The 107,747-nt window shown below is 36.8% G+C and overlaps 3 protein-coding genes across 5 annotated transcripts in view; 2 read left to right on the top strand and 1 right to left on the bottom strand.

Annotated features, from left to right (window-relative positions):
• The first annotated feature begins 17,402 nt into the window (after nt 1–17,402).
• LOC127421763 (NLR family CARD domain-containing protein 3-like) lies at nt 17,403–48,336 on the top strand. 3 transcript variants are annotated; one of them, XM_051664867.1, is made up of 9 exons: nt 17,403–17,406; nt 32,452–32,577; nt 34,979–35,092; nt 35,840–37,630; nt 40,600–40,773; nt 40,953–41,126; nt 42,076–42,249; nt 47,084–47,257; nt 47,469–48,336. In XM_051664867.1, exons 2-9 carry the CDS (start codon nt 32,534–32,536, stop codon nt 47,476–47,478), a joined length of 2,655 nt encoding a protein of 884 aa, XP_051520827.1. In that variant the 5' UTR covers nt 17,403–17,406; nt 32,452–32,533; the 3' UTR covers nt 47,479–48,336. The 3 variants fall into 3 exon arrangements, with proteins under 3 accessions (XP_051520827.1, XP_051520828.1, XP_051520826.1); XM_051664868.1 differs by lacking the exon at nt 17,403–17,406 and adding an exon at nt 31,583–31,900 and having other exon boundaries at nt 32,468–32,577; XM_051664866.1 differs by lacking the exon at nt 17,403–17,406 and adding an exon at nt 31,583–31,900.
• An 18,698-nt stretch (nt 48,337–67,034) lies between these two features.
• Nucleotides 67,035–94,985, top strand: si:dkey-23k10.2 (NACHT, LRR and PYD domains-containing protein 12). The gene is given in 20 exon segments (XM_051665512.1): nt 67,035–67,084; nt 67,395–67,493; nt 69,478–69,579; nt 80,185–80,480; nt 80,483–80,669; nt 80,671–80,857; nt 80,859–81,145; nt 81,147–81,447; nt 81,449–81,571; nt 81,573–81,809; nt 81,812–81,894; nt 82,064–82,237; nt 82,427–82,600; nt 90,762–90,776; nt 93,614–93,772; nt 93,869–93,974; nt 93,977–94,038; nt 94,500–94,666; nt 94,796–94,891; nt 94,894–94,985. Coding segments are annotated over 20 exon segments (2,997 nt in total).
• A 12,415-nt stretch (nt 94,986–107,400) lies between these two features.
• Nucleotides 107,401–107,747, bottom strand: part of gmnc (geminin coiled-coil domain containing) — a 2,552-nt gene continuing 2,205 nt past the window's right edge. The window contains exon 4 of the mRNA XM_051664873.1: nt 107,401–107,747. This exon is cut by the window's right edge and continues 472 nt beyond it. Within this exon, the coding sequence (XP_051520833.1) occupies nt 107,401–107,747 (347 nt within the window).

Here is a 107,747-nt window from a genome sequence, read left to right as displayed (position 1 = left end):
ATATAAATGATGCGATCCAAAGTGCATTTGAACAGTGGTGAAACACTTTCTTATGAAGTGTCACATTCATATGAGCAGACAGAGAAGTAAGTTTGGAGCAGAAATAAACCTTGTGTAAATTGTCAACTTTACGCTAAGCTAAAATGCTATTTCTAGCCATTTTACATGCACATGTTTCCAGGCACGATCATATTTTTTTATCAAGAAAATATATATATATATGTTAGATCCAATACCAACTAAGCTCTTAAAAGAGGTATCCCTGTTATCTCAGAACCTCTTCTTAATATTATTAACTCCTCTCTATCCTTCGGACATGTCCCAAGAAACTTTAAAATGGCAGTTATCAAACCGCTTATTAAGAAGCCACAGCTTGATCCTGGAGAATTGGTACAGACCAATTTCAAATCTACCATTTATGTCGAAAATACTAGAAAAGGTAGTGTCCTCCCAGCTATGTTAATTTCTACAGAGTAATGGTATATATGAACAATTTCAGTCAGGATTTAGGCCCCATCACAGTACAGAGACTGCACTTATCATCTGATCGTGGCTGCAGTTCTCTTCTAGTGCTTTTAGATCTTAGTGGTGCCTTCGACACGATAGATCACAACATTCTCTTGAATAGGCTGGAGATTTATGTTGGCATTAGTGGACTTGCATTAGCATGGTTTTGGTCCTATTTATCACACATCTAGCACTTTGTATATGTAAACGAGGAATTGTCAAATCAAACAAAAGTATGGAGTGCCACAGGGATCTGTTTTAGGGCCTCTGCTTTTCTCCTTATACATGCTTCCCCTGGGAGATATTATCAGGAATCATGGAATAAGTTTCCACTGTTATGCTGACGATACCCAACTTTATATTTCTTCTAAACCCAACGAAAATTCAAAATTCTCCAAATTAGCAGAGTGTATCAATGAAATCAAAGATTGGATGGCCAGAAATTTCCTTCTACTCAGTTCCAACAAAACAGAGGTACAAATGATTGGACCACAAACATCTATAAATAAGCCGCTAAAATATAATTTGACTCTCGATGGATGTACTGTTACATCATCTTCTACAGCGAAGAACTCATGCACTCAGGTGTTATGAGGATGTCCAGCAAGTTCAATAAATAAACTTTAATTGGTTCAAAATGCAGCTGCCAGAGTGCTTACTGGAACCAAGAATATGATCATATTACCCCCATTTTATCGTCGTTACATTGGCTACCTGTTATATTTCATATTAATTTAAAAATTCTGTTAACTACATACAAAGCTTTGAATGGCCTAGCTCCACAGTACTTAAGTGACCTTCTACGATCACAAAATTCTGGCTTGTTAATAGTTCCTAGAATATCAAAATCCACAAAAGGAGGTAGATCCTTTTCCTGTTTGGCTCATAAGCTATGGAATAGTCTCCCTAACACTGTTCGGGATGCAGACACACTCACTCAGTTTAATTCTAGACTAAAGACTCATATATTTAGCCAGGCATGCACCTAATTTATCCATCAACTCACAATTAGGCTGCTTTAGTTAGGTCTGCCAGAACCAGAAACATCTATCATGATCTATCATCATCATCCATCCATATCAGTCGATTCCTACTCTTGGAGATTCTATGGGCTTTTTCCCCATGAATTTTCTTGGCAAGGTTTTTGACGAGATAGGTTGCCAGGTCTTTTCTCAACCCTCCCCATTTGCCTGGGCTTGGGACCAGCAAGCAGGTGTTACCCTACATGGCTGAGGATGCAGACAGACAAACATACACATTCACACCTACGGGCAATTTATAGTCTCCAATAGGGCTGAAACCATTAGTCGACATTATCGACAACGTCGACAATAAAAAAGTGCTGACAAAAATTTTCGTTGTCGAATAGTCGTTTGATCTTAACCTAACATAAGATCATATGAAACTCTGATGATTGCACACAACAGCAGCATTGCAGCTCGCACCTGACTAATGAGAAGAAGAAAACACATCTCACAGTCCAGACGCACTCTAAACTTTCCAAACAGCTTCAGGTGATGTAGATCGCAAAGTATGAGGGAATTATAATGCAAAAATACAAAATAAGTAAATACAGAAGCACTTTTGTTATGGAATAAGCAGAGCTGGAGCTGACGCTCAGCTTAAGCAAAACTGGCGTGTCGAGCATCTTTAAAGGAAACACCCCGGCATTACATCTTTAATGCAGTTCTATTTAATGCGTTATAGCTTTATTAAAGTTAAAATAATAAGGAAACTGGCATTTCTCTGTGCTGTCAATGCCTCTTCTATGAGTTGCGTGAAGTGTTCCGATCTAAGGGGGAGAGATTGAAACTGCACCCGGTTTAGGTACACTCTGTTGCGGGGACGCTCATCCCTCGAGTGCACGTGCTTAATGCAGCTAGATTATAACGCGATGGCAACTTACTGAATCATAATATATGTCACTGTGCATTTCTTATCGTGAAGAAAATTGGCAAAACGCAGCTTTATTAATAAGATGCATAAATTTTTGATTTGTTTTTGTTTTGGCTTGTTTTCCAATATAAATATCTAAAACTCCTTTAAAACAATGTACATTTACTTTAGCAGCTATACTGCAGAAGAATTTTTTTTTATTATTTTTTTTTTAATCTGAGAATGTTGAATATAATATTAAAAATACAAATATTTTAAAATATCTAAAAATCCTTTAAACAAAGATGCATTCACCTGAGAAGCAAGATATAAGATGTTTAGACTTGCTTTTAGAGAATAGATCTTTAATATAAGTATATTTTGTCTTTACTGCACTCGCAGAAGTATAACCAAGTGAAAAAATGTAGTGACATTTTTACTGAATTAAACTTAATAAAAAGTGTTTTTTTCCCCCCTTTAATTCAGTGAATGTCATTTAGAGGTATTTTTAAAAGATGATTTTGTCCTCTTTATTGTTAGCAAGCAAGTTTAATACAACCTTTTAAGTCGGGGCACAAGCTGAATAGTCGGTTTAGAGCTAATGATTAATTGTTGCAATAATCGCCCGAATAGTCAAATAATCATTCTAATAATCGTTAGATTAGTCTATTATCAAAATAATTGTTAGTTGCAGCCCTAGTCTCCAATTCACTTACCCTGCATGTTTTCTGGACTGTGGGGGAAACCGAAGCACCTGGAGGAAACCCACACGAACGCAGGGAGAATATGTAAACTCCGCACAGAAAGGCCCGGTTGAGCTGGGACTTGAACCCGGGTCTTCTTTCTGTGATGATCTATAACTCTGCGTAAAATTGAATGGCATCTACACTAATATTATTCTACTTGTTTCCATATCTCAACCTCAGGATTCATATCCCGAGGTTACCAGAGCCGGCCAGATCCAGCTCCATTCCTACTTGGTGTCAGACTCCACCATTTAAACCATGACTTGCACTGCACACAAATAACTAATACTGGCATTACATTCATGTTGTTTAGCCAGAGGGGAACTGGACCCCACAGTGAGCCTAGTTTCTCCCAATGTTATTTTTCTCCATTAACCATCATCTTATGGAGTTTTGTGTTCCTTGCCACAATCACCTTCAGCTTACTCACAGGGGTTCTAAATACAATTATTATTTAATTATTTAATTATAATTTTTTTTTAAACAATTTACAATCATCTTTAATCAAACTACACAATGATCACTCTAAGACTTTATAGATATTACAGTTTCATTTTTTGTTAATGCATGATTTTCTTTAAAGGTGCTTTGAAACGATGTGTGTTGTGAAAAGCGCTATACAAATAAAAATGACTTTTTAAAAATGACATTTAACTATAAACAAGACCTAAAACACTCAAGAGACTCTTATTTTGAAATGACTGAGACTTGGCTGCATTACAGTTTTCTATAATTAAGTATTTACAAAATTAAATTTTTTTAGACTATATATTTACCAGTTGAAAGGTTATATATATACAGTATATTCAATATATATATATATTTCACCAGATGAGGTTTAATGAGGAATACAGTTTATTATTTTTCATAAGATATGAAGTTGGAGACACAATTCATTTGCTGTCGGGGCACATTTCTATAAAGCTGCATTTTTCTTTGCATGCCCTAAAAAATATGCACTTAAGTGAGGATATGAAAAGATGAATATTGTCAATGATGAAAGATTTAGATACAGCAAATCCCCACAAGATTGATTTTATTTTACTTCTAGAGGCCGCTATTGTACTGTACAATCAAGCCATTCTAACTATAGACTCCTCTAGTGGCCACAGAAGAAAATGAAGGAATAAAAAAAAACCTATCAGCAACTATCAGCATAGATTTTTGCTGATAACGATAGTTCCAAAAAGCAACTACAGATTAATCGTTAAAACCGATATATTGGTCTACCTTTAATAACAAGTAGCAAATGGTTTGTTTGTAAAGTCTAAAACTAAAGGCTATTTGCTGTTTACAAAAAGGTCTTCCACCCCAGCTTCCTGTTTTAATTCAAAATATGTACTTGTATATGAACTAATATACTGTACATATATACTTCTGAGGCTGACTGCACTAGCCGAGCAACTGCCATTTGAATGAAAGTGAATGCTAATGGATAGCTTTCTCTGGGTACATTAGAACTCCTTAATGTAAACACAAGAAACAATTGCGTTCATCAAACCATTTCAAGGGGTCTTTAAGTTAAATTATTCAGCTCTTTTTGCTTGGAGGCATACAGTTTTAATAGAATATCTGATGAATCAAACTTGTCCCCCTCTCATTTCCTGTAACAGTAAGTAGTGATTCATTTCAAATGACTTAAAAAGTGTAATTTATGAACCCCACACCTTAATGATTCAAAATCCTTCATTGTCAAAAGGTCTGGCACGCTGCCAAATGTCTCAAGGCCTGTCCCTTCCATTTAATCAATAAAACTAAAAGACAAACACACATTTCGAAGGGGGAGAAACATTCACGTTCATTCTGTTTTTTCTTGCGAGACAAGATTTTACTTCCACATGGAACAGCCTGGTGGTCATAATCCAAACAGATGTTTGACACACACAGCTTGCCAAACAGAATTTCCGGTTAGCTGTTCTTCTTAACAATTACACCTATTTATTTTTGTTCCTCCTTTTGACTAGGAAATGGGTACTAGCACGGGAATGACCTTTTCCTGAGTCAAATGCTCAAATATAGCACAGGCCTTTGCCATACAATCAAATATTCCTGTGGTGCCCAAGCTCCACATTCTCCTTCTGTGGCCAGCCATCTTCTTTCACAAGCCCATCCAGATATTGTTATTGGTGCCCATTGTGTTGGTGCTTCCTGATGCTAATAGCTTTAATGATGTCACAATGCGTCTCTACACTATAAAAGGAAGTGTCACCGGGACTCTTATGCACCTGCTTTCTCCATTCACATTCTACTATCCCAAGCGGACATCCACTTAGGACATATTTCCTATGCAAAGACCTAATGTGAACTTTGTGCAATATTAAGGTGGTAACTTGGGGTGTGAGGGACAGTTAATAGGTGTGAGCTAGAAAATGTCAATCAGGGAGAGCGAATGAGTAATGCAATCATATAAGCTTTAGTGTTTATACAACCACCTGTGAATACTTGAACTGCACTGTGTTAAGAGAGGTTGCTTTGACCCTGGCAGGGCTTTATTTGTTAGTCTAATTTAGCAAATTATCCTATTATAGTACGAGCAGCTAAAACAAGCATGGAACACTTTGTTCTAATTGCATTGCAATGTGTTCATCTATGGCTTTCATGTCTTTAGCTGACAGAAATGTCTGTGTCGAAACATTTCATAAATTAAAATTAAAGAAGCTCATGGTAGACCCCATAAGTGAGACTATGTCTTGTTAATGATAACCTGTCTCGGTAAACTCAACCTTAAGGGACTGCAGTATTTGAGCAGAAGCCAGAAAAAGGCCAGCTTAATAAGAGAGATTGACGTAGCTTTACTCTTTGCCTAATTTGGAATTCTCTCAATTAAGCTGTTAATCAGAAGATGCGGGCCTAGTTTTAAAGTGAGCAGAATCCAAGCTTGTAAAAATGTGACAGCAAATCTCACATCAACAGTAACCAACAGCCACCCGAACACCCCACCACCCCCTCTTAAAATTCCAATTTTGTGCTGCAGGCTGCCTCGGAGAAATAATAAGCTGAACCAATTTGAAAATATTTATCAGTTCAGCGCAAAAGCCTGTGAGTTGACAGTCCTCCTGAAGCTTGTGTTACCGCACAATTGGCTAATGTATTCTTGTGTATTTGAATTCAAATTGAATTTAGTCTATTCTTCAGTTTCTGCACTTGTTTTGCCTCCACCTAATTTGAGCCTTATCATTAATACACGCAACCTCTTCAAAAGAGGCCTGAACCTACCCTGCAGCAAGCCACCAATGAAAAACCATTTTAACACTTCATAAAATCGTAAATCAAGAGCACAGTTCAGTGCTACATAAGCTGTACTAAGCAGCCATCTAGTTTCTGCATGATTTTGTTGTCTCATTTTATCTGTTGTTTATCTATTGTTGTTTTTTTGTCAATTTCAGAATAAAGTTACTGATATAGACTGATGAGCAGTACCAGATGGACAGTCAAAAGTTTGGACATACCTGACTGAATGTATGTTTCTTATGATTGTAAAGACCTTTTGATCTGAAGGCTTATGCATACATGCTTGAAATAAGTTTAGTAGAAAACTAGACTGTAAATCAGATGAGCTGGACCAGATAGTGAAGGACAAGCAGCCAACATGTGACCAGCATACAGTACTTGGCAACTCTTTCAATATGGTTTAAAAAGCATCACAGGTGGCACCTCATGAAGTTGCTTGAGAAAATGCCCAGATTGTGCAAAGCTGTCATTTAAGCAAAGGTTGGCTACTTTGAAGAAGCTAAAATATTAGATGGTTTTACATTTTTGGTCATTTGTGTTTTTATAGTTTTGATGACTTAATTATTATTTTAAATGTGTAAAATATATATATATATATATATATATATATATATATATATATATATATATATATATATATATATATATATAAATATGGTTCAAAATACTTAGGGACAGGACAGAGAGAGCAGATAAACAAAGTTTAAACAGATAAACAGACAGACCTTACTCTGTTCTTACAAGGAAATGAATCTTGTCTGACTGTTTACTTAGTCTGAGTCATAAACAGCCCTAGTCTTAAGTACTGTATATACTGTTGGCCAAGCTCACAAACAACTCCTAGTTGAATCAGTAAGACTGGCCATAATGCCAGCAGAAATTAAATATTTAGCACTTGGCATAGATTCTAAAAAGAGTACAGTATTAGGGTAAACCTAAACTACAATTCTTTCTCTGAAGGTTCAATGTAATGACAAACTGTCAACTGTTTTCGCAGTTCTAAAGTATAACAATGAGGCTAAGTCATTATAGACTTTTGCACATAATGAGTTAGACATAGAGTTCATGTCAGGCTCTTTTTCTTTATCAGTCATTAGCTGGGAGAATGATGTAATTTTAACTGAACATTATTGCTTTGTTCCCTATGATGTCAGATACTAAACATAACCATCAGTAGACAAGATCTACAGTACAATCCTTCACATCCTTTTCCCTTCACCAAACAACTCAAACCCACTTTTTCTTTTTCCACTGGCCGAACAAACAGATAGTCCTGCCTAGGGTTACCAACTTTTCGATTACGGGACGCTTGAGCATTTTGAGCGCTTCAATATGAGACAAAAACACCTTCAATATGCAACATTTCATCGTCCAACCAGGGGGGTCCCCCTTGGGTAACTCACCGCTTAAATACGGGACAAATACGGGACAAATACGGATCATTTCGACCAAGATATGGGACAACTCGGCTTATATGGGACAATTGGCAACCCTAGTCCCACCCCAAACTCACACCATTGATTGAGCCAATTTTGCTGTTTCTAGCTTATTGAAATGCTAAAACAGAGGAATGTTCTTATAGCACCACAGAGACACAGTGTTTACACTTTTTGGGGAAATCAACCTACAAATGGCTTAGTTACATGTTGTCTTTGCATTTTAAGCTGGGATACGAGAAAGTATTTTAACATAAAAAAGACACATAAGCTTTAAAGCAATTTTCCAGGTTCAATACAAGTTAAGCTCAATCAACAGCATTTGTGGCATAATGTTGATTACCACAGAAATTAATTTTGACTCGTCCCAACTTTTCTTTAAAAATAGCAAAAAACGAGGTTGCATTGAGGCACTTACAATGGAAGTGAATGAGGCCAGTTTTTGGAGGGTTTAAAGGCATAAATGTAAAGCTTTTAATTTTATAAACGCACTTACATACATTTTTCTTGTATTATTTGGGCTGTAATTTTTTTTTAATTGCAGTTTTTATGATCGTTTTAGAGTTTTAGGGTTTATGGAGGTACGTCATCATGGCAACGAAGTTGTAAAATTGGATATAACTTTACACAGAAAAACTCAGTAAGCAATTTTATCATACTAAAATCATGTTAATGTGCATACTGTTTACGTTTTGTGGCTATACTTTTGAAACAGTGAGTATTTTAATGTTTACCGATTGGCCCCATTCACTTCCATTGTAAGTGCCTCACTGTAACCATGATTTTATCTTTTTTTTTTTTTTTTTAAAGAAAAGGAGGGACGAGTCAAAATGTATTTTGTGGTAATTACCATTATACCACAAATGCTTTCGATTGAGTTAAGTTATATTGAACCCAGAATATTCCTTTAAGTGGGAAGTCCAATAGTAACAGGTTGGATTAGAGGCTAGCAAATCAAAAAATTTAATTCAAATCTTAAAATAAGAGTCTCCATTGGCTTGTTACAAAAGTGCAGGAATGGCATAACAATGATGACAATAGTAGAGACATCAAACATTCAACATCAACATCAAAGGGTCATAGAAAAAGGCAGCATAGCATATTGTACATGACAAACCCAACCTCAGACACAAGTTTAACCACAGCAACAAACCACACGTAGAGCTCACATAATAAGGATATGGTTATGATCACACAAGGTGTGTGTTACATAGTATTTGCTGACGGAGTTTGGATAAAAAAACAGAGTGACAAGACACACGTACACATAAAAAAAAACCAAAGTATCCGCATGAGACAGATCAGAAACATGTTTACTGGGGAGCCTTTAAGCCTTTCAAGGGGAAATTTTGCCGACAAACTCAGCAGACAAGGACAACAAACAAAATGCAATGGTTGGCGGGTAGCGCTTTGAGTTATTTAGGTCGTATATTGAAACTGAACGGAACTCAAAAGCCTTAAAAACAACTGAAAAGGTTCACAGATGTTTGCAAGCTTCTAAAATGTTCTTTAGTGAAAGCATGTTGTACAATCTCCCCTCAATATTTGAACATTAAGATGACTGTACAAACAGTTAGTCAAACTTTGGTCCAGTCTAGTGAGAAGTAGTCTCTAAAAAAACCAACTCTGCATACCAGAGGTAACGTTTTTCCCCCAGAGTGTTCTCAGCTAGACCACAGGTACATGAACACATGCTGGCTGTACAGATTCGCACTGTTGCCTTTACAAAAATAAACCAGCACATTTTGAGAATGAATTAGTTACTGTTTCTAAAATGCCTTATGGTGGACTTTTGAGGCAGAAAACTTTATTTAGCATAAAACGACAGTAAGAGTAATATCCAAAATGACACTCATAGTAAAAGTAACAGTAATAGTAAAAGTTATGGCAATAATAACAGTTATAGAAAGGCATAAACTGCTAAAAGAGACTGACAAAGATGAGTGTATCATCAAACTATATTGGCTTACATACAGTAGGAGAAACACTGACAGCACTTTTAGTTTAACAGTTTCACTATCCTTTATCTTTAGCCTACTGACCATATGTAGTTCAATACCCAAGTGTATAAAGTTTACTTGTAAAGTGAAACTACAGCCAGTCAAACACTGCAAAGACTACAAAGAGCTCTGTGTTTGTACGGGAAAGATTATCAACGGTAATAAAATTAAGTTTGAATTTAATCGCAATAAGATCATGACCCGACTCACCACTTCCTTGGCACCCGCTGCACTAACAAGGACAGGAAGCCGTGTTGACAGAGTTCTGACAGTGCAGAATAATTCGGCGAAATCTAAAAACTACGCTTTGAACGGCATCGCACGTCCCATGTACACTTCATGCGCCCGACGCGACGCGACAATACTAGAACGCTCCCTTTGTAATCAACGAAGGTGTCTGTTTTGTCACGTCGCGTCAATATCTCCACGACAGACAATAATGATATTATAAACAACAACAAAAAGTTATATCATTTTTAAAAGTGTGTCAAACAGAGTATTTATAATGATTTTTATATTTTATAACGTAACAAAACAAGTCAAATAATCATTATTGCGTCCTTCCTGGCTGTTTTTTAGATTGTTTACTTTGTACATGCGCTTGACTGACGTGTTTAACTGTTGCGCCGCGTCTCGCTGTTTCTTCGGCGTCTTGTGCAGGAACGCCACGTTTTTAGACGCCGCGTCAAGAACCTCAACTGATAAAAACTAGTCTCGGGACACCCGCGTTCTGCTCTGTTCGTTGCGCTTCTTCTAGATGTTTTGCGCAAGGACGCGTTCGGTGTGAATGGCCCATCACTTGTGCACGACTTTCACTTCACCTGCAGCAGCGAAACATAAAAATGAATCTTGTGTGGAGGAGGGAAGTTCAACGGAATAAAAACATAAAAGGTGTTAAAATGTGCCACAGTCTCAAAACTAAATTTTACTGACAGATCATGCACTGTTATGTGCACGTGCATCATTTATTAATAGGACTATTTCTTGTGGTCGGCTTTGCCGCTGTTTAGGTATGAATAGTCTTTGTGTATGCGTTGAAAGCAGCACATTACATGTACAGAGATATGTTAAAATGTTGACAGTGTGTCTCCTGAGTTGTTTAAAGGTGTCGTACGTTTTATTGACTGAAAAAAAAAAAAAAAAAAAAAAAACGTGCACCATTCACTCTGCTGATTCCTTTCAGCAGAGAGAGTTAAAGTCAGGGTCTGCTATCTGTTTTGCAGGTTAATAGCCCATTCCACTGAAGCTCTTCATGTCTCAACACTATTTGCAGTGCAGTATGGAAACTTCCATTTGCAGGGAATTAAAAAAGTAATGTTAATGTAAAAAGGAAGCAACTCTGTTCCTGTTTTTGTATAGGCTAGAGTTGGCAGTGTGTGTTAGAATGTTTGTGCCATTTTACTGTTTTACATAGATGGGTAGATACTATCCTTGAGAGAGAATAAAGGCAGCCAGAAAGGCACACTATGCAAAAGCATGTGATATTTTAAGACTAGTTGATTCTGACCTGGATGTTTGCCTCAGTTTTGGATTTAAAGCAAGCAGAGTCTAGCTCAGTTTACAGACACAGAGGCCACTGTCTAGTCTTGTAATTGATGACTGCCAGCAATGTGACATCTGACTAATTTTACCTGACAAAGACTTCTTTATTTGTACAGTCATTGTCGCTCGATTACTCTTTTAACATATGACCTGGTGTGTAATGCGTTCTGTTGCAACACACTGAGTTGAGCACCTGCAGGTTTCTCCAAGCTTTTCATAGTAAACAAATTCATCTGCAGTATAAACATGCTGTCAAGCAGTTCTTCATGCCACTGAAGTCATGAGCTTGCAACAGTTAGTGCTATTTTATTTAGTCTGTAAAACATCAGAAGCCCACTTATGTTAACTGAACCATTTTCATTCGAGAGATACTTTATGGAATTCCAGTCTCTAATATATCCTAAGGTGAATGTTTTATTTAAAAGAAATAAAAAAAATAAAAAAGCCTCCTTACTTTCAAGACTCCTGCTGTGCTTTTAGAAAGAGAGAGAGAAAAAAAAAAGGTCCCACTCACCCAATTTTAGTCCACTGTTGGAGGTGTAGTTCACATGCACTTAATACTGTCTCTATTCTCACATGAGCTCCTTTGTCAACCTTTCTGGCAGAATGGGAACTTCCTGGCTGTCTTAAACCCAGTGCGCATTTGACAGGGCTGTGATGTGAATGTCTCATTGGCTGACGTTCCACATGAAATCTGACACCTGCACAAGTTTCAACTATACTGCTGACTGTAAAGAGTGGATTTGTTCAGTGTGTATTATTCATGTTTATGGGGTGTGTGTGTGTGTGGGGGGGGGGGGGGGGGGCTTTTCTTTATCATAAAACAGTAAAAATTCTGGTTCTTCCATATGCAGTCAGCATTTTCACATGAATGATTTATATACAGTAGGATGGTTGTAAATGCTGGGGGGGGGGGGATTATATGAATCCTAAATTAATAGGAATTGATGTTTCAGGAGTGTAGTACTTTTGTATGAATTAGATATTTGACAGAGGAATGGGCTTGGCTGGCCCTGCGGGTGTTGAAATATCATAATGAATATCATGATGAAGTTCTCCTTTATACTTCATCTTCTTACTGTAACATCATTTTAGAGAAACCCGCCTCTGTACTAGCCTCACATTATTGTATACGTTTTCTTCTGTACAGACATAGGTAGGTCTGTGATTAAAGTAATTTGACTTCAGCACTCCCTTATTGCATTATATGCCATAATAGGCTTGTTTTTTTGTTTTTTGTTTTTGGTTGTTTTTCCAAAGTTGGAGTGCCTATAGTCAGAAGTATGACAAATATCTTAATATCCTTTTAGAGTCTGGTTGGTTGTGGGGCTCTCAATATCACTCCATGCATATATAGTTATAATTGTAGCCATTTTCTATAGTTAACAAAAAACAAAAACAAATGTGGGTCAGATGGCAGGTAGCTAGATTTTCTTGTTCACAAAACAAAGGTCTGAAGTACACATACATTTTATTTTCTTCTATTTTTTGACCTGTAGTTTTGCTCCAAAATCATAGGCAATTTTTTTTTTTCATTTTGACCCCCCTCTATAAATAATGGATTACTTAGTAAATATTGATCCATAGCATTTAATATTTTGGCTTTTGAAGTCATTTATGAATAATGGTCATTATTTCAGCTAAAATTTCATCTGGTGACTATTCTGAAATTTGATTGATTTGACATAGGATTAAGTGACCGAATTAGACCTGATGTCACTGGTTTGTATATATCCCAGACAGGGCTGGTACATAGACCCGAGAGGCCCCTGAAAAAAAATGGACTTTCCACCCAGTTGATGATCCTAATAGCTATTTTATAGCCTCATCAAAGAGGAAGACACATTTCCACACTTTGTGCAGATGTGATGGTCCTGTCGTAATGTTGTACTGAAGACTCTTTCTATGTGAGAGAAAGATGATGGCATTTTTACAGATCCAACTGGGGTGTTTGTTAAACCAACCATTCCAAGATGACTCCGTACAGGTGAACTGTACAGTCACATCACTAAGTATTAACCTGCAGGTGTTATATACTGTATTTAAGAAATTGTTTCATTTTATCATTATTTACTCACCCTCATCTTGTTCCAACGTCTGTCTTTCCTCCATAGAACACAAAAGGAGATGTTAGGCAGAATGTTAGCCTCAGTCACCATTCACTTTTATTGTACCACCAAAACATAAGTGGAAGTCATAGGGGTTTGAAACAACATGAGGACGAGTAAATAATGACAGAGCATTGTAATGTTTTAAATGTTTAATAGATAATGAAGCTCTCTGATTTAAATCAGGAGTGTGGTGTTGAGATTAAGGGTTAGGGTTGATAATTGGAATGTACTGGCTTGTTCCTCATAAGAATTAAGATATGAGCTGTCACCATTGTGCCTTTAAGCAAGGCACTTAACCCTAGGTTGCACTGGGGGGAACTGTATCTGTAATGTACATTCATGGTGCCGTTTTATGGCAACATTGTGTGAAAATCACAAAAACAAACGTTATCAGCTCTTGTTGTGTGCCGATATATATAGATTCTATGCTTTCTATATAAAGATCATGTCACAATCAAATGTAAAGCAACTTGCTTCCTTGTTCTCCTGAAAGCTTTATATGAACATCAGGTGTTTGATTCAGTTCATGACATTTGGCTATCAACAAATAAGGTTAGGAATGAATCAATACCATTAAGTCCACCTAACTAAAGGAAAAATCATCTTGCCTTTCAAATCTGCAATCAAGCCCTGACTTGCCCAGCCAAATCCCACAATAACATATGCATGGACACAATGTCTTAAGCAAATAATTCTGCTGAATCAGATTTACTGAACTGTTTAGAGTTTGCCAGTCAATGACAGTATGTATTAGCAGCGTTCACGGAATTAAAGCAATTGTTCACCTATAAATAAAAATTCTCAATTCTCAACATGAAAAGTCATGTTTACAGTACATCCAAATTATGAAATTTTAATTTATGTGAAAAAATTGAAAATTGCAAAAATGATAGGTGAAGAACAAAAATGTCACATCTGGGGAAATTGGGGCAAAATAGAACAGAAATAGGGCAGAAATATTACATATTCACACGACTTTTTTGATGTGCATCTATATTTCTATGTACACTCACTGAGCACTTTATTAGGAACACTATGGTCCTAATAAAGTGCCCGTCGTGGTCTTCTGCTGTTGTAGCCCAACAGGTTTTGAGGTTCAACGTGTTGTGCATTCTGAGATGCTATTCTGCTCACTACAATTGTACAGAGCGGTTATCTGAGTTACCGTAGCCTTTCTGTCAGCTCGAACCAGTCTGGCCATTCTCCACTGACCTCTCTCATTAACAAGATGTTCCGTCCGCAGAACTGCCGCTCACTGGATTTTTTTGGACCCATTCTGAGTAAACTCTAGAGACTGTAGTGCGTGAAAATTCCAGGAGATCAACAGTTACAGAAATACTCAAATCAGCACGTCTGGCACTGACAATCATGCCATGGTCAAAATCACTGAGATCACATTTTTTCCACATTCTGATGGATGATGTGAACATTAACTGAAGCTCCTGACCCATATCTGCATTTTATGCATTGCACTGCTGCCACACGACTGACTGATTATATAATCAGATGAATAATTAGGTGTATAGGTGTTCCTAATAAAGTGCTCAGTGAGTGTAAATTCTATAGGAATATATTCAGTAAATGTGTTTGCATCAAAGTATATGCGCATGCCTCGTTTCGAAAAAACAAAACAAATCTACCCACCTCAAGAGAGCGTGCAGTATAAGTTTTTCTTATATGCATTTTGGAGATTGTATTCACATCTTGGTGTTTCCATCCAGCATTTGTTATGCAATATTACAATATCCTAAAATTCACATAAAAATATGTGGTATGTCTTCAGGAGACTTGGAATAAATTATATTAACTATTTTTATGTTGCTTTTATAGTGTGTTTTTTGGACCTGAAGTGTCATTGAATGGGAAAAAAAAAAAAAATATGTGAAGATTTTTGGAAATTCTTTCTTGTGTTCCATGGAAAATATTACAGCATACAGGTTTGGAACATCATTTATTTGATTAAATAATTACAAAATTTTCATTTCAGGTGAACTACTCCTTTAAGTCTGGAAACAGTGGTCATTTTGAAAATGGCCATTGCTAAATTGTACACTTTAAGGATATGTAGTTTATGTACCGGGCTCCTTGATATGGATGATATGCGTTATTTGAGTATCAGTCATGCATCTGACTAATTTATGGCGGGCTTCACTCCCCAAGTTGGGGGAGGAGGCATTGTTGAAGACCTGTAGGCATAGGTGTTACTCTTCAGTTACTAAACACTATAGTGACACTTGCCCTGAGGGCTCCAACTGTGCCATTTCTAATGCATCTTTAAGCTCAAGTCAGTAAAGGTTCTGCTGACAATTTTACAGCTGTTGAGAATCAAGCTAGAAAACCAGTTATGTTAGGCCTACACTTGTTTTAAAAGGTGGCATTACGAAATGCATTATTCATCACTCTTGCATATGTGACTTAAGCATCTATGGATGAGTCACTGGTGATCTGATAAACAGTTACACAGATAAACAGTTTGAAAAGTTGTTTGGAACAGTCCTTTACTTTTAAGGAAAGTCACACAAAACCTCAAGTGTCTAACCATGAGGAATGCATCAGATGTCTGCTATATTCTGCAGATGATAAAAAAGGTTATTATAGATTTAGTTCCTGATTCTCATGGATTTTCATTTTCATTGACAAGTGATCAAGGGTCTTTCTGTCTTTCTTTTTCAGGTGCTGACCTTTCAGAAGAAGATGGCACATGAGGACTTCAGTGCAAACATCTTAGTCCTGGGCATCCCACACCTTTATAGCTTTGATGGACTGATATAGATATTTGAGTACAAGACGCTTAGCGAATGACTGTGATCTAGAAATGTTCTCCTGGCTGCAAACTATGCCCTAAGACCACATAACCATTCAAAAGTGACAGTGGGGTGTTGTCTGTATATGTTCCAACTGCCGGCACAAACAGAAACAAGTTCTATTGTGTGTTTGTGTGGGGAGGGGACATTGAGTAAAGAATGAGGACAACTTGTTTCAAATTGCAAGGGTTGCATCATTAATAGCAGGTTACCAGTGGCGATTTTAGGGGGTGGCCTGTGGTGGCCTGGGCCACTCCTGAAATCTCATTGGCCACCCTGTGGCCACCCCAGAACTGATTGGTAGTTCATCATGTTCATCAACACAAGAATGAAGAACCAATAGAAACACCTGTCAATCAAAGATGACATCTCAGGTCATTTGTTGATTTAGAGCCACACTGACCCAGGGTCAGTTTTATATTTCTGACCATTATAGTAGTGGTGGGACTGAAGCTGTGTGAGCTGATCTTTGATCAGTGGGGGGAGGGGCAGGCCGCGGGTGGCCAGGCAGGTGCCGCAGGTCGCGGGCAGCGGGCGCCAGGTTTGGAGTATAATGGTCGGTCAGAAGCACGAAGCTGACACGAGCTAACGTCTATCTCCAACTTCCAATGAGTTGACGACGTCGATTTGTGGTCAAAAAGAAAGTTGTTATTTGAGAGGTATGTTCTAATCTAATCTAACGTTTAATTTATCCTGAATTTCCATGTGAATATGAAAACATTTTTTCATTGTTACTGTAGCTAGGTTAAAGAGTAAGCTAGACCCTACACCACATTCAGCATGTTATCTTTATATTGACATGAAATATGAAATGCCATGTTTTCTAATTTAATGACGGAGGTGTGTAAAGCGTTTTTCAGATGTATATGTTCAATAGCTAAAGTTATATATATGGCTAACCTGTGGGTGAAATGGAAGGGTTTGTGCTGTGACTGTACTTTAAATCTTTACATGAGTTATTTATGAGCTCTTTATGTGTATTATTGGTCAGTCAGACCAATAAAATCTTCAAAGTTTTTATACCTTATTTGACATTTTAAATATGCAGAGGCAGGGCAAATTGCACTTAAATGCTGCAAATGATTTGACTAACTATTTTATTCAAAGTAATTGAAGCTATCAGAACATGTGGAAAATAAACCTGAGTAGACACTGTAAATAGAGTTTTGTTTTTTACTGTATTCAGAGCTCAATCTGCAATTTTGGGGTTTCCAGACAAACACCTATAAGCCCTTGTAGCCAATTTCACACACTGACTTGTACCCAATTTAACAATATTTCTGCTGGACAGTGCAGTTATAGCTAATAAACTAATGAATAATTGATTGAATGATTGATTGAATTGCGCCTCAATCAGTTATCACCTGTACTTGTATCTTTTTATGATTATACACTATACCTGATGTTATATGCAGATTAATTCTCTACAATGAGAATAGCTCTTAAAAATGTGTAACTGACTTTTCCTAAACAATTACTGATTTAAAAATGGATGTTATGTTAAAATAACCAGAGAGTCCCAGAAACTGTAATAGGTTGAAATAGAACAGGAATAGAAAACTGTCAAATGTCAAAACAACAATCTGATATTGAATACAAACAATTCAGAGAATGCTAACATGAGTTTAAGAATTCATTTATTCTACATGTGTAGATGTTGAAGCAAAGCAATGCGATATTTACACATTTTGATCATGTGCCATCCATAAAAGTTCTCCCGGTATCGCCACCCCACACTAGGTCTGTGCCCCATCTTGGCCACCCCAGTAAAAATGTCCTGGATACGCCACTGCAGGTTACAGCACAGAATTGGTTCAGTACATGTTGTATGTTCAAGAACAAAAAGGTTCACAGGATCAATGCCTTTACAACTTGAGTTGAAAAACAGGTCACATATTTCCATGAAGCTCTGACAATGCCTTAGGTGATCTGCACAGGTAGATGCACTGACATTCAGAAATTAAAATGCCTCATTACCCAATTAGTTCATGGCTAGAGACATTAGTATGAAAAACAGCTTGAGGGGTTTCAGGTGTGGTCTGAGGTACAGGAAGCACATTTGACATAAATGATTGGTCAAATATTACCTAAAATGTAGATTGAGAAATTTGATATTGGGGGATCTTTCTGCACTGAAAAACAAACAATAATGTTTGTTTTTAAATTTTACTTAAGTAAGAGGCTATTGATCTTAATTATTGTTTAGGTAGGTATCATTTGTATATGAAAATAAGCAGGCAGGTTTGTGTGTCAGGCACATTTTGCATAATACAGGGTGAAAAAGTATCGATACTTCCGATACTGATGCGGTACTGCATTTTTTTTTAACTAGTGATCTTATTATTTGGATAACATGAATATTAATGCATCTCATAAGCTCTGAAGTGGAAAAAAAGAATTATGTTAACGAACAGTTGCATGGTACCGGAACCTTTTTTTTCTTCCGCTCATCTTGACGTGCCAGAAATGCTAAAATACACTAGCAGTCACAGACAGCACTCACCCTTTCAGTCAAAGCACTCATTCAAATAGGGAGCAGTGCTTTCCTGAGGTATTGACAGAAAAACAGCATCTGGAGTTATTCACACTAAGTAATGACAAACCTACAAGGGCAGACTTTGCACTAGACAAAGGTAGGCAACCGCTTAGGGGCCCCAGAAGCCAAGGGCCCCCTAAAAATACAAATAATATGCTTTTTTTTATTATCATTAATGCTAAATAACATGCGCTGAAATTGTAAATACCACTGTTACAATGCCAATATGATTTATATCGCTGTTATTTTCAGCACCATTAATGCAAGCAACCCACTCCCCCCTCAGATCAGGCTGTAATGAAATATTCCAAGGTTTTATGCATCTACACAAGTTCATAAAAAGGTGAAGGTGAGCCAAACCACTCAGACAGTTTTGTGTGATTTCACCGTATACTGCTGCAAGTTACAAGCTAAGCTTCATTGTTGTTAGCTCAGTTTGAACTGAATTTGTGGAGAGAACAAAATTTAACGGAATCAAGACCTTCTAAGGTAACACTGTCTTTCCAGATGGATCAGATTGCTGCACAGCCTGCACTGCCACCCGCCGCTGCTTCCACGAGCACAGGACTCACTATAGTCACAAATACACAGTGTTGATGATGATTATGATCTGGGCATTGACACTCATAAATAAGAACTTTTTATGGAGAAAGACACAACCAACATTTTTGTTTGCTGTTTGCAAAGTCTAGTGCTGTCACATAGACCGATGAGGTATCCCAGGACACTTATTGTATTTCAGGGATATCTTTCAGGATGAAGGAATATATATATATATATATATATATATATAAAATAAAAAATAAATAAAAAAATGTATCCCCTTTTCTCCCCAATTTGGCATGCCCAATTCCCACTACTACATACTAGGTCCTCATGGTGGCATGGTTACTCACCTCACTGCGGGTGGTGGAGGACAAGTCTCAGTTGCCTCCACTTCTGAGACAGTCAATCCATGCATCTTATCATGTGGCTTGCTGTGCATGACACCGCAGAGACTCACAGCATGTGGAGGCTCCTGCTATTCTCCGCGATCCACGTGCAACTTACCACACGCCCCATTGAGAGCGAGAACCACTCATCGCGACCACGAGGAGGTTACCCCATGTGACTCTACCCTCTCTAGCAATTGGGCCAATTTGCTTAGGAGACCTGGCTGGAGTCACTCAGCACAACCTGGATTTGAACTCATGACACCAGGGGTGGTAGACAGCATCAATACTCATTGAGCTACCCTCAGCCACAGGCATGAAGACCTGCAGAAGGTAATCACAGCAATGCTGATTTAGGGCCATATCGCATGATTGCGAGTGTGATATTGCTTATATACCACAGTTCAATGAACAAGTAAATTAAAAAAATTTTAAGTAAAAACTGAGTACGGTCACGAAAAATGCATTTGTGCATATTTATACTTTCTTACGTGACGGATCAGAATCTGCCATTGCTGGTTCAAAACAAATTATGTGTGCCTCTCAAAAACATCACACTTCAGAAATACTAGTATCATGGCATGGGCTGTTTCTAACATGTCATTGGAGAAACAAGGATGTGTGTGTGTGTGTGTGTGTGTGTGTGTGTGTGTGTGTGTGTGTGTGTGTGTGTGTTTGTGTGTGTGAGAGAGAGAGAGAGAGAGAGAGAGAGAGAGAGAGAGAGAGAGAGAGAGAGAGAGAGAGCGTGTGCGATCACCTGTTGATGATGCTGTAGTCTGTTAGTCAGCTTTCTGAAGATAATGTCATTTTTGTGAAATGCATCCTATTTTCTCAGTGGAAAAATAGCCATCCAAGCGGGGGTATTCCTCTCTATTTCATGGTAGCCGGTGCACAAGAGTCTTTCACTACAGAAACCACAATGTCCTCTGCCATTTTGTCCTCTCCAATGTGGAAAGTCCGGTTAGAGGTAAGTGCCTTGAGTTTGTGTAATTAATCAGTCTGCTGTGTCTCTCAGCTGTGATGAGCCTTAATGCTGAAGTTTTTTGTTTAAAGCTGTTTAAAGCTATTTCCTAGCTTTAGTAGTGTAGTAGAAATAGAACGATCACGAAGTGCTGTTGAATATAAACACTGAGTGACGCTGACTCACTTCATGTCACTAACTGGCTCATATTACACACAAAAATGGTCTTTTGCCTCCACCTGCTGGCTAAAATATGTAATGTCACAATATTAAATATAAAGAGACAGATGGCCCTTAACACATCTGCACTGCTCTTACACTTTTGTTTAGAATGGCACGAACACAAGTGGGGTGATATGTGTTCGAGTGCTCACACCATGTGAGACCATCAGTACTCATGGAACGTCTCTCGTCCAAGCAGAATCGAGGACCGGAACTAACTGTTGTATATATATATATATATATATATATATATATATATATATATATATATATATATATATATATATAGGCTATATATATTATAATATTTCTCTTACAACACGTTTAGGAGAAAATCGACGTAAATGTGTGTCATTGAAGAGGGCCCCATCCCTGTACTTTGCCTAGGGCCCCCAAATCACTAAATCCACCCTGACATTTATTATAATGGGCTTGTGTAACCATTTTTAAAGGTTTATTTAAATTCAGAGTTTTTAAAACACTGATAATGATCTGTAACTCTCATTAATAAATGATACCCTTATGAAAACTACCCATGGATTTACTGTAGTAATATTGTATTAACCATGACTGTGGTGACCATGACTGTAGTAACCATGTTTTTTTTTTTTTTTTTTTTTTGGGGGGGGGGTTTGCCATTAACCAAAGTTTTGATACAATTAACCATGGTTTTACCACAGCATTTCTGTAGTATCCATATGGTAACTTGGTTTTAGTAATAGTAACCATATAATAATATCTATGGTTAATTTTGTGGTTTTATATGTGGCTTATACTTGCTAATTTTTAAAGGGTAAACAAAGCAGCCTAATAATTTTCTGCTTAGGCCTATAAAAATTATAATATATATATAAATATATATATATATATATATATATATATATATATATATATATATATATATATATATATATATATATATATAAATTATGACTTTATATATATATATATATATATATATATATATATATATATATATATATATATATATATAAAGTCATAATTTTAGTTACTAATTTTATCCAAAGAAATCGTAAAAATTCCATTTATTAGAGGCATCGGTACTGGTATCGATATCGGCAATATTGGCCTAAAAGTACGTGGTACTGGATTGAAAAGAAAATAAGTGGTATCACCCATCCCTAATTGAAGATATGGAATTTTGGTCACAAACATGGCGGCGCGGTCATACAGGCCAATAGAACTTTATTCACAGCAGCACCATTTTTTATTTTTGACAGGAATAACAACAAGGCTTTGAGGAATAGACATATAGTCTCTTAAATGGGTTGGCTGGATGTTTGAAGTGTTTTTGGATCGTTCTGCTGACAAGACATTGAAAAATATATTTCCAAGAAATTTCAGTATACAAAAGAATAAATAAAAAACCCAGGCAACATGAGTTGTGGAAAATTAGATGTGGTCCAGGAGCGTTTCGATAGCTGTAGCCTACGTGCATGCCATAGAATAGAATCGTTTTCATTACTGTACGATACTGTACGGTCTATGGAAGCCCTTTCAGAATGATTAAAGTATACCAACTTAAAAACATTTTCCATTAAATGTAAGCAATTATGGTATGTGTCCCGTATTTGTTTTGGCTTTTTTGAATCAGAACTATCGATGCCCGATTCGCGAATTAGCAAATCAGTCTGTGGCCTACTATGCAAGAGACACATTAATATTCATGCTACCCACAGCAAAAATTAATACTGTGGCAGTTAATATGGCATTAATTGTGCCATATTGAGCTACATATGGCATATTGCCAAATGAAACCGTGTTTAAAGGAAACCACTATGGGATGCATTACAAGTTGTTATTGACAACAGTGCAGAGAAAATACCAGTAAACGGGGTTTGGACTATTGATATTCAGAAGTGAGCCCTTGCAGGTCTGTGCAATGCATTCTTAATGTACAGCTATTATTGACCGACATTTATTTAGGTTAGCAAATTCATCTTGGGGCACCTACTTGTTATGCACAGAGCAGCACTCAGAGCCATAGTGTAGTTTGAGATATTACCACTAGATGGGAGTATTACACCACGTCTGACTCTGTAGACCTGTGAGAAGACGATTAGGGTCTTGAAGTGCAATAAATGAATAACATCTTGTTCATCTAATTTTTTTTTTTTTTTTTTTTACCTCACAAAAAGGGTAGGTTTATTTAAAATATAAAATAAATATTAATTTAGGAATTCAAAAGCTACGAATATTTCCATTGTAATAGGCCCAGGAATTATTATTATTATTATTATTATTATTATTATTATTATTATTATTTATATATTTTTGACGTTTTGTGACAATCATTGAGTCACTCTGGGCAAGAAACACAGGAACCTATAGATTTACAGAGAAGACTCACGTACTGCGGTAAATTTGGTTTCATATTCACACATTCGGACTTCTTTTGTCAATAGTTTTCTAATTATGGATGTAATACGATCAGTGTTTGTAAATTATAATAACTGGCATGTATGACAATCCACAACTAATTTAATCAAACAAAATACGCGATAATCGATTTTATTTAATATTTTCTTCCGATCTCAAACAAACTTGCGAAGTTAGGGACCGTCTATAAAGTGTGCACATTTTTTAATTTGTTTGCGACTAGCATGTGACTAGCATGTGCAACCTTAATGCACTTTTCGATTATTTCAGCCATGGTATTACTAGTTGAGTGGATGTTGAATATTGAATACGTGGATGTTGACGGCTGAATACCTCAGACATATTGGTCTGCTTCAGAAATATAAACCTTTATTGATATTTTATTTTAATATATAAAAAGTGAGTAGATTCTCCGTTGTTGTACAGGTTAATTCTAATAGCTTCAAATACTAATATATATATATATATATATATATATATATATATATATATATATATATATATATATATATATATATATCACCTCATTATACTCCTCAAAATATTTGCATATTGAAACAAACTTTTGTATAATTATAATTTCAATACTTTTAAAGTTGTTGAACAGTGTTAAAAAAAAGACTGTATACCTCATGAAACACCTTTTAAAGGACACAGTACTTTTATCAACTGTGTCTGAAAAGATATGATTACATTTTGAAAACTTTACTAGAGAATGGTCAATACACTTTAATTATTAATGTTTCCTTCAGAGCACAAGGTACTAGAACTTTTATTTTGCACCAGTCACTCCAAAATGTTCAATACTTTTTCAATAATTTAATGGTTGGACACAGCTCTTCAAAACAAATTGAACTATTTTAAGGACCCACTACAGGATATACTACACACAAGCAGATGGCCTATTGCCCTCATTACATGAGCAAAGACAGAGCGGGAGGGAATCACTACAGTACATCATGGAGAGAAGCAAAGCAGGTAGAAAACTAGTGTGACCAGAGGTCGGTCCCAGTTTTGCGAGGTGTGTCCCGGTGTCCCGTCATTTCTCTAAAAAATGTAATAATGTCCTGGTTTCAACTGTTAGGCTCACAGATTTGTTTTCTTTTCTTTGAAATTAAATATTCTTTACGTCCTTCTTGATATGGTGTCTGGTATCGATTGCAGGGAAGGGAAGATATTTTATTGCACTGCATGATGATTTGGCGATACTTTCATTCTTTTGCAGCAATCTGCTCAGAATCTATCTGGTTACCATGACAACGACTCACGTGCTTGGCGCTCTCAGCTCCTCTCTGTCATCATCCAACGCAAATTAGCATTGCCCAAATGAAAATGCATGTTCAACAAGCTGAAAGAAGCCGATCTATTTCTTTGCACAACACGTGAAAATGGAATTGAAATGTTTTGCTGCCACTGTAAATGTTCACTTTCCCTTGGCCACAGCGTAAAATAAGAGATTGCAGGTCATATTCATACAGCTATATATTTTTTAGGACAAGCACTTAAATGTGGAATTGTATTTTAACTTATAATTTCCAGTGTTGCATATTTTGTGTAAAAAATGTGTAGCTGAAAAGAAATTTCAAGCACTGACAAGTCATATCATTATTACACATGCAATATGACATCATATGGATAGAATAGGCTATATGGAATTTGTACATTTTACAAATATCTAAAATGTGGTTAAAATCGGATAAAACAATATATAATAAAATAACATTTCACATACTGAAAGATGTTATATTGAATTCAGCTACATATTTTAATACAATGTATGTATATGTGTAATATATATACACACACACACACACTGGTGGTCAAAAGTTTGGAATAATGTACAGATTTTGCTGTTTCGGAAGGAAATTGGTTCTTCAATTCACCAAAATGGCATTCAGCTGATCACAAATTATAGTCAGGACATTACTGATGTAAAAAGCAGCACAAGCACTATTTGAAAAAAGTCATTTTTGATCAAATCTAGACAGGCCCCATTTCCAGCAGCCATCACTCCAACACCTTATCCTTGAGTTATCATGCTAAATTGTTAATTTGGTACTAGAAAATCATTTGCCATTATATCGAACACAGTTGAAAGTTATTTGGTTCGTTAAATGAAGCTTAACATTATGTTTGTTTTTGAGTTACCACAGTATGCAATAGACTGGCATGTCTTAAGGTCAATATTAGGTCATAAATGGCAAAAAAAGAAACAGCTTTCTCTAGAAACTAATCAGTCAATTGCTATTTTGAGGAATGAAGGCTATACAATGCTTGAAATTGCCCCCCCCCCCCCCCCCCATCAGTTTAATCAGTTCATTGATACATTCTCAGTCTTCACAATTTGTATCACCTCTTACTCTAATAATTAAATCAACTAACTCATTATGCCATATGTTTAACTAGGACAATAATAGAATAAGAACTATATCAATAGTTCTTATTTAAAATAAATAAATAAATAATAATAATTCATTTTAAATAATTTTTGTAGCATTTTTGCCCCTAGCCACCCTTAGTTTCTGACCCTGGTTGTGGTATCACTGAAGGTTGTGCTACTCTGGCTTCAGCTCTGCGATCAAACCCCTCACACATGAAAATGCTGGAAATTAAGGAGTGAAGCTGCTTTTTGCACTAAAGGATGATCCTCGCTTTGCACTGGATACACTTGAGTAGGTTATAACATGATAAACATGTATGTTATGTTTTTTTACTGACCTTGTGGAATATTTTATGAAGTTAAATATAAATTAATCAAGTATAATCAATGTAAATATAGCCATTTTATTCTACAATTATTTCTGATGGTCAAGCATGTATTTTACTGTGTGGGATTGTGTGTAGAGACCTGTGAAAATGATGCCCTCTTAAAAGGGAATGTGTGCTCACATATGGTACTCATATATAGTAAACTTGAGTCTCATGTTTTGACACTAGAGAAAATATAGGATAAGCCCTTAAAGAGGTTCCAAATGGTGAGGCCTCCTTCAGATAGTTTCCTGTTCCTTTGTTAAAAATAACAGACTGAAGACACTGAACAAAATGTATGGAATGTATTGGTCACGCCCTGGTGGATATGTGTATATAGGCATGTTTGAATACTGAAAGTTCAGTTGTGCTGGGAGCAACTTGGCTTTTTTATCTCTGATAATAAAGTCTATCTTCTGGCATCAAAACCCTAAGACTTCAAGAGTGATGTTTCACAGAGGTGGCAGAAGCCACAACAACCTACTGTACAATGACTTAAAGCTGATGCCTGTAAGTTTGTCTATTTTAAAATACTTCCCCTGTCCCTATCAATCTCTGGATCCCTAATCCAGAGAGCTGTTGATCTGAAGAAAACTTAATTGTGACAAAGCGCCTGCTCTCATTTCTTGCCTTGCTGATATACAAATGATTAATGAAAAAGCCAGTGATGGTAGTTCCAAATGGGACAGGTGTCTTTAACAAAGGTACAGTCACATCCCTGCCCACATTTAGGGCATCTCTAATTTGAATCTCTGTTTCTTCTGTCCAGTTAGGTATCTCAACAGCAAAGTTGCATTTCCAGAAATGTAAGATCTTAGCCTGTCAAATATTTTAAAAAAAGCCCTGGGAAAAAGAGAGCATTCACTTTTGTTTGTTACCGACAATGTCAGACGCAACGTCTGAAACTGTATGTTCATTCATTTTATTATGTTAAAATTACTTTTTTTTTCTTTTTACTAGATTTTGTAAGTGAAATATATTTATTATTGCTTTTGGAGGATGAGTTGACTTAGCTAAGAATAAATAAACATCAAACAAACATGAGGAAACATACCTGTATCACCATCTTGAAATCTTGTAATGTTTTTAATGTGTAATCTTTTGATGAGTTTATTTTGGTTTTTCTAAAACAGATCAAAATACCAGCATGAAATGCTAAGTTTAATTAACATGAGTAAAATTGGATAAGAACATGTTTATTAAGGTTACAATTTGTTCAAACCTGATCAACAAGGTGTGATGAGGTAGGTAGAAAAACATATCTGGTATTAGTGAAGGTGTTGCTTCCTTCATTCATAAATACAAATACATTACAGCTAGAGCCCAAATCGTTTGAAGGGGATGAAATTACCTCTGAATTCTGTCATTGCCACATTTTTAAACATTTGAAATGATATTAATTTCACTGTTGAATATTCACATACTATCCTTTTTCCTTTAGCCCTTTTCCCCAAAATATATTTCTGTATGCTAGGAAAATATAAACCTTGTGGATCTTTTAGATCCAGGGTTTTTAACCAGGTACAATGGGCCCCTGGGTACTGCAGGGAATCCACAAAAAGTATATAATGTACAACATAGAATTTTCTTTAAAAAATTGACATTTTAATTTGAATGCACATTAACTAATTATCAAATAAGCAATATATAATGTGATAGTTAATGTTTAATGAAAGTTAAACATAGTGAGACAACATTTAGCTTTTATACCACCTGCAGCTGGATCCAGCTTCCTAAGATCCTAGATGTGGTTAAATCAGTTTAAGCATAGTACTCTACTCTATACAGTTTAATTATGCCACATTGTTTTCCTATTAATTTTGTTTTTAAATCAGTATTCATCTATTTTATCTGTGCAATCTCTCCTGCTATCTTTAATTATGCTTACATAAGCACTTTGAATTACTGCTGTGTATGAAACCTGTTTTTTTAAATAAACTTGGTCTGCCAAATCTTTTCAGAAACCCAGTTCTGCACAATAGATGAGATTTATGTAACCCTTGCCACACGTGAGCAATGGCTATGGAACAGTGTTTGATTTGCGCTTAGGACCAGGCTTCAGAAGATTTGGACTTGGCTTTGGAGAGAGAGACCAGAAACATAAAGGGGAAAAAACACACACGGACATGGGGGTTGAAGGTTGAAATGGTAAGAAAAGTTTGAGAAAGAAAGAAAAAATCAATTAACAATGAGAAGAAAATTTTTTTCACTTACCTGTAAAACAAACCTTTACCAAAGAAAAAGAGAAATCAGTTATTCATTGCTGTGAAAGAATTGAACATCATAGAACATTTGTTTAAAAAAAAAAAAAAAAAAAAAAAAAACATATCCTAGTGGCCTATTAAAGGGATAGTTCACCCAAAAATGGAAATTCTCTCATTATTTACTCATACTCATGCGTCCCAGATGTGTATGACTTTCTTTATTCTGCCGAACACAAACAACAATTTTAAAAGAATATTTTAGCTCTGTTGGTCCTACAATTCAAGTGAATGTTAACCAGACCTTTGAAGCTCCAAAAAGAACATAAAGCCAACATTAAAGTAATCCGCACGACTCCAGTTGTTAAATCAAAATCTTCAGAAACGATATGATTAGTGAGAAACAGATCAATATTTATGTCCTTTTTTACTATAAATTCTCCTCCCTGCCCAGTAGGTGCCAATATGCACAAAGAATGCAAATCACCAAAAAAATGTGAAAGTGGAGATTTATAGTAAAAATGGACTTAAATATCAATCTGTTTCTCACCCACACTTATCCTATCGCTTCTGAAGATGTAGATTTAACAACTGGAGTCATATGGATTACTTTTATGTGGCCTTTATGGGATTTTTGGAGCTTCAAATGTCTGGTCACCATTTACTTGCATTGTAAGAAACAACAGAGCTGAGATATTGTTCTTCAAATCTTTTTTTGTGTTCTGGAGAAGAAAGTCATACACATCTGGAATGACATGAGAGTGAGTAAATGATGAGAGAATTTTCATTTTTGGGTGAACTATCCTAATATAATGTTTTAAAATTATTTTTTTCACCCAGTCGTCACTTTCATCCCTTTAAATATTTCTTAGAAGGGATGTTTCTGACCATTTTAGCCTTCAATGCACTACTATCTCTTTGCCGAAGATATAATTTAGTGTAATGACTCTTTCCATTAATTTAGAGTGCATATGTTTCTCATGCTACTGTATTAAGACATGAAATGATTATATAAGTGTTAGATGTAATACACATTTTGTAATGTAGAACTTTCCTTTAGAAAAAGAAGCAGAGTTATTGTTAAGGTTGCTTTGCAGGGACCTATCATACGAAACAGTTTCCAATATACAGGTGCATCTCAATAAATTAGAATGTCGTGGAAAAGTTCATTTATTTCAGTAATTCAACTCAAATTGTGAAACTCGTGTATTAAATAAATTCATTGCACACAGACTGAAGTAGTTTAAGTCTTTGGTTCTTTTAATTGTGATGATTTTGGCTCACATTTAACAAAAACCCACCAATTCACTATCTCAAAACATTAGAATATGGTGACATGCCAATCAGCTAATCAACTCAAAACACCTGCAAAGGTATCCTGAGCCTTCAAAATGGTCTCTCAGTTTGGTTCACTAGGCTACACAATCATGGGGAAGACTGCTGATCTGACAGTTGTCCAGAAGACAATCATTGACACCCTTCAAAAGGAGGGTAAGCCACAAACATTCATTGCCAAAGAAGCTGGCTGTTCACAGAGTGCTGTATCCAAGCATGTTAACAGAAAGTTGAGTGGAAGGAAAAAGTGTGGAAGAAAAAGATGCACAACCAACCGAGAGAACCGCAGCCTTATGAGGATTGTCAAGCAAAATCGATTCAAGAATTTGGGTGAACTTCACAAGGAATGGACTGAGGCTGGGGTCAAGGCATCAAGAGCCACCATACACAGACATGTCAAGGAATTTGGCTACAGTTGTGGTATTCCTCTAGTTAAGCCACTCCTGAACCACAGACAACGTCAAAGGCGTCTTACCTGGGCTAAGGAGAAGAACTGGACTGTTGCCCAGTGGTCCAAAGTCCTCTTTTCAGATGAGAGCAAGTTTTGTATTTCATTTGGAAACCAAGGTCCTAGAGTCTGGAGGAAGGGTGGAGAAGCTCATAGCCCAAGTTGCTTGAAGTCCAGTGTTAAGTTTCCACAGTCTGTGATGATTTGGGGTGCAATGTCATCTGCTGGTGTTGGTCCATTGTGTTTTTTGAAAACCAAAGTCACTGCACCCGTTTACCAAGAAATTTTGGAGCACTTCATGCTTCCTTCTGCTGACCAGCTTTTTAAAGATGCTGATTTCATTTTCCAGCAGGATTTGGCACCTGCCCACACTGCCAAAAGCACCAAAAGTTGGTTAAATGACCATGGTGTTGGTGTGCTTGACTGGCCAGCAAACTCACCAGACCTGAACCCCATAGAGAATCTATGGGGTATTGTCAAGAGGAAAATGAGAAACAAGAGACCAAAAAATGCAGATGAGCTGAAGGCCACTGTCAAAGAAACCTGGGCTTCCATACCACCTCAGCAGTGCCACAAACTGATCACCTCCATGCCACGCCGAATTGAGGCAGTAATTAAAGCAAAAGGAGCCCCTACCAAGTATTGAGTAAATGAACATACTTTCCAGACGGCCAACAATTCACTAAAAATGTTTTTTTTTTATTGGTCTTATGATGTATTCTAATTTTTTGGATAGTGAATTGGTGGGTTTCTGTTAAATGTGAGCCAAAATCATCACAATTAAAAGAACCAAAGACTTAAACTACTTCAGTCTGTGTGCACTGAATTTATTTAATACACGAGTTTCACAATTTGAGTTGAATTACTGAAATAAATGAACTTTTCCACGACATTCTAATTTATTGAGATGCACCTGTATATATATATAACAGTAGGCCTATTATATTTCTGTTGTTTTGAGCTAGAGGAAAAAAAATTAAGGATCTGTCATTGAAACATGCATATCAGCCAAGGTTTTGAATATTGTGTGGGACGTGTCCCCCTCAGTGTCTATGGTGGTTACAGCCCTGATGAGAGATTGTCTGTTATTTTTCTTTTAACAATGTGGTCATGTTTAGAGCTTATTAAAGTAATTTAAAAAAGGAAGATGGCCATTTGAGAGTCACTGAAAATCAGAGCATTAACCGCAGACGGTATCTGTCCTCCTTTTCCTGTAGGTATGTGTGTCAGTGTTACAGAGAGATATTGATTGTGAGAAACCTCATATGGGTCTTTAGTAAAGACTAAATCTATTCAATTTGTTGCTTTTTTACTTTTCTTTTATGTGATTTATAATCTTTAGGACTTAATGATATATCAGTGGTGTTGGGGCCTCTATTAAAGTTTTTCTATTATGCAACTGATCATTTGTGTACTCTGTCTACTCCCCCCTGCCACCTAATGTGCATACCGGTCACTGCAGCATCTTTAGAGCAGTTAAGATCAGGTGGAAGGTGTCTCTCAGTAGGTAGCAGCACTCGGCTTTCCCATCGCTTGTTTTCACGATTAAATTAACTATTTCTTATTTTTGTTTGGAATCTGACTTTAACCCAAGTGAGTCTGGATGTATGCAGATATGACTTCCTGGACTGGATAACAATTGCATGAGATTTTCTGTATCATCTGGCTTGTTGTTTACTAGAATGTTGGAACTCCACACACCTGACACCCAGCAAAGAGTATTTTTCATGGGTGGAGCCTGTGCCTAGTCCTCTCCTAGCCAGTCATCACAAGCTTTGCTGGAAAAACCTGTTGGATAAGATCATAATTCTGAACACAACATTCATTATTCATGATTGTTTGACTTTCAGCTCAGAGTAGACACTGTAAGTACCTGTGTTCATAATTCATTTGCACAGATTATTATTTTTGAGTTAATTCAATGGCGATCAACTGTTAATAACAAAATCTAATGGGAACTGAGTTTAAAATTACTGCATTGTATTGTATGTGTTGATATGGGTTTTGCATGAAATTTATTGACCTAAAAAATAACAATTGTAAAATAAAGAATGATAAAGTTATGATGAATATCATATGAATATGTCTAAACACATTCCAGTAATGTATGTAAGAATGCTCTATTACATACTGCCTGTCGCCACTGTTTTGTTGTATCTAAAGTAGCCTATCTGTCTGTCTAACAAATAATGCAATACAAATGATCTCATTATACAACCCATATAATTATTATATTAAAAATTGTTAAGAAAATCTTAAGAATAGTCTTTTATTTAGTAAATTTTAACATTAGTGCACTTACTTTAGATATTTCCATATGCACATAAGAATTAAAATCATAAATTACAATTGTATAGTCTTATATCATGCATATAATAATAATTAAAACTTTTCAATTATTATTTTCATATACTAGATTTTCATTGCTACAGGCCTGCACAGAAACAGTATATAGATCATTCTTACCAGAGCCCACCTGTGTGTCTAGAGGCCAGTCAATGGAGCCACCAGAATTAGAAGATGGAGGTGCTTCTGCACCGTGGTAAGCTTTTTAAATGTTATGTACCATTTACTCCTCTGTATCAAATACATAAGATTTGGAGGGGAACTACAGGTATATACATTTAATTTACACATTTATTGAGGGGTCTTAGAGACCTCAATGCTGTATGGGTAAAAATAATAATGGTATTTCAAAATTAACATAACAATAACCTATTGACCTGATAGAAACCCAATAAGCAGATATTATTGAAGCTTTAACCTTTTGTCTTGCACTTTTCCACTGCACATTACGGTTCAACTCGACTCGACTCTGCTCGCTTTACTTTTCTGAGCTTGCTTTTCCACTGCAGTTTAGTGCCGCCTCAACATGGGTGGGATTGCCGCCTCTACTGCCGTGACATCATCTTAAACGCGACACAAACATTACTGACCATAAACAATAACACGACCGCTAGCTGTTAGCAACTAGCTCATTGTGCTGCATAAAGCAGTTGTTGCATGGTGATTTTACACAAGTGTAACAGTTAAATTGGTCTGGTTGTTTTAGAAGCAAGCTTTCCAGTAGCTGGTCAACTAAATAAAGTGAAGCTTTCAAGCAGAATATAGAGTTAACGTAACAAAACGTACCATCCTCCATCGTGGACTCCAACAACGCAGAGTCCAGGGCACTCTCCCTCCCATTGCTCGCTGGTCTGTTGCCATAGATAGCATCCATTTGGTCGAACCACTTCCACTTTCTTCTGTTTGAACCACTCCGGCTGTTGTGGTCCTTGATGGTTCTGTAGTCACTTAAGTTTTTTTAACTTTTCCCTACACTGTTGGTGGTAGCCGTAGGCGGCCAACAGCTGAGACACTTCCTGAAATACTTTTTCATTTCGCGTCGTTTCGTTCCTCGCTAACGAGAGGAACGTCTGCACCTCGTTTATTGACCACGGCGTGGTTTTGCGCACAGCCATTTCTTTTTACAATTTGAAAGTCGCGTGAACAAATGATATTGCTGTCGATTTTGCTAACTTTAAAACTAGCGGGTTGATGTCCCGTGTTGCAAATCCAGTGACGCTGGTAGTGACGATTCTCTCTGACCAATCAGTGATATGCAGGGTTTTGATGTCACATTTAGTATCGGCTCGGCTCGCTTGGAACCTCGACTGAGGTGGTACTAAAAAAAGAATCAGGTATCAGGTACTATCCACAGTGGAAAACCCCCAAAAAGCGAGCAGAGTCGAGTCGAGTTGAGCTGTACCGTGCAGTGGAAAAGCCCCATATGTGCAAGAAATACATAATAAAAACAAACATATAAAAAAAAAAAATAATAATAAAAAATACAACATTTATATTAATTATATTAATAATAGAATATTAATCAAATAAAACATTTTAATAGAGGACAAGTGAAGCATGTTATCAAGTTAAAATTTTGTGTATAGTAATTTTTTATTGGAATATTAGAAAAGTCATGAAGACAACATCAAACAGATATTTCAGTGTTATTTTAAGGTTTCAATGGGTGTAATTCTGAAGTGCATTTCAAGGTGAAGGCAGATCTGAATTAAGTAAACAGGGACTAAAAACAAAATGTTTTTCATTTCAGTTCGTTTTAAGCAGAAACTGTATTTTTTTTGTTCCGGTTCGGCTGTTCCGCGGCCTCCTTTCCATTTGGTAATTGGTTAGGATGAAATAAAAAAATAAAAAATGGGTAATAACATTCCTTTAAAAATTACAGTACTCTGTTCCAAGAGTGGGTGATATACTGGTTGCAGTGCTACCAGATCGCGCAAGAATAAAAGCACTTGCCATTTTTTTTAATTTTTTTTTACATTTTTATGAAAGAAACAAGTCCAAAGTCACATAAAATAAGCAGACTTGACAACACTGATCAGGTGAATCCCTGCAAAGGAGGAAATGAGGAAAAGCTTGTTAGAAGGTGTGTCTTCTGTATAGAAATAGGATAAGTGGGTAAATAACACATGGAATAATTGTGCATTTACATGCAATAATTAGTTGTCAATAAAGGTCTTCAGTCACAGAAGACTACATACACAACATCCAATTAGGCAAAGAAATGGGTGATGCAGCAGTTTCCTTCAGAATCAAAGCACATGATTATTATTTTCAACTAATAAGAGAGAAGACTCATTTTTGCTGGGAACAAGAAGTGACGTATATCCGTAAATTTACTGTGATAAACCCTTTGGCCTTTGGTTTCATGAAAAAAAATCAATGAAATTAAATAGGAATGTTGTTAACCGGTTACCAGCATTTAAAAATAACGTCTTCACTCCGAAATAATTAAAAAGTACTTGTACTCATTTATGTTTACATTCTGCAAAACATTTGGTTTGTTTTAGTTTTCATTCCTTGAAGAAAGTAACTACCGCTTCTAGTAGAAAGGAAAAATCAATATTATAAGTGATATTTTGTGTGTTTTTGTTTTACAGTTCAGTAGAGCCAGAGAGATCAGACTCACCAGAACTCAGCCATGTGTCCATAAAGAGATGCCACTCAATAGAGATTCCAATATTCTTTAAAAATGAAGACACTTATGAAGACAGGTAATTAAAAAATAAAAAAATAAATGTAGCTCTGAAACCACCATGTAAATGTAAAGACAGATCAAGTTCTATTTATTCTATATTTAAGTCATTAAATAAGTTTAAAGTGGTAGTTTTGTGCTTTTATTACAGTTTAATGGAGCAGTAATGAACAGAGGTAATTATTTTTGGAGAAGTAAAATGATACCACAGCACCTCAAATGACAGTTCTGGGCAAAGTTACATTTTAAGAGGCATTGATCAGTTTTATAAATATTTTCTTGTAAACTTCATACCTTGAGACAAAATGAAATAAGTTGTTTGTGCAGACTGATTTGTGTTTTTATAGCTTTCTCAGGTTAACATCTTAGGAAGTAGTAAATGTAAACTTTTTTGCTTTGCTCTCCATAAAGGAGCGGTATGAGACTTGCCTCGAGCTCTTAGCCAATCCTTGTCTAATGAACCCTTTTTAAGAAATATGACAGATATTAGGTACACTCTGCTCTGCTGTCCAAAGGCAAAACACAGTAACTACACATTTTGTCAAAATTGAGTTACAACAGAAATCATGTTTGACTAAACTATGCTTAGATGCAGAGAAAAATTTTATAAATCCACATTTGACTGGACAATCAAAATACTCAGTTTAATTGTTGCTGTAGTTTCTGTGTTTTGGCTTTAAATGCCTAGGGCAGTGCTGCTTTATTTTTGTGCTGTGATTTCTTGTGCACGCAGAACATTTATTTAAAACTGTTTTATCTTTTTTAGCTCTAAATATCTACTTGCTGAAGTCCACATCAACCTAAAAGCAAATCTCAGGGAAACGTTTCAGTGTTTATATGAGGGAATAGCAAAGCAGGGAAACCCAACACTTTTCAATGAGATCTACACTGAGCTCTACATCACAGAAGGTGGAAGTGGAGAGATCAATATTGAACATGAGATCAGAAGGATTGAAAAAGCATTCAGAAGAGCAGCAACAGAGGACACGCCAATCAAATGCAACAATATCTTCACTCCCTTAGTGGGACAAGACAAGCATATTAAAAAAGTGCTGACAAAGGGAGTGGCTGGCATTGGAAAAACAGTTTCTGTGCAGAAGTTCATTCTGGACTGGGCTGAAGGAAAAGCAAATCAGGACATCTACTTCATATTTCCACTTCCTTTCAGAAAGCTTAATTTGATTAGAAATCAAAAAGTCAATATTACAAGCCTTCTTCAGATGTTTTTCACAGAAGCAAAAGAAATTGACATGTCTAGCACTGAACATAAAATGCTTTTCATCTTTGATGGTTTGGATGAGTGTCGTCTATCTCTGGATTTTCAGAATAATTTGAGCTTGGTTGATGTAAATGCATCAGCTTCAGTGGATGTGCTGCTGACAAACCTCATCAAGGGGAATCTGCTTCCATCTGCTCTCATCTGGATCACCTCCAGGCCAGCAGCAGCTGATCTCATCCCCTCTGAGTGTGTTGATCGAGTGACAGAGGTACGAGGCTTCAATGACCCACAAAAGGAGGAATACTTCAGGAAGAGAATCAGTGATCAGACCCTTTCCAATAAAATCATCACACACCTGAAGTCATCAAGGAGCCTCTACATCATGTGTCATATACCAGTGTTCTGCTGGATTTCAGCCACTGTTCTAGAGAGAATGTTGAGAGCAGAGAGTGGAGACATCCCCAAGACTCTTACTCAAATGTACACACACTTCCTGATCATTCAGATAAACATTAAAAATGAGAAAGACTATGAGATGAAGGTGAAAGATGAAGACATGATTCTGAATCTGGGGAAACTGGCTTTTCAGCAGCTTATGAAAGGCAATCTGATCTTCTATGAGGATGACCTGAGAGAGTGTGGCATAGATGAAAGAGACGCATCTGTTTATTCAGGATTGTGCACTCAGATCTTTAGACAGGAACTTGGAGTGTATCAGAGACAAATTTACTGCTTTGTTCATCTGAGCATTCAGGAACATCTAGCAGCCTTGTATGTGTTGTATTCATTCAGTTTGAAAAATGCAGACGTTCTCAGTGAATACCACACAAGCCAGAACACAACATGCTTCCCAGTTTCAAAAATCTTTGAGAGAGCAGTGGAAGAATCTTTACAAAGTAAAAATGGCCATCTAGACCTCTTCCTTCGCTTCCTTCTAGGTCTCTCATTGGAGTCCAACCAGTCTCTTTTTCAGTGCTTACTAACACAGACAGGAGGAAAGTCCTACAACAAGGAAGAAATTATCCAGCACATCAAGAGGAGGATTAGAGAGAATCTTTCTCCTGAGAAATCCATCAATCTGTTCCATTGTCTGAACGAACTGGGTGACCACACTCTTGAAATTGAAATGCAAGACTACCTGAAAGCTGGAACGATAAGAGATGCCATTCTCTCACCTTCACAGTGGTCAGCGCTGGTTTTTGTGTTGCTTACCTCAGAGCATCTGGATGATTTTGAATTAAAGAAATTCATTAGGGATGAGCTCAACCAAAAACACATCACACAGGATCAAGTTCTCCTGAATCTACTGCCTGTGGTTAAAGCATCAAGATCAGCTCAGTAAGTAATGCTAATGGGAGTTTTTGAACATTTTAATCAAAGAGAAACCAGCAAAGTCCTAACAAAATATTAAAACAAATCACATTTTCATGACCAATTCAATGCCATATTGTGCGTATATGCACATGTGCTACAAGGTCCCTGGTGACATGTCTTTGGATGACCCTATAGATTTTCCGATGCATCTTAAATCCCAAGATCGATCTTTTACTCAATGCGGAAACCCTCTACAATGCGAGTAAATCACTTGCATATGTGACCAAATTTCACGCTATATGACTTAAACTGTCTGTGATTAGTCACTGGCTAGTAAATATTCAGATTTCACTTGAATTTTTTCATTTGAAAAGAACATATTGGCAAAGAGGTTCAGCATCATGTAAACTTTCACTGCATGCTGAGAGTAAAAGTTTGTTTTGACTCTTTCCATTTAATGTGTATCCAAAGAATCAGAATCGAATATTTTTGTGTCCATCCATGCTGTGTTTTGTTTTCCAATGTAAACTTGCTAGATGGACAACTTTTAAAAAGTGTCTAATATGGCAGCTTTCTGTTCTATTTGTGGCACTGCATGGCTCTTTTTTTAGTGCATGAATGCATTTGGTACAGTTGCATGGCAAAATTCGACAGCACAATCTGGAATTTCTGGTGAAAAATAATTTCCCTACAAAAATTTCACAGGGGATTCAAGTTTGGAGAACATTGACATGTGATTTTGCTGTGCAGACCATCAGTCTACTCTGGTTATTTTGGCATGTGTTGGCATGGTACAATAATAATGCTACAAGCTTGATTGCTTGTAGAGCTTTTCTTCCACATATTATGTTTTAGGAACAATTCTGCCGTGCAAAGGCAAAAGGCCGTAACTTCGTTTTTGGTCGAAAATGAGTTATTGATATTTTTGAGACTTTCAAGACCTCCTTTATCATGTGGATAAGTATCTTGAGTCAATTTCGTTGTTTTTTTCGAGAAAATAATGGGTTGTCTTAACAGTAACTTCCAAAAGCCCAAGAGAAACCAAGGCAGAACTCTGTAACTCCAATTACCGCTCTTTGACTTTGTTTTGGAACGCTCAAATTGAGTTAGGGTACTCTGCCTTTTTTTAGCCACGTGTCAAAATTTAAGTTACTGTGCCGGCATGGAGTTACTGTACTCTGCCTTTTTTTTTACATTAAAGTTTACCACGTTTAAATTACGGTGTAGCCTGTGTACTGTCATACATCTGTCATTGAAGCAATCTGACACACACGATACCTGAATAAAAGTGTAGTAAACAAATATTGATGAGTGTTTTTCTATAGCGTTTAAGGGAAAATGATGGTTGAGATGGCTTTGAAACGCCGACATCAAGGTCAAGGTAAGAAAGTGTGTAACACAAAAGATGCATTAGACATACTAATTAGATAGATAGATCGCAATCTACTTCATTTAGCTAGCTAGCAGCCTATAGCATAAATAGGCTACTCGGCTATCCAATGAATAGGCTACCAAACTGCTCCATATAACAAAGCACTGTAAACAAGCAAAGACTAGATAACTTGCCAGCAATAAGTAATCGTAAATATTCTCAAAGTTTTTTTTTTTTTTTTTTCATAATGCAGATTATTCAGTCAGTGCCAGCCTATCAGTGACTGCTGTCAACATCAGTGTCATTGAGTCTGGGTCTGCCCACTAGTTGCATGAGTGTGGACTCGAATGCCATGACAGCGTAGCATGTAGCATGATCACACATAAAATCAGTAGTAACAGTTCGCAATTAAATCTGTCCTACCTTTTCTAGTAACCCGATAAAATCCATGGCAATGAACGTCATCGCAGATGTTTAATCCACAACAATCCACAACCATTCTGATTTCTGAGCGTTATTCCTACTTGCTGGCATTCACATCAATCCACAAGTCGATCTTTTAGGTTAGACTACTTTCATTCAATTCGATGTAAAAGCATTTAGGCTAACTTATGTCTTGTATCCTTTTATGTTAGTGAACACTGCAATAAATAAATTGGTTTCAAAACGGTATCCAACCATATGTATAACTTTTTGTCTGGATGTCAGTTACGGTCAGATTCAGAAAAACAATAAATATAGTCACATACTCTATATTATAGCCTTTGAGATTGGCCAGTCCAGTCCACCAGTCAGAGAGCTGTGCATTGGAGCATGGTAGCTAAATTTAACCCTTGATTAACCAGCTGTGGCACTAACTTGTAGGCCTGTGGCTGTATTTATTATCTCTTATTCCAGTCCCATGCATTTTAAATTTGTACATGATTTGTTATATCTTTGCATTCCATTATTAATTAAATTATTATGTTTACTCATTAGAAATATGCTTATTTTGTATTTATTCATATAATTAAGTGTCACCTATCTGCAGTCAACCTGTTAGTTTTGCTGCACACCAATTGAAGATATTCTTTACCGCTATGGAGGTATGTGTCATGTCTAATGTATTAAAAATGCCATAAGAATACAACCAAAGCACAGGATAGCAATAAGTACATGGCTATAAGTAATTGTAAATCATCCAAAATAAATGCCATGATCACTAGATTTTATACAGGTGTTACTACAATGATTTTGTAAGTGGTGATCAGCAACAAAATATTGATAATGTGGAAGTTACTGCCTTTTGCCTTGGCGTGAATTCTCACTTTTTGCAGACAATACAAAGGCAGAGTACAGTAACTTCAAAATAGGGGTCAAAAGTAAAGTTTGAGCTCAAGATTTTTTTATGTAGATAAATTTCATTACTAAAACATCTAATTGCCAGATTTTCAGTGTCCTGCCTATGATACATTTGGTTGGACAACTAAAAAACTTTATAGTAATTTTTCTCAGTTCCACACTCTAGCGAGTTAAGGTCTTTTGCCTTTGTAGGGCAGTATTGCAAAAGGATTGTAATATTTGTGTAATGATTGGGTATGTGAAACAGAGTATGTGAAAATCTTCATTTTATTTTTCTCAGGCTTGGTTGTTGTAGTCTGACAGTGAAATCTTGTGCCAACCTGGCTTCAGTTCTCAGCTCAGAGTCCTCTTGTTTGACAGAACTTAACTTAAACAGGAATCATTTGCAGAATTCAGGAGTGAAGTTGCTTTCTGCTGGACTGGGAAATCCACACTGCAAACTGAAAACACTGTGGTAAGATTTTTCCTTATTGTACCCTCTCTATCACTAAAATATGAATTCACGCATACAGTTAAATTATCTTTGAAGGTTTATTTCTGTCTTTGAAGTTTTATAATGGTATTTGAAATTTTATCATCACATTTACACATTATGCTTAAATGAGCTGATCCCTGACCCTATTGTCTCTGCAGTTTGTGGCATTGTGGTGTCACAGATGAAGGTTGTGCTGCTCTGGCTTCAGCTCTTAAATCAAACCCTTCACATCTGACAGAACTGGATCTGTCTGAAAATGATTTGGGAAATTCAGGAGTGAAGATGCTCTCTGCTGAACTGGATAATCCTCTCTGTAAACTGGAGTCACTTAAGTATGTCTCAAATAGTTACAATTAATAACAAAATGTAAATGGTTAAATCGTATTTCATATTTTAAAGAATACTTATAAAGAAGCTTATTATAGCTTTATATAGTTCTGAGGGTCAACACTGTGTCTGCTGAAAAAACAAACAATCTGATTAGTTTTAATAATTTCCAGCACAATTATTTTTTTCAAAGACACGCAAACACAGAAATTGTGGGATTTATGGGAATTATGTTGTGACTAAACAAAATACAAAATAAATCAAAACTGTGTTATATTTTAGCATCTTCAAAGTAGTCACCCTTTGCCTAGAATTTGCAGACATGTACTCTTGACATTTTCTCAACCAACTTTTTGAGGTATCACTCTGGATGCTTTTTAAACGGTATTGAATGCTTATTGGCTGCTTTTCTTTATTATTTGGTCCAAGTCATCAATTTCAAAAACCTTTTTTTTTAATTAAATTTTAGTTTTGTAATTAAATAAATTTATATGGTGGCACAATTATATTTTTGTCTATAAAACTAATTTCATACATTTAAGCATACGCCTTCAGATCAAAAGATTTTGAAGATCATGAGAAACATTTCAGTCAAGTGTTTCAAAACTTTTGACCGGTAATGTATATATAGTTCATCTTATTAATTCTGCTTAAATTATTCTTGCCAGTTTTACTTTGCTTTAAGAAAGAACAACACACCGGACATATCTAAATCAAATGTAATTATTTAAAAGATTCAAGATTGTTACTAATCCAGTTAAAAAAAAAGTACAAAAATATTTTTTTTAACTTGTTAAACCAAAAAATATAATCTAAACTTGTGTTCAGATCAAATGTTTTCTCTTACATTGTGATTTAAAGCATTTTAGGTTGTATTACTCTATTTTTAAGAATATCCCTAATGAGTGGAGCTGTTTGTCCTTAATTTAGAGAGTGTTTTTGTTCTCTCTGCAGGCTGAGATTGTGTAACCTTAGAGATAAAGCTTGTGCTGCTCTGGCTTCAGTTCTGAGATCAAACTCCTCACACCTGAGAGAACTGAATCTGTCTGAAAATGAAATAGGAGACTCAGGAGTGAAGATGCTCTCTTATGGGCTTGAGAATCCTAACTGTAAACTGGAGATACTGTGGTAAGATTATCTCTCTAAGAGTTGTTTTTAGATGTAATATCAGCATGGACATGTTTTCATAAGATATTTCATGATATTAAATGGTATAACATGTACAAGACGGATGGATGGAGGGGAATCAGGGTCAGAAATGAACGGGGGCTCGGGTGTACAATACAAAAGTGGCTTCTATTGTATATTGACAGCAATGCATTTTGCACTTGAATTTGTCAAACTCAATTATCTGTCCAATATGTTCTCACAAGACCCATTCTTCCATTCCATCTGTGCTATTTTTAATCATTGGTCTATATACATATGCATCAGACGGACACTTTTGAAATGTTTCACTGGTATTCAGCATCATAAATGCATAGTTTTTTAGGACAGTGTGCAATGTTAAAAGTAATTTGAAACTTTGAAAATTGCATCTACCACCATAATATGTAAGACATTTATAATGGAATTAGCCGTGTTTGATCACCATTATAAGAAGGATGAATGACAAATAATCAGATTATTTGTCTGAATAAAATTCTCCACCATTGAAAATGTAATACAACGGCTCATTGTATCCGCTCAATTTATATTTAAGGAATTGGTTTAATAAGGGAATTATGATTAATTGACTTATTGGAGTAATACTATTCTCATGGCTTGTTGAAAATAATATCACAAATATGCTTAGATGTGGTTTGAGCTTTGGTGCGCAGATCTTTTAAAATCAAATGACGAGATTATCAAAATATACCACAGTCAACTTAGCTTTGAATACAAACAATACTTTATTGCTAATCTAACATAAAACAAACTAACACATATAGATAAACATAAACAGGTTGGTACTGTAAGTGAGTTGTAACAGAAGGTGAATGGAAATGATCAGTACAGAGAAAACTGAACTTCATGGTGTCTATAGAAATGCCTTGAGAACCATTTGATACTTATTTTAGTCTAACTCGATTTGCATTCAGGTAACTCAAATTATATTAAAGAAACACCAGCGCTTTCGGCAAAAGTGTGGAGATGTACTTGCGTTTCCTTGTGTTGCTTTGGTTCTCTGGCTCTTTGTGCAAATTTCTGGTTGTTCCGTCGATGTTTTGGACCTCTGTTAAGATTGTGGACAGTTTGTTGCTGGGATGATGAGGTGGGGCTTTGAAGCGAGGCATTCCGCAAGAAAGACTCACAACTCCCATCGCGTGTGTGTGTCATAGAGCAGAGAGTGAGAAGAGCTTCCTCGGAACTTTGCATTTCAAGCTTTCCTAGACTCTACATTATGCGAGGACAGAAGGGTGCCAAAAAAGGCTAAGAGCCACAAGGGCAAGAGCGCAGAGGATGAAAAGAGCTGAAGAAGCAGCAGAAGAAGAGAGAGGGCATTTATCCTAGCGGGGAGGTTTTGTACTGTTTAGGTTGGCCGCAACCCAAAGGTGTCTTGAGCCAATCAGAAGTGTCTTCTCCTATACCACATGATCATCTCTCTGTCCCTCTTTCTCAAGGTGATTGATGATTCTTTGTGTAAAGACCTCTTAAAATTCCAGCGCAAAAATAGGTAATGTTTAATCATGTCCTTTTATATCAAAAATGTATTAACATAAACATTCCTGAAATACAGAAAGAATCTCAACAATAGTACACATGATGCGTTTTATCATGAATGGTCACCATTCTAGTAAAATGACATGAATAAACAAGATTAAAGATTATAATCATCAATTTGTCAGTTATAAGTGATTACAAATCACTACACATATTTTAAATGTTACATCAGGCTACAATCATTTGTGTAAGATAAAGATTTACTATCAAAAATAGACTGTGTTGTGCAGTGTAGAACAACACAATTAAGTCTTCTGATAGCATTATAGCTCATAATACATATATATGCATTGTTAAAACCCAAGAAAAGTTAGCTTTGCGATTGTGTCAGTTCCTGGATTTAAGATGAGATGTCTTACAAAAAGAGTTCAAAGGGATCCTTCCAAAGACAAGTAAGACATTTTCAAGCTCTCTTTTCTCATACAGAGTTTTAGCATGTGACACAGGAAATGTATAATTTTAAGTGTGTTAAATTGGTTCAATCGAAGGAAAAAGGAGTGTATTAGCTTTCCATGGCCAACCCTGGAGGTTTCTTCAGAAGATGGCCTTTAAATTATAATTTAATTATAATTATAATAATTTTTAATTTTAATTATAATTTTTTAATTATTATAATTTTTTCTTTATTTATCACACATTATACATTTTGCACATATACGGTGAAATTCTTCTTTTTCACATATCCCAGCCAAGTTAACTAGGGTCATAGCGCAGGGTCAGCCATGAAGGTGCATTCAGTAGTTTGGAGTCAATTTAAAAGTTTTACACATTAATGAATGAATTTGTTTTTGCGAAGTTTGATCCGAATGGTGTAAACTCACATGAGATGAAGACTGTACTCATAATAGTTTTCTATAAAAAGTGTTTTATTCTACATGGTGTGAGTCACCCCCTTCAATGTGTTTCACCATGTTGAAATCACATGACCCACGGTGTTTCACTAAACGTTGAAGAGAATCTTCGCGTGCATTGGCTGCCACCTGTGTAGATACTCTTGGTTATGCTTAGAACAGTGTTGTTTGGTGATGCTTACACACACAAGGAATTTGTCATGGTGACCGAACACAATGGAACATACTTATTTATGGTGCTTTAGTAGCGGAGACAACAGGAGATCCAGTAGCTATACTGCCGAAGAAGCTAAAAAAGGTCTAAAGCAACTTGCTTCAAGCAAGAAGACAGAAACACCGGCAAAGGCAAAAAAGAGTAAGCATCAGTAATGGTAAGGCATCTATGTCTTCATTCGTTTAGTGCAAAGTAGCTTGGCACAGCAATTGTTGTGGATTTTTTGTAAACCATGACACTGGTTGCTTGGAAATAAAACAAGTTCTTCAAATACAGTATTCATGGACATGCTAAATTTAATCATGAAAAACAATTCTAATCTTCTAACATTCTGTATCGCTAGATAATTGAGGTTTATTTTACACTAAGCAGTTCTCTAATAAAGGTAATAACAGTCTTTATAAATAATGTGAAACGTAGACAGTCTCCAAAGACTATTGATATGAGGGACAATAATAATATGTCCTTAACTGTAGAAGCATGTTCACTTGATTTCTGACATTTGTTTTTAGGCAAAGCAATTATATTACAGGAGTAATAAATAACTTTAGAAATTACCTCAAACTCCGACATTTTCCAGATGCAAATTATATTCCAAAACTGACAGGGGCAGCAGAGGCGATCATGCTGATCCACGTTGAAAGATGGCATTATAGCATCTAACACCACTGTAACATCGGTACTTAAAGTGCGCGAAGAAGAGCAATGCTAATGCTAGCTAGAGAACTACTGAATGCCCCTTTAAGTCATGTGAATGATTCTTAACATGAGGGTTTTCTGGTCTGTGCTCTTCTGGACAAGTCTCTTTTGTTTGTTGACAATTGTATTGGCCAGACTCCTTGGAGCCTTTAAATTTATGACTTTGAGGAATGTCCGGTGTGACTGCTGGCCTCTGAGCGAGGAAATTGATAATTCATCTGCCCATAAGATCCTACAATTTATAGTTTCTATTAATAAAATATGCCTTGTCTATGCCTTTTCATAATAATAGCCTAATAATAATAATAATAACAATAATGATTTTTATAATTATTTACTTTTTACAATTATCATTTAAATAAATTATAATTTAAAAACATTCTTACCAGATGAAGCTGAATTTGTTGGCCACATTAACTGGAATATGTTGTTAACTTTGGTTTCTCCTGGTATTTCTGATATTAATATCTAATATCTGTCTGTTCATGTATAACAATATTCTGGAGGCAGAAGGTGTCAAGCAAAATGCGAAATGTCAAGCACACATTTTGCAGTGAATAATAAATACAAATTCAAGCATTAAAAGAAATATAATAAATCAATATAGCCTACAAATAGGTAAAATACCTGTAAGTCTATAAGGAATTTTTACGATATGACACCATTATTTAGTTAAATAATGATAATAAATAATAATACTAAAAATAATAATGTTACATTTATACAGTGGCTTTTCAGAGCTCAAGAACACTTAACATTCTCAAATATAGCACAGTTTAAAGAAGAAAAAAGACAGAGCAAGTTTCAGTTTCTTTGTTTTACATAAGCAGGAATGTTCTGAATAGATGAATACTATATGGAGCATTTAAACCTTTATTGAGCATTTTAACTTTTTTCGAAATAAAGTCTTAACCAGATAATTACCTTAATCCCTGATGTGGACTTAAATGTGGTCAACTTTAAGAGATGGATAGATGAGCTCCAATGTGAAATCATCACTTCAGGTCAGGAATTTAATATTGTGCTCAGGTTTAGGCTATAAATTAATACATGGGAATCATGTGTGAATTGTCTGGTACATAAACATAGACATTTCAAGAAATGGAAAGTGTACATGATGTCGTATCTTAGTTAATATTACACTTGACAAGCTCCAGATGCTCACAATTTACAGAGACTGCCAGTGGAGTCGAGACCGCGGCCATCCGATCTGATTTCACACCGTGCGCATTTTCATTCATAAAGTTTACACTTTAGAAATATTGGCCACACAGATTCATAAATTCATTGTTATTTAGAATATGTTCATTTTTCAATGTTGCTTTATGCTTGTGTTTCTTGGATTATCAGTTAAACTAATATTTTTTATAATATTCTGATGAATCCGTTATTCATTTTGAAGTCATTATTCATTCCTTTCCAAATATGGTATGCGGCTTCAGGCACATCGCTATTAAATACTGTGCTAAATATTGTGCCATTGTTTTGTCTGCAGGCTGAGGCATTGTGCTATCACAGATGAAGGTTCTGCTGCTCTGGCTTCAGCCCTGAGATCAAACCCTTCACACCTGAGTGAACTGGACATGATTGGGAATGAACTAGATGACTCTGGGGTGAACCAGCTCTCTACTCTAAAGATCGATCCACACTATAAACTGGAGAAACTACAGTGCGTTTTAACATTTTTAAGCAATGTTTTATTTCATTAGCCAACAAAGTTGCTGTTAGTCACAACTAGGACCAATAGCCTCTGTTTGGACTAGCATGCAACTATACCATACTACTCTTACTATTTCTGGAATACATAGAAATAGCTCTTCTATTGGAAATTATTGATGAAATACACATCAATTTAATTGTCTTTGTGTTTTGTCTTTCAGTTATGACTGATGAAAGTCAAATGAAGACTGGTTGATGGGCAGATGAGTTGGTTTGTTGCTGCATTAAAGCAGCATCAGAGAGAAAGTATGATATGCAGTGATCCTGTATTCAAACTTTAAGATTTTTACTTTCCAGTGTTCAGGAGCCGTTAGTCTCCATTTACATTCTCTGCTTTTCATGTATCATATTTATTTGTGCGTGCGTGTTTTTTTTTTTTTTTTTTTTGCAAAAATAATGTATTAACATTGACTGCAATATGCCTCTGCTGAAAGTCACAATAAATTTGCTTTTGAGAGTATCCAGCACATTGGGAGATGCAATGGTTTTCTGGCTGTGTTTGAGGTCTCTGCCAAAAGAGGGTGACAATCATAAATATGAAGAATGTTTTGTCTGCAGTTCAAATGTTACTACTCACTGGTGATGGTATTTACTATTTAAAGTTGTTTCATGCATTTGGTTGACCCCAAATATATTCCTATGTTCTCATTAATATGCATATTTAAATCTTAAAAGTTTTTTTTTTAATTTTGGAGATTAATTATACAACAGTTAAGTCAACAAGAAGTATTTAGCTAATTTTAAGTAAAAAAAAGAAAAAAAAAAAGGCAGATACAACCGTTATTGGCCACTCTCTGTTATTATTTGTACAGTGTTCAGTGTTCTTTAATGGTAGGGTTGTTATTGTTCTGTGCTGTTTCAGTTAGGTTTTTGTAGTAACTACTCTAAAAGGCCCCGCATGAAGCAATGATGTTTCATAATATAAAGAAATGTAGCACTGAGGATACCTGTGTAACAAAGTGAAAGTGGTTAAATAATAAATTCTAAATAAATGGCACAGGCCAGAACTGTGCAGATGTATAGTCAAAATTCTTAAACTGACTCCAAAACTTTTTTATAAACTTTATTCTCGCTGAAAATAGAATCATTTATATGCCAGAATCGAACATGTCAACACACGTTCACACCTGCCCACTGTGTTTTTCTCTTTCATATCCAACACAGTTAAGAAGTACAAGTTCTTATAACGAGTCTGCACATATTACTCTACTCTTTGTTGTATTTTTACCCAATGAAGAGCTAGAAGAATGTCTCACCTCATGCTATAATTCTGCAATGAATACTGATATATGATCAGCTGTTCTTTGTGCTATTTTAATTGTAACTTTTGGATATAAACAGTTTCCACTGTACATCCAGAATCTGGGTCTTTGTACTGTCTGTACATTTCTGCATCATAGAGTAATACTGTATGTTTGATTTAAGTATTGTTGAATTTCTATAGGAAGGCATCTTTGTTATAAGTTTCATCATATAGCTGGAGATCAACTGATGGAATTAGAAGGTTTAACACACTCAGTCGTTTCTCATCTCTTGTAAACACAGACTCACAGCAGCCAGAAATAAGCCGAAAGCATGTCTTCTTGTTTTTATCTGCACTCATGCCACAATTCAGCCGACAGCACATATATTTCTCCATTAGGTAAACTAGAGTCAGATGATTTTGGTTGACCAGACACAAGCCAACGTTCAGCCAAATGCTGTTTCACTTAAAGGTGTTACAATTCCACTGCCAGAACCAAATCAGAAGGGCCAAAAGTAAACCAGATTAAGACCAAAATTTCTTGCTATCTGGGAGGAAACATAATTTGCCATAACATGGTGCAACATGTTCAGAAGAAAAGGTATCTTGCAACATCTTGAATATTGTTTCTTAAATTGATTTCATATCAGTTTAGATGATGGTTGATGTGTTTGTAAGTTAAAGAGAGAGAGGATGAGAGGAAATCTTTATGATGTAATGATTTGCCATCGTAAAGACGAGATTTTTAAAACTCTATCTGGCTACTGAGTGAAAGGTACACACACACACACACACACACACACTGTATTTTACCAACATAGCTCATCTTTTTTTTACTGGGGGTTCAGCCCTTTATATCATTCAGACACGCCATTACATTTTCAAATGTAATTTAATAATCTACAAGGAAAAACCCCATATCAGTAGACCATTTTTATGAATATTGGGCAGGGCATGTCCCCCTCAATGTCTATGGTGCTTATGGCCCTAATTATAGGTAAATAAAGGATTTGTATTATAAATTGTTAAAATGTAACAATTATTTTAACACAGTTATAAACATGTAGTTAGACAGGAAAACATTTGATCAATAAGTTCCTTGAAAAAAAAAAAAAAAAAAAAAAAACAATCCATGGGCCACTCAGTTTACAGTGCGACCAGAAATACATCAGCCTATACCCTCCCAGTCCGTAGCTCGCACCCTTTTTTACCCCCATGGTTTCACTTTTGATAGTTCAGTTCACCCCCTGTCAACAGTCAAGTAGCCTATATGATTAAGTGCTTCTATTAAGAGTCAGTGGTTAGAGTATTGAAAGCACATCTGTGATTGTCAATGAAGACTGAGTTTCTCTCACAACTGGAAACTTTCCCAATACATTCAAGCAGGCTCGAGTAACCCCACTGCTTAAAAAGCCAACACATAACCCCACAGTAGTTGACAACTACAGACTGGTCTCTCTCCTACCCTTCCTGTCTAAAACTCTTGAGAGGAACATATTCAGCCAGTTGTCTGCTTTTTTCTCACAGAACAACCTACTCAACAGACATCAGTCTGGCTTCAAAAAAGGACTCTCAACAGAGACTGCCCTCTTGTCAGTAGCTGAATCCCTGCGACTGGCGAGAGCTAACACCAAATCATCCGTCCTCATACTTGACTTGACTGTTGCCTTTGACACAGTGAACCACAAGATCCTCCAGTCCACCTTCTCTGACCTGGGCATCACAGGAACTGTGCTTGAATGGTTTGAGTCATATCTCACTGGAAGATCATTCAAGGTCTCCTGAAGAGGAGAGGTGTCCACACCAGCTGACCATTGGGGTTCCTCAAGGATCAGTGCTTGGACCCCTCCTCTTCTCAATGTACACAACATCACTCGGGTGGTCATAGAGTCACATGGCTTTTCCTACCACTGCTATGCAGATGATACGTAGCTCTACCTGTCGTTCCAGTCTGATGACCCTACTGTCGTATCTCTGCCTGCCTCTCGGACATTTCGGCCTGGCTGTAGGAATGACACCTTCAGCTCAACCTTGCCAAGATAGAACTCCTCATGATCCCAGCCATCCCATCTGTTGACCACAACCTCACTTTTCATCTTGGTTCAACTACACTAACACCAACCAGAACAGCCTGGAACTTTGGAGTGGTGGTAGATGACCAGCTTAATTTCACTGCACACATCTCATCAACCGCCCGGTCTTGCAGAATTGTGCTTTACAACATCAGGAAAATCAGACCTTTCCTGTCTGAATATGCTACACAGCTCCTGGTCCAAGCTCAGGTCATTTCAAGACTGGACTATTGCAGTGCTCTGTTGGCTCTCCTTCCAGCTAACACAATTAAGCCACTACAGATGGTCCAGAATGCAGCAGCGCATCTAGTCTTCAATCAGCCAAAAGGGGCTCATGTCACCCCACTATTGATTTCACTCCACTGGCTACCTGTAGCTGCCCGCATCAAATTCAAGGTTTTGACTCTGGCTCTCATGACAGCCAATGGAACCGCACCCTCTTACTTCAATTCACTTCTTTAGGTCTATGCTCCAACTCACTCTCTGCGGTCTACGAATGAGTGACGCCTGGTGGTCCCATCACAAAGAGACTCAAAGTCTATTTCACGATTGTTCACTTTCTCTGCTCCTCTGTGGTGGAATGAACTTCCAACCTCCACACGATCTGCTGTTACCTTCTCAACATTCAAGAACCAGCTGAAAACACATCACTTAACCAACCCACACTAATTGCACTTACTACTGCACTTAATGTAAGAAAAAATTTTGTCTGTCTCTTTCTTCTGTGCTAGCATCTTTACTATTCCAGCCACTGTGAGAACTTGGCAGTCCTATACTGCAGATGTTGTTAAACTTTGGATGACAAATTGCTTTCTATGTGTCTCACTTGTAAGTTGCTTTGGATAAAAGCATCTGCTAAATGACTAAATGTAAATGTGAAAGATCCACGAATTATCAACAGGGATTCAGAGATGGTGACATCTGTCCTTAAAGCTGGTAAGATTTATTACTTAAGTTCTATCAGTGAAAAGCAGTATTTTAGTGAAGGGCTTTTTTTTTTCACGTTGTTGGAAAGATACATTTGTTATGTACATTTGTTGTGGCACAATTCCTGATTCTGTTGTTGTTACTGTATCTCTGGTTATTCATACCCTCTTTTTATGTTTCTTTTGCCTGACAAATCAAGTCAAATATGGCAGTCAGTATGAAGAGTGACTCTTCAGTGTCTGATACACTACAATATAAAGGCACTGGGTGTTTAACTGCAAAGAGGTTTGAACCTTTTCTCCAATTAAACTGTTAATCTTTTATATCACTGCATCAATATTTAAAGACCTCCATTAATTTATGCTGTGTTTAGTTGTAGCTGTGTGTCCATAAAAAGTGACTGGTCCATGCAGGATCCAAAAACATTCAAAGATAATGGCACACTTCTGTCATCAAGGTATAACATACAAAAAGTTGGGACAGAAAATCTACCAATGAACTTAGTCTCATACAATTTGATTCCATTAACCATATTTAAATTATCAGGAAGTACTAAATGTCCTAGAAACTTTAAATATTAATCAAGTTAGGATCAAATTGTCAACTTTTGTTTTTAACGATATTCATACAAACTGTATACAGTTAGTCTGATTACTGGTTGATACAGTTTTCTCTGATGTCACCACATCTTGTGATTAGCCACTGGTGATTCAGAATTTGCTCATCTGCATTCATAAAGAAATAGAACTGATTATATGTGTGACTGTCTATCCTTGTCAATTTAAAGGATGATCTAGGATTCATCTGATGCCTCAGCACCTAGCTGTGTATCAATAAAGAGTGGCTGGTCAATGCAAGATTCAATAACATTCACAGATGGAGGCATGCCTCCTCCTGTAAGGTAAAAGAAAATTAACCAAGAGGAAAATATGAAGTGTCTTTGAAAGTGCTGAGCTGAAACTGGAAATGTAACAATAAACCAAACTTATATTTATATTTAAATGTTCTATTTAAAAAAATTACAGTAACTGAAAATAGTAACATGGCTTATGTTTTCTTCGTTAAATGGTCTTACAGTATCTGTATGAGATGCCTCCAGAATCATCCTTGTCACTTTAAGGTATACATTTTGATTGGGAAAAGGGAAAATACATATACTGTTGGCTGAAGTGAAGTAATATTGTTCTTATGCGTAAAATATCGCCTGTTGTCACAACATCTTGTGGTTTCTTCTATTTTCTGTTACGTTGAACTGAATGATTTTTACTTGTGGTCTCAAAGGTCTTCCCAGGAGAAGAACTCTCCAGCACCCAGCTGTGTGTCCATAAAGAGTGACTGTTCTATGCACCATTCACTAAAATTTCAGTATCCAAAAATGCCATCATCCAGGTAAAATAGCATGTTATAGCAGATATGTTACTATCTTTGTAGTACTTTATTAAGTTACATTTCATCTCAACTTTGTCATAAACTACACAAAAATGTTCCTCCTTTGGGCCCTCAGATCCAATGTGATCTCATGAGAATTTGTATGTATTCTTACGTAAAGTTTGGTTCTAGCAAACGTACATTCTCTTACGTTTGCATAGACACCGAAACATACAATACTGACATATTGACAGCATCTAAACGTCATTATTTTATGTATTAACACCTATAGAAACGTACAAATATTTACGTGTTACTGTTTGAATTAATTAATATTGAATCATTCAGATTTAATCAGTTAATTACATTTAATTTATAATTAAAGAGATTAGTTAAATGCCATTACATTTATTTAATGCATTTGACATTAAAATATGGTATTTTAATGGTTTCATTCAGTTCTGTGTGATTTCTGCTGCCCTATACAACATTTTAAAGGATTACATCGCTTTAACCAAGACTAAACTTTAAAATGTTCAAATTAATAAAAACTCTAATCTATTTTATAAAAATATAAAAACTGTAATTGTTTAATCATTTAATTGTATATTTGTTTGCCATGGGACACAAAAGGAGTTTTCAGAATATGTAAAAAAACAAAATTAATGACGAAAAGCACCATAAAACAATAATAAAATTAATCCATGCATTTGTTAGGTATAATCCAAATCTTCAGATTGATTTCTGTGTAGAACACACCCAAATTCAAGCCTTTCATTCAACGATCTCCATCTCCATCTGCCGCAGCGCCATCGCACCTGCTGTAACCGTCAACATGCATTGGTTTTGTTTTTAAAGGAGGTTGACACCAAGTCTTACACACTACTGCTTATTGGGCCAAATTTGTTAATGACCTTCATTGGCAAAGTGTTTGGTTATTGCCTCATAAGTTTTTTGTTACAAATAAGGTAAAAGAAATGTATTTTAGGATAATTCACAAATTAAACATTTTCTTTGTAAGTTTAAGACAGACACTGATGTTAACTGATCTTTTTGCTTTTTGCACTTAGAAAAAGTGCCCTACATTTTCTGGCATTGTAGTTATGTGAAAAAGTTATGGAAAGATGTGTCTACGTTTATTAATGAAAAGATACTCTTTAATTTTGATTTGCATTTTGAAAATGTAATTCTTGGTTATTTACCGTATGACAACAGTGTCATTAGTGAAGCTTAATCTGTTTATTTTATTAGTCAAATTTCACATTCATAAATGTATGTTTTCTAACAAAAGCCCCTTTTTTCAGTAGTTTTCAAAGAAATTGAGAATTATATTTCTACTATTCAAAATAGTACTAATAGAAAAGCTTTAAAAACTGTTCAGCTGTTCTCTGTCTTCAAAATCTTTGTTTAAATCAAAGGTCTTTGTGAATGTATGCCCCTTATTTTTTTTTTCTTGCACCCCTGGCACAAAAATGTATGTTGTATTATAGTCCTGTTTTGTTGTTCAAAGCATAATAATAATAATAATAATAATAAAAAAAGCATTGTTTTCTTTTTCAAAATTCCAAAATTGCCACCTCAAGCATAACGACCAGCAGTTTTACGGCAGTGATGTCGAATGCTCATTGGCTCTCAAGTGTCTCATGACCGTTTGTGACATGACATATTCTGCGATGTATATGTTTGAATGAGACATGGCAGCACCGTTATGGAGTGCATCAGGAGAAGATTTACATCAATAAATAATTTAAATTCTACTCTCCACCTCACACAATGCTATTGTATGCCGTCAGGGAGCACATCGGATGCAGCGCATTGCCCTTTGGACTACTTTTGTACTGAATTTTGCCATTTTTCTGAATGAATTATTGTGATTAAATTGATTTGCCTTTTATGTATTTTATATGTTTAATAAATGGTTATGGTTAGGTTTAGGAGTAGGTGTGGGATTAGCGGCTGTAAAATATATATAAATTAAAGCTAGGGTGTGTAATCCAGAGAGGCCAGCAGTTAGCAAGCTAGCTTTGAAAACATAGAGCCCGCCCTCGCTTCACAGGTGTCTCCAAAGCCACGCCTCCTAAATACTTCATTACATTAACAAAATATATCAAAAACAAATCAAACCATGTAATTACCTGTCTAAAAGAAAAACAGCAACCATGGCATCATTTTTCAGACCCTTTGAGTCCCGCAGTTGCCTCCAGCGTGGAAAAGCAATGCCAATGTTAATTCTGCTTTTAGCACGCACTTGATCCAGACATTTTTTTTTTTATTATTGTAGAAGTTTCTAACACGGTCTTTCTTTTCTTGTTTCCTTTTACTGGTGGTTCAGGAGGAACATAAGGTAGCTGCAGTTCGCCTTCCATTCTCACGCAAGGAACCCCTCGCTGATGACGTGTGTTTGTCTGCGCAAACAAGTTGCGTGCCGGTATGCAAATATAAATTGACAGACAAGAAGGACATCCTATCATTACATACGGACCGAATGCCATGATTTGTCGATCATTTTTTAGTCCTGTCCCTTCCACAGAAGAGACTTTAATATATTGTAACAAAATGTTTTGCTACTGTACATTAATGTTGTTTCTTGTTACATGTTTTTATATTTTTGAAATGTGGTTATGTTTAGAGGTTGGGGTAGGGTTACAGTAAAAATGTACAAATATATTTACAATCGTTTCGTGTAAACATAGTTGTAATGGATTTGCCAGTTTTTTACGTTTCTAAAGCTGTAAATACATTAAAAAATTTGCGTTTTAGATGCTTTCAAATGTCCTTATTGTACGATTTTAGTGTCTATCCAAACGTACAAACATGTACGTTTAAATGTTACAAATATTAACGTACAAATAACTACAGTACCTATATTAATGAGATCAGGATGTCAGATCCTGGATTGATATCAAACACAAGACAGTGCAGAACAATCAAAAATAAACGAGTGCAAGTTAAATACAAGACAGGGTATTATCATAGAATGCAGTGATACAGCTACAGAAACTTAATTAAATTATTATCCATCATTATTTCTTATTTCATTATTTATGTGTATAAGACATGTATGTCCATGCATCCATGCAGTGAGTTTGTATATTCTGTGAGAACCGCTGCGGTTTGAACTAAGTATCATGTGCTAGCTCGGCACTTCCTGTTATATCATGCAGGATGATTTTCTTCTAACCGTAAGAAGTCAAACAAGGGGCACTAATGTTCCTAATGTCTTCTCCAAAAATGAAAAGCATCACTATACTTGTTTTATACTGATAGTCTTCTTTGCCTTACAGTTCTGACTTTCCACTTGATAACGCACGACACACTCAAATCAAATCTGAGGTACTAAAACTCTAAAAAGGATGATCTAACACCTCTCAATGAGATCTACACTGAGCTCTACATCACAGAGGGTGCAAGTGGAGAGATCAGTAATGAACATGAGATCAGACAGATTGAAGCAGCATTCAGGAGAGCAACAACAGAAGACACACCAATTAACTGCAATGACATCTTCAAACCCTTACCTGGTCAAGATAAGCCCATTAAAACAATTGTGCTGACAAAGGGAGTAGCTGGAACTGGAAAAACAGTCTGTATAAAAGTTCATTGTGGACTTGGATGAAGGGAAAGTGAATCTGGACATCCACCTTGTATTTTTCACCTTTTATAGAGCTCAATTTGCTGAGGGACAAAAAATTCAATCTTACAGATCTACTACACTTTTTCATGGACACAAAACAAGTGGAAATATCTCAAAATGAAGGTAAAATCCTTTTCATCTTTGATGGTTTTGATGAGTGTCTTCTGTCACTGGATTTTCAGAGCATTGTGAGGTTGATTGATGTAACTGAATCAGCTTCAGTGGATGTTCTGCTGACAAACCTTATCAAGGGGAATCTGCTTCACTCTGCTCTCATCTAGATCACATCCAGACCAGCAGCAGCTGATCTCATCATCTCATCAGAGTGTGTTGATCGAGTGACAGAGGTATGAGGCTTCAATGAGCCACAGTTCTGCTGGATTTCAGCCACTGTTCTAGAGAGAATATTGATTGAAGCAGAGAGTGGAGACATCCCCAAGACTCATACTCAAATGTACACACACTTTGTGAACTTTCAAATGAACATAAAAAATGAAAGTACCAAGAGAAGAACGTGAAAGATGAAGACATTATTTTCAAACTGGGGAAAATCATCAGATTTTTTATGAAGAAGATCTTAGTGTGGAATTGATGTGACAGAAGCATCAGTGTATTCAAGACTGTGCTCTCAGATCTTCAGAGAGGAGCTTGGACTGCACCAAGGAACAGTCTACTGCTTCGTTCATCTGACCCTTCAAGAACATCTAGCTGCATTATATGTGTAGCTCTTCATCAACAAGATGAATTTGCTTGAACAACATACTGCATCATCTTTGTTCTCTAATCTAGAAACTTGTATGAGATGTTTGTATCTGACCTGCTTAAGATTGCTGTTGATCAAGCCTTTGCCAGTGAAAATGGACATCTGGATCTTTCCCTGCGTTTTCGTCTGTGTCTCTCATTGGAATCCAATCAGGCTCTCTTACAAGGTGTACTGACACAGAAAGGAAGCAGCTCCCATTGCAGAGAGAAAACAGTCACATACATCAAAAAAAAGATCATGGGGAATCCCTCCCCAGAAATGTCCATTTAATCTGTTCCACTGTCTGAATGAACTGGGTGACCATTCACTGGTCATGGAAATTCAGCATTATCTCAATAATCTGGAACTATAAGAGGAACTAAACTTTCAGTGTTCATAGTAACCTGCAGTATATATTTGTCTGACTTAGCTGGAGATTTCAATTGCATGTCAACACCTTATTTTTCTTCTTGTTTAGGTTTTATTATTCAATTGTCAGAGAAATGCTGTGCAGCTCTGGCCTCAGCTGTCAGTTCAAAGTCCTTGTGTCTTGGGGAGCTGAACTTGAATGGAAATAAACTTCAGGATGAAGGGAGGACACTCTTTTCTGGATTGAAGAATTCTAATTGAAAGCTGGAGATGCTGAGGTAAACATACAGTACATCTAAAGCTGGACATTTATTACATGACAAGGGTCCACACTTAAATGCTCATGTCCTATACTTTTGTAGCCTTTTATTTTAGTCATTTTTATTAGGAATTGCAATAAAACCCACAGTTTAAATCACGATGCAAGACTTTTTTTTTTGTTTTTTTTACTTCAAAAATGTACTGCAAAACTCTCTGCTGGGTTGGAGAATCAATCCTGTAAACCGGAGAGACTGAAGTAAGATCATTTATTTAAAAGCAACACAGAACAAGAGAGATGTGTATCGAATGCAGGAAGAGTCAAGAGAGCAGGATCTAAGTATAGCTTTGATTTAATAAGAAAATGAGTCCAGATACAAAACAGGAACAAAAAACTAAAACTCAGGAACAGAACAAAATGTCACATCCATGGGGGTAACAGGAAATGACAACTGACCAAGACTAAGCAAACACAAGGACATTAAATACATTTGGGCAAACAAGGTAAACAAGAAACAGCTGGGAATAATAAGGGCAGGAACCAAGAACAGAGACACAAGAAGGTAAACAAAACTTCAAACTAAAAGTCTCTTAAACACCTAGAGACCTCTGGTGGCCGCAGGACAAAAGTCTCAGGTGTGACAAGATGAGAGAAAGGATTGTGTCATGGTGATCAGAGGTGAGGTGATTCATCTGTGTGTGAAGTGAGTGAACGCGGCAAGAGGTCGGAAGTGACATCGGTGCGGGAAAGTTCACAAGATGCGCGGTGTGGAAAATGTTTACTCTCAACAAACAGGGACATTATATGATAAGTTTATCGATTTAGATCCTCATCATGGATGATACCTCAGATGGTGGCAATGATATTGATATGGAATATAAAGAAGTACGGTACAATAAAAGGAAAAAAAGGAGTTAACACGGAGAATGAGTCTGAACATGAACAAACATTTCATGATGTGAGCAGGAGTACTAGAAATGAATGTATGAATATGAATGATGGAAAAGAAATCAAAGTAATGATTACTTTTGTCAAACAGGCAGAGCAGTTTATGCATCCTGTTAAGTTATTGAGGGCAATAGAAAAAGAATTAGGAGTGGTGAAAATGGCATCATGCCTTAGCAATGGTAGAGTGATAATTAAATGCAAGGATGAGAATCAGAAAACAAAGATTATGAAACTGAAGACATTAGCAGGTGGAAGTGTTGTTTGCTCTGAAATTGGCATAAAAAAAGAGGAGTTATCAGTGGAATTCCCCTTAATGTGTCGATGGATGACATTAAAGAAATGTAGTGGGGGGGAAAGGTTATCTCAGCCAGAAGATTGACAACATGGTGAAACAAGGAAAGATGTGACAGCTTATCTGTAATGATACAGTTTGATGGACCCACTATACCCTCGAGTGTGAGGTTAGGCTTCATTAACTACCAAATAAGGGAGTATGTACCTCCACCCTTGCGATGTTTTAAATGTCAGCTTATGGGTCATACTGCATCTATATGCAAAGGGAAGATGCTTTGTGCGAAATGCGGAGGGCAACATGAGTATGGAAAATGTGATGAGGGAGCTGAAATGAAATGCTGTAATTGTGGCAGAGGGCACAGTGCTGCATATATAGGATGCCCAGTACAGCAGCAAGTGCGATTAAAACATCCCAGAATGTAACCTATGCAGAAGCCGTCTGTAGAGTTAAGGGTGGTACTGGATTGACAGCAATGAAACAATTTGGTCAAGGAGACAAGGTAAATGGACCAAGCAGTCGAGTAGCTCTACCAAGAGTAGAATCAGCGGACATTCTGACATTGAAGAAACTTGATTTTGTGGCTTTCATTTAGCAGTAATCAATGGTACAATGCAAGCTGAAAGGAAATCAGATAAAAAGAAAATAGTAGTTGGATGTGCAAATAGGTTTCTTAAACTGTCTGGAGTATCCACAGAACAGGTACATGCAATGCTTAAGTCCAATGAGGGAAGTAGTGATGGAAGTAAATATACAATGAATGATGCTTCACAGAGCAGTGTTATATAGCATTATAATGTCTTTCCTTGTACTTATTGGAATGCCAGGAGTCTAATAGCTAATGGTGAAGAATTTAAGAAATATATTTTGGATATGGAGAAATCTCCATATGTAATATGTGTACAAGAAACATGGTTATGTCAAGCAATAAGTTTTAAAGTGCCTGGCTATGAGGTAGTAAGGAAAGACAAAGAAAAAGAGGAGGAGGATGTGCTATCTTTATTAAAGAGAACTTGATATATAGAAAGTTACATAGTGAAAGTGAAATTGAGAGTTTAAATATAGAAATAATGATGTTACAGGATAAAATTAAGATTGTTAATTTGTATAATCCATGTAAGAAGTATGGATATTTTAAAGAAGGCTACTGGAGAAATATCAAGTAAAATTATCATATATTCCCATAATAGCCTATGGGGTAGCAAAAATACAGACTATAATGGGGAAATAATAGAAGAATTTATGGAAGATTACTCTCTAGTATGTTTGAATAATACAAGAATGGACATAATAAAAGTGAATCATGTTTGGATCTAACTTTAGTATCAGCTGCTCTAGCTGGGAAATGTACGTGGACAGTCTTAAATAATAATTTGGGAAGCGATCATTGCCCAGTACTTTGTAACATCCAGATTTTGCCACAATACCAAGACTTTTATCAAAGCAATAAATGGGATTATAAGAAGGCGGATTGGGAACATTTTTAAATGTTACGTGAAGAGTTAAGTAACAGTATGTCTTTGGAAGGAAATATTGAAGAAAATTATGGTAATTTTGTAAATATGATATCTTTTGCAGCAAAGGAATCTATTCCTATAGCAAAGTGTGGAAAGAAAAGAAGTGTACCATGGTGGAATGAGGAATGCAAGTGGTAAGGAAAACACTCTCTCTTGTGGCAGTTTTAGATTATCAGAGAAAAAGAGCTATTGTAAGGAAAGTAATTAAAGATGCAAAAAGGAAAACATGGGAAAAGATTTGCAGCACAATTGGAAAGGAAACAGGAATGGATAAGGTATGGCGAATGATCAAAAAGATGAATAGAATTAACTGCTTTAAACAAATTCCTGTCCTTGAAGATGATGATACAGTAGCTATTACCAATAAGGAGAAAGCAGAGTTATTAGCTCAAAGTTTCGCTAAAATCCACAGTATTGAAAATCTAGGTGATACATTTTTAATAAGAAGACAACAGATCCAGAATGCGTATGGAAATGTATGTCAGTAAAGTAAAACATTTGATAGCATAATGGATGATAAATTTAGTTCATTTGAGTTGAAAATAGCAATTAACCAATCAAGTAATACTACACGAGGAGACATGATAAGTTATAAAATACTAAAAAATCTACTGGTGACAGCCTTGAATAATTTGCTAAGAATATATGATCAAATATGGAATGAAGGAACCATACCTAAAGACTGGAAAAGTGCAAAAGTGATACCGGTAGCTAAACCGGGGAAAGATATAACAAAACCTAACAGCTATAGACCAATTGCACTTACTTCCACCATGTGTAAAGTAATGGAAAAGATGATTGTGAGAAGGCTCAATTATATATTGGAGAAAACAGAAACTGTCTCACCGTACCAGAGTGGCTTTAGGAAAGGAAGATCTACATTGGATGCTTTAATATTGTTTGAGAATTAAGTTAAAAAAGTATTAGTGTTGAAAGAATACTTGGTTGCAGTATTCTTTGATATAGAAAAGGCTTATGACACTTTATGGAGGGAAGGACTTTTGATTAAATTACAGAAGATGAGGTTGAATGGTAAATTTTATAACTGGGTGCTAGACTTTCTTTTTGAACGTACCTTTCAGGTGAGAATTGGAGAAGATCTTTCAGCTTCACATCTAATTGTTAATGGGACGCCACAGGGTAGCGTAATTAGTCCAGTACTTTTTAATTTAATGGTCAATGATGTTTTTGATAATGTCAAATCAGATATGGGTATGGCTTTGTTTGCAGATGATGGAGCATTATGGAGAAGAGGACGAAATCTTAAGTTTGTAGTCAAACAAGTACAGAAGGCAATCAGAGTAGTTAAAGAATGGTCCTTAGAATGGGGACAAAAATTCTCTGTTACAAAAACAAACTGTATGATACTCACAAAGAAAAAGATAAAAAATCATATTACTTTGAAAATATATAATCAAACACTGGAAAAAGTGTCAGTGTTTAAATATCTTGGTTTGTGGTTTGACGAGACATTGAGTTGGAAAAGGCACATCAGTAAAATAGAAACAAAATGCAAACAAATTATTAACTGCATGCCTGCAGTGACCAGATATCATTGGGGTGCTAGTAGTGATGCATTACTATGCATGTATCAAGGATTAATATGATCTAATCTGGATTATGACTGTGTCGTATTCAATTCAGCATCTAAATCAGTTTTGAAGAAACTGGATGTAATACAGGCTAGGGCTTTAAGAATCTGCTGTGGAGCAATTAGAACATCTCCAGTAAATGCAATGAGAATATTGATGGGAGAAATGCCTTTGGATTTGAGGAGGGTGAAACTAGCTATAACATACTGGATGAAACTACAGGGTGCGGTAGATAAACATCCTACCCGTGGAGTTCTAGAGGACTGTTGGGAGTATAAATGTAAGGGAGGTAATAGCTTTGAGTGGAAAAGTGGACAGTGGGCCAAAGATATAGGAATTAATACTATGTCATTTTGTCCTGTGGTGCCTTTAGGTGGTAACCCATTTTGGAAAATCCCAGAACCAATGGTTTATATAAGTTTATTAGAAGAACAGAGGAATATGAAAGAGATATGTAATTACGGAAATACGGTGAGTACAATATTGAGTGAGAGATTTCATTAATTCATACAAATATATACAGATGGTTCCAAAGATCCAATAAATCAAAATGTTGGCATAGGTGTGTTTACACCTAAATTTAAAATAAAGATGAGTCAAAAGTTAAATAATTGTTTATAGGTATATACTGCAAAATTGATTGCCGTGATAGTTGGTCTGCAATGGATAGAGCAAAAAAAGACCGGATAAGGTGGTTATATGCTCTGATTCAGTTTCAGTCCTGAATAGTATTTTATCTGCAAGATCAGAAAGGGAAGATATACTCTTGGAAGTCTATTATCTGTTGCACAGGTTAACAGTAAATGAAGTGATGATACAGTTTTGTTGGGTACCTGCACATGTTGGGGTGTTAGGAAATGAGGTGGCTGATAGATTAGCCAAAAGTGCACTTGGGAAAAGAGAAGTAGATATTCAAGTGTCAATGGGGAAAGGTGAGATGAAAGCTATAATTCAGAAGGAATTAAATAAAGAATGGCAGGGAAGATGGAATAGTAGTAGCAAAGGTAGGTGGCTTTATAAAATCAGGAAGATAGTGGCAAGTAAATGGTCTATGGGAATGAATAGAAGGGAGGACGTAATGTTAGCTAGGCTCAGACTGGGACATACAGTCTTAAACTCAACTTTGGCAATTATGAGTAAGCACAGAGATGGATTGTGTGACAAATGTAGGATGTTAGAAACTGTGGAGCATGTACTGTTGGTATGTGATAAGTATAATGAATATCGTACAAACTTATTTTAGAGCACTGAGGGTAGATCAGTAAGTGTAGAGTATATTTTGGGTCTAGCGGATACACAGGTGTATAAGGCACTTTTTACCTTTCTACATGACGCAGGTTTAGATAGAAGAATATAATATCGTGCAATGCTTGGATTGGGACTGTGTGGGGGTTTGGTAGAGGATGGAGGAGCTGGACACGCAACGCCATCTGATGCCGGATCCAAAACATAGCTCTATGATCTTGGCAGAGCATCATGTTCTGAAAGAGCTGAATCTGTCTGGTGATAAACTAACAAACTCAGGAGTTAAATTGGTCTTAACTGGAATGGAGAATCCTCTCTGTAAACTTGAGATACTAAATTAAGAACATTTATTGTTAAACGTACCTACACTTTAAGGGTCTCAGCTTCACAGATCCTTCTGCCCTAAACAAAGAAACTGTAGCATGTTATTTTCTTTCTGCAGGTTGATGTATTGTGGTGTAACTGATGAAGGTTGTGCTGCTCTGGCTTTGGTTATGAAATCAAACTTAACAGATCTGAAAGAGATCTATTTGGATAACAATGAATTGGAAGTATGGTATCACAGATGAAGGTTGTGTTGCTGTGACATCAGCTTTGAGATCAAAACCCTCTGTTTGGCAATAAACTCGAACATTCTGGAACGAAGCTGGTGTCTGCCATAAGTGATGATCCACATAATAAATTGGAGAACTTTAAGTAAGTGTTGCTAACTTTAAATACAATAGCTACCTATACATAGTATCAGTTATCTATCACATAACTTAAAAGTATTATTTATGACTTTGTTGTCTTAACACGTATTTCTGATTTATTGTTTATCAGTTTATACTAGTTGCTCTCTAATGGGTCTGGATTGAGACTGAAGAGTTGAAATGAGGCAAAAGCACATGGGTGTCACCATGTCAGTATCACACTGTAGACACAAAGACGGTAGTATATTGACTGTAATGCTTCTTCATGCTCAATATGAATTACACACCATGTTATTATTTGGGTATATATTATATATTTAAGCATATATTTCATTTTTCATTTACTTTTTACTGGTCTTAAATTTCACATTTCAGGGATTTGTGAAAATTTAATTTTTTTCCTTCAAAATTTCAAAATTCATTTTATTTCTAAAAATACTTATTTTATTTTATTTCTGATTTTGTTTGTTTGTTTGTATTGTACCTGTTACTAGTCATAACCTTTAACATTTGTTTTGTTGATATTATTTATTTGAATGTATGTTTTCAAAAATGTTATTCCAATGCTTGTTTTTAATGTTCTATGAAATGGAGTTATAAACAAAGGTTCGGGAGGAGCTTGTCAAGCTAGTTGTGCAAATCATAATGCAATCACATATATGCAGCTGTTTACCTCACTCCTGTGACGATTCTTCCATCATCCCTTCACCACCCCTACTCCTGCTTGATTATTAATCTTAACTAACTTTAGTTAAGTAGTCCGGAAGGGGGGAAACTTAGAGCTTGAGCTGTGCCACTTGTTCAAGCCCCTCATGCTCGAGCCGCTCCTTTACGGACAGCAAGTCAAATTTGTTTACTCTTAACAATCTGTTAACCATTTCCAATTTAGGGGCTTGGTGGACATGCAAACTCTTGAAGAATATTTCAGGAAGTGACTCAACATGAAACGTTATTTTTAGTATTTTCGTAGATAAACATGATTTAATTTTCCTAAAAAAGAAAAAGATTTAGTAAACAAATATTATACAGGTTTGTCAGTTTTATTTCTGTTATTTGCTCCCCTCATGGAAATTTTGTTTGGTGTAAAGATTTGCTTAAACTAATGAGCAAATGCCAGTTAAATGTTTAAAACTGTAATCAGATTACCTCAACATGTATGGTTATGTCACATAAAATGTCCATGTTACACGTGTACTGTATGATTTTTTCAATAGAATTATATTATATAGCCTATTATAGTTATTAAATATAAGTATTGCTGTCATTTGATTTTGCAGTCCACATTTGTGGATTTAAACTACTTCAATGATGTCATGGGACTTCAAAATCATCATGGAGATATTTTCTGCTGTTTAAAGTCATTACTGTTATTTTATACGTGTTTTTTTTTTTTTTTTTTTTTTTTTTTGGCATTTCAACAGGGTTATGACATCCGGTCTACAATCAGTGTTTACGAAACCACTGAACATGTTATACCTTAGATCATTTTTATTTACCCAGAAGCTGCTATTTTTTTATTATTATTATAAAAATAAAAAAAATAAATAAAAAAAATCATATCTGCCTTAATATGTCAAAATAATTTTTAGTATTTTGGTTTTAACATCTGTTTGTTATGTTGGTTTGTTGACATGACATGTTATAAAGTACAGTAAACTTTTACAATTTAACTGTCATATTATTATGATAAGAAATTGCAAACCTGACATTTAAAGAAAATAAACTTTGGTTACATTTACACAAAGATGATGTCTACGATGTTATGTGTATGAACATCATGATTAAATTGCGGCGCTTTCCCTGCAATTTTACAGTACATACTCTGTCCTCATCTCACGCTGCACGCTTCTTTTTCGCCGACATACAGCAAACCTTGTGATATTCAATGTTTAAACACTCCACTCGGTGGCGCTAGTGTGGAGCAGAAATTACTCAACCGGTTCCTCAGTTGTTGTTGTTGTTGTTGTTTTGCTGCCACCTTCTGGACAGAAGACAAATTACAAGTTTTCACTTGTGCTACAGTTCACCTGCATGTCGTTGCAAGTGGTGACAAGAGAACGGCGATGCTGTTCTGCACAGTGATCACATAAGGAAGGTGACATTTCTGAGGAAGACTGACCAGTTAGAATCTGTCTCAGAATATGTTGGAGCAGATATTATCTGGGTTCGATAATACTTGTGTTTTGCACAAAGAAACTAAAGATTAAGGTGCTTTCTTTTCTTAAAGACGATGCTCGTGAACTAGAGAAAACAAAGTGAGTTCTAACAAATTTGTAAATGTTATTGTGTTTTTGCACGTAATTGCAATTGCATGATTAGTGTGATATACTGTATTAAACATTGTTCATGTTATCATCTAGTTTATCTTTCGTTCTCTTTTTGCGTTTCTGTTGTTTCCTTGTAGACATACAGTATAAACAAACAAACCAAAAAAATTAACCAGGCTATTAACACTAGTTAAAAAACGGAGATATCATTTGAATATTAGTACTGTATACTGACATAAGAGTAATAAAGTAATCTTGTTTTTGCTTATTTTTTTTTTTTTTATTTTTTTTTTTATTTTTTTTTTTTAATCAATACTTTATTTTTCTTTCATAAGTAGCTAAGGTTATTTTTTTATTTACAAAATTAATTTGGTTACATTCTTGTCGGCACAGAAACTGTTTTGTATAGTATTTTACATTATGAGTGTTTATTTTGTTTCAGATTGGTCAGGGAGGTATTGAATTTAGTTATTTGGCAATCATTTTGATAATCTGTTGTTTTTGTTACAATTAATGTGGTTTGTACAGTAGTATAGGTTCACAGAACCAGTTTAGCAGGTATGAGTGCTGAAGATGATGTGACCGATTGCTCTAACATTAAGGCTCACTGGTAAGTGTTTCTTTAAAAAGATGATTATTAGTACAGAGCAGCATATTCTTGTTAATCTCGGTAAGTGATGCTTAATTGTCTGGCAAAAAGAAAGTCTTGGCTGGTTGTACACAGTGTCTTGTCCACTAATACAGTATATCCTTGGTGGCAACTAACAACACAATCAACAATGTGTAACTTTCTCTTTCGTTCTGTGATGGATTAATAGGTGTGACTTTTGTGACTTGTCCCCTTTTAATGTGAAAAATGCAAACAAATGTTGTCTGGTTGCTTTTAAAATCATTTCATCAACATTTCTGTTTCCCTGAAGCTCAGTGCAAGAGGGGAGATCAGCCTCTCCAAGTCCCAGCCATGAGTCCATGAGAAGTAGTCAGTCAATGGGTCATCCATGGGACTTAAAAGAATCCAGGTAAAGATGACCATAATCAAACTCTCCTTTGATTACTTATTTGATCTTTAGTTTTATATAGTTGGGGTGGTCTGGCAAAGTATGGGTTCGACCCCTGCAAGGCACCACGAACTAACACCATTGTGAGAAAAGCATTTGAACTCAGGTTGCTCCAAGAGGGTTGCCCATCTAAGTGTTCTGTTAGTCCCTTTGCAGAAAATGTCTACTAAAATTAGTATTTAATTGCTTGCATGCAACAAACATAAGGTAAATAGACTTAAGGGCAACTCACATTATGTACAATGAGTAGAGTTTAGTTTGCATGTGAGTATCACTCAGTATGTTTATTTGCACTTTAAAAGTTTAATTTCAGTCAGACTAAAACAACAATTCATCTTTTTAAAATATCATGTAAATGGATGTCCGATTTCCGAACAGACCTAGATAATGCGATTGTAGATCAGCTTCGTCCAGCATGTATAAACGTTAATTGGACCACAGTTGGCCTCACATATTCTTTCACGTATGCTCCGAAAGACAGGTGATGTGCGATATGTATTTACATTTACATTTAGTCATTTTGTAGATGCTTTTATCCAAAGCAAACTACAAATAAAGAACATAACAAGCTAAAAAAAAAAAGGAACATATTTATCACTTCTTCAGCTGATGTCCTTTCTTCAAATATTCTATTACACGATGTGTCATGTATACTTGTACAGACTGATGAAGACTAGCTCAACTACGCTCTTCCCCCATACATAACTTTATTTTCTGCGCAGAGGCGCCGCTGTTTCTCGCGGAAGAGACGCGGCCAATGTGAACGTCCAATGTGACCACCCCGCTCACGCGCCGCTCGTGCCTCGCTCACGCCATGCTCACGGAGGATGTGTGAACCCGGCGTAAGACTCTGTAATAAGTGTAATGTAATTCAGAAGTCCCTTTGGATAAAATGATCTACTAAATGGCAATGTGTTTCAATGTGAAGCTTCGTAATTCTTAAAACCCAACTGAAAATAGACATTATAAAACAATATCATACATTCTTACATACACAAAAAATAAGAATTAACATATGTAGTTATTTGAGCTTCGTCTGATACAGTGATACCATTCACACAGATTTTAAGGTTCTTACCATTACTATTATGATGTTTCCCTAGCAATCTTCTTCCAAATCAGTTCAGGATTACCCTTACCCTGATTCATTATATTGATGAAAAAAAATATATATTTTTTCTTTTATTACTTTATTTCGCAACAAAAAAAACTTGGATCTGTCTGTAATTAGATTAGGTTTAAGAGCTGTTTTTCGAGCAGTTTAACCAAGGGAGAGTATACATTTTTTTCTATGCCCCTCCTTGGTTTTCCTCAAGAAGTATTTTATTATAGCTTGAATAGTTGATAGGAAGACACCGCTATCATCTTGCAAATTTGAATCCGATAAAATTTCATTCTATTTAATATTTTTAATTGCATTTTCAAAATTACTCTGTTCATATTTGGGTATCCTGAATTGACCAGACTTTCTAGCTTCATGATTGTTAAAGCGTGTCTTAGATAAAAGTACCAAGGTTAAGTTGTGATCAGATAATCTTGTGATCATATTAAAAGATTTAACAATTCTCTCAGGCTTATTACTAAATATTAAATCAATTTGTGTGTATTGGATGACTGTGTTATTCTTGATGGGCCCTTTATAAACTGTATAAAATCAAAAACATTTGTAATATGTTTAAAATATTTCCTATTTGCTTTGCCTTGCCAGTTAATGTTAAAATCCCCCATTAGAGTAACCTCCTTCTCAAAATTGCTTTCCTTCAGCATACTATTTAACTGGTCAATGAACACATTTTTAGAAGAAGGTGGTCTATACAAACCAATGAGGGTTAAAGAAATTGAGACTAAGTCTGATGCTTTCAAGTTCAGAATTGCACTGCCACTTACACAGATCAACATGATAAAAAGCTCCACTGAATTGATTCTTAACGTCTTTGTTTCACAGAAGCTCAATACTGGAGAGGAGATCATCCTCTCCAAGTCCCAGCCATGAGTCCATGAGAAGTAGTCAGTCAATGGGTCATCCATGGGATTTAAAAGAATTCAGGTAAAGGATGATCATAATCACACACTTTACAGTGTATGTAAAGGGGGTGGTCCAGCATAGCGATCCAAGTGCCATTACCATTGTGTTTATGAGCATTGCACTTTCTTTCATGAAACCCACTTCGTTCACCCCTTAGACTAAAAAAAAAAGACTCATGTAATGGGCATGAACATACACTACTGGTCAAATGTTTTGAAACACTTGACTGAAATGTTTCTCATGATCTTAAAAATCTTTTGATCTGAAGGTGTATGCTTAAATGTTTGAAATTATTTTTTTAGACAAAAATATAATTGTGCCACCATATTAATTTATTTCATTATAAAACTAAAATGTAATTAAAAAAAAAAAAGTTTTTGAAATTGATGACTTGGACCAAATAATAAAGAAAAGCAGCCAATAAGTGCCCAACATAGATGGGAACTCCTTCAGTACTGTTTAAAAAGCATCCCAGGGTGATACCTCAAGAAGTTGGTTGAGAAAATGTCAAGAGTACATGTCTGCAAATTCTAGGCAAAGGGTGACTACTCTGAAGATGCTAAAATATAACACAGTTTTGATTTATTTTGGATTTGGACAACATAATTCCATAGTTCCAATTATGTTATTCCATAGTTTTGATGACTTTAATATTCTAAAATTTGAAGAAAAAAAAAAAAAAAAAAAAAAAATATATATATATATATATATATATATATATATATATATATATATATATATATATATATATATATATATATATAATAAAGAATGAGTAAGTGTTTCAAAACTTTTGACCGGTAGTGTATGTAAAAATGTGGGCGGTTACAGGGGTTGGGGGAGGTTGGGAGGGGGTCAAGGGCTACTTCCAAAACACACACAACATAGATGGCTGAACATCACAGTTTGAGTGGAGATAAAAACCAAAGAGTTTTGGGGATCTTTGCTGTCTATTAGTCATGGGACAAAAGTGTATAGAATGAAAACAATAGAATGGTTTGCAAATATGCAAAGATATTTGGATGTTTTGTTCAAACTTTTGAGAATGAAGTGAGAACAGCACTCAGAGCAGACATTACCAACAAAACCAGCACTGCTTTCAAAATCTTGATATCTCGATTTAAAAAAAATAAAAAATCATGTCAAAACGCAAATTAGAATAAATCTGAAAAAATGGAAAAAAGTCCTACTTCCATGATGCACTGTGAATGACGCAATTGGTCACTCTCCCTTCACTCTCAAACTACTTATATACACTCATTGAGCACTTTATTAGGAACACCTGTACACCTACTTATTCATGCAATTATTTAATTAGCCAATCGTGTGGCAGCAGTGCAGTGCATAATATCATGCAGTTACAGGTCAGGAGCTTCAGTTAATATTCAACCATCAGAATGGGGAAAAAATTGGATCTCAGTGATTTTGACCGTGGCATGATTGTTGGTGCCAGATGGGCTGGTTTGAGTATTTCTGTAACGGCTGATCTTCTGGGATTTTCACACACAACAGTCTCGAGAGTTTACTCAGAATGGTGCCAAAAACAAAAAACATCCAGTGAGCAGCAGTTCTGAGGTCAACAGAGAATGTCCAGACTGATTCAAGTGTGTAAGAAAGGCTACGGTAACTCAGATAACCACTCTGTACAATTGTAGTGAGTAGATTAGCATCTCAGAATGCACAACACGTTGAACATTGAGGCAGATGGGCTACAACAGCAGAAGACCAGGTATGGCACTTTATTAGGACCATAGTTTTCCCAATAAAGTGCTAAGTGAGTGTATAGTGCAATACACTAAACATGTATACATTATGGTGCAATATGTATATGTATACAATATAAAATGTATGTGCATGTTAAAAACAACATGTAATTCCATATTTATACATGCAACCTATACAAACCCATGTGCTCAGAATGCAAAATATATAATTTCTTTACATTTTATTTCCATATTTATACTACTACCTGTACAAACCCATACACATTTTTACATAATTTCGTTTGCACATTCCTGAATAACAACTTTACGTAAATATATTATTCATCTTATTCTGTGTCTAGCTGTTGTATTTCTGTATGTAATGGAAGCTTCTGTTCAGAGGCCAAATTCCTTGTGTGTGTGTTTGTGAGCACACCAGGGTAATAACACTCCAATATCTGATGGGATCAGATGGTAATACCATGGTACTTTGATATACAGCCACCATATTTATGTACCATTGTGTTTTTACATGGTTCATCAAAGTACAAAAAAAGTCCAAGGTATTTCGGTAATCATCATTTATTTATTTCAGAATTGATACAACTCATAAAGACAAGTTTAATCAACTCAGCATTATCTTTAAAAAATGGCTGAAAAGAAATAGGCTGAAGCCAAAGTTTATTATGCCTACCCTTCTCACCTCTCTAATTTTCAGTTTTTTCTTTAAATATGTCCATTAGCTATTCATTTCACAATTCATAAGAAAAAAGAAAAGAGCAAGATGGCTGTATAAGATTTATAATTTGATGACATAATAACAAATAGATTATTTCAATCAATCTTAACAAATGTAACCTTTGCTTTAACTCCTTAATCTATATACATGACACGTATACCTTTATACATTTATATTTACATACATACAGTATATACATGATATGCATATACATATATATATATATATATATATATATATATATTCAATGTATCTATCTACCCATTCTTTCATACTTGTTGGACACCTCAAGTCTGAACATTCTCTTAAATGTATTAATAGTTTTACACAATTTTAATAAATTTTTAAGCTTGTTCCATAATTCCACTCCTTTTATTGTAATACATCTATTTTTCAATTCAGTCTGAACTCTACTTTTATTAAATACGTATACATAGTATACATCTCTAGTTTTATGAATGGCTTATTTGATGGTTCTCTATAATTACTAATAATTCTTATTGTTTGTTTGTTTTTTGTTTTTGATGAGAAAAGTTTTATAAGCAGTACCCCAAATTGCAACACAATATGTAATATAAGGAACAAAGATTGAAAAATACAAGGTATACAGTGCATTTTCATTTTAAAAAATCCTTGACTTTATACAAAGGTACAATCGATTTGGCTGCTTTCGATTTTGACTTTCGATTACTTGATTTATGTGTGCTTTCCAACTTAATTTATAATCAATAATAACTCCTATAAACGTAATTTATTTTACACTTTCAATTATTGCATTGTCTATTTCTATTTGGCAATCTGTGTTAACCTCTCTGTTACTAAATATCATATACATTGTCTATCCAAGATTTATGGCCAATTTATTTATATCAAACAATTTATTTTTACCTTTTCTAATTCTTTTCCCACTATATTTAATTTTCTCCTAAAATAAAACACATTTGTATCATCCACAAACAAAATACATTTAAACAATTTCAATATCATCCCAAGGTCATTCGTATATAGAATAAATTATTTCAGGCCTAAAACTCATCCCTGCGGCACGTTGCATATATCAAACTGTATTATTTTAAAATTAAATATTAATACTGCAAAACACACAGAACTCTAAAATTAAAATCATCAAGTGTCCTATACTTGCACAATGCACATAATTGATTTCAATATAATTTGTATTTATGTTGTGTCTCTTTCTCATTTGTGAGTCACTTTGGATAAAATCTCTGCTAAATGACTAAATGTAAGCATCTCTTAAAACATGGTTACTGTCTCTTAAAGAACAGCGCATCAACTCACATTAACACACGGTAGTTCTGTGCAGTTTTGCAGAGTTTTGGAGAGATGAAGATACAACCCCTGGCAAAAATTATGGAATCACCACACCTAGATATTCACCCATCTTTTTTACTTTGTTGCAAATAAACAAATCACAGGTATGACACAAAACAATCTTTGTTTAATAGCTGAACATCCTGGCTTAGTGAAACATCCCTCAAACAAATTAAATTACATTACTTGATCTGGAAATTAAATGCCATTTAATTCCAGATCAAGTAGAGGAAATAAATATGGAATCACTGAATGTTGAGGAAATAATTATGGAGTCACCTTGTAATTTGCATTTCTAAAACAAAAACTGGCAAAAAACCAAAAAAAAAAAAAAATCTAAAATTGCAAATTAGTCTGCAGTTAATAGAGAGTGCTTACAGACCTTAATGAGCTGATGGACTTGGCTAATTGAAAGGAAAAATGGACCCAATAAGAGAGTTGTCAATTAAATCAATGGAAAGGATTATAAAACTCCTTCAAGAAGGAAATCCAACATGGAGAGTGGCAAAATAACTTGGTTGTCCCCAGCTGTGTCTAAAATTTGGTGCAAGTATAAACAAAATGGCATGGTTATAAAAGGAATACATACAGGTAGACCAAGGAAGACGTCAAAGCATCAGGATAGAAAACTCAAAGCAGTTTGCCTTGAAAATAGGAAATGCACAACAAAACAAATGAAAAACAAATGGGCAGAAACAGGAGTCAATGTTTGTGACAGAACTGTAAAAAATCGGCTGAATAAAATGGGATTTACATATAGAAAAGTCAAACGAAAACCAGCACTAACACCTAAACAGAAGAAAACAAGGCTACAGTGGACTAAAGAGAAGCAATCATGGAGTGTGGATGATTAGATGAAAGTGATATTCAGTGATGAATCATGAATCTGCATTGGCCAAGGCGATGATGCTGGAACTTTGGTCTAGTGCCGTTCTAATGAAACATATAAAGATGACTGTCTGAAGAAAACAATCAAATTTCCCCAGTCATTTATGATATGGGGTTGCATGTCAGGTAAAGGACCAGGGCAGATGGCAGTCATTACCTCAACAGTCAGTGTACAGGTGTACATTGAAATTTTGGACACCTTTCTCATTTCATCGATAGAAAATAGGTTTGGTGATGATGAAGTCATCTTTCAGGATGATAATGCATCTTGCCACAGAGCAAAGAGTGTTAAAGCTTTTCTTCAGGAAAGGCATACCAACTCAATGACTTGGCCAGCAAACAGTCCGGATCTCAATCCGATTGAAAATTTATAGTGGAAATTGAAAAAATTGGTCCATGACAAGGCTCCATCCTGCAAAGCTGATCTGTCAACTGCTATTCGAGAAAGTTGGAACCAGCTTGATGGAGAATATTTTTTTCATTAGTGAAGTCCATTCCTCAAAGAATTCAGGCCGTCATAAAATCCAGAGGAGGAGCAACAAAGTACTAATTGTGATTTTTTTTGTTTATTTTTTTTTTTTTATGATGATTCCATAATTTTTTACTCAACACTGAGTGATTTCATATTTTTTTCCTCTACTTGATCTGGAAAAAAAATATGCCATTAATTAAAATTATGTAATTTAATTTGTTTGAGGGATGTTTCATGAAGCCAGAATGTTCAGCTATTAAACAAATTTTTTTTGTGTCATATCCGTGATTTGTTTATTTGCTACAAAGTAAAAAAGCTGGGTGAACATCCTCTAAGTGTGGTGATTCCATAATTGTTGCCAGGGGTTGTACAAAGGCATGATGTAATACTATCAAGTAGGATATTGTTTTGTTTGTGACAAAGAAGATATTAAAGATATTTCTTACAATAATAATAATAGTAATAATAATAATAATAAATTTATATAGCACCTTTCCAGAGCTCAAGGACACTTTGCAATAGTAACACAATAATACACAAACAAAAACAGTCACAAAAACAGAGTTCAGATAGCACAGTCACTGAGAGTGAATACATAACACCTTAAGATAAATAACACTGAGAAAACAAAAAAGTTGAGATGCTGCGAAGAGTCAGGGGGAGTGAATTCCATATATTGGGTGCTTCTACGCTGAATGACCTGCCACCCATAGTAGAGAGGCGAGATCTAGGGACAGAAAGGTGTCCGGACCCAGACTAAGCGAGCGGATCGGGTTGTAGGGGAGAAGCAATTCACTAAGATAGTGAGGTGCAAGACCATGAAGTGATTTAAAAGTAAGCAGGATTAGTTTATATTTGATACAAAACAAAACTGGTAACCTGTGAAGTTCAAACAGGAATGGAGTAATGTGAGCTGAGCACTTGGTATGTGTAAGAATTCTAGCAGCAGAATTTTGAATATATTGCAACCTAGCACTAGAGTTAGCAGGTAAACCAATGAAGACGGCATTGCAATAGTCAAGACATGAGGATATAAATGCATGAACCAGTGTTTCGGCGTCTTTGAGACCGATAAAGGGATGAAGGAGAGCAATGCGGCAAAGGTAAATGAAGGCAATTTTAGATATAGATTTAATATGAGCTTCAAAAGTGAGGGAGGGATCAAAGATGATACCTACATTTTTTACAGTGTTGGATGGTTTAATGAAAGTGCCATCAATATCACAACAAAAGTCAATTTTGTTCCAATAATAATGATCTCAGTTTTATCCATGTTCAATTTTAGGAAGTTGGAGTTAAGCCATTTTTTTGTATTTCATTTACACATGTTGATAGTGGACCGGTCTGGAGAGTGGGAGCAGATCTACAAACTGTACATATTTGAATGTCATTAGCATAACAGTGGTAACTGAAAGCGTGGCAGTGAATGAGTTGAATGAGATGAAGGTTGTGCTGATAGGTCTGGCACACAACTCTAACACCCATGGCAGTCTTTTCAAAGTCTGAAAACTGACCCCGAAGTGATGCCACAAATGACAGCAAAGACTCCAGCAGTCACACAGCAGTCTTTAAATCAATGTCGATTTCTGCAACAACTCACTTGTCATATTGAACCTGTGTAGAACGGCATCCCAGAAATGGGCCAAGAAGGCTGTTTCCAAGTGTTCCACACAAAGCTGCCTCACGTTGTGTATCAAGAGTTTCATGCATGTCATCTGACAAACTCCCCAAAGCATTCCTTATTGAGCTGTAGTTCTTCCAAAGTGCTGATGTTGAGTCAGTGCGACAGCTCCATCGCGTGCTTGATAGGGATTTCAGAGTCATATTTACTTTGATGTCAGCATTATGAAAAACTTTATTCTACCGGTGAGTTGACGCAGTGCAAAAACTGTACATGGACTGCAGTATCCCAAAAAAAATTGCTAGCCTCTTGGCAGCTGTTGTCAATGGTATTGACACCAACCAAATTCAAAGAATGTGCAGCGCACGGTATGTAATGAATTAGTAGGTTTTGTTTTTTTAAATGGGCCTGAAGATCATTGTTTCTGGCGTTGTCTTATGATTGGCCACAACAATTAGACAGATCCAAGCCCAGGTCACTAATTATTGCAAGTACACTGTCAGCCAGGCTCACCTCAGTATGGCTTTCAATAGGCTCGAATCCAATAAATCATTCAACAACTTTCCACTCATTATTGACGAACCTGAAAATAAAAGTAAGCTGGTCCACATGAGATAGGTCCGGTGTTGAATCCATGATCACTGAAAAATATTTGGCATGCTGTAGCTTGGCTGCAATGACCCGCTTAGTTTTCTCCACCATTAGCACAATGAATTCCTTGCATATTGTAGAAGACAAATAGGATGCACTGCCTCTACCCTTCTGATCATATTTCTGAATATGATCAGCCAAAAAGGGATCAAACTGAGAAATCAGCTCTAAAATTTCAAAAGTAGTTTCCATTGTGCACTGACCCAAGAAGCTCATCATTGCCACGGAATGGGAGGCCTCTCTCACTTAACTTGATCACGGCAACAACGCACCTCAGCACCTCTATCCAATACTTGCTCTCTCCCTCCAGTTGCCGCACAAGGGATGCATCAACAGTACCAATTGCATTACATCGCTGTGATAATGCAAGCATATTAGTTCTATGCTGTAAGCTCTTCTCGTGTTCAGTTATACAATCAGAGTGCTTCCAGTCACCGAATCCTATTATAAACGCATTTGTACAGAACACATGTCCAGTACTAGGTGAGTAAATTAGGCAATCCCTTGAAACTATTTCTTCGTTCTGTAAGCGGCAAGAAATTAAATAATTTGTTAGGGAACGTGTCCTACCCCCTGCAACGTCCCGTGTTGACGCTGGATATTTGGCCACTCGGTTTTGGAAGGCAGACACCCCACTTTCAATTAACGCTATCGCTCATCTATCGAGCCCCACAAAGACAGGTCATTCATATTTCCATGGGTTGTGTTTGAGATGGTGGCACTAACCTCTGGGACCGTGTCGCATATAGCACTGCTGGTTCCGGGTGGTGGCGAGAGACTCTCCGGCGGCTCGGGCTCGCAAGCGGGACTGGTGGTCTCACAATCAGCCTCATTGCTAACATTAACAGACGAGCTAGCACTAGCAACAGGTGCTGCCTCTGACGAGCAACTAGCAACCTCCTTTTTAAAAAAGCTGTCGATAGAAGGCACACTTTGTAAAAGAGCTGCTCCTCTCGCTTCTTTCTCCTTTTTTTGCTTTCGCTTAACTTACCCGCTAGGAGTGTGTCAATCCATTCTTTTTTCTGGGTTTGCTTTTCGCTGTCTAGCTAAGTTTTTCTTAATTTTGTCAGCCTTTACATTAAACCCACCCTCCCTTACCATTGTACCAATCGTAAAGGGCATGTCTTCTGGTAGAAAATGTTCACACGATTTAATTGGTCAAGTTGTCGCACTTAAACTGTGAGTGTGTAAACATTGGACAGTTGACTTGCTCATTTTAATTTATTTCAGTGGCATAAATGCACGTTACATGACATATCGTCGGGGGCCCCCTGGTGGCTGGAGGCCCTTGGGCAACTGCCCCAGTTGCCCGTTCGGTAATCCGGCCATGTCTCCAAGTATTCATGTCTGTACCAGATGACATTCCCGGTCTACCACAATATTATTATGAAAAATAATGCTTCAGCCTTCCCTTCATTCAGAGCAAGGGCCAGAACTCTTCCTTTTACCGACATTTTTACATTCAGTACTTGTTGATAACACAAAATATCTGTGAAATTAGGTACTTGCAACACATTACTTCTGCGGATATTCCGTATCATAGCAACCAAAGCGTCTCAGCTGAAAAAACGCTGTGCCTCCAAAGCCCTCTCAAGCACTTCCAGCTGAGCGTTTTCAGAAGAGTGCCTGGCATTTTCAGCTGGCCAAAAATGCTTTGGTGGATACGGCCTTACTGGAAGAAATGCTCTTTAGCCAATAGTTACATGAATGCTACTCATACACGAGAAAATAAAACAAATGCTTATCTCAATGTCACCAAAATTAAACACTTTGCTGTTGTTTTTGCAACAACAAAAAAAATCTCCTGGGGGAGCATGCCCCCGGACACCCCTAGATATAAGGTTTATTAGGCAGATTTGTGTGCGTACCCTCAGATTAAATCCTGCAGGCACCCATGGTTTACTGTATTACCATTCTTTGTCTAGCTGGCAGGGCAGAAAAGGGATTTTTGAGAGTACTGGTCTGTTCACTTATAGTGCTTGTCGCAATGTTGTGCGGTGTTTGGAGTGAATGGAACTGTTGTTTATATTGAAATGCTCCCTCCCCTGACTTTATCATGCCCGCTTCACGTGTGTGCTTCAGTGGTCGCATTCAAGCGGATATGAAATGCTGCACAACGTATATTGAGCGTTCAAGCCATATTTAATTTCGGATGACTGTACTGTGTTCCACAAGTTCACCTAATTACCTGTCATTTCTTGACACTGCTTCTGTTCCCGCTCTGTTTTAAACCAACAATGTCCTGTCTGGCAGTATTTTGGGGTGGCACCTGTGATGGCCAATGGAGCAAACTTTCCGACAGCATTTATTTAAAGGTCATTGAAGTACACATACATTTTTAAAAATTAAATCACTTATACTCTCTACTTTTCAAATAAGCTATAGTTTTTGTAATGCAAAAGTAAAACAAAAAATCTTAAAACAAAAAGATTAATTAAAAATGAAGAGCTGCATCAATGCCATATCTATGTCATCTATGGTAAGACGGGCCAAATAAAAGGTCATCACGGGCCAACTTTGGCCCATAGGCCCTAGTTTTGGCACCTCTGCTGCACTGCTGCCACACAATTGGCTGATTAGATCATTGCATGAATAAGTAGGTGTACAGGTGTTCCTATGTACTGTATCTTATTTATTTTTTTAAAGATGCGTGCCTGCTTGGCTATGTCCGCATTATTTTTAGTGAGGTTCTCATTTAGATAAATGTCAGTTTCTTTTATGGAGGACCCAATATGACAATATTAAATATAAATAAACAAATAAATATATTTTTAAAGAAATATAAAAAAATAAATAGTGTACATATAAAGATTTTTTTTATCTGACATAAATTAGTATTTGCATATTTATTTTCTTATTTGTGTATTATTGTATTTATTTATTTCCACATTAATTTATTTCTACATGTATTTATTTTGTCATTTATTTATTTCCACATGTATTTATTTCTACATTTATTTATTTATATATGTTTATGTTTCCATATCTATTTATTTCACATTTATATATTTCCATATTTATTTATACATTTATTAATATCCACATTTATGTACTTCTACATTTCTGTGTCCGTATGGTAATGAAGGGGCGTGCTTTCTACTGAGTGAGAAAACACTCCAAATGATTAAGCAGTGCATGTGTGAGATTGATAAGAATGATGTGGTTTGTATGTGAACACAAAAGTATTTAAAAGATAACCAATTTTATTTTCATCTTCCAGCACTGCCTCACTCAAATCAAATCTCCTGAACAAGTTTCATTGTTTAAATGAAGGAACATTAAAGGGTTTTCTCATACCTCTCAATGAGATCTACACTCAGCTCTACATCACAGAGAGTGAAGGTGGAGAATTTAGTAATGGACATGAGATCACACAGATTGAAAAAACATTCAGAAGAACTGCAGCAGAGGAAAGGCCAATCAAATGCAATGACATCTTCAAACCCTTACATGGACAAACCTTTACCCAAGACAAACCCATGAGAACTGTGCTGACAAAGGGTGTTGCTGGCACTGGAAATTTATTCTAGACTGGGTTGAAGGAAAAGCAAATCAAGATATAGACCTCATATTTCCACTTCCTTTCAGGGAGCTCAATTTGATGGAGAACCAAAATATTTGTCTTGCAGATCTCCTACACATTTTCATGGAAACCAAACCAATTGAAATATCTCAAAATTAAGGTAAAATCCTTTTCATTGATGGTTGATTTAAATGAATCAGCCTCAGTGGACATGCTGCTGACAAACCTCATCAAGGGTAATCTGCTTCACTCTGCACTCATCTGGATCACCTCCAGACCAGCAGCAGCTGATCTCATCCCCTCTGAGTGTGTTGATCGAGTGACAGAGGTACAGGGCTTCAATGACCCACAGAAGGAGGAATACTTAAGGAAAAAAAATCAGAGATCAGATCCTGGCCAATAAAATCATCACACACCTGAGGTCATCAAGGAGCCTCTACATTATGTGTCATATACCAGTGTTCTTCTGGATTTCAGCCACTGTTCTAGAGAGAACGTTGAGTGAAGCATACAGTGCAGCGATCCCCAGAAATCTCACTCAAATTTACACACACTTTCTGATCATTCAGATAAACAAAAACAAAACAAAAAATGAGAAAGACTATGATAAGAACATGAAAGATGAAGATTTAATTATCACACTGGGTAAACTGATCTTTAGGTAATCTGATCTTCTATGAGGAAGACCTTAGAGAATGTGGCATTGACGTACAAGAAGCGTCAGTGTTCTCAGGATTGTGCACTAAGATATTTAGAGAGGAATCTGGACTGTTTCAGCACACAGTGTACTGTTTTGTCCTGAATCTGAGCATTCAGGAACATCTTGCAGCATTATATGTGTACCTCTCCTTTATGAATCAAAACACAAATGTATTAGACCAAACAAGTCAATTCACCAACATTCTAATTTGTGCTAAACAAGGTTCAACTGACTTGTATCAAATAGCTGTGAAAAAAGCCTCAACAGAGTACCACTGGGCATTTAGACCTTTTCATCTGCTTTCTTGTGGGCCTTTTACTGGAGTCCAATCATAATCTCTTACAAAACCTGTTAACAGAACCAGGAAGCAGCTCCCACAGCAAAAAAAAAAAAAATTGCTCAGTTTATCAAGACAAAGATCAAAGAGAACCCTTCCCTAGAGAAATCTATCAATCTTTTCCACTGCCTAAATTAATTGAATGATCATTCTCTAGTGGAGGAAATCCAGGATTATCTAAAATCAGGATCAAGAATAAATACTAAACTCACAGCCTCACAGTGGTCAGCTGTGGTCTTTGTATTGCTGACCTCAGGGGTAAAACTGGATGTGTTTGACTTTGTTGAAAAGAATACGTAGGATCACATATCTTGCCAGATGAAGTTCTTCAAAGGCTACAGCCAGTGGTTGAGGCATCCAGAACAGTAAAGTATGTCACGCTAGTGACAATTGTTATTAAGATTTTAAAATTAAAAATACAAAGATATAAAATGGATACCTCAGACTCACTGTTTCTTCTTTTATTGACTTTTATTATTCTTTGAGGCAAATGTAAAAATGTTCATTTAATTTTTCATTTGATATTTTCCTTCCTGCAGGCTTTGTGAATATAACCTGACAAAGAGAGGCTGCACCACTTTGATTTCTGTTCTCATCTCAAAGACTTCATGCCTGAGAGAGTTGAACATAATGAGCTGTAATTTAAAAGATTCAGGAGTGAGGCTATTCTGTGCTGGATTGGCGTATTCTCAGTGTCAGCTGGAGAAACTGAGGCAAGTGCATGTATTTTGAAGTCACATATGTGCTAGTTTTTGATACAGCACTCAGGAGACTTTTTTATTATTATTATCCTAAATATTTTGTTTAAACTATAGAACATGCAAATGTGCTAACCAGTTTAGTAAAGTTTGTAAAGGTTTGGGTTGTATCTCTTTAATGAAGAAGAACATGTTTCTATGCAGGCTGGAGTCTTGTGATGTTTCTAATAAAGGTTGTGCTGCTCTGGCCTCAGCTCTGAGATCAAACCCTTCACACCTGAGAGAATTGGATCTGTCTAGAAATAAACTTAGAAGCACAGGAGTGAAGCTGCTCTCTGCTGAATTGGAGAATCCACTATGCAAACTTGAGAAATTATGGTAAGATTACCTCTCTTAGTCACACATAACCTGATCCTCAATAGGGAATACTTTTGACAGAGCATAATTCTGTATATAGGATAACTTAAAAACAAAAGAACATATACATTTAAAATCAGACAGCTCATCCATGACTTTTAAATAGTATAAGAGAATATGTGATCTCATGTTTGGTTTGTCCTCACAGCCCACTTTATTTTATTAGACAATACTAGGATCTATCAAAGAAATTTCGATGTACTGATTACAGAATTTAAGAATCTATTATCATTACTATATTAATATCCAATGTGTCCGTCTCATATTACACAAGCCTTCTTGCAACAGACACACAGCAGAGCATGCAAGGTTAAATGGAAAGAAAGTGCAGTTTGAAACAAAAAAGGTTTACACGTCCGAGTTCACCCCACAAACATACATAAGAAAAAATGAATGGATGGATGGATGCTGAGTTTGGCTTGCTGTGCCATTATTTAAAAATGTTTGCATCCATTTAACCATACTAAGTTAATTGTTGTTGCCATCTTCCCCGATTACGATATACTGTATCATGTTAATATTGCTTTTGTATCTCCATAAAATGTGTTATTTATCCATATAAAAGTTTAACCATGAATAGAACTTAGCTTGAATAAATGTGACTGGTGGGCAAACATTGGCTGTGAATGAAAACACTCACTCGTTCATTCATTCTCTTTATAGTGAATTCTACAGGGAACCAACCAGTTGATTATAGTTACCTGTGATTGGTCAATGACATGCGGCAGCCGCAGAAATATAAAACACTTTTATCTTTTGCGGAGTGTGCCGCAAACTGTCCTGCATGAAAATGCAATTGAATTCTCGTGAACGAGCCGCCTGGCGCTTTATATCCCATGTATAACTGCCTTTACATGCTACTAATAGATAGTTTTTCGTTCTATGACCCTGTTCGATTTAAATATGGATCTTATCTGCCTGCACTTGACATTTCATCTGTTATTATTGGTGCAGTATATCTTAAGGTTACATGAAATGAGTCATTATGTTGCATCAGACATTACCCTTTATTCGTATCGGATATCAATTATGCATGTAACATATCTATATGTACCATATTATGTCTATATGTAACATATTCATATCTATGATGCATATCATATAATGCATTGTTTGTTAATACACTGCCTGGCCAAAAAAGTTGCAATTTGGATTTAAATAAGCAGATTGTTTGCAGTATGTTTCAGCTGGCAACAGTTCTTTTAACCCTAACTGATGCAGTGTGTAGCTTCTCATTTCACTGGAATTGGGTTAAGAACTGTCCAATGCATTATTAAAACCTTTGAAGGAAAGTGATGAACTGTCAGCTTCGCTTAAAAAATGTGGTCGGAAATTTTTTTTGAATGATCATGATCGGAGATCACTAAAACGCTTGGTGAAGGCACATCATAAAAATTCAACAGAAGAACTGTTCATGGCTATATTTAATAATGAAAGTAAGAGCATTTCCACATGCACAATACGACAAGAACTTACAGGATTGGGACTAAACAGCTGTGTAGCCACAAGAAAGCCACATGTTAGTGAGGCTAATCAGAAAAAAAACAACTTCAGTTTGCTAGGGAGCATATTGGAATGTGGAGCAATGGAAAAAGGTCATGTGGTCTGATGAGTCCAGATTTACCTTATTCCAAAGCGATGGGCATGTCAGTGTAAGAAGGGAAGCGCATGAAGCAATGCATCCATCATGCATAGTGCCCACTGTACAAGCCTCTGGAGGCAGTGTTATGATCTGCGGTTGCTTCAGTTGGTCAGGTCTAGACTCAGCAACATATTGCGGCAATAATTATGGATACCTGAATGTACTGAATGACCAGGTTATCCCACCAATGGATTTTTTCTTCCCTGACGGCATGGGCATATTCCAGGATGACAATGCCATGATTTGTTGGACTCAAATTGTGAATGAGCCTAAACATTTACTCAAGTAAAAGTATAATTACTTTTAAAAAAAATACTCGAGTAGAAGTAAAAGTACTAACATAAATAATTACTTGAGTAAGAGTAAGAAAGTATCCAGTTAAAAGAATACTCAAGAAGTAACTCGTTACTTTCACAAGTGACATAATGGATGTTAACTCCATGATATTCCATTACATAATACACATTTAACATGTATTACATAATTATTATTATTATTAATGGAAATTCTGTCATCATTCACCATCATGTTGTTACAAACCCATATGACATTCTTTCTACCATGCAACACAATAAGGAGATTTTAGTCACTATTTACTTTCAGTGAATGTGTTTTTTTCCCATATTTTGAAAATGAATGATGACTGAGACTGTCAGTCTCTAACATTCTGTCTAACATCTTTTATGTCCCACAGAATGGGATTGGAACAAAATGAGGGTAGGGAAATTATGACAGAATATTAAATAATGGCTGTGCTATCACTTTAAAGGGATAGTTCACCCAAAAATGAAAATTCCCTCATCATTTACTCACTCTCATGCCATCCGAGATATGTATGACTTCCTTCCTTCTGCAGAACACAATGATTTTTAGAAAGAATATTTCAGCTCTGTAGGTCAGTACAATGCAAGTGAATGGGTGTCAAAATGTTGATGTTAAAAGTAATCCATAAGACTCCAGTGGTTTAATCTATATATTCAGAAGTGATATGATAGGTGTGGGTGAGAAACAGATCAATATTTAAGTCCTTTTATTGCAAGAAATTCTTCCCCCTGCCCAACAGAGGGCAATATGTAGAGAAGAATGTGAATCACCAAAACCACAAGATGAATGTAAAAGTGATCTGTTTCTCATCCACACCTATCACAATGCTTCTGAAAATATTGATTTAACCGCTGGAGACTTATGGATTACTTTTATGCTGAGATTTTTTTACTTTTGAGCTTTAAAATGTTGGCACCCATTCACTTGCATTGAATGGACAAAAAGAGCTGATAAATTCTTCTAAAAATCTTCATTTGTGTTCAGCAGATCAAATAAAGTCATATACATTTGTGATGGCATGAGGGTGAGTAAATGATGAGAGAATTTTCATTTTTGGGTGAACTATCCCTTTAAGGGCTCTTGCCAGATCTGGATGAGTTTGTCAATAAGAAGGAAAGGATTGGAAACCTTTCTAGTAATAATTATGGTGAAATTATATATAATTATGGATATTATATATAATGCTGAAATATAAAGCAAAGCAAGATCATGCTTTTTATTAATGCCTACTTTTGCTATTTCGTAGCTTTTAAAGTCCTGCATGGATTCTTAGTTCAGTGTAGTCACAGTATTTTCAGTGTCGAAAAATTTTGATTGCAGTAGTCAATCATGCAATCGGCAGAGGCATTTACACTTAACGTGGATGTTTACATGGATGTATACAGTAGGCAGCTTAATCCACCTGTTAAGAAATTTTCCCTGCCTTAATCAGCCCGAAGTAGCTGCGATAGTTTCTGGTACCCGCACGAGGGTGCAGGGTAAATGCGTAAATATTGCACATGACAATGAAAACAGTGTGGAAAACACAGTTTTTTCTCAGGAGATTGGAGTTAAGTGGATCTGCCAAGAAAGTGCACTAATATATTGCTGCACTGATTTAAAAATATACACATAAAAACTGATGTCATAAGAATCACCCTGAAAATGACCATCACCATGCCATAGAAAAGCCTGCGTTATCATTAGAGCCACAACTTACCTCAACGTGCTGCCTTAAGTTGGAGCTTCAGTTTTAATCTTGAAATATCTGCTTGTCTTGGTGTTAAATGAAGGCATTGCATGTTGAAAATATTCTTTTATCATGGTGCGGAGCAAAGAAAGTGTTTCACTTAGTTTGAAAAGCTTGATGCTGCAGCAGTGATGGACTCGGCTTGAGTGACAGTCTGTGACAGTGCGCGCAGCTATGTGAACTTCTGCTGTCGTAAATGTCCCATTCACTAATCTCTCAATAAGTTATGCATTATTTAAAATTAAACCCAATAATGTAACGACAGGAACGGTGCCCATTGTAATGAAGTAAAAGTTAATTTTTTAATTAGAAATTTACTTAAGTGAGAGTAAAAAGTACCCATTTTTAAACCAACTCTAAAAATATATTTTTTTTCCAAAAAGTTACTCAAGTAAATGTAGAGTGTTACTACCCACCTCAGTTCAGGGAGCATGAGGAATCATTTTCACACTTGAATTGGCCACCACAGAGTCCTGACCTTAACCACATTGAAAGTCTTTGGGAGTGCTGGAGAAGACTTTGTGGAGTGGTTCGACTCTCCTGTCATCAATACAAGATCTTGGCCAAAAATGAATACAACTCTGGATGGAAATAAATCAGAATCAGAATGAGCTTTATTGCCAAGTGTTCTCACATACACGTGGAATTTTTTGGGTGATAGGAGAAACAAGTGCACACAGAACATTACAGTGAGACACAGAATATAGAACAAGGTAAGAGTATAACAGACATACAAATAATAGGACTGTGACACGGGGAGACAGGGAGCAGTGACAAGCTTCAGGTGAGGCTTTTATTTTCTTTGCCTTTGTGTGCAGCGTTTGTACTCTTTTCAATGATTCACTCAGTTCAATAATCAACACTTTCAAAATAAACATAAACTTCTTCACAATACTCCATAGATTCAACACTCAATGTGAACAGATGCCAATGTTGCACACTCGTTCTCTCTCTGCTCTCTGGTATGTTTTGGCTGCTTTTGAGGTCTCTCCCCGCTATCACTGTAACAAGAAACAGCTGTTAGAAATCATATCAACCAGCTTGACGAGCCACGCCACTTCCTCTCTCCCGCAAACAGACACATGACCATGCTCCCATCACCACATACCCCCACCACCCGACTCAGGCCGGGGCAACATTCCTGCCCATGGCCCAAGTGAAACCCCAGATACCGAACTGAACATTTGCCAATTGCACACTTCTTTGGGTTGGCCGTGAGCCCTGTCTGTCGCAGCGATCTCAGGACGGCTCTCAGATGTTGTATGTGCTTTATGTGGCCTGAGAATTTTGTCCATGAGATTCTGGAATGTGGCAGGGGCCCCGAACAAACCGAACAGAAGAGTCGCAAATTTCTGTAAACCAAACAGTGTGGAAAACACAGTTTTTTCTCAGGAGATTGGAGTTAAGTGGATCTGCCAAGAACCCTTTGTTAAATCCAGTGTCGAATAAAATTAAGCCGCGCCCAACCAATTAAGAAATTCGTCAATTCATGGCATTGGGTATGGGTCAAATTTAGACACTGTGTTTACTTTTTGATAGTCCACACAGAATCGGACCGTCCCATCGCTCTTAGGTACCAGAACCAAGGGGCTGGCCCAATCGCTGTGTGATACTTCTGTTACGCCTATCTCAAGCATTACCTCTAATTCTTCCTGAACAACTTTTTTTGTGTGTTCAGGAAGGCGATAGGGGCAGCTACGAACCACCACCTCCGGGGTGGTCTCAATGTGGTGCTCTATGAGGTTTGTGCGACCAAGGAGAGGCGAGAACACATATGCGAATTCGACTTGCAACTTGGCTACCTCTGTGAGCTTCGACAGTGAGAGGTGGTCTCCACACGGGACTGGGGTAAAATGTTTAGGTTTGAGTGTCACCTCTGGCCTGAGCTCTGCCCTCTCTTGGACTACCACCACCTCCCTTCAAGCTTTTAGGAGATTGAGGTGGTAAACTTTACGTGCCCCGCCCCTATCTGCTCGCTTAACCTCATAATTGAGATCTCCAACTGGCAGTGTGACCTCAAAGGGCCCTTGCCACTTGCTGAGTAATTTAGAGCTTGAGGAAGGCAGCAATACAAGCACTTTATCTCCCGGTGTGAATTCCCATAGTCAAGTGCCCCTGCCATACAGCCAGCTTTGACACTTCTGAGCTTGGAGCAAATTCCCCTGTGTTAATTGACCCAAAGTGTGGAGTTTTGCTTTAAGATCAAGAACGTACTGAATTTTGTTTTTACTGTTTGAAGGTCCCTCCTCCCAAGCTTCCCGTATGACATCGAGCACACCGCGCGGCAGGTGCCCATACAGCAGCTCGAATGGGGAAAAACCTATGGAGGCTTGTGGGACCTCTCGCACTACAAATAACGGGTTTGAGCCATTTATCCCAATTTCTAGCATCCTCATGTATGAACTTACGAGTCATATTTTTCAGGGTTTTATTAAATCGTTCCACCAACCCATCCATCTTAGGGTGGTGTGAATCGATTTTATACCTGATAATTCACACAGTTCGTGTAGTGTTCATGACATAAATGTAGTACCTTAATCGGTGAGGATTTCTTTTAGAATCCCCACTCGGGAGATTATTCCGAAATAGTACCTCCGCAACACTATGTGTTGAAAAATTGTGCAGGGGCACTGCTCTGGATATCGCGTTGCATAGTCCACCAGAACTGATGCAATGCGATGACCGCGTGCGGTCTGTTCTAATGGCCTGATGAGGTCCATACAAGTTCTTTCGAAGGGGACCTCGATTAACTGTAGAGGGTGCAATATCGCTTTTGGGGTGGCCGGTGGATTCACCAACTAACATTCACGGCACGCCACACAACACCTGCAAACTTCCCCGTGAATGCCCGGCCAAAAAAAAAAAAACGGCCATTATTCGGTTAAGTGTTCTTTGCTGTCCTAAATGGCCAGCCATTGGATTATGGTGAGCTGCCTGGAAGAGAGCTTCCTGACGGCTCTTCGGGACCAATAACTGGGTTGGATTTTCTTTTGTTTGAGTCTCCTGCGTCACTCGATACAACCTATCTTTGATAATTAAAAAATACTGGTATGTGAGCATGACATTAGGCTGGAGCTGTTGACCATTAATTACTCTCACTTGGTCAAATGCATGCTTGAGGGACTTCCCAGCCATAGCATCGCACATCACACACCAAGGCATTATTTCACAGGACCCATCCACACATATTTCCCTTAACAAATTCTTGAAATCAGGCCAATTCATCCCCAAAATTAGCGGATGGGTGAGGCGGGAATTAACCGCGGCCTCCACTCTATGTTTTCTTCCTCTGAATATTATCTCAATGGTAACCACCAGATACGTGTGAATATCCCCATGCACACACCGCACCTTCACCCAACTATTTGTGCCCAATGCCCCGACTTGTATCAAACATTGGTGGATGGAGGTTTGAGAAAAGCCCAAATCCATCAAAGCTTGATATGTATCCCCCTGGGTACTCACTGGTATCCGATATGCCCCCAGCTTGATCAGGGGCGGCCGTTGGGTTGTCGGGAATCCGGACCAGCATACCCACCTCAATTATGGGGTAATGGTCCTGGAAATGCCCTGGATCCCCGCAGCTCCAACAGACCGGTCCAGGCCCCTTCTACACCTGTTGGAACGGACTCGCCAACCTGGGGGGGATAGCAGAGAGAGGCCAAGTTACATTTATGCATTTGGCAGATGCTTTTATCCAAAGTGAATTACAGTGCACTTACTACAGGGACAATCCCCCTGGAGCAACCTGGAGTTAAGTACCTTGCTCAAGGACACAATGGTGATGGCTGTAGTGATTGAACCAGCAACCTTATGATTACCAATTATGTTACCACTACGCCACCACCACTCCACCCAGTTAGCAGGGAGGAAACCTGGGCATCAGACTGCCCAGCCTCCTGGGGGCAGGAATGGGACAGAAAGAGGAGGGGTGGAAGCGGGGTTTGGGGATAGGGAAGAGCGAGGGAGAAGAAGACAGAGAGAAAGACTCTGGATCACTGCTTTCCAGAAATGCCATCATGTTGTCCTCAGCCAGCTGGATCGCTTCCTCCAGCGATGCTGGATGGTGGCCCTGGACCCACTCAGCCATCCCATGGGGCAGCTTGGCAATGAACTGCTCCAGTACCATCTTGTCCACAATGTCCTGGGCGCCGTGGGATTCCCCCTACCAACAACCATTTCCGGAACTGCTGTGCAAAGGTGAACAGGCCTTCAGGGCATGGAAGTGCTGTCGGCTCTGTTCAGAGGTCTGGTCAACCCACTGCAGAATGGCTCTCTTCAAGTCAGCATAGATGAAGAGGTTGGCTGTGGGGAGCTGTTGGGCCATAAGGTGCGCTTCCCAGGAGAGTAACGGCAACAGTCGGGCAGCCCACTGGTCAGGCGGCCATTCCCACACCTCTGCCGTCTTCTCAAAAAGATTAAGGTAGGCTTCTGGATTGTCGGCCAGCCCCATTTTCACAAGGGTGACCGGCTGGACAGTCGAGGTGGGCAGGAGTTGAAAACGCTGCTCCTGCTCCAACCACAGCTCGACTCGGGCCTGATACTGGTTCTGCTGGATGCCGGTGAGGGTCTTGATCATCTCACCTAGTGGTGAGGACTCCATGACGACGTATCTCCTCTAATTTCTTCCTGGGTTTTGGCACCAGTATGGAAATGTGGAGACGGGGAGCAGTGACATGCTTCAGGTGAGGCTTTTATTTAATTGTCCTTTGTGGTGCCTTGTGTGGCAGCACTGCTGCCACAGTGCTGTTCAGGATGGTGAGGGGGGAGTGCAGGGGGATTGTTCCTGAAGTCCACTGTCATATCCACTGTATTGAGCGTGTTCAGCTCAAAGTTGTTGTGACCGCACCATCTGTATGCAGACTCGTCACCGTCACGGATGAGGCTGATGACCATGGTATCATCTGCAAACTTTAGGAGCTTGACAGTGGGTCTTTTGCAGTGCAGTCATTCGTGTACAGGGAGAAGAGCAGTGAAGAGTGAACACATCCCTGAGGAGAACCAGTGCTAATAGTGAGGGTCCTGGATGTGAGTTTCCCCAGTCTCACTAGCTGCTGCCTATCTGTCAGAAAGCTGGTGATCCATCGACAGATTGGGGTGGGCACGGAGAGCTTGTTCAGTTTGGTTGAGAGAAGATCAGGCATGATGGTATTGAGGGCTGAACTGAAGTCCACAAATAGGATCCTTGCATAAGTCCCAATTCTGTCGAGGTGTTGCAGGAGATAATACAGTCCCATTTTGACAGCACCATCCACAGACCTGTTTGCTCGGTAATCAAACCAGCAGGGGTCCTGTGATGTCCTTCAGGTAGGCCAAAACCAGTCTCTACAGTTTTTTTTGGGGACCAGAATGATGGTGGAGTGTTTGAAGCAGCAGGGAACTTCACTGCTCCAGTGATCTATTGAAGATCTGTGTGAAGATGGGGGCCAGTTGGTCAGCGCAGACTTTCAGATAGGCAGGTGAAACACTGTCTGGGCCTGAAGCTTTCCTAGTATTTTGTTTCTAAAAGACCCGGCATACATCCTCCTCACAGATCATAAGTGCAGACTGCATAGCAGGAGGGGGGAGGAGGGAGTTCCAGGAGGTGTTGGTGTGTATGAAATGAAGATCAGAGTGGGGGAGGGGTGTGAGACTGGGCTTTCAAATCTGCAGTAAAACACATTCAGTTCATCAGCCATTAGCTGACTCTCTGCAGAGTGAGGGGGAGGTGTCTTGTACTTGGTGATGCTTTTTAGGCCTTTCCACACAGATGCAGGTTCATTGGCTGAAAACTGTTTTTTTTTTTTTTTTTTTTTAGCTTTTCAGAGTAGCTTCTTTTAGCCACTCTGATTTACTTAGTAAGTGTGTTCCTGGCCTGGTTGTACAATATTTTATCCCCACTTCTGTAAGCATCCTCTTTGGTATGACAAAGCTGTCTGTGTTTTCCTGTAAACCATGGTTTATCATTATTGAATGATAAAAATGTCCTAGTAGGGATGAACATATCCTCACAGAAACTGATATATGATGTCTCAGTATCTAAGAGCTTGTCCAGGTCTGTGGCTGCAGCCTCAAAAACACTCCAATCAGTTCAGTCAAAGCAGGCTTTTAGTTCCAGCTCTGCATCATTGGTCCATCTCTTTGCAGTTCTTACTGCAGGCTTAGATGATTTTAGTTTCTGCTTGAAGGTCAGAAGAAGATGAACCAGACAGTGATCAGAGAGTCCTAAAGCTGCATGTGGGACAGAGCGATATGCATCCTTTACAGTGGTATAGCAGTGGTCCAATATATTTCTTTCTCTGGTGGGGCATGTGATGTGTTGTTTGTATTTTGGCAGTTCACGGGTGAGGTTAGCTTTATTAAAATCTCCCAGAATAATGATAAGAGAGTCTGGGTGTTGTTGCTCCATGTCTGTGATGTGATCAGCTAGCTGTTGCAACACTGCGTTCATGCATGCTTGTTGCAGGATATAAACACTCACCAAAATAAATGAGGAAAACTCTCTCAGCAAGTAGAAAGGCATACAGTTGATGAAGAGTACCTCTAAATTAGGCCAGCACATCTCCTTTAATGCTGTTACAGCTGTACACCAACTTTCATTGATGTGAAAGCATGTTCCACCACCTCTCGTTTTCCTCGATAACTCCATGATGCAATCCGCTCTGAACAGCTTAAAGCCGATGTAATTCAGCCAGATTTCCGTGAAACACAGAGCAGCGGAGTTAGATAAGTCCTTATTTGTTTTAGTAAGCAGAATTAGTTTGTCCGTTTTGTTGGCAAGGGAGCGGATATTCGCCAGATGAATATTTGGCAGCGGAGTCCTAAAGCCACGTTGACGAAGCTTCACAAGCGTGCCAGCTCGCTTGTATGCAGCCACACATACCTGTATAAGCCAAACCTCCTTGGTCCTAAATTCTTCTGTGACTCTATTGCTCAAGTCTGGTGCATTTCTGTGCTTTCTAAATTAGGAATGTTCAGTAAAAACTTGTATTCTTTTTTCTGCATACTTTTTTCAATAATTATGAATCTTTCCAAAAATATCTGATCGAATCGTGACCAAATTTCAGATTTCACGAGGCATCGTAATTGTTAGTTAAAGAATCGTAATCAAATCGAATCGTTGTCAGAGTGAATCATTACACCTTTAGACATTATCTTCTTTTTCTAGGGAAACATTTCAGAGGTTTATGATTTAAGTTTGTGGTCACTATTTTGCTGCAAAAAGAAACTAAGCTGTGTGCTGATCTACAGACTACAGTGAAGCTTGTGCGATTTTCTTTGCAGGATGATACTTTGTGAGAATCACAGATGAAGGTTGTGCTGCTTTGGCCTCAGCTCTAAGATCAAAGCCCTCACATCTGAAAGAACTGAATCTCTCTCGGAATACATTAGGAGATTTAGGAATGAAGCTGCTTTCTGAAGGACTGGAGAGTCCTCACTGTAAACTGGAGATATTGCTGTAAGATTATTTTACAGAGTATTCCATGTTTCGAAAGTTATAATTACACACACAGTCAATTAGTATGTCATTGTTTTTTGTTTTGTTTTCCTGTAGGTTGTGGCAGTGTGGTATCACAGATGAAGGTTGTGCTGCTCTGGCTTCAATTCTGAAATCTAACCCCTCACATCTGAGAGGGCTGGATCTGTCTGGAAACAAACTTCGAAAAACACAGGAGTGCAGAGGCTTGAACTTGAGAATTCTGACTGTATTCTCGAGATGCTAAGGTAAGATCACCACTCCCATTTGTCAAATAAGTAAAAAAGTCCTATGTGCAGAAACATAAATGAGGAAAAAAATGAAAAAAGGGACATAAAAGACTGTAAATTGCAAGTTCTGCGGTAAGTTTATCTCAAAAGCATGGACTGGGAGTGCATGATTAGATTTATTCATGATCAAATTATAATGCCCAATGACAGCGTATATTTTAATAAGATGCAGATTTAATTTATTATATTTTTACCCACTGATTTTTCAAACTGCCAGAGTATGTTCATGTATTTTCCAAATAGATTTGGAGAGGATCCTGTTAAAAAAAAAAATCTTTTACTGATTACTACTTTGTAATTCTAATTGTAGGCTATATTTAGGTTGATTTTATGTTTATTCACAGTATTTTTAAAAATGTAAATGCATACACAGTATATCACAACAAAAACAGCATTAGAGTTTGTTTCTTTGAATGCAGGCTGAGGGATTGCAGCATTGCAGAGAACGGTTATGTTGCTCTGGCTTCAACACTGAGATCAAACCCCTTACACCTGAGAGAATTGGATCTATCCAATAATAAACTGAGAAGCTTAGAGTTAAAAATGTTGTCCACTGCATTGGAAAATCCTGACTGTAAACTGGAAATACTTAGGTAAGATCATTCTTTTTAGTCTCATGACCTGTTCCTTAGTAAAGCATACTTCTCTAATAGGGTAACTGGAACAAGACTGCAAATCTTGAACTGAGAGTGAAGACTTTCCTTGTTCTCTTTGTAGTTTGGCATACAGTATTGTGGTATCATGGATGAAGGGTGTGTTGCTCTGGCAACAGCTCTAAAATCAAACCCTTCACACCTGAGAGAACTGGATCTGTACATGAAAAACTAGGAAGTTTAGGAAGATGGCTGTTCTCTGATTTGAAGGATGACCCACCAGACTATAAACTGCAAACACTAAAGTATTAACCACGTGCTTGTTATTCTTAAACACTTAGTATTTAAAGAAATAAGCTTCAATTGGTCAGGTCTAGGCTCAGCAACATTATGTGGCAATAAAATTAAGCCAGCTGACTACCTGAATGTACTGAATGAACAGGTTTTCCCATCAATGGATGTTTTCTTCCTTGATGGCATGGAAATATTCCAGGATGACAATGCCAAGATTCATCAGGCTCAAATTGTGAAAGAGTGGTTCAGGGAGCATGAAGAATAACTTTCACACATTAATTGGCCACCGCAGAGTCCTGACCTTAATCCCATTGAAAGTCTTTGGGATGTGCTGGAGAAGACTTTACTGAGCTGTTCTACTCTCCTGTCATCAATACAATATCTCTGCCAAAAATTAATGCAACTCTGGATGGAAATAAATGTTGTGACGTTGCATAAGGTTGTCGAAACAATGCCAAGACGAATGTGTGCTGTAATCAAAGCTAAAGGTGGTCCAACGAAATATTAGAGTATGCATCTTTTTTGGGCCAGGAAGTTTAATCGTGTTAACTTGCTTCCACCAGTCACCCTTGTTCAGGTTTACATTAGGCAGGAAGTGACTACCAAGCAGTATAAGGTGCATCTGGTACTTATTGATTGTCTGAGCGATCAAGGACAATGTAATGTACAGTATGTTACCACCAATTTCGCACTTGCACTTCTCTTTTGATAAAAAAAAAAAAGAATAATCAATGTTAACATTATTTCATTATGTTTAGCTCACATTATGGTTTATGAAAGTCTTTGCAACCTTGGCATTTGTAAATTTGTAATTTTTAGGTGACAGCAGAGGGAGACAGAGTCAGTGTAAATAAGCACACACACTTGAACATGTTTTTGAGTAGTAAGCTCTTTGTGTTGAAACAAATACTTAAATTCAAAGTGAGGGAAATTATGTACATTGAAATAAAAAGGTTATATACTTTAGGCCATCATATGGAAAACTTACAGTAGAATATAACTATATAATGTTTACATATTACAAACTTTTTCAAACAAAGTTATCAAACACCAACTAGCAGTGTAAAATTGTAAATAATATTGAAAATGTAGATATTAAAATCACAAAAAAATGTTTTGAGTAAAAAGTCAAATAACACATTTTATTTTCTCTAGCAGTGTTTAATCATGCAAAGGTTTCATTAATAAATTTCAGGTTGGGGCAGCTTGTCACGTGTTTTTAATGTAATACATTTATAAATTACAATGTTTCTGTCAAAACAAGGTTTAACTATTTTGTACGTTACCCCTTTTTTACTGTGAGGGATTACAAATGCAAATCTAAACAGAATGTAAACAAACCCCAAATTGTAGTTGTTAACTACTCAAATCTGTAGTCTGTATTCATTTAGTTTTACTAAATAGAAAGTGTGTTTGTGTAGCTAGAGCGTGTGGAACTCGAATCAAGCCCAACTGATGTCTTGTTTCAAACATCAAACAAACTGGCTGAGTAGTTCACTACAGTATTTTAGGTTAATTCATGAAAGCCAATATTGCAAAAGATTACATGGTTAAATAGGTTCATAGTGTATTTTCACTTTATTAACACGTGCGGCAAAAATGGGGCTCAGCACCACTCACTCATGTCTGGGATGCTCCTGCTATGCTTCATCTCGCAGCTCACGTGCCCATCCTGTGTGCCGAAAAAGTATACTTTCACGTGAATAACATCTGTCACAATTATATCGTCTAATAACAATTTTTTATTTACCATAGTTTATCTAGGATTCATAAAGGTTAATTGTGGGTTTTTTTTTTACACCTCACATATATTCCCCACATTGTGGCAAGGGCTTTTGCAGAAAATGTCAAATTATTTGATTTGTCAGAAGGTTCTTCCTTTAAAAACATTTTTTTTTTTTTTTTTTTTTTAAGAGTATTTAAAATATCAGAAGAATTGTATTGACACACATTAAGCATTTTATAAAACTAATAAAATACAAGCAACCACTCCTTGTGCTGGCATTGAAACAATTAGAGATTTTCTTGGATCTGTATCACTTTTGGCCTGGAGTTCTTTTTAAATTAAGCCACTAGAAGGAGATGTTTATCTGTTTAAAAGAGAGTAAACTTTTACTTTAATCTTACATAAGAGGATCCTCACTCAGGTTTGACCAAAAGCAATAAAGAGATAACATTCTTCACCAAAAGCTCTATACAATTATTAATCATCTGTAGTTTTTAAATATACCTGTTTGAGATTTCAGTAAATGATGGGTAGCTAGCATGAGATATACAGTTGAAGTCAGAAGTTTACATACACCTTAGCCAAATCCATTTAAACACATTTAATTCACTATTCCCTGTCTTAGGTCAGTTAGGATCACTACTTTATTTTTAGAATGTGAAATGTCAGAATAATAATAATAGAGATAATGATTTATTTCAGCTTTTATTGCAATCATCACATTCCCAGTGGGTCAGAAGTTTACATACACTTTGTTAGTATTTGGTGGAATTGCGTTTAAATTGTTTAATTTGGGTCAAACGTTCCACAAACGTTCCACAAGCTTCTCACAATAAGTTGCTGGAATTTGGCCCATTCCACCAGACAGAACTGGTGTAACAGAGTCAGGTTTGTAGGCCTCCTTGCTCGCACATGCTTTTTCAGTTCTGCCCACAAACTTTCTATTGGATTGAGGTCAGGGCTTTGTGATGGCCACTCCAATACCTTGACTCTGTTGTCCTTAAGCCATTTTGCCACAAATATGGAGGTATGGTTGGGGTCATCATCCATTTGGAAGACCCATTTGCGACTGAGCTTTAACTTCCTGGCTGATGTCTTGAGATGTTGCTTCAATATATCCACATAATTTTCCTTCCTCATGATGCCATCTATTTTGTGAAGTGCACCAGTCCCTCCTGCAGCAAAGCACCCCCACATCATGATGCTGCCAACCTCATGCTTCACAGTTGGGATGGTGTTCTTTGGCTTGCAAGCCTCACCCTTTTTCCTCCAGACATAACGATGGTCATTATGGCCAAACAGTAAAATTTTCATTTCAACAGACCAGAGGACATTTCTCCAAAAAGTAAGATCTTTGTCCCCATGTGCACTTGCAAACTGTAGTCTGGCTTTTTTATGACGGTTTTGGAGCAGTGGCTTCTTCTTTGCTGAGAAACGTTTCAAGTTATGTCGATATAGGACTCGTTTTACTGTGGATATAGATACTTCACTTACAAAGGTCCTTTGCTCTTGTTCTGGGATTGATTTGCACTTTTCGCACCAAACTACGTTCATCTCTAGGAGACAGAATGTGTCTCCTTCCTGAGCGGTATGATGGCTGCGTGGTCCCATGGTGTTTATACTTGCATACTATTGTTTGTACAGATGAGCATGGTACTTTCAGGCATTCGGAAATTGCTCACAAGGATGAACCAGACTTTTTTCTGAGGTCTTGGCTGATTTCTTTTGATTTTCATATGATGTCAAGCAAAGAGGCACTGAGTTTGAAGGTAGGCCTTAAAATACATCCACAGGTACACCTCCAATTGACTCAAATTAGCCAATTAGCCTATCAGAAGCTAATTGGCTAATTGCCTAAAGGCTTGACATAATTCTTTGGAATTTTCCAAGCTGCTTAAAGGCTCAGTTAATTTAGTGTATGTAAACTTCTGACCCACTGGAATTGTGATATAGTCAATTAAAAGTGAAACAGTTTGTCTGTAAACAATTGTTGGAAAAATTACTCATGTCACGCACAAAGTAGATGTCCTAAACGACTTGCCAAAACTGTAGTTTGCTAATATGAAATCTGTGGAGTGGTTAAACAAATTAGTTTAAATGACTTCAACCTAAGTGTATGTAAACTTCTGACTGCAACTGTATGTGTAAAGTTAGACATTACTGAAGATGACACACTCAGTGCATTTTATTGGCTCTAAAGGGTCAGATTGATAAGTTGTGTAAACGTAGGTGAGGATGAGCAGGTTAGTTTATTACACGTATACATGCTTATATGTGTTGTTGGACAGGTGCATTCGGACTCCCTATCAGTCCTTAAGCAGGTGCAAGTAAGGGAATGTAAAGGTCAAAGGTCATGTTTACCTTAGGGTCTCTTGTATCTGCTCTTTCTCAGACATCTACTTACCGGGTGTGAGAAAGGGGATGGGAAGCTGTATCAGAATTCCAGTGCTGTGAAAAACCAATTTATTTAATATGTCTTAAAATCTTCCTTTTTATTTGGAATGATTGAATGATTTTCAACATATTTATAAGAATTACATTAGAATCAAGCTGTTAAAGTAAATGGTCCAAAAGTCTAAAACCATTAATGCATGCTTCTTTTGTGCATACATTACAATTTATATTATCAGCATACAATTCAATTTGAAGTTTAATAAAAATCTTAGTATTTGTTATGTCATTTTGCTTTAATGGCAGTATGCACAAGCTTGCATGGACTCTACAAGTTTGTGCACGACACACAGATCAGTGCATGTCTTATCATAGCTCAGTAAAATTGTTATTCAAAATGTCTACTGGTATGCATCCGTATCCTCTTCTACACTTCCTCTCTGCCAATCAGGACCTAAAAATGTTTTGCGAAGTATTGTATGTGTGTGTGCGTTTAGGCACTTGCATGTGCCTATGCCAACACCAACGCACATCATGATGTCACATCATGATGTCTATAACATTTATGCCATCTCTGTACAGTTATGTGTGCAGTTTTATAAGTGTGTCTTTTAGGTACAGAAAAATATTATGGTAAAATGAACAGTAGTAACTCGTTTAAACTATCAGTAGCACGCTAAAAGTGATAACATCCATGGTTTAAATGTGTGCACATTTGTGCTTGAACAAGTTTGAGTTGACACACAATCCTGTGTGTGCTGATCATATCCCAAATCAGGAAATCCCAGGAAATCTGATGTATGTTCACTGATATAAAAAAAGTCACATACTTGTACATATATGTAACAGACATTTCAAAATACTAAAAAATTGCTGTAATGGAATTTTGTACATAAATGCATTCTATAATATTCATATAGGACTGTGTGTGTAGGAATTATGTATGGGACGTCCCCACAAGGATAGTAGAACCTGAAGTCACCCAGCCAACAGTCCTCACAAGTAAAAAGTCTTAATAAACATACCAAATAATGTCTAAATAAAAATCTAGAAATGCACAAAGGTTAGGTTTAGGGGTGGGGTTAAGGGATAGAAAATTTCATTAGCTTAATACAAACAATAGAAGTCAATGGCAAGCCTCCTTCATGTGTGCATTTGTATTTCTATTGATAAATATGCACAAGTGTAAGTGGTCTGTGCCATGTTTGCTTAAAGTTGATATTTAATATCACCTACTAGCTGTTACTATTGTTCAGTAGCTTCTCTGTGGCGGTTAAGTATGAAAGATTTGATTGACAGCTGAATGGCTAAGGGCTGATGATCAAGGAGGTTAATGTCTTTCTGCAACAGCCAATCATATACTACAATGACAGATCATGAGGCCTTTGTTGCGCAATGCCTTTTTCGTGGTGGTCATTTTTGTCATTTGTATTAATTTATGATTTACTTACTAAGCATTTGCAATGATTCTTTGAATATAAATGCTTGTATTTGTGACTGTGTGTTAATTTGTTTATGCTATAAGCTCTCCTGCAGTGTGAAAGTTCAAGTAATGTGGTCCCGTCGCATTCCAGACACACTTGCCACGCGACAGCAGCAACACGATCCTCCAAGCGGAACACTACTTACACCCACCAACACACAATAGTTTAACTGCTCTCTGTCACGCTTTCACTGTGCGTCTCATTATATAACAACAACACCTACATCTCTCTCTCTCTCTCACTTACTACTCTGCCTCAGCCTCTCCTAATCAAAGTGGGTTTTTTTTGTTGTTGTTGTTTTTCTGTACTTACTTGACCAGGATCACCACACTTCAGAGCATATTTCTGATAGTTGTGTGTTTGTTGGTGTTTCCAGTAGGAGGCGCAGAGATAATGATTACATCATACAATGGCCAGTGGTGTCTGGTGCTTTTCAAGAGTTGGGAAACACAGACTTTATTTATTTATTTCAGCAATTAAAAATACTGATAGGCAAAAGATTATGGATGCTAAAATAAATGTTTTAAGTTAGAATTGGAATAACTGCATCTGTATCTCCGACCAACCAAGCACTCCTTATGTGTTCCATTCAAAGTGATGTGCAATATTCCTACTTGATATCACCTATCTCCAAACAGAAAGGCATTCCATTGCTCAATGCTTGGAATATGATACAGTATTTTACACACCAGCAAGTTTTATAATCATGTAATCTAGGATTTTGGACTGAATGAGGGATTTATTAGCTCATAAGTGAATGTGTGCATCCCAAATCGCACACCCCTGCACTATTCTACATCATTTTGTAGTGTAAGTACTGCAAGTAGTATGTTAAAACTGAAAAAGCAACAAAAAGAAGTGTACTATGAGTACACGGATGATGCACCTCTTCAACCATCAAAACGGAATGTGGAATGTTGGATACTTCATGCACTCTGCGCTCACTGCTTGCTGTATGTTGTGGAAGGGATGGAGTTACCTGGCTGTTTGCTTGCTGGTCTGACAAAACAATTGAAAATAATGGAAAAATCTGGCAACTAGCAAAACTTCAGTGAAGTCAGCACCTTAAAAATGTGAGTTAAATTCTTTACCATCACTCCATGCTGTGTGAATATGTAATTTGTTTGAGTTATAAGTGTTGAAGCTAGTGGCAACACATCGCATGCTTTTGAAATAACACTTCCGTCAGCTGTTAAACGCTGAATGCTTCTGTGTAGTAAAAAAACTTTTAAGTGTTCCATTTGGGAAAATACTACACTTTGAAAATTCATACACTACATGGCTGAGCGCATAGTGTAGTGCATCATTTGGGACACAGCTAATGTTTATCATAAACATTATACATATGCCCGGACAGGGTTGGGAGGGTTACTTTTGAAATGTATTCCACTACAGATTACAGAATACATGCTGTAAAATATAATTTGTAACATATTCCGTTAGATTACTCAAGGTCAGTAACATATTCTAAATACTTTGGATTACTTCTTCAGCAGTGGTAGATTTTTTCACTTGTTTTGACTATAAAAACTCTGCCAGTACAGTAAGACAAAATACACATGTGAAAAATACATTCTCTGAAAAACCTAAATATCTTATGCAGTGTTGTTTCTAAAACAAGATAAATCTAATTTATCTTGTTTTAAGGATTTTTAGATATTTTTACAGGAAAACAATACAATAATTATTATCAAGAATATGATTTTTGCCCTAATATCAAAGGTCTTACTAGAAAAAAAAAATTATGATCCAATGTGAATTTTCTTGATAAAAAAATATGATCGTGCCTGGTAACGTGCATATAAAATGGCTAGAAATAGCATTTTAGCTTAGTGTAAAGCTGACAATTTACACGAGGTTTATTTCTATTTCTTCTACTTCAAACTTCTCTGTCTGCTCGTATGAATGTAACACATCATAAGACAGTGTTTCACCGCTGTTCAAATGCACTTTGGATCGCATCATTTATATGTATAAATGTTTTCCATCTGAAAGGATTAAATATTAAATGAAACAAATGACAATAAAATGCAAAGTAACCTCTTCAGTAATCAAAATACTTTTTGAATGTAATAGTATTCTAAATACCAATGATTTACATTGTAACTGTAGTAGAATACAGTTACTTATATTTTGTATTTCAAATACATAATCCCGTTACATGTATTTTGTTACTCCCCAACCCTGTCCCCGGGTGCCAACTTGTTTGCATGAAGCCACACACCTGTATCTCTGCGAAATGAGTTGAGGATTTCTGCATGGGTTTCCAAGTTGGAAGTCAGACATCAAGTGGCATTCTATTGCACTTGTCCAAGTACCGGTAAGAAATTCTGAATTTCTGAGTTAAATAGAACACAGTATTCAACAGCGATGCTTTCACATTACATATGCTGTTAGTCACAATCTTCACCGTTTCAATTATTGGCCGTTTGTTGCAAAGTCCTGTCCCATTTGTGAGCTCCACCAATCATTAAGTGAATCCGGGCTTCCAGGTTGGAAAAAATACATTGATTAAAAGCCCAATGTCCAGTAAACCATTAGATGTTTTTCAAAATGCAAATAGTGCTCATGAAGCTCTCATAGAGAAGCACGCCGTCCATGCGAGAGGTTGAACGCCTAATGAACGTCGATCTTTAGTCCACTGAAATCTAATGGTACAGGTATCTGCCACAGACTCTCATTGAAGTCTTCCATCATTGCCGCATTTGCAATGCAATACACATAACTTTATCTTTAATTTTTCAGTGCAATGAACAAATGACTAATTTTAACTTTTTCTCATTGTTTGATTGGACCGCAAAAATAAGACATTTTTAAACTACATTTTTTGGAACATTTTTAATAGAAACATTTTCATTTCCAAGAGGATACTGGACACCAAAGGGACAGTGACGAGGTTAAGTGACAACTATCTAGCATACTGCTGTTTGAAACGTTTATTGTGGAAGGCAGTATAGTGTATACTGTGCAGTGTTCAGTACATAATTAACTAGATTTCAATTCCAAAACATCTCCCAGCTCTTGCATCCTCTAGAACAAATAAATCTTAGCAATTATCTTATTTTAAATAAGATAAATTAAAATGTTTTTTTGTATAAAATCAGAGGTTTTATAGTTTAGGCTTATACAGTAAACAGTGTACAGTTACTCAAGCTTCAGAGCCATAGACACACATTAACTATTACACCAGGCAGAGCAGCATTCCGGCATACTCTCTCTACCTTATACATGATGTATTACTGCAGACCTATTAGAGATCAAGATAACAGGGCTTTCTTAATTAGAGAGGCACACACTGCCTGTTTAAACATTAACTTAATCTCTGTTGTGCAGTCTCTCAATGTCTAACGTACAAATTCACCCACTTTAACAAAAGGAACAGTTATTATTATTATTTGCTAATGCTTATACATATAAACATACTTAGGTATTGCTTCTAAGTTTGCATGTTTTAATCCCCCTGCCAATAGCTCACTGATATTTTAATTTTGTATACTAATGCTGTTTATAGAACATTAATTCTATTTGCCAAAGGAAAATCATATTACTTTGACAACATAATCTAAAGTAGAATTATTGCATACTTTTTGTATTATGGCTGATAATCTGTAAATGGTGTTCTTGATTATAATAGAAGTTGTGCAAAGAACAACCAGGAACTTGCAGAAAAGTAGCCCTCAATAGTCAACATGTAAAAAAAGTATGCTGTTTTATTTGAAAAATGCTAAATGTTTTCTTTTAGGGTCAGGGTTGGGGTTTGTCTGTAGTGATTATAATTACTTAGAACCCTATTTTATGTTCCATTTGTTGTGTGTCTGTTTTAGTGCATTTATTCATTAAGGCCTTAGCTTAAAGTATGTAAGTGTGTGTTGTTTTTTAAAGCCTGTTCCTTTGTATTTATGTGTGAATTTTATGGAGGAATGCTGTTAATGTTACACTTTACTCTGTCTACATAGTAAACCAGAAGGAAGCTTGGTGACTGTCTTCAGAAAGTTTTTAAAACCTCACAAACTTGTGAAGTGTTTTGCGTAAACAATGCATGTGCTATCTCTCAAATGCCACTTGCTTTGATATTTTGCAATTAAATGTAATGTTATACATGGGCGCCTGCAGGATTTGATCTGTGGGTATGCACAAAAATCTGCCTAATAAACCTTATATCTAGGGGTGTCCGGTGGCATACTTTTTTGTTGTTGTTGCAAAAAACAACACCAAAGTGTTCAGTTCTGGTGACTTTGAGATAAGTATTTTGTTTTATTTTCTTGAGTATGAGCAGCATTCATGTAACTATTGGCTAAAGCATTTCTTCCAGTAAGGCCGTGTCCACCAAAGCGTTTTTTGCCAGCTGAAAATGTCAGGCGCTCTTCTGAAAACGCCTAGCTGGGAGCGCTTGAGAGAGCTTTGGAGGCGCGTTTTTTCAGCTGAGACGCTTTGGTTTCTATGATACGGAATATCCGCAGAAGTAATGTGTACCTAATTTTGCAGATAGTTTGTGTTATCAACAAGTACTGAATGTAAAAATGTCGGCACAAGGAAGAGTACTTGCTCTGGCCCTAGCTCTGGATGAAGGGAAGTCTGAAGCATTATTTTTCATATTAATATTGTGGTAGCCATAGGAATGTCTTCTGGTACAGACATGAATACTTGGAGACCTGCAATCTTCTCCTCCATTGTTGTTCAGTCATTGTACAAGTAGGATGTGATGGTTGGTAGGTGTGGTATTTGTCCAGCCCCTCCTTCACTGTGATTGGACGGCTGGGTAAAAAGTGACAGTGACGAGCACTGCGTTTTACCCAGAGTTGAAAATTTTTCTACACTCGCCGACCAGAAAAAACGCCAAGCACCTAGTCACGCTGCTGGCTTTCTTAAATACGTGGTGCTCCAATTGCAAACAATTGAAAAGATACACTGGCCTCAGGAAAAAACGACACACGACCTAACCGCTCAGACAGACATGCTTTCATGCTAAAAAAGCAAAACGCACCACAACGAATAGAGCAGAACACAGGTGTCTCGGGATGCAGTTTTATCAGTTGAAGTTCTTTTTAACTTGACACAGCTTTTATGAGAGATGCTAAAAACACAGTCAAACATTATGCAATTGTCAAAAGACATCCATCTAGCAAATGTTTACATGGAATATGATTGAAAAACAGCGCAAGCAGACACAAAAAGACATTTGGTTTGAACAGCCCCTTGTTCACATGACAGCACAAGCTGAAGGTTACCTCTCAAAATTACAGCCTTTTGTTTCAGTTGATTGAAGGTACATTTCCACTGTATCCAGCGCTGATTGTTCTTTGTATTTGTAAATAATCCGATAATGTGTTACTGTGTGAGAAACCGCTCCAAATGATTCAGAGAGTGCTCCGAACGAATTGTATGTAATCACGAATCGATCCACACAGATTTGCAAGCTCGTTTGGCCAATTCACTGAAAAGAACCGACTCAAAAGAATTATTCATTCGCAAATTGGGCGTTGCTAGTTCGTTTAAACAGCCAACAGAAATACGGGACACATTTAATTATTGGTGAAATATTCTGAGAGTAAATATTTCTCAGGTCAATCGGTGCACTCATGGTACACACAGTGCATACGGCCGTACAGCTGCAGGCACCACTGATGTTATACATACTGTTTAAGTGCAACTTAAGTGTCCAATTACATATAAGGCCTATGGTACAGTAGATAGTTTTTAACTGGACAATGTTGATACCTGTTGATTGGTTAACATATCCTCGCAAGCTTTTCTATTCAAAACCCCCAACCACATGCAATAATCTCACCCTTTCCTTGTTCCTTCCCTTGTTTCCGTTATATTCCAGGTTCCTGTACCTCTTAAGGTACACCTTCCTGTCAACCTCTCAATCTGGAGGCCATCTGCAGGGGGCTTAACCGTGTTATTAAAGATATACCACTCACCCTGGCTTCTCCATGGCTAACTCAGGGCCCAAACTTTCCCTGCCATCCCCAGCTCCCTGAGGGCAGAGCAAAGAGTGAGAGGCTGGGCAGAGGGGAGGGATAGAGGGGTGTTAGTATCCCTTGTTAGACCCCCATGGGGGTGCAGCCCATCTCAGACCTGCGAGGCGGATCCCTCGAGACCAGCCGACCCTCTCTTTTGTTTCACAGTGGCGGGAGAATGGAGAAAACGTAACAGAGAAAACCAGAGGGAGGGAAAGTAATAGGGGAAGGAGGGAAGGGTAGAGGGACAGGTGTGGGAATGAGAATGACAGGTTAGGGCTATCATTGTAGCAGGAGATTATTTGGGCCTCACAACGTTGATACTTAATGCATCTTTTCACAATCAAAGAAACAGTTGTTCTCAGTTATGGACAGCTGTTAATTTGAATGGAAGACATATGCAAACTGTTTTTGATGCAGGTGTCTTAGAGGCTTAAAGGCTGATGAAAGACAGTATTGTGTCTTAAATCAAGTGAACCTTTTCAAGTTGAAAAGGGTGCAGACATTTTTAAAACATTTTACACAAACATATATATATATATATATATATATATATATATATATATATATATATATATATATATATATATATATATATTTACACACATAAAGTCTGATTTTAATCATTTCAGTTTTGACCCAGTATCTAACATTAAAGACAAAGTCATTTAATCACAATGTATAAAACAATACTATATACAAGCTTATAAACTATTAAACCAATAATACCACAAAGCTATTAAATCATGGTTCATTTACACCTAAATTTTATAAAAAATAATTAATAACAAAAAGAGTTCTGCTTCATGCAATTATGGGACATTGATGGGCAGTGGGCAATTTTTCTCTAATAATTCTCCAAAATGTCTTTATGAGCACTGTTTAGGAACCCAGGTAAAGTTCCATCCACCTTGTGCGTCTCTACGTGTGAACGCTTGTCCTTGAGGGAAACTGTGCGTTTTTACACTATTTTGTGGACTTAGTGACATGCTAAATGCCAAATCTGTCCTGCTACGGGACACATGAGGTGTGGAGAAAAGTTGACCATCGACCCCTGGTGGACTGGAAGACCCACATTCTGGTATGTTGTAGTATGGACCAGGGCTTACGTCCTGGGGCCGGTAAGGAGTGGACGCAGCCCGTGGTGGCGTGAAGTGTTGAGCAGTGGTCATCACCGGTGGAGAGCTAACCAGTGACCCTGTTGAATGGATTATGT

This window comes from Myxocyprinus asiaticus, chromosome 31, assembly GCF_019703515.2.
Source record: "Myxocyprinus asiaticus isolate MX2 ecotype Aquarium Trade chromosome 31, UBuf_Myxa_2, whole genome shotgun sequence".
NCBI classification, from domain to species: domain Eukaryota; kingdom Metazoa; phylum Chordata; class Actinopteri; order Cypriniformes; family Catostomidae; genus Myxocyprinus; species Myxocyprinus asiaticus.
This window is presented reverse-complemented; position numbering and strand designations above follow the sequence as displayed.

What these genes read in the sequence shown, in the direction of transcription:
- LOC127421763 (XM_051664867.1), top strand. Translation starts at nt 32,534, where the DNA reads ATGGAGCCACCAGAATTAGAAGATGGAGGTGCTTCTGCACCGTG. An exon ending in GGAGGTGCTTCTGCACCGTG is followed by an intron (nt 32,578 to 34,978) that starts GTAAGCTTTTTA and finishes TTTGTTTTACAG; the next exon opens with TTCAGTAGAGCCAGAGAGAT. An exon ending in TGCAAACTGAAAACACTGTG is followed by an intron (nt 40,774 to 40,952) that starts GTAAGATTTTTC and finishes TTGTCTCTGCAG; the next exon opens with TTTGTGGCATTGTGGTGTCA.